Genomic DNA, 144,179 nt, shown 5'->3' with positions numbered 1-144,179 from the left:
TATATCCTACCCCAGCCTCGCACACATACTCCGCTAAAATTGCTTTATCCATCACCCAATAGAGCAGTGCATCCCATTACCTTTCTATAAGTTCGTTGTTAACTGTTGTGAGTGATGTCTATATTCTTGCAAGAGAGAAATGACAAATTATATTGCTATGATTATGGTCTAGGGTAGAATGTAAAACATATTCTGGGTTGGATCCCTATTTTAGAATTGTGTTTTTTTCTTTTAAATGAATGTGGTTGATGCTGATAGGTGATCCAAAATTGGGTGACTGGGTATAGAATACTATAGGTGCAAAAGGAATTGAATTTAGTGACAATGCTCGTAACTGAGATCCAGGTTTGGTATGTGATTTTGCTTATAATACAGAAAGTGAAGGTGATAACAGTGATGGTGCAGATGAGGGTCCACCAAAGAAAATGCTTTTTCTGTGAATGTAGAACATGATGCAGCAACTGAAAATAATGAATGTACACTTTATTACTATGGAAATAAGGATCATAAATGGTGTAAAAGTGAGTCAGATACAAACATCTGAACAAGGAGACACAATATCATTATAGTACACATTTGCAAGGGACAGCTGGTGCAGGGTAAAGGCTTTCTTCATATAGCACAAAGAAAGGTGCTTGGAAGTAATTTTCACAAATGAAATACTAGCACAGATAGTGGTGCATACCAACAGTAAGTTGTAACAAGTGAAAGGCAGAATAAAGCAGCCAAACCAGACTGAACATTGAGAACTAAACCTTGAAGAATTGAAAGTGTATATATGACTTTTATTCTTTTCACCTATGTTTAAATTTAGCAATCATAGTATAGAGACAATATTTGGAACAGGTGACACAGGTTGGAAGATATTAAAGTGTACATTGTCCTCAAACTGTATAAGTGTAATTTTAGGTTGCCTTTGTTTTGATGATGCCAGTATTAGGGCTACAAGGAAACAATTTCCATGTCCCTAAAAGGAATAAATCTGTAATTTTGGTTTCCTCTATGCATCATGCAGCTCAAATATCAGAATACACAAAAAGTCATTTTTTTCATTTTTACAGTAGTACCAAGGGCAGAGTGTACAGCATATTCCACTAACTGCAGTACTCACAGATGGCCTCGTGCACTTTTCTACTTCCTATTGATTTCTCTCATGAATTCATCAATAATTTATTTAGCCATTACTTCACATAAGAAGAAAGCTTGACCGGACTTCATTAAGTTGCTAGCAAAGCAGTTAACGGAATCACATCTTACCAGAAGGATGTTCAGTAGCCATGTTCCATGGCAGATTTGAGTAAGTATATATGGTATGCTGAATAAAAGTCTTTCAGTGATACATTGGGAAGATTATGTAAAATATGTAAGATGTTCCAAGTGTCCTCATAGCAATGACAAGAAAAAAATCAGAATTGTCCTACACATACATGGAGACCATAGATATTATGTTTGTTAAAACTGCCTGAATTTGGTCTAAAAAATCTGGAATATTTTGTAACAATGGTGTTGTTATTTTGGTCAAATATTATTCTTTTTGTTCCTATTTTGCATCCAACAACAACCCCCCCCCCCCCCCACACACACACACACACGACTGCCTTGATAACTTCAGTTCAGACACACAACATGGCCTGAGACTCTTGCAGGAATATGGGACTCACTGCAAGCAAATAGGTAAATGGACAGTGGGTGTGCCTAGCAAGTGACAAGGTGAGAATGTGGGTTGGAAGGGAAGTGTATCTGGATGGTGAAGGAGTTAAGGCAACTGCTCCCATTAAATTGGAGATCTGGATTAGAGTCCTGCTCTGGCACAAATTTTCAACTTTCACCATCAAATAATTTTGATGTCTGACTGTGACTGGTGTCCGTCTTTCCCCTTGACATAGGATAATTGTATTGAATAATTTGTCAAATTTACAATATGCTATCAGTACAGTTTATATTCGCTCAAAATCAATTGACTAACATGTAATCTCAGTGTTCAGTATTGTTATAATTTACTTTTTACATTTATTAAATTGTTAAATATTGTATACACATTACACAAAGAGCTGTCTTTTGTGACTGGATAGAAAATACTCCACATCCCAGGGTATGTGACAAAATAAATATGTTACATGTTAGGAATAACACTCACCTTGAATATAAAAATTCAAGAAAACCTGGTAAATGTTTAAAATGTTATACATCTGGACATTACGTAAAAGAGTCCAGAAACCCAGTGTCACAGGCTTGAGATAAATCAAGAGGGGATGCCCTGATATGGGTTTGCAGTGAGAATTCATGAGGAAAAGTTGATAATGTGAAGTTAAAGATTTCGTTAGTTGAATATGACATTACTCAGGCAAATATGGCTGCTAACGTAGAGCTTGAAACACGGCACAAAAACTTGCACACTGAAACTTCCCTCGTGAAAAGATTTCGACAGAGAGACAAATTCAGTTTACAGAAGATAATAAAAGGTTATGTGAGCCCATTCAGGAAGAACCTGAAGTCATTGAGGGTGGAAATCCTATTCAAAAAGGAATCCTGAATCAAGCAGGAGAGGAGGAAATTAAATCACTTGAAGAAAAATTAAATTCTGAAATCAACTGTACTAAATAGAATGTCAATGTAGGTGGCGTAGAATCCGTGGTTGAAATAGGAATAAGCCTATGAGACCAGGTGAAAATCAGTGAAGCATATTAGGTATGCAAACATTAATATAAACTCTGCATGTGTGACACAGTGTTATGAACCTCTGTCTCTATCAAGGTGTAATGTACTGTGACAACTCCAAAAATTGGGAACAGACTATGCAAAAAGAAATGCATCCATTCAATCTTAATTAAACTTGGATGCTAACTGAAGCTCCAAAAACTCAGGATACACTGAGAGTTATTGAGTATTCAAAGTGAAGAGGAAAACGGATGTAACTGTAACATTTAAAGCCTGATTTGTTGTTAGAGGATTTTGAGAGAGGCTTTGCATGAAACTTTCAGTCCACCAGTAGGATCTGACTCCGTAAGAATAATCTCATCTGCCACACAATTCAAAACCATGGACATGACAGAGTTTGATGTTAAAATTGCATTTTTAATACAGTAATGTCATTGGAAATGCAGTAATGTCATTGGCTACCCCCATGAACCATGGACCTTGCCGTTGGTGGGGAGGCTTGCGTGCCTCAGCGATACAGATGGCCGTACCATAGGTGCAACCACAACGGAGGGGTATCTGTTGAGAGGCCAGACAAACGTGTGGTTCCTGAAGAGGGGCAGCAGCCTTTTCAGTAGTTGCAGGGGCAACAGTCTGGATGATTGACTGATCTGGCCCTGTAACACTAACCAAAACGGCCTGGCTGTTGTGGTACTGCGAACGGCTGAAAGCAAGGGGAAACTACAGCCGTAATTTTTCCCGAGGGCATGCAGCTTTACTACATGGTTAATGATGATGGCGTCCTCTTGGGTAAAATATTCCGGAGATAAAATAGTCCCCCACTCGGATCTCTGGGCGGGGACTACTCAAGAGGACGTCGTTATCAGGAAAAAGAAAACGCGTTCTACGGATCGGAGCGTGGAATGTCAAATCCCTTAATCGGGCAGGTAGGTTAGAAAATTTAACAAGAGAAATGGATAGGTTGAAGTTAGATATAGTGGGAATTAGTGAAGTTCGGTGGCAGAAGGAACAAGACTTTTGGTCGGGTGAATACAGGGTTATAAATACAAAATCAAATAGGGGTAATGCAGGAGTAGGTTTAATAATGAATAAAAAAATAGGAGTGCGGGTAAGCTACTACAAACAGCATAGTGAACGCATTATTGTTGCCAAGATAGACACGAAGCCCGCGCCTACTACAGTAGTACAAGTTTATATGCCCACTAGCTCTGCAGATGATGAAGAAATTGATGAAATGTATGATGAGATAAAAGAAATTATTCAGGTAGTCAAGGGAGAGGAAAATTTACTAGTCATGGGTGACTGGAATTTGAGAGTAGGAAAAGGGAGAGAAGGAAACATAGTGGGTGAATATGGATTGGGGGAGAGAAATGAAAGAGGAAGCCGTCTTGTAGAATTTTGCGCAGAGCATAACTTAATTATAGCTAACACTTGGTTCAAGAATTATAAAAGAAGGTTGTATACATGGAAGAATCCTGGAGATACTAGAAGGTATCAGATAGATTATATAATGGTAAGACAGAGATTTAGGAACCAGGTTTTAAATTGTCAGACATTTCCAGGGGCAGATGTGGACTCTGACCACAATCTATTGGTTATGAACTGTAGATTAAAACTGAAGAAACTGCAAAAAGGTGAGAATTTAAGGAGATGGGACCTGGATAAACTGACTAAACCAGAGGTTGTACAGAGTTTCAGGGAGAGCATAAGGGAACAATTGACAGGAATGGGGGAAAGAAATACAGTAGAAGAAGAATGGGTAGCTCTGAGGGATGAAGTAGTGAAGGCAGCAGAGGATCAAGTAGGTAAAAAGACGAGGACTAGTAGAAATCCTTGGGTAACAGAAGAAATATTGAATTTAATTGATGAAAGGAGAAAATATAAAAACAAAGTAAATGAAGCAGGCAAAAGGAAATACAAACGTCTCAAAAATGAGATCGACAGGAAGTGCAAAATGACTAAGCAGGGATGGCTAGAGGACAAATGTAAGGATGTAGAGGCTTATCTCACTAGGGGTAAGATAGATACTGCCTACAGTAAAATCAAAGAGACCTTTGGAGAAAAGAGAGCCACTTGTATGAATATCAAGAGCTCAGATGGAAACACAGTTCTAAGCAAAGAAGGGAAAGCAGAAAGGTGGAAGGAGTATATAGAGGGTCTATACAAGGGCGATGTACTTGAGGGCAGTATTATGGAAATGGAAGAGGATGTAGATAAAGATGAAAAATGGAGATACAATACTGCTTGAAGAGTTTGACAGAGCACTGAAAGACCTGAGTCGAAACAAGGCCCCAGGAGTAGACAACATTCCATTGGAACTACTGACGGCCTTGGGAGAGCCAGTCCTGACAAAACTCTACCATCTGGTGAGCAAGATGTATGAGACAGACGAAATACCATCAGACTTCAAGAAGAATATAATAATTCCAATCCCAAAGAAAGCAGGTGTTGACAGATGTGAAAGTTACCGAACTATCAGTTTAATAAGTCACAGCTGCAAAATACTAACGTGAATTCTTTACAGTCGAAAGGAAAAACTGGTAGAAGCCGACCTTGGCGAAGATCAGTTTGGATTCCGCAGAAATATTGGAACATGTGAGGCAATACTGACCCTACGACTTATCTTAGAAAATAGATTAAGGAAAGGCAAACCTACGTTTCTAGCATTTGTGGACTTAGAGAAAGCTTTTGACAATGTTGACTGGAATACTATCTTTCAAATTCTAAAGGTGGCAGGGGTAAAATACAGGGAGTGAAAGGCTATTTACGAGGTGCATTCAAGTTCTAAGGCCTCCAATTTTTTTCTCCGGACTGGAAAGAGATAGAAACATGCACATTGTTGTAAAATGAGGCCGTGTTCATTGTCAATATGTCCCAGAGATGGCAGCACCTATGGCAGATGGAATTTTAACGCCAGCGGCGAGAATGAGAACTGTTTTAAATACTTAAAATGGCGACATTTTCCTTACTTGAACAGCATGCAATCATTCGTTTTCTGAATTTGCGTGGTGTGAAACCAATTGAAATTCATCGACAGTTGAAGGAGACATGTGGTGATGGAGTTATGGATGTGTCAAAAATGCGTTCATGGGTGCGACAGTTTAATGAAGGTAGAACATCATGTGACAACAAACCGAAACAACCTCGGGCTCGCACAAGCCGGTCTGACGACATCATCGAGAAAGTGGAGAGCATTGTTTTGTGGGATCGCCGAATGACTGTTGAACAGATTGCCTTCAGAGTTGGCATTTCTGTGGGTTCTGTGCACACAATCCTGCATGACGACCTGAAAATGCAAAAGTGTCATCCAGGTGGGTGTCACGAATGCTGACGGATGACCACATGGCTGCCCATGTGGCATGTTGCCAAGCAATGTTGACACACAACGACAGCATGAATGGGACTTTCTTTTCGTCAGTTGTGACAATGGATGAGACGTGGATGCCATTTTTCAATCCAAAAACAAAGTGCCAGTCAGCTCAGTGGAAGCACACAGATTCACCGCCACCAAAAAAATTTCGGGTAACCGCCAGTGCTGAAAAAATTATGGTGTCCATGTTCTGGGACATCGAGGGTGTAATCCTTACCCATTGCATTCCAAAGGGCACTACGGTAACAGGTGCATCCTATGAAAATGTTTTGAAGAACAAATTCCTTCCTGCACTGCAACAAAAACGTCCGGGAAGGGCTGCGCGTGTGCTGTTTCACCAAGACAACGCACCCGCACATCGAGCTAACGTTACGCAACAGTTTCTTCGTGATAACAACTTTGAAGTGATTCCTCATGCTCCCTACTCACCTGACCTGGCTCCTAGTGACTTTTGGCTTTTTCCAACAATGAAAGACACTCTCCGTGGCCGCACATTCACCAGCCGTGCTGCTATTGCCTCAGCGATTTTCCAGTGGTCAAAACAGACTCCTAAAGAAGCCTTCGCCGCTGCCATGGAATCATGGCGTCAGTGTTGTGAAAAATGTGTACGTCTGCAGGGTGATTACATCGAGAAGTAACGCCAGTTTCATCGATTTCGGGTGAGTAGTTAATTAGAAAAAAAAACGGAGGCCTTAGAACTTGAATGCACCTCGTACAATTTGTACAGAAACCAGATGGCAGTTATAAGAGTAGAGGGACATGAAAGGTAAGCAGCGGTTGGGAAGGGAGTGAGACAGGGTTGTAGCCTGTCCCCAATGTTATTCAATCTGTATATTGAGCAGGCAGTAAAGGAAACAAAAGAAAAATTCGGAGTAGGTATTAAAATCCATGGAGAAGAAATAAAAACATTGAGGTTCGCCGATGACATTGTAATTCTGTCAGAGACTGCAAAGGACTTGGAAGAGGAGTTGAACGGAATGGATAGTGTCTTGAAAGGAGGATATAAGATGAACATCAACCAAAGCAAAACGAGGATAATGGAATGTAGTCGAATTAAGCTGGGTGATGCTGAGGGAGTTAGATTAGGAAATGAGACACTTAAAGTAGTAAAGGAGTTTTGCTATTTGGGGAGCAAAATAACTGATGATGGTCGAAGTAGAGAGGATATAAAATGTAGACTGGCAATGGCAAGGAAAGCGTTTCTGAAGAAGAGAAATTTGTTAACATCGAGTATTGATTTAAGTGTCAGGAAGTCGTTTCTGAAAGTATTTGTATGAAGTGTAGCCATGTATGGAAGTGAAACATGGACGATAAATAGTTTGGACAAGAAGAGAATAGAAGCTTTCGAAATGTGGTGCTACAGAAGAATGCTGAAGATTAGATGGGTAGATCACATAACTAATGAGGAGGTATTGAATAGAATTGGGGAGAAGAGGAGTTTGTGGCACAACTTGACAAGAAGAAGGGACTGGTTGGTAGGACATGTTCTGAGGCATCAAGAGATCACAAATTTAGCATTGGCGGGCAGCATGGAGAGTAAAAATCGTAGAGGGAGACCAAGAGATGAATACACTAAGCAGATTCAGAAGGATGTAGGTTGCAGTAAGTACTGGGAGATGAAGAAGCTTGCACAGGATAAAGTAGCATGGAGAGCTGCATCAAACCAGTCTCAGGACTGAAGACAACAACAACAACAATGTCATCAGATAGATAAAAAAATCTACTCACCAAGAGGTGGAAGGAGACCACACACATAAAAGGTATTACATATGCAAGTTTTGGAACCTGTGGCCCCTTCTTCTGGTCGATGGGTTGTGGAGAAACGAGGAGGGGTGAAGGATAGGGACTGGTGAGTTGCAGAAAAATTACCCAGAAATCCGGGTCAGGGGAGACTTCTGGACAGGACAAGAAGGAAAGACTGGTTGCTGGGTACTGCACCAGGTGAGATTTGAAAACTTGAGAGCTTAAAGGTGAAGACAGGGTAATATGCAACACACAGATTACTTCTAAAACATTGTGAATGAGTAAATAAGAGCATAAAGCTAAGTGCATTGTTTGCATTAGAGGTGGGAAGAGGACAGCAACCAATAGAAAGATGTAGAAAACTAAAACAGAGTGAAGAAAGGAATAGTTACTGTGAAGAAATGCTGAGACCAAATAAATTAACATAAACCAAGGTCAGGTTGGTGGAAAAAGTCAAGTAAAAGTTTTAGTGCCAGTTGCCACCTGCAGAGTTCAGAGAAACTGGTGTCTGGGGGAAGAATCCAGATTGCATGCGTAGTGAAACAGCACCAGTGTCACAACTGTCATGTTGCAGCGCATGCTCTGCAACAGGATGTTTTGTGTTGCCAGCATACACCCTCTGCCAACACCTATTCATCCTAGCTGATAAATTGGCAGTAGTCATGTTGATGTAAAAGGCTGAACAGTTTTACATAACAGCTGGTCTATGACATGTCATTCCACAGGTGGCTCTCCCTTTGACAGTATATGTTTGGCCATTTACAGGGCTGGTATAGGTGGAATAGGAGGGTGCATAAGGCAAGTCTTGCAGTGGGGTGGTGACAGGGGTAGGAGCCATAGGATAGGGAGATGGGTGCAGAAGGAGCATAGGATCTGACAAGGATATCGTGGAGATTGGGAGAGTGACAAAAAGCTATTCTAGGTGCGGGCAAAATTTCAGACAGAGTGGACCTCATTTCAGGGAATGGTTTTAGGAAGTCATGGCCTTGTCAAAGTAGCTGATTAATACATTCAAGACCAGGATAATACTGAATGACAAGTGGTGTACTCCATGTTGTTTTTTTGGAGAGAACAGCAGTAACAGGACTGGATGTGATGGCCCATGGAAATATGCTTTTGAACTAGGCTGGTGGGTAATTACTCCAGCAAAGGCTGAGGTGAAATGGTGGTGTATTGGTGAAACTGATACCAAATCTGAGAGCTTTGAGGATGGTATCAAAAAGGTATGCAAATTGAAGAAAAGTATATATGGACTCACACAAGCATCTTGACCACAGGTGACCTGTGGACCGGATCCAGCTTGCGATTTGTTTCAATCTGGCCCACAGATGAAATTCATGTGGGAGAGAGTGAGGTCCTTATCCAATTGTATTCTGCCCATGATGCAGTTTCAGATATGTTTGGCTTGGATCATGTTTGCATCTTATGACACAGACAAGTGAAAGTCACTCCATGCACACACAGTGCCATTTTTACACTGCTAGATTTGGAGAACACTTGAATGACCTGCCTGTGGCCAAAAATCACAAAGTTACTTCTAACTGCTCATCAACTAGGGTTGCCTATCTCATTCTGTATTTTGTTTATCTATTTTTGCTTGTCTCAACATTAAAAAATAATTGTTGTCTGCTGTGGATGAATTAGAACACTGAAATCATTGAAACTGAATGTAATTTATAATGCATTATCTGCAGTCAGTTGCCTTATAGGTGTCTATTTTTCCATGATGACCTATCAAGATGCCAGGCATCCTGTTGTTTCTGTACTAACAGATTTGCAGAATTTGGCAATGGACATTTTTAAGACAGCTATTGTAAAAAAACTGCAAGTACAGAAACAAAGTTCATGATGCATAAATAAATGTAAACAGCTGAAATGGGGTGAACATAAATGAATATACTCTCAAAAATGTGTTTAATTTGTTGACATAGAGTGTCACCAAAGGGGTGCCATTTGTGTCTGTGAATTTGTCCATCACAGACACTACTTGCCTATGAGCCCTGCTGTTGAGCCACGCGATGGTGGCCCATGAACTTCAGTATGTATGTGAATCCAGACCTCATGTCACCAAAGGTTAACTATGCCTGATCTAAACTACAGAATCAACAATTCATCAGTGGGCTAAACAAGTTTGGCTTGACAGCAACAGATCCAAGTCCCTGTGTTTTTGTAAATGACAAGGGTGTACCATCCTAGCTATTCACGCTGATGATGGCCTAATTATATTGCAGTGTAGAGCAGTCATCAATCTGTTGCTGAATGATTTGCAGCAAAAATTTGGTGTAACTCAGTTTGCAGATAGAGTAGTTTCAAGAAGGCTCAATTTCTTAAATCAAGGGGCATATGCAGGGGCTACAGTGGATTGGTACAACATGGAGAATGCCAATGCTGTGGCAATACCTGCTGACCACGGTCAAGTGTACTATGAGCAGGGACTCTGTTCTAGTATTATCAATGCTTCATACCATCAAACTGTTGGAAGCTTGCTCCGTCTATCAGTGGAAACCACACCTGATGTCACTTTTACACTGCACAGCATAGTCAGCACAAAAAAGAGAGAGAGAGAGAGAGAACCAAAAAAGACTCATTGGAATGCTGTGAAGAAAATCTTGAAGTACTTAAAAGGAACAGTCTTATGGCTCATATTATCCAAGGAGTTGGGATACTTATTTGTCTGTTTTTAGTGAACTCAGACCATGGAGGAAATGTTCTTCTTGAAAATAAACAACTCTTTTTAACTCGTAGCCACCATCACCTGGAACTCTCAGAGGCAGAAGGTGGCACACTTGTCAACAACAGAAGCAGAATATCTAGCTTCCTGTCAAGCTGCAAAAGAAACCATATGGATCCAGTCAATTTTGTTAAATATTATGAGGTTAAAAGAAATAACTAGCACCTTGTACATGGACTATAAAAATGACATCCAGTTAACCAAGAACCCTAAGTGTCAAAAGTGAACAAAACATATGAATGTGAAGTATCATTTTATACAAAAAGAAATTCAACTTGGGCATTTTCGACCTCGAACATGTCTGTTCATCAAAAGCAGATATTCTCACCAAGCCACTCATTAAAAGCAACTTCTATAAAGTAAGACAGCTAATTTCTGTTGTCAACAATGAAGATCATAGAGAGTAAAGACAGTCAATGCATTACATATTTATTAATTGAAGTGGGAGTGCTGTAATAATCAGTTAAAATGTTTTGTTTTATTTGTTTCTTTGATAGTCATAAACAGTGTTGTACTTTCACATATGTATTTGCTGTACTTTCCAATCTTTTGTACCATGCTGTCATCAGAGACTTATACAGTGAGCTTACTGATAAAAAGTTTGCCTTCTTCTTGTAATGTATGGCTGTATGTGTTATATATTGTATTTTTTGTACCCATTTAGTGTCATTATCCTACAGTGAGAATAGGTGGTGTTTTACTGTGACTTCTTTATCAAAATGTAATTTGAAGAAGCACATACAGTACATGTATAAGCGGAAAACTCAGCTCAGACCTAAATGTGCAGCACAAACTCAGCTAAATGAAAGACAAAAATTTTATGAAAATGATGTACTATGCATTGATCCATTGAATGTTAAGCTGTGGTATAGTTTTGTGGGGAGGCTCCTCCAAAACAGATATCAATAGAGTATTCAAATTACAAAAAAAAGAGCAATAAGAATGACAGCCAACTTAAATGGAGCGAATCATGTAAGCCAGCATTTAAAGCTCTTACAATACTAACACTATGCAACATATACAAGGGACATTTCATAAATAATGCACAGGTTGGGATTACTGTGGATTGTTTAATACAAAAACAATGAAAATTACATCAGTTGTAGTTGGGAGCTTGAGGAAGAAGTATATGTTTTTGTTTTATCACTGTGTACTCTTAACATAAAATTGGTGAGAGGTAGAAATGGACTGTTGAAACCACAGATCATGCATCAAGACCAAACCTTTACACTGCAAAAACCCGACAGATATCCTTAGCGCATAAAGTGAAGTTTGTGGTGAATTTACAATGGACCATAGCAAAGTTTCACGTTGGGCTAATCATTTTCATGGTAGTTGTATGAACGCAGACAATAATCCAAGTTCTGGAAGGCCAAAAAAATCATCAGATGAACAAACTTTAAGACTAGCGACAAATGCTCCTGAAGAAGATTGCAGTGTGACTTGTGAGGAACTATCTGTGGGAATTCCCCCAACATCAGAATCCCATAGACTGACAAATCATTTGAAGAAGAGAAAAATTTCTGCAAGATGGGTCCTACACAGTTTGACTGCTAAAGAGAAGCAGAACCGTCTGGACATCACAACCTTGTCGCTTACAGAATATTGTCTCAATTGTGTGACTGGAGTCATGCTTTCCTGTCAGAGAGTATGGAAAGTCATTGAGTAAAACAGAAGTGATTTCTGGTGTTCCCCAAGGTAGTGTTATAGCCCTCTGCTGTTCCTTATCTATATAAATGATTTAGGAGGCAATATGAGCAGCCGTCTCAGGTTGTTTGCAGATGATGCTGTCATTTATCATGTAGTAAAGTCATTAGAAGATTAAAACAAATTGCAAAATGATTTAGAAAAGATACTTATGTGGTGTGAATATTGGCAATTAATTGACCCTAAATAATGAAAAGTGTGAAGTCATCCACATGAATGCTAAAAGTAATCCATTAAACTTCAGTTACATGATAAATCATTGAAATCTAAAAGCCATAAATTCTACTAAATACCTAGGAATTACAATTAAGAACAACTTAAACTGGAAAGAACACACAGAAAATGTTGTGGGGAAGGCAAACCAAAGACTGCATTTTACTGGCAGAACACGTAGATCATGCAACAGATCTGCTAAAGAGGCTGCCTGCACTACACTTGTCCATTCTCTTTTGGAGTATTGCTGTGAGGTGTGGTATCCTTACCAGATAGGATTAATGAAGAACATCAACAAAGTTCAAGGAAGAGCAGCACATTTTGCATTATCGAGGAATAGGGGAGAGAGAATCACTGCCATGATAGACGATTTGGGATGGACATCATTAAAACACAGGTATTTTTTGTTGTGGCAGAATTTTCTCATGAAATTTCTATCATCAGTTTTCTCCTCCAAATGTGAAAATATTTTGTTGGTGCCAACCTACATAGGGAGAAATGACCGTCACAATAAAATAAGGAAAATCAGACCTTGCATGAAAAGATATACATGTTCGTTGTTGCTGTGCGCTGTTCAAAGTTGGAATAATAGAGAATTATTGCGAAGGTGGTTTGATGAACCCTCTGCCAGGTAGTTAAGTGTGATTTGCTGAGTATCCATGTAGATGTAGATGAAAGTCATTATATGTAGGTCCAAATGCCCTAAAAACCTCCCTTTAAACTTGACGGAGATAAGCAATAAAAATATTTTCAAAAAGTATCTGAAAACTTTTTTGACAGAAAACAGTTTTATGTTAACTACAGTTTAAGACAAGCAGCAACACAATCACTGTGAAAAAAGAAAGAGATGTAACTTAGATGTACAAGTACATACAGCATAAATCATCTTGTTGTTCTTGAATCTTTGTTCCACATCTACATGGTGTTGGGTGCTAGAGTTGGCATTGTTAGTTTAAGGAGTGGCCTGACGCCCTTCTTTTTTGTGTATTTGTAACTTTAATTTTGAATAGAACAAGTGCAACAGCTGCCTTTGCAGCTATGAAGTAAAAAGTGCACTGTTTTGCTTTCCGTGTTTGCTGTTTGTAGCTTATGTAACAGTGAAGAAAGATGGTTTTAGAAATATAAACGGAATAAAAGAAAAAACTGTAAAGTAATTGGAGCCAAAGAATCACATTGATAATGTAGTTTCAGGGACCATAAGTATTGATGAGGAACTTAGTGAGGTATACAAACTTTCATTCACTGAGCATAATATTAAGTTAAAAAACAATCACAAAAATTTTGCTCAGAATAATAGCCTGCATTTTCTTCTTTGGAAACTTTGAAACTTTGTTATGCAGACACAATGAAAAGATGATTCAGTAAACCACGGTGATTCAGGCTTCAGGTACCACTTAGAAACCATCCAGTCTTCAAACGTGTTTCTAAGATTATTCAGATTGAGGTACTTGACTCCCAGCTACAAATATACCATAAGGACATAAGGATGGAAATTATAAAAGCTGTCACAGCTGATGACACAACAGGTGTTTTGGAATACATTCAAATGGTCCTTGGTTCTATGATATGCGTTAAATGAAGAAATATTTCAGCATTTTTAGAATTCTTTATTCCCAAAAATCAAACTGTGTATAGCATATTAAAGCAAATTTTAGAACAATTGGACATAATCCTTCAATTAAATGGACTGAAACTAATGGTTTAGACACTTGATGGTGCAAATGTCATGAAAGGCATAAGACCAGGACTTCAAGCAAAAATAAAAGTTATTTATAGTAGTGCATATTTCATTTGGTTTATGCACATCAACGTACACTGAGGTGACAAAGTCGTGGGATAATGGTGATAGTATCATGTACACAAGGTATAAAAGGGCAGTGCATTGGAGGAGCTGTCGTTTGTACTCAGGCAATTCATGTGTAATGTTTTCCAATGTGATTATCACGCATGATGGGAATTAACATAATTTGCATGTGAAATGGTAGTTGGAGCTAGACTCATGAGACATTCCATTTCACAAATCATGAGGGAATTCAATATTCTGAGATCCACAGTGTTAAAGACTGTGCCAAGAAAACCACATTTCAGGCATTGCCTCTCATCACGGACAACACAGTGGCCAAAGGCTTGATGAGTGAAATTAGTGGCCTTCGTGTACAGGTATCAGTGCTAGCAGATAAGCAACACTGTGTGAAATAAACACAGACATACAACAAACGTATCCATTAGGACAGAGTGGCAAAATCTGGCATTAATGAGCTATGGTAGTAGACAACTGATGCAAGCGCCTTTGCTAACAGTACATTGCCTGCAGCACCTCTCCTGGACTTGTAACCATATCGGTTGGACCCTAGATCACTGGGCTGGTCAGATGAGTCCCAGTTTCAGTTAGTGACACAGACCCCATGAAGCCATGAACCCAAGTTGTCAACAAGGCACCATGCAAGCTGGTGATGGCTCCATAATGGTGTAAGCTGTTTTTACATGGAATGGACTGTGTCCTCTGATACAACTGAAATGCTCAGTGACTGGAAATGGTTACACTGAGCTACTTAAATATCATTTGCAACCATTCATGGACTTCATGTTATGGGTGATAATGCGACCTCTCACCGGACCACAGTGGGTTTGAAGAATATTATGGACAATTCGAGAAAATTATTTGGCCACACAGATTGCTGACATGAATCCCATCAAACATTTGTGGGACATAACAACAGGTCAGTTCAGGAACAAAATCCTGCATCGGCAACACTTCCACAATTATGGATGGCTATAGAGGCAGCATGGGTCAGTATTTCTGCAGGGGACTTCCAGTGACTTGTTGAGTCCATGACAAGTCAAACTGCTGCACTACACTGGGCAAAAGAAGAACCAACATGATATTAGGAGGTTTTCTATGACTTTTGTCACCTCAGTGTAATTTAATAATGAGAAACACAGCACGTATTACACAAAATGTAGCAATATTTTTCTCTCAAATTCTAGCTATTCCAACATTTTTCTCAAGATCACTGCAACATGTGTCCATTCTCGAGTAGCATATAGGTGTCTGCAGAAAATTTTTCAAGAGAAGGCAGGATTCCAAACTTCCATTTTTTATCAAACTAATTCAGTGAGTTTGAAAATGCACCATGTTCTAATCTCACAATAAGTACACAAAATTTATTGTATCTCAAAAGATTATAGTATGGCACTGTAAGCAGTCAGAATGTGAAATGTTTCCTTTTTTGACATCAGTATGCTGATTTTCAATTTAATTATAACCACCCGGTATATCTTTTTGTGTTATTAGTATGAATCTGGATGCCACCTTTTTTTATTTAATAATATGAAATTACATGCTACTATGATTATATCCAAGGCATCTGACGAGTAAGAAATAAATATTCACCAAAAAACTTATTGGGTTTAAACTGAAATTAGAAACCTGAAAATGGGGAAAAAAGTAAGAATTTCTGGACAGCAACACACATTAATATCCCTTGAAGTGACAAAGAGGATAAACTTTAAAAAAGGCGTATTTAATTTTGATCCCATCTGTATCTTTCATTGTTTATAAAAACTTCAAATGTGCTCACTTAATGGATTTATTGCATTACTTTCACAATTTCTATTTTTGTGCGTGCGTGCGTGTGTGTGTGTGTGTGTGTGTGTGTGTGTGTGTGTGTGTGTGTGTGTGTGTGTGTCAGCTGGCATAACTGACGTTGAACAAAATATGTTTTGAAAGCTGCTTTTTTCAAGTTTGTTAGGTAAAGTGTAGCCCAGGGCACATCAGTGTAGGGAACCACCTAAGGCCACAATCAAAATGGTCTGTACAATCTACTTTGAGCAGTCTAGGGTTGCACCAAGGTAACCCTCGTCCCTTGAGTTTCTCACATTACTGTGCAGTTGCCAATTGGATGCAGCATTCATAGCTCTGTGACTGAATGAGGTACTGTGTAGCACTTATGGACTTTGAGAAGATCCTAATCCTGTAGAGTCCATTTTTTTGACCTTGAAATTCCACATTTTCTTCCCTCTCTTCCAGCACAGAAAACACTATTTGATTTTATCGAATGACATGTTTGTGTTTGTAGATTAAATATAAATGTATACACAGTGTAGCATACCTATGCTCTTACCATTGTACTACAATACGTACCTCTGTCATTTAAAACAGAATATAGAATCAACAAGCCAACTTCGGTTTTCTTTGTTCACAGTCAAATGGTAAACTACTGTCACGATTCCACTGTGCAGAAAGGACACCCTTATGAGAGTCTGGAATGGATGACTTACACATATATGGGTGCCATGTTTATGATATGTTGGAAATTGGCAGTTGAATCCTTTCCCCACCATGATAAGAGCTGGATGAAGAAATGATATAAAAAGATTGAAATAGTAATTTTGGCACTGTTCTGTAAAGGTTTAGATCCATCTTGACTGCAGAAAAGTTCCAGTACTGCAGCTGCACCAAAGAATCGGCATAATTTCCCATGAACAGAGTGACAACTAAGAAAACTCAAGATATGTTGTTGTTGTTGTTGTTGTCTTCAATCCAGAGACTGGTTTGATGCAGCTCTCCATGCTACTTTATCCTGTGCAAGTCTCTTCATCTCTGAGTAACTACAGCAACCTATGTCCTTCTGAATGTACATAGTGTATTCATCTCTTGGTCTCCCTCTACGATTTTTACTCTCCATGCTTCCTCCAATACTAAATTGGTTATCCCTTGATGCCTCAGAACATGTCCTATCAACCGATTCCTTCTTCTACTCAAGCTGTGCCACAAATTACTCTTCTCCTGCATTCTTCTGTAGCAGCATGTCTCAAAAGCTTCTATTCTCTTCTTGTCTAAACTACCTATCATCCATGTTTCACTTCCATATATAGCTACAATCCGTACAGATACTTTCAGAAAGGACTTCCTGACACGTAAATCTATACTTGATGTTAGCAAATTTCTCTTCTTTAGAAACCCTTTCCTTGCCATAGCCAGTCTACATTTTATATCCTCTCTACTTCAACCATTATCAGTTATTTTGATTCCCAGATAGCAAGACTCATCTATTACTTCAAGTGTCTCATTTCCTAATCTAATTCCCTCATCGTCACCTGATTTAATTTGACTTCATTCCATTATCCTCATTCTGCTTTTGTTGGTGTTCATCTCATATCCTCCTTTTAAGACACAGCCCATTCCATTTGACTGCTCTTCCAGGTCCTTTGCTGTCTCTGACAGAATTACAATGTCATCAGCAAACCTCAAAGTTTTTATTTCTTCTCCAAATTTTTCTTTTGATTCCTCTACTGCTTGCTCAATATATGGACTGAATAACACTGGAGATAGGCTACAACACTGCTTCACTCCCTTCTCAATCACTGCTTCCCTTTTTTCCCCTCGACTCTTATAACTGCCATTTGGTTTCTGTACAAATTGTAAATAGCCTTTTGCTCCCTGTATTTTCCCCTGTCACCTTCAGAATTTGAAAGAGAGTATTCCAGTCAACACTACCAAATACTTTCTCTAAGTCTACAAATGCTAGAAACATAGGTTTGCTTTTCCTTATCCTATCTTCTAAGATAAGTTGTAGGGTCAGTATTGCCTCACGTGTACCAACATTTCTACAGAATCCAAACTGATCTTTCCTGAGCTCTGCTTCTACCAGTTTTTCCATTTGTCTGTAAAGAATTCTTGTCAGTATTTTGCAACCATGACTTATTAAACTGATAGTTCTGTAATTTTCACACCTGTAAGCACCTGCTTTCTTTGGGGTTGGAATTATCATATTTTTCTTAAAGTCTGAGGGTATTTTGCCTCTCTCATACATCTTGCTCACCAAATGGAATGTTGTCTACTGACAGGGCCTTGTTTCGACAGGTCTTTCAGTGTTCTATCAAATTCTTCACGCAGTATCATACCTTCCATTTCATCTTCATCTATGTCTTCTTCCATTTCAATAATACTGCCCTCAAATACATCACCCTTGTATAGACCCTTTATACACTCCATCCACCTTTCAGCTTTCCCTTCTTTGCTTAGGACTGGTTTTCCATCTGAGCTCTTGGTATTCATACAGGTGGTTGTCTTTTCTCCAAAGGTCTCTTTAATTTTCCTGTAGGAAGTATCTATCTTACCCCTGGTGATTAATGCTTCTACATCATTACATTTGTCCTCTAGTCCTCTAGCCATCCCTCCTTACCCATTTTGCACTTCCTGTTGATCTCATTTTTTAGACGTTTGTATTCCTTTTCACCTGCTTCATTTACTGCATTTTTATATTTTCTCCTTTCATTACTTAAATTCAGTATCTCTTCTGTTACCCAAGGATTCCTACTAGCCCAAGTCTTTTTACGTACTTGATCCTCTTCCTCCTTCACTATTTCACATCTCATCTTCATCTATTGTATTTCTTTCCCCTGCTCTTGTCAATCATTCCCTAATGCTCTCTCTGAAACTCTCGACAACCCTTGGTTATTTCAGTTTACCCAGGTCCCATCTTCTTAAATTCCTACCTTTTTGCAGTTTCTTCAGTTTTAATCTGCAGTTCATAACCAATAAATTGTGATCAGAGACCACATCTGCTCCTGGAAAGGTCTTACAATTTAAAATCTGGTTCCTAAATCTCTGCCTTACCATTATATTATCTATCTGAAACCTTCCAGTGTCTCCAGGCCTCTTCCACATATAAAACCTTCTTTCATGATTCTTAAACCAAGTGTTTGCTATGATTAAGTTTTGTTCTGTGCAAAATTCTACTTGGCACCTTCCTCCTTCATACTTTACCCCCAGTCCATAGTCACCTACTACTTTTCCTTCTCTTCCTTTTCCTACCATCAAATTCCAGTCCCACATGACTATTAAATTTTTGGCTCCATTAACCATCTGAATAATTTCTTTTACCGCATCATACATTTCTTCAATCTCTTCATCATCTGTGGTACTAGTTGGCATAGAAACTTGTACTACTGTGGTAGGTGTGGGCTTCCTGTCTGTCTTGGCTACAATAAAGCATACATTTCGCTGTTCGTAGTAGCTTATCTGCATTCCTATTTTTTTATTCATTATTTAATCTACTCCTGCATTACCCATATTTGATTTTGTACTTATAATGCTGTATTCACTTGACCAGAAGTCTTGTTCCTCCTGCCACCGAACTTCACTAATTTCCACTATATCTAACTTTAACTTACCCAAAGGTGTTGGTGATGTTCAGTGCCAAAGAAAGACCACCTGAAAAAACTATCCACAGTGCTAGTCAACACCTAAGAAATGGGGTCCCTCTCCCTATCCCTCACAAACACCAACCACAACAGCACCTTCAACAAACCCCCATCATAGCCAACAAACCTTGCCTAGCCACCCTACTCAGTCTCCCAATCCCAGCACATACCCCACACAGACCAAATCTCAACTATAACCACGGTCAAATGCCACATACCACCAGTCCCAATTCAGTTCCAAAACTCTCATCCAGATCCCTCTCTCCTCCAGAGACATCAGTTTTATCCAAAGGTTTAACCTTTAGCCCCACGCCTAAATTCAACCACACTGCCCTGGTTAAAGATCTCCTCTCATTCACCCAGAACCTCAACTGGAAATATCACTTCACCACCCAAAGACAGCCCCCAAATACTAGACCCAGTGTTGAAACCAGTCTAAAACAGTTCTGACTGCCTTCTCAAAGGGATCCTCCTCTCCTCCCCCAAAACCATCCCTTGCAGACATTTAAGGAATTCCTCATATCCAGTGTTGCCTCCCAGTCCTTCTTGAAGAACATCCCAACAACCCCCAACATCACCCCAGCTGAATCCCATGCCATGAAGGAGCTGAAAACAGACCACTCTATTGTCATCCTCCCAGCGGATAAAGGCTCCACAACTGTGGTACTTGAGCGTGTGGAGTATGTGGCAGAAGGACTGCGTCAACTCTCCGACACCTCAGCCTACAAAGCTGTTACCCAGGATCTCATTCCCTCCATCCAGACTGAGCTGCAGAAAATCCTAAAAATCCAAGGTCCCTCACAAGGCCTCACAATGGCTTCCATAGACCTACTCACTCCACCTGAGCCACGTACCCCTACCTTCTACCTATTACCCAAAATCCACAAAGAGAACCATCCTGGCTGTCCCATTGTGGCAGGCTTCAAAGCCCCAACAGAATGTATCTCAGCTCTGGTAGACCAACACCTCCAACCTATCACCCACAGACTCCCATCCTACATCAAAAACACAAACCACTTGCTAGAACCCCTCAAATCCATTCCCACTCCCCTCCCACCTGAAACCTTTCTTGTCACTATAGATGCTACATCCCTTTACACAAACATCCCTCATACCCTTGGTCTCTCTGCCCTTGAACACTACCTCTCCCAATGCCCACCCGAAGATCTTCCAAAAACCTCGTTTCTTATCATACTCACCAACTTCATACTCACCCATAATTACTTCACTTTTGAACTCCAGACCTACAAGCAAATCAGGGGAACAGCCATGGCAACCAGGATGGCTCCATCCTATGCCAACCTCTTCATGGGCCGCATGGAAGAGGCTTTCCTGAAGACCCAACAGCTGCTTCCCCTGGCTTGGTATAAGTTTATAGATATCTTTGTGATCTGGACTCATGGTGAAGAAACACTCCTTAATTTCCTCCATAACCTCAATTCCTTTTCAAATCTGAATTTCACCTGGTCCTTCTCCAAAACCCAAGCCATCTTCCTGGATGTTGACCTTCATCTTGTTGAAGCTCACATCCACACCACATCAAACCCGCAAACAAACAACAGTACCTTCACTTTGATAGCTGCCATCCATTCCACATCAAACGCTCCCTTCCCTACAGCCTAGGTATTCATGGCAAACGTATCTGCCCCAGTGACAAATCCCTCAACGATTACACCAATAACCTGACCAGTGCTTTCCTCTCCCGCAACTATCCTGCAGACCTTGTCCACAAACTGATCTCCTGAACAATACATTCCTCCCCGTCCAACAACAATGTTCCTACCCCCAGATCACACAGAAGCATCCCCCTTGTCATCCAATATTATCCTGGCCTCAAATACATCAACAAATTACTCCACCAGGGATAAGACTTTCTCAAGTCAAGCCCTGAAATGAGATCATCCCTGGACAATATTCTCCCCACACCACCCAGAGTTGCCTTTCGTCATCCCCCTAACCTCCGTAACATCCTTGTCAAACCCTACAATATTCCCAGACCACCTTCTCTACCCAGTGGTTCCTATCCTTGTAACCGACCCTGCTGCAAAACCTGCCCCATGCATCCCCCCACAACCACCTACTCCAGCCCCACTACTGGTAAAACATACACAATTCAAGGCAGGGCCACATGTGAAACAACACGTCATTTATCAGCTGACATGCCTGCACTGCACAGCCTTTTACATTGGTACGACGACAACTAAACTGGCTGACCGCCTAGGAGATGTCCAATACCCAGTAGCAGAGCATGCCCTCCAGCATAATTCTAGGGACCTAGGAACCTGCTACACTGTACATGCCATTTGGCTTCTCCCACCCAACACCAGTCCTTCGGAACTGCGGAGGTGGGAACTTGCACTCCAACACATCCTTTCATCCTGCCATCCCCCTGGACTGATCCTACATTAACCAACCTTACTCCCATTTACTCTTCAGTCTTCTCCCCTTTCCCTTTCCTCTTTAGCCATTCACACAACTTTTCATCCTACATAGTTGTGTTTATCTTTATACTATATACCTCTTTACTTCTGTATGCATCGTCTTTGGTTTGAATCTGGCACAGTACTTACAGTAGAATATCTTTGGCTTCCCTCTGACACTCATGCCTCCATCTTTGCTACCCTCCCTGTTTACCTTTCCCCTGTTGCTTCATAACCTGGGTTGTCAGTAACTGAATCCACTTTCCCTTCTTCCCCTTTTTTCCCCTCTCTCCACCCTGACGAAGGAACCAAGTTCCGAAAGCTAGGATAAAAAATTTTGTGTTCTGTTTTGTGTATGTATCAGCTGTACTGAGCTGAGGTAAGTACTGGCCAGCCCCTCTATCTCTTTGTAAGTATTTTACCCAAGAGGACGTCATCACCATTTAATCACACAGTAAAGCTGCATGCCCTCGAGAAAAATTGTGGCTGTAGTTTCCCCTTGCTTTGAGCTGTTTGCAGTATCAGCACAGCAAGACTGTTTTGGTTGATGTTACAAGGCCAGATCAGTCAATCATCCAGACTATTACCCCTGCAACTACTGAAAAGGCTGCTGCCCCTCTTCAGGAACCACACATTTGTCTGGCCTCTCAATATACACCCCTCCATTGTGTTTGCACCTACAGTATGGCTATCTGTATCGCTGAGGCACACAAGTGTCCCCATCGATGGCAAGGTCCATGGTTGATGGGGAACTGAATATATAGTGAGAGACTGCTAAAGCTGCAATATTTCCCTTCATAGTCAGCAATGTTAAATCTGCCATTTAGTGGAGTCACCGTCAATGAATCCTAGAAATCTGAGAGAATTCAGTAATGAATGAAACATCTGTACCCTGATTACAGGAGGGAGCAAGTGGTCCCCCTCTCCCCTTCTGTGGATGCCAATGTGGACATCAGTATTCCACATCCATTCCTTACAAGGTGAAACTTCAACATTTGGACCATAAACAGAGTTCATGATTATTTGCAACCTCTAAAAACCACGTTACTGAAATTGACTCAACATCAAGTACACATCAAACCATCTCAGAAGCAACAGGAATTTTAAAATACCTGAATGTTGATAGTTTCAGTTTCAATTAGAGGTTTTTCATCAGATTACATCTAATGTTCAGATATGTTATAACAAAATGCAGTCTCAAGAAATTAATTTTTTGAAGTTGATGAATATATAACAAATTTCTAAACTGCTATTTTAATACCAAAAAATTCAAAGTACAGAGAGAATTCTTCAAAGACTATCAAGGCAGAAGTTAAGGAAGTGAGTGAATGTATGTGAGTCTGATAATCTTCCACCAGAAACTTAGAGGCTGCTAAATTGTTCAACAAAAATGCATCATTTGCTTTTTAAGAATGAACATCCTTTAGAGGAGATAGTACTGAGAACAGAAGCATATTCCTTGATTGACAAAGAAAAGCTTGAAACTGAACTAAATGTATTCTATTGTAAGTCTGATATTCATAAGTGTCGCAAATTCATTGAGCTGCTAAAACTTATCTTGAAAAGTACTCTTACAAAGAGGATGTTTTAGTAAAATAATGAACTGATAAAAATCCTCTTGACAGTTCCCATGACTACGTTACAGGCAGAACGCTGCTTTTCAACATCGAAAAGAAAGTAAAAATTTTTAAGAAGTGCTGAGAATTCAGAAAAATGAAATGCATTTGTGCTACTTTCAATTGAGAAAAATTTCCTCATTTGTCATCTCAAGATCAAGGCCAAGATTGTTGATCTTTTTGTGTAATTCAAAACAAGAAGAACAGATTTCATTTTTAAATGAATAGATCGAGTTTGAACTGTAACAATTTAGTAAGTAACATGTTTGATTTTGTTCTTTTGCAATTTTATCAAGTTTCTGGATAAATATCCTTTTTATATATGTCCATTTACACAATTTTCTAGAGCATTGCCCCATTTTTTTTATTTTTTTTTAGCTACGAGCCACCACTGCATGCAAGGGAGCAAATTTCTTCACTTCTTTTACTGTGAGGTGTGTAAAGTTGAGGCCAAGCTTGTTGCTTTATCTGCCACTCCTCCGTATGTTTTATCTTTTCTTGCTTTACTCTCAGCTCATATTCTGCTCTCAGTAGACTTCGTTCAACAATTTCTACAATTCTTCCTCGCATTCACAGAAAATGGCAATACCACCAGCATATCATAGCACGTATATTCTTTCATCTTGGGTTTTAATTCCACTTCTCAACATTTGTTTACTCTTGACAAATCCATGTTGTGAAGACCTACAGTGCAGTAAGTTTTTCAGCGAGTTTAAATGGTTGGTTGACAGATTATCTGAAGCACAGCAGAGAAAATTGTAATAAATCAAAATATCACCCTATGTCAAAGATCAAATTATACTCAGTATCTTTAATAATGTTTATAAATCATTGATGAATTTTGTTTTTCAGGCTCTTAAAGTGTCCTCACTATTGCCTTTTATCTTCTGTCCATCTTCATGGAAGAACACATTTCTTTGTTACTTGTAACTTCAGTAATAACAATGATGTTTGGTGACATGTCAATTCTGCGCCTTCGGCGCGACGTCATTCGGATATTTGCATCTTCTTCAACTCGAATGCTGCAACCCAATTTTCTCACTATGAAACCTGATTACTGTTTTTGTGTTATGCAACTCATTTGGGTGCATTATATTTCACATTATAACGGCGCACAGCTTCCAAGCTTTTTTTTCTCCCCAATAATGACACTGCACCTTGCAGTAAAATAGAACCCAAATGCAGTAAAGAAATCATCCTTGGTCGTGTAGGTGTTAGAATACTATTTAATAGCAAAATTCTAATTATTTATAATTTTTAATGTGGTCCTGCTGTGGTTGCTGTGAAGTATGCCACTACCAATTAGCTTTTGGGTGATTTAAGTTCAATCATTTTATTAGATATTCATTCCTTTCTTCTTCAGGCATACATTTTGGCATCCATGACAGAACCTTATATAATTTTTAAATACACAATATGTAAACTTTATTGATATCATAACACCTTTACCATCTTTTTTTTTTATTTCTTGTGTTATGGAAAATAATATTGTTGAGTACTGGAAGTTAACAATCAGTTATACCATGAGAGAAACCATGGAAAATACGAAAACATCACTGTAGATAAACCATAAAATGGATAATTGGAAGATCTACAAAAATTTTAAGCTATTGGATAACTGTTATCCATGCTACATCATAAAAGAAGAGGTAAGGACCACATTGTCCATTGCCCTTGCCTGCACATAGTGTGAAGTTACTTATCATATGTACTCACTCAAACCAAGATTTTGCTTAATAGAATGAAATTTAATAACTTTAATTCTGCCATGAAACATAGACCTAGCAAATGGTAGGGAGGTCTGCATGCCTCAGCGATACAGTTAGCTGTACTGTAGATGCGACCACAACAGGGGGGTATCTGTTGACAGGCCAGACAAACATATGATTCCTGAAGAGGGCAGCAGCCTTTTCAGTAGTTGCAGGGGCAGCAGTCCAGATGATTGACTGATCAGGTCTTTTAACATCAACCAAAATGGCTTTGGTGTGGTGGTACAGCAAACAGCTAAAAGCAAGGGGAAACTACAGCGTAACATTTCGTGAGGACATGCAGCTCTGCTTTATGGTTAAATGATGATGGCATCCTCTTGGGTAAAATATTCCAGAGGTAAAATAGTCTCCCCGTTAAGATCTCCAGGTGGGAACTACACAAGAGGATGTTGTTATCAGGAGAAACAAAACTGGTGCCCATGGATTGAAATGTGGAATGTCAGATTCCTTAATTTGGCTGATAGGCTAGAACATTTATAAAGGGAATTGGATAAGTTAAAGTTAGATATAGTGGGCATTAATGGAGTTTGGTGGCAGGAGGAATAGGACATCCAGTTGGGTGAATACAGGATTATAAATACAAAGTTAAATGGGGGTGATGCAGGTGTAGGTTTAATAATGAATAAGAAAATAGGAATGCAGATAAACTACTATGAACAGCATAGTGCATGCATTGTTGTTGCCAAGATAGACATGAAGCCCACACCCATCACAGTACTAAAAGTTTACCTGCCAATTAGCTTCGCAGATGATGATGAGATTGAAGATATGGATGATGAGATACAAGAAATTATTCAGATAGTTGAGTGAGATGAAAATTTAATAGTGATGGGAAACTGGAATCTGACTGTGGGTGAAGGAAGAGAAGGAAAAAAGTAGGTGAATATGGACTGGGGAAAAGGAATAAGAGAAGAAGCTGCCTGGTAGAACTTTGCACAGAGCTTAAGCTAATACTTGGTTAAGAATCATGAAAGAATGATATATATGTGGAAGAGACCTGGAGACACTGGAAGGTTTCAGATTGATTCTACAATGATAAGACAAAAATATCAGTACCTATTTTAAATTGCAAGACATTTCCAGGGGCAGATATGAACTCTGACCACAATTTATTGGTTATTAACTGTAGATTAAAACTGAAGAAATTGCAAAAAAGTAGTTAACTAAGGAGGTGGGACCCAGATAAACTGAAAGGACCAGAGGTTGTTGAGAGTTTCTGAAGGAGCAATAGGGAATGATTAACAGTGTCAGAGGAAAAGAATACAGTAGAAGATGGTTGGGTAGCTTTGAGAGATGAACTAGTGAAGGCAGCAAAGGATCAAATATTTAAAAAGACGAGGCCTAGTAGAAATTATTGTGTAACTCAAGAGATACTGAATTTAACTGATGAAAGGACAAAATATAAAAGTGAAAGAAAAACGGAGTACAAACGTCTAAACACACACACTAAAGAATACACAGTTTGGACATGCGCGAGTCAATGGTACATTGCCATGTTCCAACCATTCTATGAGCAGGACATCAGTCCTGATTGTTGCTGTAAATGTCATTATGGAAATAAACTATGTATTCAAAACAAAATAAACTTGCCCAGCAGACACACTCACATCATGCATGTTGCAGACATTAATTACAAAAGTGATTTCAAATTTAATGAATTTGTTCATCACAAGCTTTAGTACTTTAATTCACCATGGAATGGACAATGAGTAATACTTTATAAATGAAACATGACAAAAAGATCCCCCCCCCTCCCCCACCTCCCTCCATGCAGAACATGGATCCACCAGATATATTAAAATTATACCCTCCACTTTACATTTAACATAAAAAATTTTACTTGTGTTCTAACGAGTTTATTTCAGTAGAATCTGTATAGGTCAATCATTGCATAGTGGTAATTCAAATGAAACACTATTTCATGTAACCTGGTAATGTTGTACAGTCTGAGGTAACCCTATTTTGTTTGTTTTGTTATTCTTTAGGGGCGCAAAAACAACTGGAGTCATAAGCACCCAAGTCAAAACAATAGAACACAAGGTCGGAGAGGAGTTAAAAAATGACTGTACATCAGCCCCAATTGACATAATAGCAGACAGCTAAAAGCAGGCACATGGAAAAATGGCTAAAAAGGACACCATACAGAAATAGAGCTCCAAAACTAAAAATTAAATGGCTGTCGTCATATTGCTTTGGCGGATAAAAAGTAAAACGCGGTCAACAGCCCACAAGTCATTTGCTAAAACAGCCAATAACGCAGATGGCAAACCCAAATAGGAACGTAAAAGGTTAAAAAACGGACATTCCATCAGGAAGTGGTGGACAGTTAGAACTTGGGCGCAAAGTGTACAAAGTGGTGGGGTAGCACTGCTTGGCAAATGACGATGGCTAAAATGGCAGTGCCCAATACACAGCCGAGTTAAAGTAACCTCCTCCCAGCAGGAGGGCCAGTAGGAGGCCATCCAAACCACTGGAAGAGGCTTAATAAGCCAGAGCTTATTCCGGTGAAGGGAGGACCATTGGCAATGCCAAAGGGACACCACCTCCTGACAGATGGCAACACAGAGATCAGCCGAGGTAACATAGGTACGTGGGCTGATGTACTAGGACTGCAGCTTTGGTAGCAGCGCCAGAAGCCTCATTTCCTGGCAGATTGACATGACCAGGGACCCACAGAAACATAACACTGGTTCCACCAAGAGTGAGCAGTTGATAGTTTTCCTGGACCCACTGCTCTAAAGGATGGGCAGTGTACAGCACACATAGACTTTGAAGGGCGCTGAGTCAGTCTGAGCAGAGGACACAATTGAAAAGGTTATGTCGCTGGAAGTACTCCGTGGCCTGATACAAGGCAAAGAGCTTGGCTGTAAAGACTGAGGAGTGTGCCACTGAGGTAACCTTGATATGGAAGAAGAACTGAGCAGATACCTCCTGCCTACTTTCCAAAGACCTTTCTGTCAAGAATCAGATCATTAAGATGGGTCCTACCACTGACAATGACATCACCTGAGCCTTATCCTAGGGCTCACCATACTTGGTCATTGCCTAGGTACCACAACATTCCACTTCTACGATACAGTATCTCATGAAATGTAATGCCCATTGTTTGAGAAATACAAAAAAGCAACAATAATCTTCCTTTTATTGTGAGTGCTTGTGCATTATACCATCATAAAACTATGTTGTCCGCATTAACAGTTGAAAATTAAGTATGGCACTTGTTTTGATCATAAATTGTGTAAGACATTTGTAATAGACAAAGACAAATTGCATAAACACAAACAACTAAAGTGCAGTACATTAAATTGTGTCAATAATTGTCAATCGTGTATTTTGACAACTTGTCTTCCCAAAGAACTGTAATTATCAACTTTCATTATGTGAAGCATACCACGTAATTTCATTCTGGCATATAAAATCAATTCTGTTATTTGCACAGTGAAAGTATGAAGCCCCATCACTGTCTTCTTAGACTTTCTGTCAACTATGTCCAGATGTGGAGGGGGCTAATGTTTATCTAAATAGCACTCAGCTCAGTCAAAATTCCAGCTGTTCACATTAAGCCATGACACCTAATGTTCTATTGCCAAAATGCTAGACAATATGTAATGATTATCTTGTATAACAAAATGTCACAGTTAGAACTGCATTAACTGTATGAAACTATTAGCAAAACTTCCAGACACTTGCAACCACATATTTGACTGAATGTAATTATGTAATTGCTATGGCTATATACTGACAACGTGTCTGAAGAACCTCATTGAATAACATAGTTGAATGGCTCTTCCACTATTTGTAACAAGCATTATCTTAACCATTCAAGTCGGCATTGTAATAAATTACCTCCCTATGTCAAAGGTCAAATTATACTCTGTATCTCTACTAACATTTTGCAACTGTTGATGAATTTCATTCTTCATGTTTCAAAATAACTGAGATACTAAAATTCTCCTCACTACTGCCTTTTGTCTTCCATCTGTCAGCAGGTAAGGACACATTTCTTTGTTACTTGTAACTTCAGTAATAATAATAATAATAATAATAATAATAATAATAATAATATTTATATTCACTTATGCCTTTATTTATTAGACATTTGCTTAAAATCCCTTTACTAATAATGGATTCAAAATTTGTTTATGTTTTAGCTATTTAACTTCTTTGGGAAGTGATTGGTTCAGTGACATGATGATTTTGCACCATGATATGCATATTTGCATTTTCTATGTGTTGAACCTCGCAATCTAATTTTCTCTTTACAAATTCCAATTACTGTTTTTGTGTTCATTTGGGTGCATTGTATTCTGTACCATCACAGTCTGCCATCACCAAGCTTTTCTGCTACCCAATGATGACTCTGAATCTGACAGTAAAAGAAAACCCAAAACATGCAGGTAAAGCAGCCATCGTTTGCCAAGTTGGAGTTATAATACTATTCAATATGGAAATTTTAATTATTCATGATTTTAATTTGCTCACCCTGTGGTCATTGAGATGTATCCCACTTCCCAACAATTAGCTTTCGGAAGATTTAAATTCAATCATTTTATTACACATTCATTCCTTATTTTTTTCATGGAATACATTACAAAATTCTCCAAATGTACATTCCATTAATGGTGTCCCATCTAGTATTTTCCCTATGTAGTTATACAAATATTACAGACTGATTCTGTAATAGTCACATAGGGTGATGCACCTTGTCTCATTCTGTTGTGTTGCAACACAACATTATTAGTATCTGAAAGCTTCTAATAACACGTTATTTGCACAACTGATTGCCAAAAACATCCATTCTGAACATTCACTTCAGCGATTTTCAGTGTTTTCTAGTCTGCTTTTGGGTAACCAGATTATTTTGAACAGAGCTTCTGAGTAAATACAGTTACAGAACAACAACAGAAAACCAAAATACTGCATTTGGATTCAACTATAGGGATGCAAGAATATTAAAACATCAGTACAGTATCACCTAGATGGATAGAAGTTGTGCAATTTGTAAAAGTCCACTTAGCAACTGGGCTTTTGTAACAGCAGAAGTAAACTGAGAGGCTATGAGTATGTGGGGTTTGAGTGTTTGCTAATTTTCCCAACAAAGGGTGGTATTTGGTTTGAAAACTTAGCTATTAGTTTGCATTTCCTATCACCATATTATTCCCCAGTCTTTTGGTCACAAAACCTTCCCTCCCCCCCCCCCCTCCCCCCCAACATAATCTTTATTCAATGTGACAGTCTTGAGTCACCTCACTGGGAGGGCTGGTATGCTCCCCACATGATACTACTCTACTGTCGACATTGGAGCCAACATTGTGCTGTATCAATAACTTCCCCATCATCCAAATACTGCTTCCCACAAAGTGTATCCTTCACAGGGCCAAACAGATGGAAGTCAGAAGGTTCAAGATCCAAGCCGTAATGTGTATGAAGAAGAACAGTCCAATGAAGTTGTGTGAGCTTCTCTTGGGTGCAAGGACTAGCATTACGCCTTGCGTTGTCATGGAGAAGGGTTTCACTTGCATTTTTGTGATGATGAACAGACTGGAGTTGTTTCTTCAATTTTCTGAGGATAGCACAATACAATTCAGAGTTGATCATTGCACCATGAGTGAGGATATCAAACAGAATAACATTCCAGAGTAGCAGAAGACAGTCACATGATTTTACCTGCTGAAGGTGCTGCTTTGTGAACTTTTTGTTCGGAGAAGAGTTGATGTGGAGCCACTCCGTCGATTGCCATTTTGGTTCTGATTCAAAGTGATCCACCAATGTTTCATTGCCTGTGATGATGTTTGACAAAAAGCTGTCACAATCAGCCTCATAACATGCAAACAATTACACCCAGATGGCTCTTCATTCCTCTTTATCGTCTTCTGCTAGGCGGTAGGAAACCAAGTGGGCACACACCTTTGAGTATCCCAACTGGTGGCCGAGTGAGGCAGCACTACAAACGGAGACATCCAGTTGAGTAGTGAAGTGTTTGTTTGTGATCCGTCAGTCACCACGAATGAGAGTGTCCACTCATTTCAACACTGAAGGTGTCATAGCTTTGTGTAGCCAGACGGCAAGCAGGAGATCCAACAGGTTTGCGTGACCTTGTTGTGATGGTGACAGATCCCTTGCCCAATGACTCACCATGCTTTTGTGCACTGCCAGGCCTCCATAGATATTCTAGATATGGCTATGAATATCTGTGATGCTTAGGTTTTCCACCAAAAGAAATTCAATGATAGCTCTCTGCTGGGAGCACATCTCCATTACATACACTGTTTCTAAGTCTACATATAGTGCTGCCACCTACTGGATATTCATGAAACTATAGGGGCCAAAGCAGGAATGTTCCATGATGTCTCTCAACAAATACCACATCTTTTGACTGAAATTGACCAAGAAAAAAATGTACTGCATTATTTATTCAGTGCACCTCTACATAATCATATTACATTCTGATGTTTCCATGGCTGTATTAATATTAAGTTGTAGAACCAATAAAAGGAAAAGGGGGGGGGGGGGGGGGGAAGCTGCCTATGCACAAAAAAATCAAACTTACATCCCAGGCAATACAGATCTTACTGAACACGTTTTTGAATGTTGCACCACACAAGGTAGTAGTAGTACTGGCATTTTAAGTAAAACCCACTGTCAGTAAACATCTTCAATTTCAGTGGTTTGATAGAGATTCAGAAAGGAACAATTACACTAATGAGCCAGACTGTTATGGTCACCTACTTAACAGCATGTTGGTTCACCTTTGGAATGTAATACAGCAGTTATTTTACATGGCATAAATTCTACAAGTCCTTGGTAGGTTCCCAGACGTAAGTGGCACAATTTGTCTACATGTGTGTCATGCAGTTCCCGTCAGTTATGGTCCATTGATTTATCTGCATGGAGCTGGCTCATAACAGTGTTCCAACTGTGTTCCATTGGGTTTCGATCAGGAGAATATGGTGACCAGTATGTCAATGTGAGTTCACTATAATGCTCCTCAAACCACTGTAGCATTATTCTGGACTTGTGACATGGACTGTTATCCTGCTGGAATATGCCATCATTGTCAGGGAAGACATCAAGCATAAACAGATGCAAGTGCTCCACGATAATTTCAGGTGAATGTTCCCCATAGCAAACAGTGTCCCCACCAACGTGCTTTCGTGGCACAGTGCATGTTTTGAACAGCCTTTCACTTGGGTGACAGCATATCTGGACATGGACTTTGACCTAGTGTAACAGCAAATGTGATTCATCGAACCAGTTGATAAGTTTCCATTGATCCATGGTCCTATCTTGATAATCCTGTGCCCAATGTATCGTAATCTACAATGTTTGTTGGATGAACATGAGAATACATAGGGGGCCATCTGCTGCAGAGCCCCATATTCAACAATGTACACTGCTAAACATTTGCACCTGAACCAACAAAGAACTTTATTGTAATATCTGCCACAGATTTCCACCTATCCTGTTTTACAAAGCAGGCAAGCCTTCAATCTCTATGTTCTTTAATGAGGGATGACATAAAACAATTGGTCGCCTTTCGTGATCTTGGTCGCCTTTCGTGATATGACCACTCTGCAACCACTTTCCATATATGCTCACAGCAGCAGCATTGAACATCTGACAAGCTTTGCCATTTCTGAGGTGCTCATCGCAGGTGCTGGGTCATAACAATGGTCCCTTGTCACAGTCACATTTGTTAGTGCTTTTCCTCATTTGAGGCCCATATCATCACTAGAATGATTCCCCATTCATCTTTGCTCCATTTATATATTTCCAGATTTCAATAATTTCATGCAATGAAGTTCCGAACATAATCTGCACAGGGGATGGTGCAACAGCCAGTGACAACTCAGGGTAGCTACTCAAACTTGGAAAACAAATTCACCAAGAATTCCAGCTGTGAGGAGGAACATGGTGTCAAGAAGTTCCTAATAAATAATTAATGGTGTGTAGAGGGAGAGGGGGGGGGGGCAGATACCGCAGTAATGACTTTTCTACCCTCTCAGTTGAACAATATACCAGCCGTAAGCGGTAGTTTAACCACAGTTTTGAAACATCAATAATTTATATGGAATAATATTCTTATAATTAACACAATTTAAGATACTAAGTATTTTAAAATTTGTGAATTATAAAACTCAGTAAAATTCAATTTCAATGTTAGGTCAGAAACACAGAATTCCCTGAGGTTTTATGAAATTCTCTGAGGTTTCTCCTTTTTCAGGAGGTATGTAATTCCCTGAGAATTCCAGGTTTTCAACCTGCAATTTGTCTTTAAGCACTAACTACAGTAATTTAAATGTATATGTGATGATCAACTCCTTGTCTGCCATAACATCAAATGTTAACAATATAATGCACTGGTTATTTAAATTTTTATCATAAAGGAGACTACTGTGTAACAGAATTGTAACAAAGGAGCCTGCCAGCTCAGAGATAATCTGCATGAATACCATTGGGAAAATATTCACAAAGCAGACAATGTAGATTTAAACATGTTGTAATGTCATGGTGGTCTTCCATCAGAAAACTGGTTTGACGCAGCTTTCCATGCTACTGTATCATATACAAACTTCTTCATCTCCAAGTAACTACTGCAACCAACATCCTTTTGTATCTGCTTACTGTATTCATCTCTTGGTCTCCCTCTACAAATTCTACCCCCACACTTCCCTCCATCAACCGATCCCTTCTTCTAGACAGGTGGTGCCACAAATTTCTTTACTCCCCAGATCTATTCAGTACCTCCTCATTAGTTATGTGATCTAGCCAGTTAATATTCAACATTCTTCTATAGCAACACACTTCAAAAACTTCTAACCTGTTCTTGCCTTAACTGTTTATCGTCCATGTTTCACTTCCTTACATGGCTACACTCCATACAAATACTTTCAGAAAAGGCTTCCTGACACTTAAATCTATATTCGATGTTAACAAACTTCTCTTCAGAAATGTTTTTCTGGCCATCGCAAGTCTACATTTTATATTCTCTCTACTTCGGCCATCATCAGTTATTTTACTTCCCAAATAGCAAAACTCATCTACTGCTTTAAGTACTTCCTAATGTAATTCCTTCAGCATCACCTGATTTAATTCTACTGCACTCCATTATCCTTGTTTCACTTTTGTTGATGTTCATCTTAAATCCTCTTTCAAGACACTGTCCATTCCACTCAATTGCTCTTCCAAGTCCTTTGCTATCTCCAACAGAATTACAATGTCATCGGTGAACCTCAAAGTTTTTATTTTGTCTCCAAATTTTTCTTTGGTTTCCTTTACCACTTGCTCAATGTTCAGGTTGAATAGCATCAGAGACAGGCTACAAGCGCATGTCACTCAGTTCTCAACCATTGCTTCTCTTTCATTCCAGTAGGAATCTCCAAAAACAAATCAGAGGAGAATTAAACATTGAAAGGGCCAATGGACAGATAACAACTGGAATTAGAGTAACTTATGCTAACCCTATATAATTCAGAAGATGGACTATCCAAGATTTAGAGGTAAACTACCAACTATCATTGGCAAATTAAACATAGCATGCATGAGAATAAAACATAAAGCAAACTATATCTTGAGCCATACAGTACCCCATATTTAAAAAATAGAAGAGTGAGAAATCATACAGAATTTACTGTTATTATTTCTAGCAGAAATTAATGATCACAAAAGTTAATGATGATTTTTTACCAGTGACAGCAAATATGGGACCAATAACTATCAATCAAATGCAGATGCATTTGATTTCCCCTGACAGCCACTAAATAAAGTCACTGAGAGACATTAGTTTTGAAAAAAAAGTGCATTTTGTGAGATTACTAAAACTATTAGTCATTGAGTCAAACTACACACCAAGAGCGATCAAGACACCCAACAGAAGATATCTGGAATATGAAGCAGGTGGTCGTAATGTTTTAGTTCACCAATGTATGCCTGTTAACTTGTGTTCACAAACTTCATCCATTCATTCTCGTAACTGCATTTTGTATTACAATATACCCTTGCAATCCACTATAGTTACACATCTTGTTAAAGAAAGCAGCTAATATTAAAGGTTTTACACTACTGGCCATTAAAATTGCTACACCACGAAGATGACGTGCTACAGATGTGAATTTTTACCGACAGGAAGAAGATGATGTGATATGCAAATGATTAGTTTTTCAGAGCATTCACACAGGATTGGCGCGCAGGTGGCGACACCTACAACGTGCTGACATGAGGAAAGTTTCCAACAGATTTCTCATACACAGACAGCAGTTGACTGGAGTTACCTGGTGAAATGTTGTTGTGATGCCTCGTGTAAGGAGGAGAAATGCGTACCATCATGTTTTTGACTTTGATAAAGGTCAGATTGTAGCCAATCGCGATTGCAGTTTATTGTATCGTATCATTGCGTTGGTCGATTTCCAATGACTGTTAGCAGAATATGGAATCGGAGGGTTCAGAAGGGTAATACGGAACGCCGTGCTGGATCCCAATGGCCTCGTAACACTAGCAATCGAGATGACAGGCATCTTATACGCATGGCTGTAACAGATCATGCAGCCACGTCTCAATCCCTGAGTCAACAGATGGGGACATTTGCAAGACAACAACCATCTGCACGAACAGTTTGACGATGTTTGCAGCAGCATGGACTATCAGCTCGGAGACCATTGCTGCGGTTACCCTTGACGTTGCATCACAGATGGGAGCGCCTGCAATGGTGTACTCAACGACGAACCCGGGTGCATGAATGGCAAAACATCATTTTTTCCTACGAATTCAGGTTCTGTTTACAGCTTCATGATGGTCACATCCGTGTTTGGTGACATCGTGGTGAACGCACATTGGAAACATGTATTCATCGTCGCCATACTGGCGTATCACCCGGCGTGATGGTATGGGGTGCCATTGGTTACATGTCTCGGTCACCTCTTGTTCGCACTGACGGCACTTTGAACAGTGGATGTTACATTTCAGATGTGTTACGACCTGTGGCTCTACCCTTCATGTGATCCCTGCGAAACTGTACACTTCAGCAGGATAATGCACGAGTGCATGTTGCAGGTCCTGTACGGGCCTTTCTGGATACAGAAAATGTTTGACTGCTGCCCTGGCCAGCACATTCTCCAGATCTCTCACTAATTGAAAACGTCTGGTAAATGGTGGCCGAGCAACTGGATTGTCACAATACACCAGTCACTACTCTTAATGAACTATGGTATTGTGTTGAAGCTGCATGGGCAGCTGTACCTGTACACACCATCCTAGCTCTGTTTGACTCAATGCCCAGGCGTATCAAGGCCGTTGTTACGGCCAGAGGTGGTTGTTCTGGGTGCTGATTTCTCAGGATCTATGCACCCAAATTGCATGAAAAAGTAATTACATGTCAGTTCTAGTATAATATATTTGTCCAATGAATACCCGTTTACCATCTGCGTTTCCTCTTGGTGTAGCAATTTTAATGGCCAGTAGAGTATAATCTGTGATATCAGATTATCCTCAGATGTCTTGGTACACGTTTTCCTGCAAATAAATAATTTCAAGATTATCATTTTGGCACAAATGAAACTACAAATCTGGAAAATGAGAGTTGAAATGGTATAAACCATTGAAAAAACTGTAGTGTCAGATACTTCTTGTAGCCATTTTAACACCTCTTCAGTGGCTCAAGTTTATTAACCAGTGTCATCAAATATTTGTATTAATTAGAAATTTTCTTTGGTTCTCACTCTAGCTCTTATATTTAAGACTGGTCATATCTTTTTGAATTAATTTAACTGTCACAACAATTAACTTCACAGTTTTGTCATTTATGTGTAGATTTTTATTGAGTTTTGCTGTTGTTTACAATTTATCTTTATTTACATTTTCATTGATTTTACTATGTTCCCTAAATTACTTTAATGGAACTATAGTGGTGCCATGGCTGAAAACGTAGGGGGTTACAATAGGATAGTAACAATTAAGTGTTTTGTGGGGCTGTATATTTGGCTGTATAGTTCTTCAGCTTCTCTCATGTACATGACAAACTTTTGCGCAGATCGAGGAATCAGAGGAAATAGATATAAGTGTCATCCCAGTAGATCTAGAGGATGAAGAATTTCAACTGAGGTCAGCTGACAGAAGAAATTAAAGCATTAAATATGGATCCAAATAATCACCTATCAATAGTTGCAAGGACATTTTAAAGACTGACCATTCTTAAAGAAACAGTGTCATGGGCACCCCAGGTAAATTAGAGGGTAAGATTGGAATGGATTGGATTTTTGGGTCATCAGTCACTCAATCCTGGGAGTATGAAACTAATAAAAACAATTCGAAAGGAAATGACATGGGCAGCCAAATCAATTCTTAATATTTTCACCAAATGATAAATTGCTTGTGTGGAAAAATGTTCTTGAACAGGCCACAGTCACAAGTATAAATACAAAAACAGATATGTCACTTTAGTTTCGCAAAGACATAAATCAACATGGTGCATACTGGGTTTGTTTCACAGCCAGGACCCGGATGTCACACAAATGGGTTTGTGGCGGCACAACAGAACATTGAGAATTTCATTTTTGTAGTGTCGTCCAACATGTGAGGTCGTAGGTTACAGTTGGTACCTCACAACAGAGCCACAAGCTGAGGACAATTGCTGCCAGATGCAGCCACAAATGAGAGACCTTGGCGAAGGCAAGTCTTCAAGAAGTTCTTTATGCCGCTGGATGTCTACTTGCATCAGAGAGCAGCTCCACTGACCCCACTCCATGACAGCCAACTGTGAGAGCAGCATCATCACAGCTCAGATCTGGTAGCACTTGTATAGTTAGTCAGAACTGTGTACCAAAGTTTATAGTTAAACATACATTAATATGTGACATACATTCAGTACTAGTCAGTGTTATGAACAGTTATTCTTGTGCTCTGTGGATGTGGACTGCATCCAAGTTAAGTATTCTATATTAAAGTCTTAAAGTCAGTCAATACTTTATGGGCACTTTAGTACCCATTCGTCTTTCTCCTGAGGTAAATCTAGGCTTGCTATGAAGACACAACAGTTTCAGTATTTACTGAATATTGCTTTTACTATTTTATGGAATTAAGTTGGTGGTGACAACCAGATCTACAGCAAAGCCTGTTTGGCTGATAGAAGCAAACCAAGCCAATGCCACTGATACAAATTTGCACATTTGGCAACATTAAAGTACTGTATTTGGATTTATACTTCAGCACTATGAAACATGCATCTTAGTTGATACCCCACACTAAGCATCTTTAAAATTGGATCATTTTGGTATAAAGTAGGCTGCTACAGTTCAAAAGCCCACTTGCAGGCAGCAGTTGGCAACTGGGTGAAGTAGCATACAGAACAATACTGCTGTGACCTCATTGCCTGGAGGCAGGAATCACCAAATGGTGCACAGAAGGCATGCAATAGGGCCACCTGGCAGGTACATACACTAGCCGCACCTGCCCATAAGCAAGGGTTTCAATTCTCTGAGACTGCAGACATGCGTGCAAGTTGTGTGTGTGTGTGTGTGTGTGTGTGTGTGTGTGTGTGTGTGTGTGTGTGTGTGTGTGTACTGCTGACACAGGCCTTAATGGCCGAAAGCTTTAATTGTGTGAATCTTTTTGTAATGCCTATCACGACTCAGCATCTCCGCTATATAGTAAGTAGCAACTTTCCTTCTCTGGTATTGTTACATTCCATCCTGGATTTTCCATTCTTTGATTTTGCCCATAAGCAAGCTGATACATACTTCCCAGCTCCCATGTCACATGGGGCAATGCTGGAACAGCTGATTCTGAAAACTTAGGAAATGTGACTTCGGCAGATACATCTTATCACCCAAAATCATACCTAAGGCACAGTTGTTTGGACGGATGAATCCTCGAAAAAGTCAAGATCTAGTTTCAACAATAAATATCAGTCACCAATATTAATAAACTACTGTCTTCAGATTTACATTTTTTCAAGGGAATGTGGAAAATGACAAAGTTCACAATATTTAGTAAAGGCCACATATTTCGTGTCATGCTGTAAACACTGATGACTTTGCATTGTTTGGCACAGTACTGTTTATGCTAAATTTCTTGTTCTTTTTCTGGGTCATAGGAGAAGGACAGAAAGGAGGCAGAGAGGGGGACTGCAGCAGGAAGATACGTTGCAAAAGCTCCTAGCTATAGCTATGCACCATTCATGTGATCACGAAGTAGTTGTGAGCCCTCTGGGGGGATTATTGGTAGTGTGTGGTTCATCATAGTAAAAATAAATAACAATTACTTTGTTCATAATGCTTTTATTCATACAAAATGAATTACATTGCACACAAAGACAAAAGGAACAACCACTCAGAGGTGGGCCACACCTCACAGACAGCAACTAAAAAGATGAAAAAGGGAGCCAGATTACCATTACAGGGGTTAGGGAATGAAACGGTGGACACAAAAATTACATTTATTGAGGTTTTGAAGCAATAAGAAAAGTGTGGTTCAACAACGAGTAAGGTGTGGACATTTCTCATGAACATTGCAGAATGGTCATATTGAATCTTTGCTAGTTAGTGATAAGGGACATACAGACATACTGTTCAAATGATAGCTTACAACTTCACAGATTAGAAGATTCTTTTCAACTAAGACTTTAAGAAGGGAGATGGGAGTGTCACTATTACGCATAATGCAACTCCCTTGCAGACAAATATATTTTGTATAAATAATTCATAAATTTCAAACACCTTACAGAGAAAAAAAAAAAGATTTGGCAACACTTACTACTATACAACAAAACATTAGAGGATTAAAATCTCGAACTACAACTCTGTTTCAATGAATTAGAAATTATTGGGCTGTTGCTGACTGTACAACATGTGAACAAAGGAATACAGAGAGGTACATGTGCGACAGAATAAATCAGTACCCCACCATCATGTAAAAAATGGGAGAGGCTATGTATGTGTGAAGTAACGGCAAATTCAAAACTATATGTATGACTATTCCAAATGTGAGGTACAGATGCCTACTAACACGTACCTAATAAATACAGTTTACAGAGCTCCTCTATGAAACTTTCAGAAGTTTCTACAAAGATCTGAAACACAATTGTGTTTCCTGTCAAACAAACAAGTAGCAAAATAGAGGGTGATTCCATGATGATGTTACAAATTTTCAGGGATGATGGAGAAAGGTAGAATCCACACAGGTTACGGTGGCTGATGAGCAGTAATCAATTTTCGTGCAAAGTGCCGAGTGAGTTCATTCATTTGTTCGGAAGGGGAGGATGACAGTGTATGCCATCTTTTGCCCAGTCAGCGATAACAAAATCAAGGTGCACGCAAGCAGTCTTTCTCATATGATTTCACAGAAACTATCTGGTTAAAAAAAAATCATTTTTGTAGTACTTATAGCTTTGTGTGTCAGGCTCATGATGATGTGCCCATCATTTTGTTAATGGTCATAGTTATTGTGATATTCACATGGAATAAAGACACTGCAAGAAATTCGAAAAAGTCTGGAGTGAAAAATAGGGGTAGCATATGCATAATATGTTGCTGCATATGAAATTTAGCTGACATGAATTTTTCTTTAGACTTGCATGCAGCTCTCTATCTGTGACCAATCTCAAGGAAATTAATGTGACGTAGCACACTCATTTGCGATCGCCCCATGCCAACAACAAAGCCTGGGCAACATATCCACAACATTCCTCATATTTCATAAACAGTTTGAGGTATCAAAATGAGATTTTGGCAAATGATAGCATGCAAAGAAGAGAGTATTTAACTATGTCATTATTATGCAAAACTTCATTATTGACTGTGTTATTCCACTCACTACAGACCTTTTCCATGAAAGAACGTAATTTTCAAGGGATATCAACTTTGTGAAACAAGAAATGTTGTGGGTTTTGGAACAACATAAGTGAAGACACTACATGTTTATTTTGTGCTGAGGATGTGCTTTTTCTTAAGTCACTGACCTTAATTTTCCTCAGTTCCTCACTTAATATACTACAGAATTCTCTCACAACTGTGTCTGCACAATATTTTAGTGAGATGACACTGTGTAAACACTGCTGTGTTTTGGCAAAAGAAGCAACTATTAACATGGCAAGAAGAGAAATGTAGGTTTTATTCATGACGCTTCTCTGAAAGTTACAAATGTTTAACAAGGCAGGCAAAAATAAATTGCTACATTTTCAGCATAATTCTTTTTAGATACTAACCAAAGCAGAGGAGACAGATCTTTCTCAATGGTCAACACGTAAGTGTGGGCATGGAGGTGCTCCACTTAAAATTTACAAAAAATAGGAGCGTAGGCTTTGGTTTAGAATGGCACTTCACCTCCAGCACCTGCCCGTAACCCTCACCACTTCCAGTCTCCCATGCATGCCCTGCCAACTGCGCAGCTAACGGCCACTTTATTCTGCACAAACTCTACATGTATCAGTTTGAAGTTTCGTACCCTGGCCCAGAAATGACCAAGTCTGAAGTTATAAGTGAAATCATTCTCATATATCTGAAGCAGAATACAAGTACTGGTACTACTGTTGCTAAGACTGTCGGGTAGGCAACTTTCAAAATTAGTAGTATAGACCAAAACAAGAAAAAAATCTAGTAAACAGGGGCTCTAAAATGCATACCTTAAGTGCTATTAGCGCTTGTTCACCTTCACCACTGTGAAACATCTCTTCTGCAGAAGTAGTGTTAGAGCTTAAAAGTACGAATTTTAAGATTCCACATTCACTACACATTTATTCTTGTTTTGGTTCATACTACCACCTATGAAAATTGCCTACCATACAATCTTAGTGACAACAGTACCAGTACTTATATTCCACTCTCAGCTCATCAGACTGATTTTCACAACACTTTTTGACTCTTTCATTTCCAGACCAGCATTCCTCACTTCAGTTTCAGACATTTAGGCTTTTCCATCATCCCTAAAAGCTTGTTACATCATCATGGAACCACCCTGTATAATTTGATCTCAACGATATTTTGGAGGATCAGACAATAAACATGTAAATATTACTTAACAAACATATATCTGAATGTGCCATTATCTTTAATAACAGTTTTGAACATTTTGATATTACCAGTAAGTTAAACATTCAGTCTGTTTGGAATATGATTGAAAATATTAATTTACAAGCTGACAATTTGAAAGCTACAGTAGCAACTAAAATATAACGGTAAGGATAAATTTTACGTAAATTCATTACAACTAGGCAGACACACAAATTGGGAACTAGGCACCCAGAAAATTTGCTTCAAAATTCCTGGAATGTGTGTGTGTGTGGGGGGGGGGGGGGGGGTGTAAGGGGTTCAGTTAATTTTCTAACACAGATTCATTGTTATGGAAACATTAATTTAAATAATAATTAAGAAAATACTCTGCCTGACAAAAGAAGTGAAGCATCCAGAGAGAAGAGGAAATGAAATTAAACTTCACAAGATGAGAGGGCATGTGATGGTATTTCAGTGATTACAAAATCAAGTCAAATTTACAAAGAACTTGGCAGTATAATCCCATTTATCAGAATGATGATGCACCTCCTCTGGACCGGATGCACGCACTGCTTCAGTTGGGAAGGGTTTGAAAGCCGTTGTACCCTCTCCTGAGGCAAATTGGCCCACAACTGTTGTAACTGGTTTTTGATATCCTGGACTCTAGCATTAGGATTAAGCTTACATCCGAACTGGTCCCACACGTTCTATCGGGGACAGATGTGGGTATCTTGATGGTCACTGTAATACCTCAACATCACGCAGACAGTTCATCTCTGTGAATGCCACATGTGGACAAGCAATGTTCACTTGAAAAATGGCACCACAATACTTTCACATAAGAGGTTACACAGGACACATGATGTACTGCTGTGCTGTCAGAGTACCCTCAATTACTACCACCTGTGATCTGAAGCCATACCCCACAGTTTGCCACACCATTATGCTGGAAGTATCACTACTGTGCCTCTCCAAAACATTAGAATTGGAGTTCTCCCAAAGTCGCTGCCATACTCACTGACATGATCATCTGGGGTAATGTGCTGATTTGGCAGTGTGCTGCAGTGATTTGAACTCCAGCCACATTGGCTCTTCGCACGTTACACTGGTGGTGCCACTTTGCACCAGTGCTGGGGTGCTGTGACATGTGTATTGAGGTGAGGTGTAGTGCTTGGCCTGCTTGTGAAGAGTGCAGCTCTGGCTAGTGGAGACGCATATTGCCTGTGCTGATTCACGATGGTAGTGTGTACATTGTGGACTCTGATTTCAGAGTCACATGGAGCCCCGTTGATGTAAATGACTGTTCACCAGCCTTGGGTAGTTCTGACAGCTTGTTGCAGAATCAGGTCTACTCTATAGTAGGCATTATGTTAATACAAGTGGTGACCAACAATGATAGTTGGTTGCAGAACTTGGGCTTGCTGTATCGTGGGTATTCCATTATAAAAAGTGTTCGCCAAATTTGTGTGGTTGGTGGTGGCTCAATATTATGGGATGTTGTCAGCCAACATGGTTCCAGTATTTTTGGTTTGTGGTATCGAATGGTGCGGAGCTTACTGGAAGTACTGGCTGCTGGTATTTGGGGTGATATTTGTTGCTTCCTGGTGCATGTAAGACATGAGGTTATTGTTTGTTGAGTCGTTGGGGCAGCCTTTCGACCACATACTTGGTTACTGGTGGATGCGGTTAGTTTGTTGGCTCAAAAGTGTTTGGTGGTTATTGTTCAGACTTCACATAATTTTGTATGTTGGTATTTTGCACTCCCGAGCAATTGACAATGCAGATGGGAAATTGAATTCTGCATGTGTGTTTTCTTATTAATGCATTGTTTCTAGTTGGGAGACGGAAGTTTGTTGGGTTTGTGAAATAATGGTGTAGTCCATGAGTTATGATTGTTGGTTTAATACCCTGTTCTGTCAGTGACACTTTTGGTCTTGTTGAATTATGGCAAGAAACAGGTTGCCTTCCTCATAAGAGGAGGACTCTACTCGGCCAGACAGTCAAATGACAGCAAGTGAAGTCGAAAGGACAGAGGTATTTTAAGTGGCTAGGTCATTGATGTTGCAAAAGACTGATGGTTGAATCCGAGCGCCCCATGTAAGATTAAGTTGTCCTTGGTTGTATTGAGTGATGGTGTGACCTATGACAATACAGAATCTGAGCGAGCTTCCAGAGGCACTGTCAGTTTATTAATATTGTTGTTTGATATTGTATTACTTGAAGCCGGCCGATGTGGCCGTGCGGTTCTAGGCGCTTCAGTCTGGAACCGCGTGACCGCTACGGTCGCAGGTTCGAATCCTGCCTCGGGCATGGATGTGTGTGATGTCCTTAGGTTAGTTAGGTTTAAGTAGTTCTAAGTTCTAGGGGACTGATGACCTTAGAAGTTAAGTCCCATAGTGCTCAGAGCCATTTGAACCATATTACTTGAATGATTTTGAAAGCACTTGCTGTCTGAGTGCCTAGCGATACCGTTATGTAAATTGTGCCATGGTGTCTGTTGGAGTTGGGTTGTTTGGCGGAAGAGACCAAACAGCGAGGTCATCGGTCTCATCGGATTAGTGAAGGATGGGGAAGGAAGTCGGCCGTGCCCTTTTGAAGGAACCATCCCAGCATTTACCTCAAGTGATTTAGGGAAATCACGGAAAACCTAAACCAGGATTGCCAGACGTGGGATTGAACCATCACCCTCCTGAATGTGGGTCCAGTGTCCTAACCACTGCGCCACCTCGCTTGGCCATGGAGTCTGTGTTTCTTTGTCAATGACTGAGGAAAACAAGACGTAGTTATCTCAGTTGGCTGTAGAGCACAGAAGGGTTTTTCTGTACTCATCCATAACTGCACGAGTGGAACGCAGCAGTTGAGTGCTGCTGTTGTATGATCTGCCAACACATGATAATGGTTTTCACCGCCTTGTCTGGCATGGTTCTTAGTGGTGGATTAGCAGTAAGTGATGAATTAGTCTTGTTCTGCACATAGGAAAGTTATCACTTTAAGCATAGGCTAACACATGTTTAGGCTACTGCCCACCTAGTGACAAGGGGCTAAACCCTGCCAATTACTAAGATCTAAATTAACCCACACCTACTGCTGGGAGAAATAAAGGGTTAGTCCCATACTTGTAAATTACAAGACCCAAGTCAACTTAATGCCTTACTTGAAGTGATATTATAGTTATTGAGACTAAGCAGTTGTAAGAGGACAGTAGTTTGGGTATAGTGAAATCAAAGGCCACTAGACTGGCAGCTTTAGAAGTTTAGAAAGAACAAGTATTGCCTGCAGGGGGAGCAACTATTAAAACTTCAGTTTGTGAATTCAGCCACAAATGACTCTTGCAAAATACTAGGAGCAACTTGTGGCTGTTTCAAAAACTTAGCCTTAGAAGTTACTGTCACTAACTTAAGGTTTGCTGGTATATGTTCTGTGTAACCGTCTTAAAAATCTTACATGTGTTGTGTGCGTCAACCCTGTGAAATGTGATGTCCTAGTATAGTTAAGTCTGGTATTTTGGTGTTCACTTGCTGTAAGACGTTTTCGAACAAGGCATTACTGAAGTTTAAGAGGGTTTTATAATCAGTATTAAAAGAACCCTATTTTTAGTATTATAAATGTCAAAATTATCTAGTTGTAGCTTTTGCCAGAGATTTATAATATTAAATAGCTTGGAGTTATACAGTTTGCTCGAGTCACTGTTTATTCATTCCATTTGGTTATTTGATGTTTTTATGGTTGTATTGCTTTAAAAGAGCAGATCTGATGGCTGGGTGCACAAATTGAAGGTTCGTGATTAGTTTTTTTCAGGTTTCTGTTACAGAGCAATGTCCTGACCCCAACTGCTTCCCACATAGGGACCCTCCAAAAACAAGCTGCTTCTGCCATCACCATCATGTGCCCCAGCAGTGCGAAGCTACGGTGCCTGGTGTTTTGTCTCCTTCATCAACATATCACTGGGCCTAGATGGCTCGGAGTTCTGTGGAATTGGTATTTTGAAAGCATAAGTACGAAGGAGCAAGATTAATAAAAGAAACTTGAATCAGCTCGACCTACCCTCAATTAAAAAACCCAGTGCTCCACTCCCGAATTTCCTTGGAATTAAATGGTGACCCAGAAGTGCAGAACTGTGATTAACTGCTGAACACAATGAGACACCATTCTTTAGCAGTAGAATCTTCCCAGTCCCAGTACCACTCCAAATGCAGCTGTGTGTTTAGGTATTAATTGCAGCCTATGCATGCGATGATAATTCCCTAGTTCCACTGCTGCTAGTCTCCAGACCATGGTGCTAGATGACACAATGTTGCAAGGAGTCTATCACTTGCTCTTGGATAGGTGTGGTGTTATCTATACAAATGTGTGCTATAGGTTTGCAACTTTCAACTGACGAAGTGAAATAGCCTACCAAAAGAACATTGCTACAAATTCCAAAACGTCCTTTTATATGGCAGGATAACGTTCTCCCAAATAACAATTTCACACGTAATCTGTTAAAAAAAGATCTCCGTCAGTGGGTTTCAAACTCGGGACCTTTAGAATGACAATCTGACACTCTAACAACTCACTTTTAATTACCATTTATGCATTTTCTACTAGACAACAGCACACATCACTAACTAAATTGGTGGTTTGGTTGATACTCTACCGACACACAACGCTTGGTATCGATCTGAGTGTCTGACATCTGGACGTTCAGGTGACAGTGCACAATATGGTATCCTACCTCATGGTCAGACATCGTTACCTGGAACCTTCACGATGAGTATGCCTACCCTCATGTTATCTTGCAGTCCAACAACACGCCACTGTCACATTTGGATATTGCACAATTTGAATAGCCAGCCAAATGGAGACTCACAATGATGCTTCCAATAAATCCCGTCATGTACTAATAGTTCCATCTCAAACGAGTATGTGGCATCTTCATGTCCTTCACAGAGACCAACTCAACATCGGGCACTGTTCGCGCCTCTTATATAACATACCATGGCTGGCAACACCACTAAACATGAACACTAAAGCACTTAGGTAGCTGTTCTACCTGTCAAAAACTTCAACTCTAATCATCCTTGCCAATGCCATTTGCATGTACAAATTTACACTTACATCCAACTATATCTTTTGGGTGCTTCACTTTTTTTGTCAGGCTGCACATGTTTCTCAAAACGAAATATCTAACATTAAAGATTCAACAGACAACTTAAAATGCACCAGCTACCTGCAGGATAAAACTTGAGCTGACATCATGTAATTACATTAATCAAAAAGTCAAATTGTGGCGGATCCATATATGGAAGGAGCTTTATTGGAGAACATCATTTCAAATTAAAGTGTATTAAAATCTTTATTTTAGAGATAAGAAAAATATATTAAAAACTATAAATCAACACTTTTTCACAGGTTACAGACATATTTTATTTACAGGATATCATTTGAAACACTTAATCTGTCCTCCTCATCAATATAACAACCAAACAATACACATCATTGCAACATTCTATTCATTAGTCATTTTTGAAATACATCATTGCACTATGTGCTCAGTGATGGAATGTTTTTTTAATTAAAAGTTTACAGGTACAATGTAACAGTATCATTGGTACAAACATTTCTTTAACCACAGAAAATGTGGTTCAACTTCTTAAATGCAAGAATGTAAAATAAAATCCTCTCTCATCCCCTCTCAACCATATACACAATACATATTTAAAAAAGCAGACCAAAGCAAATGAGTATTTACCAGCAACTGATTTATCCAACTATCTCAAACGCAACACTGCTTCTAATATGTATTTAACACACATTCAGTTGAGATACTGAGTGACAAAGATATGGCACAACAGTTCAACAATGAAAAAACAACCCATAGAGAAAAGTGACACTTTGCATCACTGTTCCGAAAGAATCATTTGGTGGTAACTTCTCCCAATACAAGATTGTAAGGAGTGTCACCACAGATGGTTATCTGGTGTTAATGACCACGGGTTGTCATTGCATTTTCCAGGTATTTGGTCTGAAGTACATAACATCCTTCTTTACAGCTCAAGTCCAGAGTTGCTTTTTTCCCTTTCTTTTGTATTGCTAGCATTAATATTGTTAATCACTCATTAGGAAGAAATTTGGAATCTGATGAAATTCTGAACACAATTCTGCTTCAGCCATCCCATCATCTTCACTATACACAGTATTACCAAAGCCATGCAGATAACACAGGCACTTTAGAAATTCTGTTTACCCATTAGATCGAAAAGAAACTTTAACTTTTAATAATTAATTCATATAAGTATTTCTTTGTAAAGCAAACACTGAAATGCAAGTTAATATACTCACATTGTTTTCAATCAAATAACTATAGTGGAAACAAGACACGAATCACTATTTTCAGTATTGATTTCTAAAACATTAGTACAGAAAATGCAATACCAATTTTGCACTTCTGCTATGGAGCTAAAGTTTTGCTACCTCATAATTCATATCTTAATTTATACAAAGTGAAATGGCACAGTAGTTTAGAAACTAACCTCTTATTAGAAATGAAAATGTTCAGATTAATTAGCCACTTGAAGTAATGTACAGTTTCTATGTTTTACTTAATTTTTTCCCAGCAAACACACTATGATAGTTCTATGAGCAAATCACCAGTTGCTAACTTCCACACACCTTCCCAAATGAATGAGTTAAATGCTGACCATCACGCTGACAAATGTCAAAATATCTTGGCCGAAAGCTTATGTGCTTGCTAGTATTTTTGTTGTGACTGTCTGCGAGTCAACATCACTATGCAATGAGTAGAAGTCTACTCTTTTCATAATATAATCTTTATCCTGGTCTGAACTTAGGTCAGAGAATTACTTCTGGATTTACTTGCAATAAATGTGGAACATTACAAGCAGTAACATTCCTTTTAATGAAAGAATTTTTTCTGTTATTCTCATACACTCCTCCTACAGTAGCTTATCTTCAGTGAAGTTAATTAAATATTTCTAATGAGTATGAAAAATATAATTTTGATATTCTCTTGATATTAATATACAATACCAAAATAATGTTGTATATATTGCACACCATAGAAATAGAAAGCGATGACTAGCTTTCAGTTACTGCCCATAGTTAAGCCACAACTAATTCATTTGTAAACCACATGAGGTACACAGCAATTGAAACACTCACACTGAACAATTAGTTAATGGTAAAATAAGATTCTGAATGGTTTATTTATTTCACTTCATTTATCACTAAAAAAAAGCTTAATGTTCATATGGTATGGAAAACTCTGGCAGAATGTAAATAACTTAGCAGTAAAGGTAACAACTCACAGCATAGTAGAGGCACTGAGTCATCTAAAGCACTTAAACAAGGTTGAAAAATTCGCATCAAGTATTCAATCTGGTTTATGTTTATGTGCGTGTTGACAACTCAAGTTCAATGCTTTAAATAATCCCAATAAATGGAAGACAAGGTACCCAGAAGAGGGAGGGACAACTGTGATCAGAAAAAGTGATAACTCTCTAATCTCTCTCACTCACAGTTACATATCCTATTTATGGTCTTTGTTCTCCAAGGTCTCATATATTAACACTAATCAACACAGTTGCACATGAAGGTGCTGGTGAAGTAAACCTAAGGGCCCTCTACGCTGTTACTGTAGCAAGTAATTTAAAATTCTTTGAAATGATAAAAAACTAACAGAATATCATTTAAACAAAACACAGAAAACACATGGTAACTGTAATTACCTACCATTCACTTATTCGTCCACAGTATTCCATAAATCTAATCAAAGGGAAGCCTTCAACAATATGAAATGAGTGAATGTTTATATTATTAACAAGGAGCAGCTGCCAAACTTTTTTATTTTGTATACAGTCACAAACCTGCATTAAAGACAGCCAAGCAAATAGGGTGATTTTTTGGGATTTACATCATTACACACACACACACATACACACACACACACACACACACACACTTAGGACTAGCACAAGGAGCCACAGAACTGGAAGTGCAGGCTGGTCAGACACCAGGTGGATAGATAGCTGTGCGTGGGAAGGAACTAAATAGCTGTAAGATATTAATACACAAAGTGGGCCTTGTGTATTCTAACAACAGAGCCATTGACACGGACTAATTAAAGATAATAGGAGGGCAGCACCTCTGGTTAGAGAGCATGGGACGAGAGGGAGAAAGAGAGAGGGCCTTTTGGTGGGGCGGACCTACGTCATGAGAAGCCAATGAATGGCTTAGGATGCAGTGTATGACCATACTGACAGGCATCTCTACCCCTCCACCCAGGCTCTGAAGAATGCTTAACAATAATGCACAAATACCATCAATAATGTGGCAAGCAGCCCTTGACACTAAGTCATGCCAAGCACATGCAGGGAAAAGAGTAGCAAAACTTGGCAGCAGGACACACCAAGCAGATAGTGTTGGCAACAAGTCTTAGAGAAGTTTTAGAGAAGTTGTTGGCAGCAGTTCCAGGCAGGCAGCTGGTTGGATCTAATCACAGTTCATCACAGAGCTAGTCACCATATCAGATGCGCATTTAGGCAGTGGCAAACTACAAGAAGCTGTGGCAACTATCACCATAAGTAGGAGTTTCGCCCCACAACAGCAGAGCCCGAAGGGAGTGCTGGCGGGTGCAGGGTAACTCAAGGCTACAACAGCACACAGTGCAGATCTACCATGCACAGAGGTGCCCGAGCAGCCAGCACTTCACAGGTTTGAAACCAAGGGTCAGGGTTCAGCAGCAGCAGCAGAAGCAGATGAAGCAGCTGTAGCAGCAGCAGCCAATGTGAACGATGGGGTCGGCGCAGCCAAGCAGGTAGTGGCCAACACACCACAGATCATGGGCACTTGGTCAGTGCACATGCACCAGGTTACTCAGAGCAGCTCGACTCGTCTCGATACACTACAAGAAAAGTGGGTCATATTTAGTTGACATTGTTACAGCGTACTGTCCTGAATTTTAAAGTGTTACAATAGTTAAGTTTGGTAAGATAGCTCCTGTAGAAGCATCTTTATCTACCAGTGCTGTTAGATTGTCAGTTAAGATGGCTTTATGTATTACTTCCAAGGTATTAGAGGGGAATACATGAGACCTTAGGAACTACCTTAGGGACTTCATAGAGAACATAAATGCCACTTTTGAATTAGTCAAGCTAGAGGAACACAAAACCTTGCTGAAATTCATTAAAGCAAAAATAATTGGTGAGGCAAGGTCAAGACTGCGAACATGTGAAAGAACGGGTACACGGGAGAAAGAAAGTGTGTTCTGGAAGAAATTTACCCGTATAAACTGACAATGGACTACTACCGTTGCAAAGTGTTCTGAGCTAGGGAAGGGCAAGGAGAGCTAATTTTGTTGTGGGCAAATAGAATCAATCACATGCAGAGGGATTTTAGAGAAGCTCTAACTAGGCTTACAAGTCAAGAGAATGTTAAAGGTGCCATAGAGTTGATGGACTTCTTGGGAAGAACTGGTTATATTCAGGACCTAAGTAACGATAACAAACAACAGTAGGAAGCAGAAAATACAAAACTGGGTTGGCAGCAGCAATGGAGTTAGATCTCCAAGAGGAAAGTATGATATTGTCAATGAAAGAAAACGGAAGGCCCCGAGGATAAAGTTTAATTGTGGAATGGACACAGTGAAGGTCTCAAAATAAGTTAAAGATTTAAAATGTTTTACATGTGGCTTGCAAGGACACAATGTGAGTAAATGTAGAATGAATAATCCAGAAGGCAGGTTCTGAGTCATGACAGGTAAAGAGTTCACTAACCAGGGTGACACCAATGCAGAAAGTTGAGCAAGACAGAGGAAATTGACTCCTATAGATGTCAGCAAATTTAGGGGAAATCATAAGGAAACCTATGGAGATTTATACGAATGGAGATGTCTGCGAAGTAGCCTACTAGGTAATTGTGGCATCCCATCTATAAGGTAAAAAAATGTGAATTGTTTCAAGTGCAAGTGATTGGTGCATTATGCCAAGGGCTGCCCATGAAGTCATGTAGCATGCATAGAGAAAGAGCACAGTGACAACACCAGGTAAAATGGGGAAGGCACAGGGAAACTAAGGAATGCCAAAGCCGTGCAGTTGGGCTCTGTCGCTTTAAATAAACCCAATGTTATGGTCATACACTGTGCAACAAAAAATGATATTTTAGTGTTATATTGTGTAGAGTTAAGGAAGGAATTAAAATTGTAAGTAGACACAGGAGCACAGTTCTGTCTTTGGAATAGAATGACTATTACTGTAAACTGTCCAGAAAAAACAAAACAGAAAGGCTTGATCTGAAAGGTGTCATCAGCAAAGCAGTGGCAGTGAGAACAATACACATGCTGTGAAAATACACTCAAATGAGGATGGTGTTGAAAAAGTCGGGCATAAGTACCATGTGTATGGGTATCAGAATTAGACATACCATATGATGGGGTGATATGAAGAGACTTTCCCAATAGAGCATAAGGTCAAGTTACATTATGCAGAAAAGTCTTAAAACTGGAAGGACAACATATACCATTGGTAGCAGAAGAGAAACCAAAAGGTTATGGGTTTGAAGGGGATCAAGAATTCAACAGGGCAATAGGGTTCTGACAGAAGAAAAAAAGTAATGCTGTTGAGAGCGGAAGGCAAGGTACCATGAGGAAGTGAAAGGGAAATAATTATCCTGAGACATGAGATTGCACATAGTGTGCTTGTGCCTGAATCATTAGTGAGAGTTTGAAATGGCAAATGCATAGATAATGCCTTGAAATTCAATTGAAGAATGTCAGGTTACTGACAGTGGAATAGAGCAATTAGAAAGAGTACACCAAGTAAAAGGCAGCACGGAAGCCACAAACAAAACAAAGTTGTGTTAGCGCTTTACAAAAACAGCTGAAAGTATCATTTAAAAGAGGGAGGAAAGAATGCATCACTGTTGGTGTGCACTGAGTACGAAGATGTATACCATCCACCAGGTGACAAATTGTCGTACACCTATTGATAGCACTGGATCATGCAGGGAAGGTAGTGAATGCTAGACCATACCGGATCCCCAGAGCACTAAAAGAAGCTTTAAATGAGCAAATTGAGCAAATGCTGAAAGATGACTTAACTGTCAAAGCAAAGAGTAGCTGGTATGCGCCATTATTATTAGTACCGAAAAAGACAGATTCCAGTGGCCAACAGAAGCGCAGAATCATAGTGGATTAAATGATATTATTGTAGGCGATGTGTAGCAAAGTACTTCTCGATGCTTTATCTTGCAGGCAGATACCATCGAATATTGACAGACGAGGACAGAGAGAAAACTGTGTTCAGTTCAAATTATCAGTATTATGAATATAAGATAATGCTGATACTGAAAGGAACCCCAGGATGCTTCCAGTGACATGTGAGTTCAGTTTTGGCAGAGTTGCAAGGAGCATAATGTTTTGTTTATTTAGACAGTCTACAGATGAAACCTGCAGGGGCATAATGAGAAGCTTCATGAAATCTTTGATAGGCTGTGAGAACATAACCTGAAGTTGCAGCCAGATAAAAGTGAGATGAAAGGAAGTGATCTTCATAGGCCATTGTATTATGGAAAAAGGAATCTCACGGAACATGGCAAAAGTGGAAAAAACAAAGTTATTTCCACAGTCAAGAACGACAAAAGAATTGAAAAGGTTCTTAGGATTAAAAAGGTACTACCGGCAGTTCATTGTACACATCAGCAAAATTGAATAACCACTCTGTGAGTTATTAAAGAAAGGAGTGGAGTACAACTAGGGTTAACAACAAAATAATGCGGTCAAAGAACTGAAGGAGGAATTGATAAATCCTCCACAACTTCAGTACCCAGACTTCACAAAACTGTTTTTTTCCACCACTGATGTTAGCAGCACAGGCTTGGGGACAGTTTTGTCACAAGGAAAGCAAGTTGGTGACTACTTGTCCACTGCATACGCATCCAGAGCATTGAACAAGGCGGAACTAAATTGTAGCACTATGGAAAAAGAATTGCTGGCTATAATACATGCACTGAAACAGTTCTGACTGTACATATACTGAGGAAAATTTACAGTGGTAACCAACAATAAGCTATTAAAGTGGATATTTAATGTAAAGGATCCGAGTTCGCGACTGCTGAAGTAGAGACTGAAGCTCAAAGAATATGATTATTTGGTAATATACAAACCAGGAAGGTTACCCTAATGTGTATGCTCTGAGGAGAATAATGCCCAGAGAGCTGAAGACATTAACGTGAAACAGAAGGTAGACACAGTAAAAATCCCTGTAGTGAAAGCAAGTGGAGAAAGCGACCCGTGAATGTGTGAAGGGTGCAGGTAACTCCAGAAATATGAAAGCATACAGATAGCGAAAAGGAATCAGTCTCCAAGATGAGAACAACACATTAAAAGATGCACGATAACCCCTTGGGAGGACACCAAGGAATGCATAGTATATTAGAAAGAATAACAGCTTACAAGCAGTGGTGCAGAATGAAGCATGACATTGAGGATTACATAGAAAGGAGTCCGCCCTGTCAAAGAAATAGGAACACACAAGAAAAAACAAGAATGCCTTTAGAAATTACTGATACAGCTGAGACAGTGTTTGAAAAATGTTCAATGGACATGGCAAGCCCTATAGACATATAAAGTACAGTAAAAAATGTCTGCTTGTGTCTGTATATATGCGGATGGATATGTGTGTGTGTGCGCGAGTGTATACCTGTCCTTTTTTCCCCCTAAGGTAAGTCTCCGCTCCCGGGATTGGAATGACTCCTTACCCTCTCCCTTAAAACCCATATCCTTTTGTCTTTCCTTCTCCTTCCCTCTTTCCTGACGAGGCAACCGTTGGTTGCGAAAGCTAGAATTTTGTGTGTATGTTTGTGTGTCTATCGACCTGCCAGCGCTTTTGTTTGGTAAGTCTCATCATCTTTCTTTTTAAATATATTTTTCCCACGTGGAATGTTTTCCTCTATTATATTCATATCATTAAAGTACAGTAACAGGTATACGTTAACATTTCAAGATGATTTAAGTAAATTTACTGTAGCAGTTCCAATTGAAAGGCAAGACACAGATGCTGCCGCTGAAGCATTTGAGGGGCTCAGGCGTAAAACATGGCAACTGACATTTTAGCCAAAAATGACTTACACCACTTATCATGTAGTATCTTTCTTGTTGAAATAAATAGATGAGTTAGTTTCCAAAAATTCTTCACAGATGGCAGCAGAATACAGCTTGTTTTTTTTCCTGGTAAGTTGTGACATCTGCATGTATAACATAACTGTGAGAAAATGGCTACGGTGAGGAAGTTGAAGTTTGGAGGCATGAAGAATGGACAATTTTGCGATGTTAGAAGAGCTACTAAACGATGATTTTGAGTGTGATGACAATGATAAAGATCTAGACTACCACAAGACAGACTATGAAAGTAATGTCAGCAGTAATAATGAAGAAAGTAAAGTAAGTATTTACACTAACCTCATATTTTCCTTTTCATGTAAACAACAGTATCTACTGTAGTTAAGATGTTATACATGCTATGAATAAATGCAGATGTTATTTGTTGTAGTTACCATGTTATACATGCTATGGGTTAATACAGAGAACTACAACTGTGCTATAAAATTCTCCTGTGCAAACATTTGTGAGCATATTATGTTTTAAACCATGTAGCTTGCTTGATTAGGTAATGTAATGTATCTACAAAATAATTTTCAGTGTATTTTTGATTAAGATTTGTTAATAAGAACTGTAGTAGAATTAAAATTTTAAATGAATTTCAGTGTGTTTTTCGAATCAAATCTTTTTGTATTTAAATTACATTAGGCCAACGGATTTCTTTCTTTTTTCTTTTAGAATAATGCAGATCCTAAGAAAGGCGAACAGAGTCATGGAAGAAAAAGGAAGAGGTGTATGAGCCAACAATGAAAATGCCAAGAAGCTCGCAATAGAGGTTTGCCTTATCTTCAGAAATGAGGGACAGGTAATGAGAGTCACAGCTGCAAGCCTGGTACTAACTGTAACTGCAAAAAAAGGTTTTCAGTTATTCAATGAGGGAGAGAGAATGGATATCTATCACAAGTTTTGGACTAGGGGAAATTACGATTTTCAGAATGCCTACCTTCATGGTTGCATACAAGCAACCGAAACAAAGAGAACAACAAAGAAAACTGACAGTCCATCAAGACAGAGCACAATTACAAGGTATTCTGTGATGTCACTAGTGTAAAGCACATTGAAGTTTGTGAGACTGCACTCTTTAATATTCGTGGACTGCAAGAAGTAGGGGCATTTAGAAAACTTAACATCCAAAATAAAGGAATGTTGTAAAACCCCTTCAGGAGATGGAAGGTGAGAACACCAGCATCATTCCAAAAAGTATTTGAGTGCAGATAGTGAATTTGTCAACACTTTTATAAATAGACTGCCAACGAATACCAGTCATTACAAAAGAGTTGATAGTCCAAATACGAAACTCATAAGCATGGAGTACACAATAGAAATCTGTTATGATCAATACAAAGAAGAACGTGAACAACAACAAAAATTGACTGTATCCAGTGATAAATTTCGATGGATTTTTGTAGGAGAGCACAACATAGCCCTTGAAAACCCTAAATCAGACGTTTACAGAATATGCGATTGACTAAATATTAAAATAGAAAATGCAAAAAAGGAGAAAGACCAAAACTTATCAAAATCCTTACCTGCTGAACTTGAGTTACATCAGCACAAAGCAAAAGCAGGACAGGATGTTATTATGCTAGCTACAAAAAAGTCAGAGAAAGATATTTACGACATTACAACTGACTTGCAGCAGGCCCTACCAACTCCCAAACTTTCAACTGGTCCTGCTTTCTACAAAAAGAAACTCTTCTTTTACAATCATGGTGTCCATTCTTGTCCAGAAAAAAACAAGGATATGTCTATGTGTGAGATGAAAGAAATGCAGGTAGAGGAGCTGATGAGATTGGCAGTTATTTCCTGAAGCACTTTGATGGACATGACATTCAGGGAGACAAGTTGATAGCCATACCTGACATCTGTGGAGGCCAAAACAAAAACTGGACCATTGTTACAGTATGCTCGAAACTTATAGCAGAAGGTAGATTCAAAATTGTCACATTTTCTATTCTGCAAATAGGGCATTCAATGTTGCCTTCCGATTGTGACTTCGACTTTGTTGAGAAATACATGTGGAATCACTGCCAGTGTGTATTCTCGCGAGTGGATACAGGTATTGAAGAAGTGTCCAAAGAAGAAACCTATGATTGTGTACTGTACGACCACAGGTGATTTTGTGAAGATTTCAAACTTGCGCAACAGCTTCAATCAGGCTTATAAAACAGGTTCTGCCGAAAAGTTTGGAATTAGAAATGTTGTGAAGATGGAATTGTCAAGGCAGGAACACGAAAAAAATGGACGTATGTAATTCATACCATGGTGAAATGGATACTGTATCACTAAAGCGAAGAGTTCGTCCAGTACAGCTCCTCGAAGGCTTCAAATGTCCTCTACCAATTCTACACAGAGGTCCAAAACCCACTGACGCTACCAAACTGAATGATGTTCTATCTTGTTTACCTTACATACCGGAAGTACATCATGCTTATTGCAAGACATTAAAAACAGCTGAGCAATCCAAGGCAAATGATGAGAGCAGTGACAGTGAAATCTGAATATCACTATTAGTGTTTTCAGTTATTAAAACTGTTAAATTTAATTACATTATGTCATTAATATGTTGGCTTAAATTATTATCAACTAACTTCATAATGTCAGATTCTCCTGTGGGAAACGAAAATTTTTTAATGCAAAGAATAACAAAAATGGTTCAAACGGCTCTGAGCACTATGGGACTCAACATCTTAGGTCATAAGTCCCCTAGAACTTAGAACTACTTAAACCTAACTAACCTAAGGACATCACACACACACACACACACACACACACACACACACGCCCGAGGCAGGACTCGAACCTGCGACCGTAGCAGTCCCGCGGTTCCGGACTGCAGCGCCAGAACCACTAGACCACTGCGGCCGGCAAAGAATAACATGTTAACTACATTTTACATTCACGAATAACATGACATCTACCATATAATTTAAGTCAATGTGTTATGTATTGCTTCTTTTTTCCAATAAAAAAATTTATTTCCGTTTTGTAAACCTTACCAGTGCATTCCTTAATGTTCAAATACTTAGTTAAAACTTGAAGAAAAGATATAACATAATAAAATGTGTTGTTATATTTTTGTGGAACTTCATATTCTAATATCTCTAAAATGTCAGTTACCACGTTTCACACCTGAGCCCCTCATTCGTGGGACATATTATACTCAGATATAAAATTCCATCTGTTCTTTTAACAGGGGAAGGTTTGAAATTCTAAAGAGATTCACCCCCCCCCCCCCCCCCCCCCCTAAGAGAAGTGTGTAAATTGTTAAACGTGAAGCATATACAACCTTCAGCTTACCATGCCAAATCTAATATTGCTTTGGGAAGAAGCCATCAAACACTTGCCAAATACTAAGTCACTTCGTAACAGGTAATCAAATTTCACAGGACAAATGGGTACCATACACAGTCTTTGTGTTTAATACTACACCACACAGCAGCACAGGGCACACACACCATCCAAATTACCATATAGGAAGGAAACTAATATACCAGGAGACTGCAACAAGACTCAGCACAGGTAAGTTACTAATATGAATCTTAAGTCGACATGCTAAAAGTGAGAATGCAGGAAGCATACACAATTGCACTGGTATGGAAATGTACGAGAAGAAGCAAAATTTGGAAGATAGCGAAGTAGGTGACAGGTTGTTGCTCTATGATGGGCATGGTAAATCTAGAAGGTTATATTCACAATGGCGAGGTCCATTTGAAGTATTGAAAGCTGAAAGCACTAACGTAATAATAAGAATTAAAAGAAATAAGGAAACAAAAGTTACTTGCCAATAGACTGAAACAATTCTTTTAAATTTCAGGTATGCTAATCTGACGGAAAATATTCAAACTTCTCATAATGGTAGCAACATACACACAATTGACATCAGCACACCTGCCACATGACTTTCAAGTTATGTAGCTTCCACCAACTTCAGCATTACACTATGATGACTTAGGGCAAGTCTACATATACCGTACCACATGGAGAACTGTGATGTATGTAAACCTGGACTCTAAAGCAGAGCAATTTCAAAAAGTCTGAACGATACGTAATGCAGCAGTACAAAGGTGCAGAGAGACATACTGCAACAACTGAATGTAGGATTAATAGTGTGTCGGTTATTAGATCAACAGGTAACAATGATGAAGAAAAAATTACAAGTCTGCACCAATTAGTACAACAGCTGACACAGCATGAGAGATTAAGAAAAAGAGGATCTCAGGCCAGGTAAGTAAAATACTTTTTGGCAGACTAGATGAAGCAGATGCAGCATACAACAAGGAACATATAAATACCATGGAAATGGAAGGACCTCCAAGGTTGATGAAAAAATGTGGCAGTGGTGAGGACCACATTGTCTGGAGTAAATAGAATTGTTTATGCTTTAGAAGCAAATGAGCATGTCCCAAAGATGGGTGGAAACAGTGGAGTGTTTCATGAAAACACAGACGTGGGGTTTAAGAGGGTAACTCCATTCATAACTGTAACAAAACAGTTATTGCAGCTGTCAGTGATATTTGGCCAGATATAGGAGGAATATGAGCAAATGAACGCAATTGCAAATGCACAAAAGAGGATACTGCAGCCTCATGTAATGAATCCTGTACAGATTGTGAAATATTTAAGTTTGATATGTGATGAACTAAAAGACATTAAGTTTTCTGTTCCTCTTGCTGAATAATCTGGTTATTTACTATTAAGAATAACTGAGTTAAATGGTTTTCATTCGGTTGTATATTAGGATATGTAATCAATATCTTGTTTACTGATAACTATGCTTTTAATTTGTACAGAGTACTTCCATTATCTACAGAAATTCCTCAAATGAAGGAAAATACGTTTAGAGTTCTTGCTGACAGAAGAGTCCAAACAGCAATATGTGGAACTTTCAATGGAGCAGTTGAACTGTAAAGAAGAGAGAAAAAAAATAAGACGACTGTGTAGACAGTTCTTCACATTAATATCAATCTTTGATCCAGAAGAGTGTGAAGCAAAATTATTGCAACCAATAAGAGAAATCCCAGAAGATTCCTTGACAAAACAGTCCCACTGAATCAAAGCACTGGACACATCTAAACAGTAATGAATGGTTATACTTAGCTGCAAAGGAGTTTTATGTGAGAAAGAAGCATCTAAGGACCTAGTAATGGAAGATACTGGTAAAATAATTTTTTATAGTAAGTGCAAAGATTACGGAATGAGATTATTCATACAGATAATGTAATTCTCAGTTAAAACCACAAAGAACGACATAATACCACAAATCAGTTTAGAATCAGACTGCTGAATTGTAAATGAAGGGAAGGAAAATATTTCTGTGTTAAGATTAGACTTATCATTAGACACTGATCACATTAGTTATAGTAATGTGTTGTTGTAAGCATTGAAAATTTTGTAAGAAGTATCCCAGAAGTATATGGAAATACTTTGATCATCTTGATTGTTGTGGGAAAATACATGTACGAACCACTATTGTAAATCAACGTCCCGAGATCAGTATAGCTCAGAGACCCCTCAACTGAGAGACTGAAATAGTTATTTATTTATAAGGAGTGCTAATGAATGAGTCAATAGCCTTTAGACATAAATGCTAAGATCAAAAGAACTTTGTAAACTACATCAGTAAAATGTAATTGTTGTCACTGAAGGAAAAGTACATGAAATCAACACACTTTTTACAATGTGGAATAACTGAATGTAATGCATGAAATGAAATATTAATATCAATGTATAAAATGTGTTTCAATGTAATAGAAGAAACTTAAATAAAATTAGTGTAACAAAATCAATGAATGTAAAAATCTTTAATGTAGCTATGCCAAAGGCAAATAATGGCCATTTCTGTGACGGGGGAGGTGTTATATCCATAAGGAAAGTCAAGTCTGGAGTACAATGTATAATACCAAATTAAGCACAATGTTAGTAGCAGTGGTAACCTATTAACTCTCAGGATGTAGCATGAGGAGCCACAGATCCAGAAGCAAACTCATGAGACACCAGGCAGATGGACAGCTGTGCATAGTAACGAGCAAAAGAGCTGTAAGATATCAATACACAAAGAGGGCCTTGTGTATTCTGACAACAGAGTCATTGGCACAGACTAATTAAAGACAATAGGAGGACAGCATTTCTAGTTAGAGAGACAGTGTGGGATGAAAGAGAGGGGGCCATCTGGTGGGACTGCACTAAATCATGATAAGCCAATGAAGACTTAGGACACAGTGTATGACCATACTGAGAGAGTCATCTCTACCCCTCCATCCAGCCTCTGAAGAATGCTGAACAATAATGCACAAATACAGCCCATAATGTGGCAACCATTGCTTCACACTAAGGCATGCCAAGCAAGTGCAGGGAAGAGACTAACAAAATTTGGGAGCAGGATGCTCCAAGCATGTAGTGTGGCGACCTGTCTCTGAGCAGCTTTAGAAAAGTTGTTGGCAGGAGCTGCAGGCAGGCAGGCATCTAGGTGGATTTAGTGAGAGTCCACTGCAGAGTTAGCAACTGGATCAGATGCACAGTTAGGCAGCAGCCAAAGGACTGTATTTTGTGGTGTGGGTTTCCTTAAAGCAGAAGGAATGGTGTTAGTCAGTCACCATCTCTGTATCAGACTTGACCATTTTGTGGACACATCTTATCTAGAGCAACTGGGTTGATTTGCTTAAATTTAAATAAATCTCAAATTGTTGAATGTTCTGAAGAGTTAAATTCAATTAACTCCAGCCTTTTACCTATCACAAAGGAGACTGCAACATCTTAGCCAGGTCGAAGTCTCCCTCACACTATGGCCAACCAGCTAAATCTTTTGTTACAAACCGTGTCACTCAATCACAGGCAAAAACCCACATTTGGGACATGACAACAGGCACTTTGCTTTGTTTAAAACTGTATAAAATGTATAGATGAAGAAATCAATATGAAAATTAAAATTCATTATATAACATCTCATTGTAAATACAAATAAAATATATAACTCTTTGTAAATGTTTAAATTACTCTAATGGAGGAAAATCTTTTGCAGAATGAATCTGTAATGAGTTACAGTCTCTCAGTTCTTCGTGTGGACTGGAAGATTCTGAAAAACTGTGTGTTGGCACTGATCCCAAGCTACACATTGGTTTGATATAATCTGATAACATAATTTGTTTTGGATGTGAATTGTGTTTTCTAAGAGAACTCCACGAAAGATTTTCCTTTGGAGTGGTAAAATTGGTTGGTGAGGATGGCAAACTACACCAATACTCTTTTGTCCTTTTAGTTCCCGACTTAAACTGCGCACCTGAGGCCTTACGTGACAAATCTTGCTTTTTCTGATAACCCTGTTTCCACCTTGAAGTGTCTCTCTCCTCACGTAAGAAGTCTGGTGAGGCTGACAATCCTGGCAAATCAAAAACGTTTGGAGCTGCAATAGATTTGACTTTACTGTTTTGTCTAGACATCTGAGATGTGTAGGAGTTGACTGCATGTACAGGCGAACTCGGTGAGCCACAAGAATACATGGATACAGGACTGTTACTGGGGACTTTCAGTTTTCGAATATCCGACCAATTAATGCACTGCTTCTGAGACTCCCTGTAAGACTGTCCCTGATCACATATCTCCGCAGATTCTACCTCCATCTTCTGAGAAGCCACATCTGGTATTGCCAGTTTGTCTTCAGTGACAGAGTCAGAGAATCCATTAACAAACTCAGTTTTTAAAAGTTTTGCACCTGGTGGACATTTATCACTGGGAATGACATCCTCTGCAAAACAGCCAGTTCCTCTTTCATGGCAAGTGATGGGAGGATCAGTCTGCAACAACAAATTAATTTCAAGAAATCAAACTGAAACAGCTGTTGACATTATCATCTACTTAATATTTGCCCTCAAGACAATCACTTCCAATGTCTAAAGAAACATACAAGGCAGCGCATAAAAAATGGGCACATGACAGCAACAGAATGAAATATTTTATTAATAGTTGGATACACAATTTCTTACAAGTTAGATAGTCTCACACGTATGTCATCATCTTGGTTTACAATTATTGTCAAATGTGTAATACTATTGTGTGATTAAAATAACTTGCGACTTGACAGTGTAGGGGACACAGTCAATTAGTCAGGTAACTACAGTGACAAACTAGCTTTCCCTACCAAATCACCAAAAGGTGGGCAGGTATAGTACACCATGCTGCGAGTGAACAGTAGCATGTGGTGCTGATCATTTGCTTCCAGGTTTTCTCAGCTCTCATACACAATTATAATGTACTCGAGTACTGAAGTATCCTGTGTTCGTCAGCTGTTGTTGTAAACTAATCATTTTGTAATAATCTTGTTTTCGTAGCTATTTCATACATTTGAACACAAGGATCACCTGAAACATCTGCATCTGCATCTGCATCTGCATCTACATCTACACGATTACTCTGCTAGTCACAATAAAGTGCCTGGCAGAGCATTCAATGAACCACTGTCAAGCTGTCTGTCTACCATTCCACTCTCTTACGGCACATGGGAAAAACGAGCACTTAAATTTTTCTGTGCGAGCCCCGATTTCTATTATTTTATTGTGATGACAATTTCTACCTATGTAGGCGAGTCCCAACAGAATGTTTTCACAATCAGAGAAGAAAACTGGTAATTGAAATTTCATGAGAAGATCCCGTCGCAACAAAAAACACCTTTGTTTTAATGATTGCCAATCCAATTCATGTATCATGTCTGTGGCACTATCTCCCCTATTCTGCGATAATACAAAATGAGCTGCCCTTCTTTTAACTTTTTCAATGCCATCCGTCAGTCCCACCTGATGCATATCCCACACTGCACAGCAGTACAGCAGAACAGGGCGGACAAGTGTGGTGTAAGCAGTCTCTTTAATAGATCTGTTGCACCTTCTAAGTGTTCTGCAATGAATCACAGTCTTCGATTTGCTCTACCCACAACATTATCTATGTGATCGTTCCAATTTAGGTTATTTGTAATTGTAATCCCTAACTATTTAGTCTAATTTACAGCCTTCAAGTTTGTGTGAACTACTGTGTAATCGAAATTTAGCAGACTTCTTTTAGTACTCATGTGAGTAACTTCACACTTTTCTTTATTCAGGGTAAATTGCCACTTTTCGCACCATATTTATATCTTATCTAAATCATTTTGCAAGTCGTTTTGATCATCTGATGACTTTACAAGACGGTAAATGACAGCATCGTCTGCAAACAATCTACACTCCTGGAAATTGAAATAAGAACACCATGAATTCATTGTCCCAGGAAGGGGAAACTTTATTGACACATTTCTGGGGTCAGATACATCACATGATCACACTGACAGAACCACAGGCACATAGACACAGGCAACAGAGCATGCACAATGTCGGCACTAGTACAGTGTATATCCACCTTTCGCAGCAATGCAGGCTGCTATTCTCCCATGGAGACGATCGTAGAGATGCTGGATGTAGTCCTGTGGAACGGCTTGCCATGCCATTTCCACCTGGCGCCTCAGTTGGACCAGCGTTCGTGCTGGGCGTGCAGACCGCGTGAGACGACGCTTCATCCAGTCCCAAACATGCTCAATGGGGGTCAGATCCGGAGATCTTGCTGGCCAGGGTAGTTGACTTACACCTTCTAGAGCACGTTGGGTGGCACGGGATACATGCGGACATGCATTGTCCTGTTGGAACAGCAAGTTCCCTTGCCGGTCTAGGAATTGTAGAACGATGGGTTCGATGACGGTTTGGATGTACCGTGCACTATTCAGTGTCCCCTCGACGATCACCAGTGGTGTATGGCCAGTGTAGGAGATCGCTCCCCACACCATGATGCCGGGTGTTGGCCCTGTGTGCCTCGGTCGTATGCAGTCCTGATTGTGGCGCTCACCTGCACGGCGCCAAACACGCATACGACCATCATTGGCACCAAGGCAGAAGCGACTCTCATCGCTGAAGACGACACGTCTCCATTCGCCCCTCCATTCACGCCTGTCGCGACACCACTGGAGGCGGGCTGCACGATGTTGGGGCGTGAGCGGAAGACGGCCTAACGGTGTGCGGGACCGTAGCCCAGCTTCATGGAGACGGTTGCGAATGGTCCTCGCCGATACCCCAGGAGCAACAGTGTCCCTAATTTGGTGGGAAGTGGCGGTGCGGTCTCCTACGGCACTGCGTAGGATCCTACGGTCTTGGCGTGCATCCGTACGTCGCTGCGGTCCGGTCCCAGGTCGACGGGCACTTGCACCTTCCGCCGACCACTGGCGACAACATTGATGTACTGTGGAGACCTCACGCCCCACGTGTTGAGCAATTCGGCGGTACGTCCACCCGGCCTCCCGCATGCCCACTAGTCCGTCAACTGCACATACGGTTCACGTCCACGCTGTCGCGGCATGCTACCAGTGTTAAAGACTGCGATGGAGCTCCGTATGCCACGGCAAACTGGCTGACACTGATGGCAGCGGTGCACAAATGCTGCGCAGCTAGCGCCATTCGACGGCCAACACCGCGGTTCCTGGTGTGTCCGCTGTGCCGTGCGTGTGATCATTGCTTGTACAGCCCTCTCGCAGTGTCCGGAGCAAGTATGGTGGGTCTGACACACCGGTGTCAATGTGTTCTTTTTTCCATTTCCAGGAGTGTATGTGGGCTACTCAGATAGTCTCATACATCATTAATATAGATAAGGAACAACAGAGGGCCTATAACACTTCCTTGGGGAACGCCGGATATTACTTTTGTTTTGCTCGATGCCCTTCCGTCTATTACTATGAATTGTGACCTTTCTGACAGAAAATCACAAATCCAGTTGCACAACTGAGGTGATATTCCACAGACACGCAGCTTGGTTAGAAGATGCTTTTGAGGAATGGTGTCCAAAGCCTTCTGGAAATCTAAAAATATGGAATCAATTTGACATTATTACTTCATGATTATAAAGAGCTAGTTGTGTTTCACAAGAATGATATTTTCTGAATCCGTGCTGACTATGCGTCAATAAAAATCAATTTCTCCAAAGTAATTCATAACGTCTGAACACAGTATATGTTCCAAATCCCTAATGCAAATTGACATTAGTGATATGGGCCTGTAGTTCAGCAGATTAATCCTGTTTCCCTTTTGGGGTGTTGGTGTGACTTGAGCAATTTCCCAGTCTTTAAATACTGATCTCTCTGTGAGCGAGCATTTGTAAATAACTGTTAAATATGGAGCTACTGTATCAGCATACTCTGGAAGGAACCTGAGTGATATACAACCTGGGCAGGAGGTTTTACCTTTATTAAGTGATTTAAGCTGCTTTGCTACACCGAGGATATCTACTTCTATGTTTCTCATTTTGGCAGTTGTTCTTGATTGGAATTCAGGAATATTTACTTCATCTTCTTTGGTGAAGGCATTTCAGAAAACCGTGTTAAATAACTGCTTTAGTGGCACAGTCATCAGTGACTTCACCGTTGTTACCACGCTGTGAAGGTACTGATTGCGTCTTGCCACTTGTGTGCTTTATGTATGACCAGACTCTCTTTGGGTCTTCTGCCAGATTCCGAGACAGAGTTTCGCTGTGGAAATTATTATAAGCATCTCGCACTCAAGTATGCGCTGTCTTTCGAACTTCAGCAAAACTTTGTCAATCTTGGGGATTTTGCGTTCTTTTAAATTTGGCATTCAGCCTAGCAGCAACTGCCTTGTGGTCGCTAATCCCTGTATCCATCATGATACTCCCTATTTGTCCAGGATTATTTGTTGCTAAGAGGTCAAGTATGCTTTCGCAACCATTTATGCTTCAAGTGGGCTCATGAACTACCGTATTTACTTGAATCTAAGCCGCACTTTTTTTCCAGTTTTTGTAATCCAAAAAACTGCCTGTGGCTTAGAATCGAGTGCAAAGTAAGCGGAAGTTCTGAAATATGTTGGTAGGTGCCGCCACAACTAACTTCTGCCGTCGAATATATGTAGCGCTACACAGGCATGCTTTGCAGGCACAAAGATAAATACTGGCGCCAAAACCTCTGCGTCAGTAAATAAATTAAAAAAAAAAAAGGCGGAAGACGAGCTTTTTTCTCCGCCCCGAATTTCGACCACTGCATTTTCATACATTATCCAACGAAGTAAATACAAATTCCGTATTGTTCATCTTCGAATGTAGCAGCTTTTCAATGTACTACGAAAGTCCGACTGGCAAGACTGTTTGCGATGTTTGTCAGTATGACCAATTCTACGTTCTGAATTTTTTCCTATCTGTGACAAGAGATGGTTGCTAATGGGAACTTTTGTGAATCACATGCAGTATTGTCTTCACCATAAGAATAATACGAATATAAACATTTTGCCATGTATTCTTTTGTGTTTGCTGCTATCTCATTTAAATCCTGTCTGGTTAATAAACTACGAAACTAGAGTGAGACAACAGCAAACGCGGAAGTATACACATATCATATCATATCATGTTTATATTCGTATTATTCTTATGCCTAATAGGGTTACAGTCAGAAATGAAGCACGGCAATTGACTAGATTTTTGAATGTAAGATGACTCTAATTTCTGTGCAGAAAGTAATGTACTAAAGAGGCGTCTGCAAAGATTTTCAAACAGAGAAAAATTTTCGCTAAACTCTCGTTCAGAACACATTCTATCATACGCAGTTTATTACTTGGTTCTTGTTGATCATTAACAAAGAAAACAACAGGGTAAATAACAACAAATAGCAGTCTCTTGCCATTGTTTCGCTACTGAGACAATTCCTCTTTTTATTTTATTGTAAGCGGCAGTAGCACGCACAAAAGCAAACCATGCCGCGAGCGACGACAGGTCGTAAACATTCATTATCAGAATGCGACAAACAATGCATGACACAGTACAGTAATGCATTTTCAGCTCAGAGTGACGTAAACACCTATAACAAAGAGAACAGCACTTATCAGATCAAAGAAAAATAAGCAATCAATTCAAACCAGACGAAGCACGTGAAAAACGAAGGGTACCCGTATAAATACGGACGGAGCGCCTGACGCATAGCAATGGTTACCCGGTAAAGCTTAACTGCTAAGCTTACATCTCGAACCAAACTACTGTAGCTGTATCGTCATTCATTCGACCTAAATTGTGTCTCATATTACAATGGACCAACTTTGTTTCACTTTGGAGGCGCGGCCTAAAACTTCTCTCCCCTTGAATTTCGAGTCTCAAATTTCAGGTGCGGCTTAGATTCGGGAAATTTTTTTCATTAATTTCGAGTCTCATTTTTCAGGTGCGGCTTAGATTCGAGTGCGGCTTAAATTCGAGTAAATACGGTAATTGTTCAAAATAATTTTCTGAGAAAGCATTCAGTACAATTTCAGATAAGGTTTATGCCTGCCGCCGGCTTAAACATATAATTTTCCCAACATATCTAGAGTAGATTAAGGTCACCACCGACTATAATTATTTGATTGGGGTATCTATTTGAAATGAGACTTTAGTTTTCTTTCAACTGTTGAGCAACTATATCTTGTGAGTCAGGCGGTTGGTAAAACGATCCAATTAATAGTTCAGTCCGATTGTCAGATATAACCTCTACCCATAATATTTCGCAGGAACTATCTACTGCAATTTCACTACAAGGTAAACTACTTCTGACAGCAATACTCCCCCCGCCAACTGTATTTAACCTATCCTTTCTGAACACTGTTAGGTCATTGGAAAAAATTTCGGCTGAGCTTATTTCCGTACCTGTAACTATTTTAGCTTCAGTGCTTTCTATTAGGGCTTGGAGCTCTGGTTCTTTCCCAACACAGGTACGACAATTTACAACTACAACACTGATAATTTCTACAACTACCTTACTATGTTTTACCTGCCCCCTTTTAGATGGATGCCCTTTCTGTGGTTTCCTGAGACCCTCCAAGCCAAAAAAACGCCCAGTCCCTTCCACACAGGCCCCACTACCTGTGTAGCCACTTCCTGTGTGTAGTGAGATGCAGTCATCCAAGAATACGGTCACCTGCTTCAAGAGTATTGAGGATGGAAAGTGGAATTACAATCTACGACCAAAGCTGTGAATTTGTGAGCAGTGTGTGCAAGTACTTTTAACTGGGATGCAATATTTGTGGACTCATTCTAGATGTTAAATAAGTGGAGGACAGAACAGGCCTGAACATTTATTGTCTATGATGCTGAGAACTAAAGAAAATGGGAAGGAAGTAGGTTGGGAAAAGTTGGCAAGAAAAGTAGTTATGACAGATGAGTACCGTATTTACTCGAATCTAAGCCGCACCTGAAAAATGAGACTCTAAATCAAGGGAAAAAAAATTTCACGAATCTAAGCCGCACCTGAAATTTGAGACTAGAAATTCAAGGGGAGAGAAAAGTTTTAGGCCGCACCTCCAAATCGAAACAAAGTTGGTCCATTGTAATATGAGAGACAATTTAGGTCGAATGAATGACGATACAGCTACAGTAGTTTGGTTCGAGTCGTAAGCTTAGCAGTTAGGCTTTACCAGGTAGCCATTGCTACGCGTCAGGCGCTCCGTCCGTATTTATATGGGTACCCTTCCTTTTTCACGTGCTTCGTCTAGTTTGAATTGATTGCTTATTTTTCTTTGATCTGATAAGTGCCGTTCTCTTTGTTATAGGTGTTTACGTCACTCTAAGCTGAAAATGCATTATTGTACTGTGTCATGCATTGTTTGTCACATTCTGATAATGAGTGTTTATGACCTGTCGCCGCTCGCGGCATGGCTTGCTTTTGTGCGCGCTACCGCCGCTTCCAATTTTAAAAAAAGCGAGGAATCGTCTCATTAGCAAAACAATGGCAAGAGACTGCTATTTGTTGTAACTTACACTGCTGCTTTCATTGATAATGATCAACAAGAACCAAATAACCGACTGCGTGTGACAGAAGATGTTGTGAAGGAGAGTTTAGCGAAAATTTTTCCCCGTTTGAAAATCTTTGCAGACCCACTTCAGTACATTATATTCTGCACAGAAACTAGAGTCATCTTAGATTTAAAAATCTAGTCAGTTTTCAAGTTTCATTCCTGACTGTATCACTATTCGGCGTTAGAATAATACGAATATAAACATGGCATGATATGTATATTCTTCTGCGTTTGCTGTTGTCTCACTCTAGTTTCGTGGTTTATTAGGCAGACAGGATTTAAATGAGATAGCAGCAAACACGAAAGAATACGTGGCAAAATGTTTATATTCGGATTATTCTTATGGTGAAGAGAATACTGCATGTGATTCACAATTCATAAAAGTTCCTATTAGCAACCATCTCTTGTCACAGGTAGGAAAAAATTCAGAACGTAGAGTTGGCCATATTGACCTACATCCCAAACAGTGTTGCCAGTCGGATTTTCGTAGTACAGTGAAAGGCTGCTACATCCGAAGATGAACAATACGGAATTTGTATTTACTTTGTTGGATAATGTGTGAAAATATAGTGGTCGAAACTCGGGGCGGAGAAAAAAGCTCGTCTTCTACCTTTTTTTTTAATTTATTTACTGACGCAGAGGTTTTGGTGCCAGTATTTATCTTTGCGCCTGCAAAGCATGCCTATGTAGCGCTACATATATTCGATGGTAGAAGTTAGTTGTGGCGGCACCTACCAACATTTTACAGAACTTCCGTTTACTTTGCACTCGATTGTAAGCCGCAGGCGGTTTTTTTATTATTACAAAAACCGGAAAAAAAGTGCGGCTTAGATTCGAGTAAATACGGTAACCAAGATGGATGCATTCCATCAGTATACAATACGCAGACAAGTAGATGGTTATCATCACTGCCAGGAATACCCTACTTCAACAGGTTGAAAGAAACTGTGTTTGGTTTCTGTCATGAGAGTTTTTCATCTCTGACATCTATTATCAAGAGAAGCGACAGTGTCTCAGAGATGTCAGTATTTGTATGTCATTAGATACATTTTGTTTGGAGACACTGATTTGCTGAGACATGGGTCAATGTATGTCACACATTAACAAAAACCTAGGTGAATCACACAGTACAAGTAATAACACAAGCACCAAAAGGTCAGTTTTACTGGATAATCATCCTTCACATTGTCTCAGTTCATAGCTTCATACCTAACTGCTTGTTGCTGTTTACTTCCATGAAGCAAAGCAACTATCATGAGGAACTGAGCACCATTGTTCTCACAGAATGGTTTGCTAATTTTCTGCTAAAAGCACATGCAGCCCGAAAAAAGTATGATCCACAGATTTCAGCTGTATTTTTAATAATATGCATCTAGCAACTAACAACCAAACCCAAAAAAGTCGACTAACATTAAGTGTTCTAAGAGTGTAATTTTCTTGCTCAGTGACAATCATATTTACAGAGACAGTACTATTTTAATATGTGCTTAATTTTAATTGTCATCACTGAATTTGGCGACGAGTTAAGTGAACTTAGCCCCTTACCTCAGAAGCAGAAGAGAACCCACTGCGGGATTAGAGAATGCGAGGGAGTAATGTTTCATTGTATGTCTTCCGATACTGACAACTGACGTGTGTGTATGACTCTACCTATCAGCTGCTACAGTACAAATTTTGACCCATAAGTAACATGGATTTGTGTGCGCACATTACAGAAATGTGCATCTTTAAATGCGGTACATGTTTGTGAAAGGAATATGAAATTAAATTAAGGCTGTTGTAATACAAGGCAGAATGTAGAAAAACACACATTCTAAACATTTAGTGAACATTTATGATCATGTCTCATATTGCATAATGCATTTAAATATGAACTACAGTCACTGTTATTAATCAATCATCCACCCACATACGCAAAACAATACTTCATCAAGCAATTACAGTGTCATCTTTGGTATCCCTGAGGTGCAACAACTTGAAACAGAGATGAGTTGACATGAAGTGTTCCAAGTGAAGCTGCCTTTTAACAATCAGTAACACACTAATTTATGTCAGTTACCAACTAATAACAAGATCAGTACATACAAGGCTTGAGGTGTCACCCTACAATGTCAGTGCTGGCTCCTGAACAAAAACATTCGACAATCACTGAAGGAGGGCCAGGCTTCCTCCATACCATACCCACTTCCACCCGATATAACATCATCTATGCACCCAGGTAAAAATAATGTGGCCAAAAACAATAAAAAAAATTTCTCTTACGGAATTCAGGCTAAGAAGCTACTGCAAAACTGTCGTAGGCCTGCTCCTTGTATGGTTGCTGGAAAAATAGATCAAATAGATGTTGTAGGAAAGTTCTTGTAGAATATAAATATTTTTGGATTAAAGGAGACAACTCACAGAAATCCAAATGTGTTCTCAACAGGTACACACAAAAGAAATAACGAACAATGCTTACTAGCTTTCGGAATTATCCTTTGACGAACTGCAACCCCCCCCCCCCCCCCCCCCCCCACACGCGAGACCGCGCGCGCGCGCACACGCGGGTGCAGGCGCGCACCTACATGGTGCCTGCTACAATAATGGCAGGTGGTGGACTGGTTGTGGTGGGTAGGGTGGGTAAAGAAAGAGTTGGCTAATGGCTCGGAGGGAGGCATGCAGATTGCTGGCTAGGATTTAGGAGGGAGAAGTGGTGGGTGTATGGACTTTCGTGACTATAGCAGCCAATGAGAAGCAGTACATGTTCAAGGCAGCATGGGGGATGTGAATTAGAAGAGGGTGACAGGACATAGGAAGGGGAAACAATTGGGTGGAGGGTGTCAAGCAGATGATGTGTTGTAAGGATAACACCCATCTGCATAGTTCAGAGAATCTGGTGGTGGAGGGAAGGATCCAGATGGCTCAAGCTGTGAAACAGCCATTGAAATTGAGCATGTTGTGTTCAGCTCCATGATGTGACAATAGTTTGGTGGTGGCCATTCTTTCTGGTGGGCAGCTGGCTTATAGCGATACCATGTGAAAGGCTGTGCAGTGTTTGCAGCAGAGTTGGTGTATGACTCAACTGCGTTAAAAGGTGGCCCAGCCTCTGATGGGGTAGGATAGTCCTTTGGCAGGCCTGGAGGTGCTGGGTGGGTGGATTGGACAAGTCTTGCACCTTTGTCTGTCTCAGGAATGTGATCCCTGTAAAAAGGATTTGGGTGTGAGAGTGGCATAAGAATGGATTAGGATGTTGTGTAGGTTGGTAGGCAAATGAACACCAGTTTAGGAGGGATGGGAACAATCTTGGGTAGGATGACCCTTGTTTCAGGGCAGAATGAGAGATAAAGCCCTGGCAAAGGATATAGTAGTTGTTTCTTGGGGTTGAAGGGAGGTTCGGGGGGTGTGTGAGGAATGGCACAAGGAATCTGACTGGGGACTATGTTTCTTTTGGGGGAGTTCTTGTCACCGCAGACACATTATCCATAGGTAGCTAGGCTGAATGGAAGGCACTTCATTGACATCTTCATATCTGGACTCAGGCCCAAGGCCCTATCCACATTCCTTTAAAACCTCTACACATTTTTTCCCATCCACTTCACTTCACCTGATTCTCCTCTACACTACGCATCACCTTCTTGGACATTGATTTCCACCTTTCTGAAGGCTCCATCCATACCTCCGTCCACATTGAACTCACCAATCACCAACAGCACATGCATTTTGGACATGCTGCCACCCCTTCCACACACACACACACACACACACAAAATACCCTCTCCCATACCACCCATCCACCTGTGGACTATATATCTGCAGTGACGAGAAATATACCTTGTTAGTATGCTGAGGGTCTAACAAAGGCCTTCAAAGACAGGCAATACAACCCAAACCTAGTCCACAAACAAATTTCCTATGCCATATTTTCACATAAATCTAATCCTCCCACCATCCTCCAGAATCAGCTAGAAAGGAGCACCCCACTCTTCGCTCAATATCACCCTGGACTGGAACAACTGAACCATAGCCTTCACCAGGATTTTGATTATCTCTCATTCTGCCCTGGAATGGAGGGCCTCCTACTGAACATTCTTCTCACCTCTCCTAAAATTGTCTCTCATCACCCTCTCAACAACATGACATCGTAGTCCATCCCTATGCCACTCCCACTCCCAACCTCTTGTCACACGATTATAATCCTTGTGGCATACCAAGGTGCAAGACCCTGTCCAATTCACCACCTATTCCAGTCCTGTCAAATGACTATCCTACCCCACCAGAGGCTCGGCCACCTGTGAAAGCAGTCATGTCATATACTAACTCTGTTGCAAACACTGTGCAGCCTTTTACGCTGGTATGACTACCAACCAGCTGGCCAACAGGATGAACGGCCACAGTTAAGCTGTTAAGAACAAAACTGACATCTGGGGGCACAACTTGCAGTTTAACACAACATGTTCAATTTCAATGGCTGTTTCACAGCCCGAGCCACCTGGATCCTTGCCTCTGTCACCAGTTTCTCTGAACTACACAGAAGTGACTTATCCTTACAACACATCCTCTGCTCCCATAGTCAACCTGGTCTCAATCTCAGATGGCCCACTACCCCTACACCTTTCACCCCACATTTTCCATTATGTCTGTCCTATTGCCCCTCCAAATTCACATCCCCACATTGCCTTCAGCATGTGCTACTTCCTGCCAGCTGCTACAATCATACAAGTCCGTAAACCAACCATGCCTCCCTCCTTCCCACATTCCCTGCTGGCAAGATGGCTGCATCCCTCCAAGCTGTTAGCCTCACCCCCAGGCCCTCTCCTTGCCTCCTGCCTTCCTCTCTCTCTCTACCCATACCACCCAACACTATCTCCACAACTAGTCCACCTGCCATTAAGACTAGCTGGCACTACATAGTGTGTGTAGACCTCCGAAAACTAGCAAGTTTTCTTCCTTTTGTGTCTTCCTATAGATAACTCAATGCATCTGCTTTTGAGTGAGTGGTCTTCTTTAATCCGTAAGATCAAATAGATCATTTCTGTCAACTCTAGCACTAGTTTAAGATCTGATGAAACGGACAGACATTCCTCGACTTCCATTGCACCGATTATACCATAGTTGCAATTTTTTCTAAAATATTCATTGATGTTATTGCCCTGTTCGTCACAGTCATTTGTTTATTACTTAACAATGTTTCTCTGATGGCCAGCTAATGATCATGCATCAAAAGTGAGTGACACACATGCTGGCAAAAATGTGCCCCTTTGCTTGCTCTACTCAGACCTGCCAAAAGTCTCAAGTTATTTTAATTGCACAATAAGACTCTACTTAATATCACTAATTGCACTTTTATTTATGAAATGAAATCTGCCATGATAAATTTTATCTTATACACTCAGCAACTGGAACCAAACTTAGATTCCAATGATAATTAACTAATTATGCTAGAAATCTAACTTGCACATACTTAGAAAGGTACTTAAGTTTACATGTTTGTTTAATATCAACTTCATAAACATATGTTTTCTCTCTCAAAGTTTTCAATAGGTAAAATCATCATATTTCAAAGCCACCTGGCTAATTCTTGCAGTTCTGTACCAGCAAATTTTTCCTTGCCTGTGAGGGCTCACCAGCAGCAAAGAATAAAGTTACAAAGATAAAGAAAATCTAGAATAAAAATTATTATCACCAGATATTGAATAATAGAAAAGACGAAAAGAATAAGAATCTTAACGGAAGAAGACATTTTCCACTTTAGCTTCTTAGCACTAAAAGAATTAAAATTACAGTGAATTTTGGTATTGTTGGGCAACCTTTCAAAATGGCATGTTGAAGCTGTTCCATGTCAAATATTTGAGTGAATTATTAAATTATTCTAGTAATTTCATGTACTACCCTTACTAAACTTCATTGGACCCTATCATATATGGGCAGGCTGGCTGCCAAGCGGTGTAAGTCATAAAAATTGAAAAATGGCCAAACACCACTTAAGACAGGTAGATATTTGTATCTGAGAAGTGGCACAAGTCCTAGTTCCACAGTTCACTACTACACAGCACAAAGAGAACGAAATGTTATTACACTAAACAAAACTACTACACACCTAGGTAATCAGGTGGTTTATGTTCAACTGCTTATAGCAATCAAGCCACTACCACTATCTGATAACACTGATTACTTGTGTGCTCCGTGATCTGCTGTGTGCAAACATTCATGAAATTACCATGAAATGAATACCCTTAGCTGCATATAGACGTTGATATAAGTCAACGGGGACAGTACATATATAAAAAAACATTCATACTATCAAATTTGTAAAGTGAAGACAAAAGTAACACGGCCTGTGTGTTAAAGACTGTTTTATTTATTTATTTATTTATTTATTGTTCCGTGGGACCAAATTAAGGAGAAGTCTCCTTGGTCATGGAACAAGTCAATACATGAAATTATAACATGATATTAGAAACAGATAAAATTAAATATAAAAAAACATATTCAGGTGACAAGTCGTAAGTTTAAATAAAGAAAATCAACAATGTAACACTGGAATTTGCTTAATTTTTTAGCTCTTCCAGGAGCTCCTCGACAGAATAGAAGGAGTGAGCCATTAGGGAACTCTTTAGTTTGGACTTAAAAGAGTTTGGGCTACTGCTAAGATTTTTGAGTTCTTGTGGTAGCTTATTGAAAATGGATGCAGCAGAACACTGCACTCCCTTTCTGCACAAGAGTCAAGGAAGTGCATTCCACATGCAGATTGGATTTCTGCCTAGTATTAACTGAGTGAAAGCTGCTAACTCTTGGGAATAGGCTAATATTGCTAACAACAAACGACATTAAAGAAAATATATACTGTGAGGGCAATGTCAGAACTCCCAGACTATTGAATAGGGGTAGACAAGAGGTTCTCGAACTTACAACACATACAGCTCGAACAGCCCGTTTTTGAGAAAAAATACCCTTTTTGAATCAGAAGAATTACCCCAAAAAATAATACCATACGACATAAGCGTATGAAAATACCGTATTTACTCGAATCTAAGCCGCACTTTTTTTCCGGTTTTCGTAATCCAAAAAACCGCCTGCGGCTTAGAATCGAGTGCAAAGCTAGCGGAAGTTATGAAAAATGTTCGTACGTGCCGCCACAACTAACTTCTGCCGGCGAATACATGTAGCGCTACGCAAGCATACTTTGTAGGCACAAAGATAAATACTGGCGCCAAAACCTCTGCGTCAGTAAATAATTTTTTTTTAAAAAAAGTGGAAGACGAGATTTTTTTTTCTCCGCCGCAAGATTCGACCACTGCATTTTCATACATTATCCAACGAAGTAAATACAAATTCCGTATTGTTCATCTTCGAATGTAGCACAATTTCAGTGTACTACGAAAATCTGACTGGCAAGACTGTTTGGGATGTTTGTCAATATGGCCAACTCTACGTTCTGAATTTTTTCCTATCTGTGAGAAGAGATGGTTGCTTATAGGAACCTGATGAAATTTGAATCACATACAGTATTCTCTTCACCATAAGAATAATACGAATATAAACATTTTGCCATGTATTCTTTCGTGTTTGCTGCTATCTCATTTAAATCCTGTCTGCCTAATAAACTACGAAACTATAGAGTGAGACAACAGCAAACGTGGAAGAATATACATATCATGTCATGTTTATATTCGTATTATTCTTATGTCTAATAGTGATACAGTCAGAAATGAAGCACGGCAAGTGACTAGATTTTTAAATCTAAGATGACTGTAATTTCTGTGCAGAATTTGATGTAATAAAGAACCGGCCGCAAAGATTTTCAAACGGAGAAAAATTTTCACAAACTCTCCTTCAGAACATGTTCTATCATACACAGTCTATTATTTGATTCTTGTTGATCATTATCAAAGAAAGCAGCAGTGTAAGTAACAACAAATAGCAGTCTCTTGCCATTGTTTCGCTAATGAGACGATTCCTCTCTCTGTCTCTCTCTCTCTCTCTCTCTCTCTCTCTCTCTCTCTCTCTCTCTCTTTTTTTTTAATTGTACGCGGCGGTAGCGCGCACAAAAGCAAACCATGCTGCGAGCCGCGACTGGCCGTAAACACGCACTATCAGAATGCGACAAACAATGCATGACACAGTGCAGTAATGCATTTTCAGCTTAAGAGTGACGCAAACACCTATAACAAAGAAAACGGCATTTATCAGATCAAAGCAAAATAAGCAATCGATTCAAACCAGACGAAGCACGTGAAAAAGGAAGGGTATCCGTATAAATACGGACGGAGCGCCTGACGCATAGCAATGGCTATGTGGTAAAGCTTAACTGGTAAGCTTACAACTCAAACCAAACTACTGTAGCTGTATCGTCATTCATTCGACCTAAATTGTCTATCATATTACAATGGACCAACTTTATTTCGATTTGGAGATGCGGCCTAAAACTTTTCTCTCCCCTTGAATTTCGAGTCTCAAATTTCAGGTGCGGCTTAGATTCGGGAAATTTTTTTTTCCCTTTATTTCGAGTCTCATTTTTGAGGTGCGGCTTAGATTCGAGTAAATACGGTATGCGAAGTAGACTACTTTTCGTGTTGAAGTGTCACTTATTTCAGATACTGTTCTAATGGTAAATAAAACAGCATTTAGTTTCTGAACAAGATACTGGACATGGGCTTTCCACAACAGCTTACTATCTATCCGAACACCTAGGAACTTGAACTGTTCCATCTCGCTTATAATATGCCCATTCTGTCTGATCAAAATATCAGTTCTTGTTGAATTGTGAGTTAGAAACTGTAAAAACTGAGTCTTACTGTGATTTAGCATCAAATTATTTTCCACTAGCATCAAATTATTTTCCACAAGCCACGAACTTATTTCATGAACTACATTATTTGATACTGTTTCAATATTACACACAAGATACTTCACTTCCAAGCTGGTGTCATCAACAAACAGAAATATTTTTGAATCACCTGTAATACTAGAAGGCATATCATTTATATAAATAAGAAACAGCAGTGGCCCCAGCGCCAACCCTTGGGGAACGCCCCACTTAACAGTGCCCCATTAGGACTGAACATCACTACCACTCTCAATATTGCAGAGAATTACCTTCTGCTTTCTGTTCTTAAAGTAAGAGGCGAACCAATTGTAAGCTACTCCCCTTACTCCATAATGGTCCAACTTCTGCAGTAATATTTTGTGGCCAACACAGTCAAAAGCCTTCGTTAAATCAAAGGAAACACCTAGTGTTCGTAACCTTTTATTTAATCCATCCAAAACCTCACAGAGAAAAGAGAATATAGCATTTTCAGTTGTTAAACCATTTCTAAAACCAAACTGAACATTTGACAGCAAATTATGTGAATTTAAATGCTCCAGTAACCTTGTATATACAACCTTCTTGATAACTTTAGCAAACACCGATGGCATAGAAATAGGTCTATAATTGTCAATATTATCCCTGTCTCCCTTTTTATATAGTGGCTTCACTACCGAGTAATCAGTCAGGAAACCGACCACTCCTAAAAGAAAAGTTACAGATATGGCTAAGTACTGGGCTAACATACATAGAACAATACTTCAGTATTCTGCTAGATACCCCATCATATCCATGAGAGTTCTTGGTCTTTAGTGATTTAATTATTAACTCAATCTCCCTCTTGTCAGTATCATGGAGAAGCGCTATATGATTCCCTGCTGGGACTAGGTTTCTATTTAGTTCACCTGCTATATTCAGAAAGTGATTATTAAATACTGTACACATATGCGACTTATCAGTAACATGGACATTCCCACTACTCACTGATTCTATATCCTCGACCTGTCTCTGCAGACCAGCCACTTCCTTTACGACTGACCATATGGTTTTAATTTTATCCTGAGACTTAGCTATTCTATCTGCATACCACATACTTTTTGCCTTCCTAATAACATTTTTAAGCACCTTACAATACTGTTTGTAATGGGCTGCTGCATTTAGATTCTGACTGTTTCTAACGTTTTGATATAATTGTCACTTTGTTTTACAAGATATTTTTATCCCTCTAGTCAGCCACCCAGGCTGCCTGTTTGTGCTAGTACCAATATGGATGTGACTGCTGCAGTTCTCCAGTCCAAAAAGGTAAGTAAATATGATGAACATCAATATATTGCAAAAAGGTTGGGAAACAGTGGCAAATCTTACAAGGGTCATTCAGGTAGACTCATGTTGCCTAAAAGGATGCTTTCAGTTAAAACATTTCAACACTATATTTATACATTGTGATTGAAAGTTTACATTTAAAAGTTATTGCCGTGCCACAATTTATTCAAGAAATATTATGGGTTTACAGCGAGCTGCAAACTTTAAATTTACTCTCCAGAAAAAGTCGACTTTAGGACATACTCCACTTGGCAGCCAACCTGCCCATCCCATCAATAAGCACATGGTGTGGATGTTGCTTCTTCCTGTACTTGTGTTTTATAAAAATGCAGATTACCTACATTCCTCTCTTCAAGCTATCAATGGTACCTGAGCATAGTGGGTCAATAACACAGAATAACTGTTTATTAGACATCTTAGCATGTATCTTGCAATAATACAATATCTGTGTAGGACGATTGTTGCTTAGCAAACAGAAGATTTGTTAAATGGAAAAAAAGCCTGTAAGTGAGAAGGATAAATCAGTTTAAAAGATATAAAATGGAATAAGTTCCAAAGAAAAAGCTAGAATGGAGCACAAACAAGACAGATGAAGTGAAAGGCTGGTGTTGAGACAGGATTGGGGGTTGGAATGCAGTGGGAACAGTTGTGCGAGACTCCAAAGTTAGTAACCCCCTGGTTTCAGAATTACATAATGGCTGGGTTCAAAACATCATCCATCAGCAAATGCCCAAATAAATGAATGTCTGGAACTGTACAAAACACACTCCTTACACTGAAGAGTGCTTACATTTTTCCCATCATTTCGTTTTTCAAATAACCACAGAACTGCTCATAAATGACAAACTGAATTTCTGCCTCACTAAAAGTTTTAAAATGCTGATAGGGGGTCACTACCAATTTCATGTATGAAAGGAACCAAAATTCTACTTTAAATGTATACATTCAGTACTCCAGTATGGTATCACTGTATTGCAAGACATGCCTAGTTTGTACAATACAATAAAAAACATGATACACATATTTTTGTATGTTTGTATCATGCAACCATATCCTATTCCATACTCATCAGAGAAGCACTGTAGCATCTTTTGGGGCAGTTATCCAAAGAGCTCCAACATTATTATCCTGAAATCAGTGCCATGTTTGGTCACCAATTTTTAAATAGAAGTTAACAAATCTGTCATTACTACAGAGAGCTGGCACATTTACTACTTGTGAGTCAGACAAGTTAACAGAAACTACACAAAATGCATTGAATGTGTCAAGACAAGGGGGCTACAGATTTCAGAAGGCACGGTATAAGGTCAAGTGGCCTGCACTATTTCTCATTCATTGGTTTATTTGTGAACTATGATAAGCTATTTATGACACCAAAACTAAACCAAACTGGAAGGAACATCTGGAATGAATGGGAGAAATAAAGATTCCAAAGATGGCCTTACTACAGCAACCCAAAGGAAAAAAGAACATAGGACGGACAGTTAAAAGACCGGACTGAAGCGAGAACAGGTTTCTAGGCCTAAACTGTTACAGACAGAAGAAGAAGAAGACTGACCTCTTAGTACCGACTCCTCTTATGCAGAATATACAAAGGATCTCCAATATTAACTATCTGAAGTTTCTTCCACATACATACCATTTCTGGTTCGTCAGACAGCTGCAAAATTTTCCTGCGGGCTAGGCTATTCAGTAGAGCATTACGGCTAGGTTTCAGCTTTGGAGGATGCACAAAAAGTCTTGGTCGTGAATGCTTTGCACCAGGTAATACTAATTCAGTATTCGAAGCCTGAAGCTGTGAAGATGCTGATTTACTTAATGTCAAGGTTGTATGCTCTTTATCAGAAAGAATTAATTTGTTGCTTGCTTCTTCCAGCAAATCTTCAACACCAGTATCGCAAGAAATACCATTCAATTGTTCTTGGCTGTGGCCTGAAAAATAACAAAAATGAAACATAAGCGACTGGATGTGGCAGGGAGACAGGGATCAACTAGAGTAGGCAACATGAGCCACACAGGGAATTTTCAGTAAACTTTAAGGACCAATGTTAGATATTTAGCACCAAAAAGAAAACACACACACAAAGCAAAATCTGCCGGAAGCAAAACCATACGAGCTAAAACTTTTTCTAAACAGCTCATTAAAGAAAGTAAAAACACAAATTGAAAAACAACAACACATTTTGCTTTTCTATTAAATAAAATTGTCTTCTTATTATGCTGGTTTTTAAAATAATTAGTCATTCAGGGAAGGTTAACTTGCTTTTTTAAATTATTTAATACTTTAATTCTTAAAATGGTTTCAAGGAAAACAAGTGAAGTTAAATAGCTAGCTTTAACTTTTTGAAATAAGTACTCCATGCTACACACTGTGGTAAAACTAATTGGTCTCTCTGTTTTTATCTAGAGGATTTCCTTTAACCTCATCTGTAAATAATTTATATCTTTATGTTGTTCATGGAAATACATCTCGCAAGCCACAGGGTGCATAACAATGCCGTGAAGAGAGATATTTTTTCAGTGTATATGGATGCTGCTAATGGAGCACCCCAAGGCTTTTTATTAGACCCTTTATTCTAAATTTTTTGTAACAGATACAGTGCACTATTTGTCAGTGGCGAATGCAGTGTCTGAAATAGTCTTATTACAAGGACTGCAAAGCTGGTTTACTGCACAAGATTTACACTACAGCATAAGAAGTGGGAAGATAGTTGAGGGATCAATACCTGACGGTGTGTGGCGGAGGGTACCCTGAGTACCTCTATCGGTTCTCCCTTCTATTCCAGTCTTGTATTGTTCGTGGAAAGAAGGATTGTCGGTATGCTTCTGTGTGAGCTCTAATCTCTCTGATTTTATCCTCGTGGTCTCTTCGCGAGATATACGTAGGAGGGAGCAATATACTGCTTGACTCTTCGGTGAAGATATGTTCTCGAAACTTTAACAAAAGCCCGTACCGAGCTACTGAGCGTCTCTCCTGCAGAGTCTTCCACTGGAGTTCATCTATCATCTCCGTAACACTTTCGCGATTACTAAATGATCCTGTAACGAAGCGCGCTGCTCTCCGTTTGATCTTCTCTATCTCTTCTATCAACCCTATGTGGTATGGATCCCACACTGGTGAGCAGTATTCAAGCAGTGGGCGAACAATAGTACTGTAACTCACTTCCTTTGTTTTCAGATTGCATTTCCTTAGGATTCTTCCAATGAATCTCAGTCTGGCATCTGCTTTACCGACGATCAACTTTATATGGTCATTCCATTTTAAATCATTCCTAATGCGTACTCCCAGATAATTTATGGAATTAACTGATTCCAGTTGCTGACCTGCTATTTTGTAGCTAAATGAAAAGGGATCTATCTATCTATGTATTCGCAGCACATTACACTTGTCCACAATGAAATTCAATTGCCATTCCCTGCACCATGCGTCAATTCGCTGCAGATCCTCCTGCATTTCAGTACAATTTTCCATTGTTACAATCTCTCGATACACCACAGCATCATCTGCAAAAAGCCTCAGTGAACTTCCGATGTCATCCACAAGGTCATTTATGTATAATGTGAATAGAACGGTCCTATGACACTCCCCTGCGGCACACCTGAAATCTCTCTTACTTCGGAAGACTTCTCTCTCCATTGAGAATGGCATGCTGCGTTCTGTTATCTAGAAACTCTTCAATCCAATCACACAATTGGTCTGATAATCCATATGCTCTCACTTTGTTCATTAAACAACTGTGGGGAACAGTATTGAACACCTTGCGGAAGTCAAGAAACACGGCATCTACCTGTGAACCCGTGTCTATGGCCCTCTGAGTCTCGTGGATGAATAGCGCGAGCTGGGTTTCACACGACCGTCTTTTTTGAAACTCATGCTGATTCCTACAGAGTAGATTTCTGGTCTCCAGAAAAGTCATTATACTCTAACATAATATGTGTTCCAAAATTCTACAACTGATCGATGTTAGAGATATAGGTCTATAGTTCTGCACATCTGTTCGACGTCCCTTCTTGAAAACTGGGATGACCTGTGCCCTTTTCCAATCCTTTGGAATGCTACGCTCTTCTAGAGACCTACGGTACACCGCTGCAAGAAGGGGGGCAAGTTCCTTCGCGTACTCTATGTAATATCGAACTGGTATCCCATCAGGTCCAGCGGCCTTTCCTCTTTTGAGCGATTTCAATTGTTTCTCTATTCCTCTGTCGTCTATTTCAATATCTACCATTTTGTCATCTGTACGACAATCTAGAGAAGGAACTACAGTGCAGTCATCCTTTGTGAAACAGCTTTGGAAAAAGACATTTAGTATTTCGGCCTTTAGTCTGTCATCCTTTGTTTCAGTACCATTTTGGTCACAGAGTGTCTGGACATTTTGTTTTGATCCACCTACCACTTTGGCACAAGACCAAAATTTCTTAGGATTTTCTGCCAAGTCAGTACATAGAACTTTACTTTCGAATTCACTGAATGTCTCTCGCATAGCCCTCCTCACACTACATTTCGCTTCGCATAATTTTTGTTTGTCTGCAAGGCTTTGGCTATGTTTATGTTTGCTGTGAAGTTCCCTTTGCTTCCGCAGCAGTTTTCTAACTCTGTTGTTGTACCACAGTGGCTCTTTTCCATCTCTTATGATCTTGCTTGGCACATACTCATCTAACGCATATTGTATGATGGTTTTGCACTTTGTCCACTGATCCTCAACACTATCTGTACTTGAGACAAAACCTTTGTGTTGAGCCGTCAGGTACTCTGTAATCTGCTTTTTGTCACTTTTGCTAAACAGAAAAATCAGAGACATAACACAAGCCGTAAGTATTATACTGCTATAATTACAAGTCTATGGCATTATCACACATCTTACTAAAATCGATGAACATAGGTTAGATGATTTTTCACAGTGGTAAAAGTACATGAAGTACTGAAAAAATTATAAGCAAATGCACATAAGTTTTTTGGGGTTGCTGGAATAGTGGAACAGTATTATGTGCATACTATTCAGATATCAAAAGGCTTGTATGATTTGGTTTGATGTTCAGGGGCCACACAGTTTTAAGAAAACCATCATTTATACTTCAGAAATAAGTGAACAGGATAACGAATGGTGTTAAGAATACAAAACGATGAGTGACCATATTTACAGAATTTAAAATCAAGACTCTTTGAGAGTTATATGTATATCAAAGTTTGCTTACAGGAAGTGCACAGGCAATTTTCAGCATTAAGCACCCAAGTTCGTAACTACAAAAAGAGGAATGGAAATGATTTCCATTATGAAATGAGTAGCAATCTGCATCTACAAGATTACAATGCCATTCATATGTAAGTGCTTGGCAGAATATTTCTCTACTGCTCCACTCCAGAATAGCATATGGAAAAAAATAAACATTTTCATCTTTTGATGCAAGCTCAAATTTTTCATATTTTATCACAATAATCATTTTTTCCATTGTAGGTGGGCATCTTCACAACACTTTTGTATTTGGAACAGAAAGCTGGTGATTGGATTTTCATGAAAACATCTCAATGCAACAAAAAATGCCTTTGTTTTAATGACTGCCACGCCAACTCGCATATCATACAAAGTCAGATCATATATTTAATGTACAGGGACTTGTCAACATTGTAATTACAATTCAAATGTATTACAGGAACAATATATAACAACAGCATTAATATAAAAAACAAACTACTACAGTCATTTATTTGAAATAAAACTGCTAAGCTTAATTAACAATCATTTGCTTTTTTGCCCAGACTTTCACATCATCATTCAGGAACTATTATAGGGAATAATAGCATTTCTGTGCTAACAACTTTCATAGCTTTTGTTTCAGTTGCCCTAGCTCCAGGCTGTGGATTTGTTTATTTTTTAGAATATTGTAACCATGTATTCTGGGATTTGTGCATATAGCTGGGAAGCATGAAATTTCCCTTGTTCCTAGTGCTGTATTGATGTTTAAAATTATTGTCTATGAATAACTTAGGGTTACTGTATACAAAAATTATCAGTTCATAAATGTACAAACAGAGGGCACTTAATACAGTAGAGCCATGGTAATTCTAGCTAATTGGGACTGAGGCTACCTCGAATTACAAAAAAATCTGAAAATATGGTAACATCATTAAATCAATGGGTAAATTATGAATAAATGGTTAATAAGCACAATAATTATTAAAAATAACTAAAAAGCCAATATTGAGCATATCTGTGTTATATGTACATATATGGACACACATTTAAAGTTGCAAAACTATAAGTTACACTTTAAAGAAATTGTCCACAGTCTTGTTTCAAAATAGAACTTAGTTTTCTAGCAGCAATGTTGTGTCTTCTTCTATGAGGCATGATGTCAGTTGGAGTAGCTTCCACTTGCCACTCGATATAATGCAATGCCGCATCTAGTGCTGCCAAATCCTTGATTTAAGTGATCACTGGTACAAATTCTTCAGGAAATTCCTTGTCATAGCTGTCATCAGCAGGTTCAGTAACCGTTTCAACAACTGCAAGATCTGTAACTTTTAACTGTTCATCACTGTTCGTACATTCTCAAATATCACTCACATTCACATTTTTACACCCAGCAAGCTTTTCATCAGTTCTACCAATTGAAGGTCATCTTCATCTGTAGTGTAGGTATCCATTTCATTCCATAAAATCTGGTTCCAAGACATTTTAGCGCCTCCGCCTTTATTTCAGACCGGAATTCAGCTATCCAGTAAACTACATCTTTTATCGTCATCTTTTGTTAGAAATTCTTTGATGATTCCTTCATCCTCTGTTTGTAGAAGGATCTGAAGCAAAAAACAATGACACCTCTTTTCAAGTGTTGTAAAATGCCTTAGTTCTATTTGCCCTCATCATAGTGTGAACCAGCATTGTCAAGCATTAAGATTACTTCGGAAAGCAGGCACTTTTTCTAAAATCCACTTCTTAGAAATATTTTTGTCCATCCAAGCAGATTTTTGGAGAACATATGTAACAAGCAGTGCAGAAGCAGTGATATTTTTTAATGCTCTATGCTTAGCAGATTTCCCAATTACCAACACCTTCAGTTTATGGTATCCACTTGCGTTCGATGCAGCATGAACTATTAACCTCTCTTTACATTTTTTTGTAGCCCACGGCAGCCTTTTCTCCTTTTGAGGCTATAGTTTTAGAAGGAAGCATTTAATAACTTAACCATTACAATTGATCAGCAGTGAGACTTTCTTCTTGTATAATTTTTATTAATTTCTCACCAACTGTGTAACAGTTTGAGAAGCTGCAGAAAGTTCTTCACTGCAAATTTCAAGCTGCCTTATGCCATATTGCTTCTTCCACCTATCCCATCATCCTGAACTTTTAGTGAAATGGTCCTCACCTTCCTTAAACTCATTCCTAAAAAATACTGCTGTTTCTTGTAGAATAGGCCCTAAAAATTGATTTCCTTCTTGTAACAATATTATGAGAAGGGAAGTGGCTAGTCACCATATAGCTGAGATGCTGAGTTGCAGATAGGCACAACAAAAAGACACAATTATAGCTTTCGGCCATTAAGGCCTTCTTCAACAATAGATTCTCACAATATTGTTACATTCCATGCTAGATTTTTCATTGTTTGATTTCCTTTTTGTCTTTGGTAAGTAAACCAAACAAAAAAAGGTTAACTCGTTTTTTTCATACTCCGATTTCTCAATTGACTTTCAGTTCAAATGATGAAACGGAACAATTGTCTGACAAAAATTTCAATTTGGTCTCTGTTTCTATGTCAGTCTCCAACTGTCACTTCACCAACTCCACACTCAGCAGGTAGTTTTTTTAATGTTTCTTAATGTTTTTCCTTTGTCTGGCCTTTTGAAAGCCTCCAGTATCACATTCAACGGCACAAATTTTCTCTTACTCCTACCACTCATTGTAATGTATGAATTAAAACATTAAGAAAACACACAGTTACACACAATGAAGAAGCAAAAAAACAGGAACACCTGCCTAATATCATGCAGGTCCCCCGTGAGCACGCAAAAGTGCCGTAGAATGACATGGCACGGACTCCACTAATGTCGGAAGTAGTGATGGAGGGAACTGACTCCATGAATCCTGCAGGGCTGCCCATAAATCCATAAAAGTACGAGGCGGTGGAGATTTCTTCTGTATAGCGTGTTGCAAGACATCCCAGATACAGTCAATAATGTTCATGTCTGGGGAATTTGGTGGCCAGCGGAAGTGTTTAAACTTGGTGGAGTTTTACTGGAGCCACTCTGTAGCAATTTTGGATGTATGGGGTGTCACAGTGTCCTGCTGGAATTGCCCAATGCACAATGGACATGAATGGATGCAGGTGATCAACAGGATGCTTATGCATGTGTCACCTGTCAGAGTCATATCTGAATGCATCAGGAGTCCCATATCACTCCAAATGCAAATGACCCACACCATTATAGGACCTCCACCAGCTTGAACAGTCCCCTGCTGACAGACAGGGTCCACGGATTCATGAGGTTATCTCCATAACCATACACATCCATTTGCTTGATACAATATGAAATGAGACTCATTCGACCAGGCAAAGTGTTTCTAGTCATCAACAGTCCAATGTCAATGTTGACAGGCTCAGGCAAGGCGTAAAGCTTTGTGTCGTGCAGTAATCAAGGCTACACAAGTGGACCTTCGGCTCCAAAATCACCATATTGATGATGTTTCGTTGAATGGTTCACAGACTGACCCTTCTTGATGGCCTAGCATTGAAATCTGCAGCAATCTGCGGAAGGGTTACACTTCTGTCACAGTGAACAATTCTCTTCAGTCGTCATTCATCCCATTCTTGCAGGATCTTTTTCTGGCTGCAGCAATGTTGGAGATTTGATGTTTCACCAGATTCCTGATATTCACAGTACACTCTTGAAAGGATCATACAGGAAAATCCCCCCCCCTTCGTTGTTACCCTGGAGATGATGTGTCCCATTGATCATGTACCGACTATAACACCATGTTCAATATCACTTAAATCTTGATAACCTGCCATTGTAGCGGCAGTAACCAATCTACCAACTGCACCAGACACTTTTGGTCTCATATAGACATTGCCGACCACAACACCGTATCCTGTCTGTTTACATATTGCTGTGTTTGAATATGCATGCCTATACCAGTTTCTTTGGTGCTTCAGTGTATGTACAGTACACTGTGCATACATACAACACTCTAAAATTAAAGTGGCACAGGTAGCTCACTACAGTACACATGTTACTATACAACAATGGTCAGCCAATGTTGTAAAATGTGTACTCTACTAAATGACCATTGTTGCTGAGTAGACACAACGATAGGGGTAACAATAAGGATGGTATGTACTGTACAACAGATTGTCAGGCAGTCCCAGCTAGTTAACGGTTGATAAAGAAAGAGCAAGCACACTTCTCAAAGCCTAATGGTATCGTCAAACGGGGTGATTTCGGACACCGGGGCGGATTCGGACAGTACGGCTTATTTGCTCTTTGCTACTACATAGAAACAAAGAGTTGCTTACTTTAACGTCTGTGCGCCAGTTATTTTAAGTGCAAGATTGCATTTATCACTTTCCACAACTTTTATTTTGCATCAATTGTTTCCCTAGGGGAATAATTGATGAACAGTCTCAGGGTTAAAAATCCATGCATTATCGTAAAGTGGAAACTTTCTATTGTTACGCCAAGCGGGAAGTTATTGTAACCATAATTGTCGACGCGCTCAGTAGCTAACAGCATTGAGAAAATTTCTGTACAAGTTTGTAGAGTTTCTCGTATAAGGTCATAAAATAAAAATGGTTTTTGTAAAACTGTGTACTGTGTGGGGTGATTTCAGACAATGCCAAGAATGTATAAGAGCAGGACAGGTGTAATTATGACCCAGAACTTTTAGATAAAGCTGTTCGTGATATTCAGAGTGGTAAATTATCGTACAGGAAAGCATGTGATTTGTACGGTATACCTAAATCAACCCTACAAAATAAAGAGCAGGAAGCACATCCGAAAAAAAAAATGGGAGGACAGCCAGTGCTAAATAAAGAAGAAGAAGAAGAAGAAGAAGAAGAAGAAGAAGAAGAGGAAGAAGAAGAAGAAATGTTGAAGCAAGGTATCTTGACGGCTGCACATTTGGGATTTCCCTTCACTAAACTGGATATTAAGTATTTAGTTAAAGGCTACCTTGATGAATCTGGCCGAAAAGAGAAGAAATTTCATAATAATTTGCCAGGAGAAGAATGGGTGCATTTATTCCTCAAACAACAGTCAGAAGATCTTTCCGTTCACTGAAGCAAAAATACTAAACAAGCTCATGCAGAAGTGAACAAAGAGACTGTTTATTTAAATTCTTGCGAAATAAAAACTTATTTGTAATATATAAAATTCATTATATCATTCTATATTGCTTATTCGTAACATAGGGCTACCTTAAAATGCGTAAAATGTCACCAAAATCAAATAAAAAGCATGTAGGAAAAAAAAAGAAAAAGGAAAAAGGGGGGGGGGGGGCAGTAACTGTCTGAATATGCCCTCTATATACTGTAACTTCGGACAGAGATTTCAAAAACACCCATGTCCGAAATCACCCCAATCCACGGGGTGCCTTCGGACACTTTATTTAACTGCCTCTGGTAAATATACCTACACATACACGTTCTAGATTTGGGATATTTTATTCGTTACACATATACCCTACCACTTCCATAACAATCAATTTAATCTAACAATATACAAAAAAGTTACAATCAAAATAACAACAAAACTGTTCGATATCACCCCGTTTGACACTACCTGTCCACCTGTAATAGGAATGCATTAACACTCTGAGGCAAAGGTTATTTCTGTGTATTATGAACTAAAACCCCCAACAGGGAAAATTTTAACTGTACTGTATACAGAAAATTGAAAGAAATTTCAAAATGTAGTACATTCAAAAGTGCGTAAAACGTACATGAGCACAATGTATGAAAATGGGTTTTTACTCCAATTTTATGTAAAATTTTAATTTTCTTAGGACCAGTTCAAATTACATGGAACTTTGAAATACCAGGTCTCTACTATATTTTTAAATTTATAAGCAGTGGGTGAAAGGATTCCTTTGGTTTTGCATAAACCTTATTTTTAATAATTGATTTTTGTAATTTTAATATTACAATCATTTTGCTTCCGTTAACCCTATAAAACCTTATAAATGACTCAAAATAGCTGTGATAAACTACTTTTCTCATCTCCATGCTAGTTGAAAATGATAGATTCTTCAACACAAGGGTCAGACTGTTTAATTTATTTGCTAAGTACTTTACATGTAACAGGATAAAATTGGGTCCAGATGCACTGCTAAAACTTTAACACGCCCCACTTCTTTCAGTTCTTGGTTCCTCTGATTAATGTGGGTTTCATTTACCTTTGAGTTTTTAGTTTTGAGCTGCAATAAATGTGTTTTTACAATATTCATTTTCAGTCCACTGAGTTGGAATCAGTTTTCTAAACTATCTAGTAGATTTGTGACTTGTTTTCAACAAAGGCAGAAGCGTCATTGGCAAATAAGACTGAGTGTGAACTTACGTTAAGGTGTAAGTTGTTTATATAGAAATAAAATTGGAACTAGAATCAAACCTTGTGAAATACCTTGAGAAATAATCATACATCCAGAAAAAAAATTTGTCTGGCTCGATGATATAACTACCTTTTGTGTTCTGTTTGAGATATGACTTAAACCACTTTGAAGCACAACCCCCAATTCAGTATCTTTCCATTTTATACAGGGGCAAGTGATTCTTTACACAGTCAAATGTTTTTATGAGGTTGCAGAATAATCCCGTAACTTTTCTCGACACGTCTACGGTGGAACTGATTTCTTTCACAAACTCATTAATGGCATCTATTGTGCTTTTTACCTTTATGAAAGCCATATTGATTATCTGAATTGATGTTGCTTTTTCACTATTTTTTTTTTAATTTGCATTACCACCACTTTTCAAATATTTCTGAAAATATTGGATAATAGAAATTGGACGGTAGTTCCCCACATCTTCTCTTGAGCCTTTTTTAAGCAAAGGTTCTACCTCTGTATACTTTAGAGCATCTGTAAAGCGGTCTTCTTCAAGTAACTTATTAATTATTGAGCAAAAGGGTTGAGCTATTATCCTGGCAGCTGCTTTAAAGACTTTGCTAAGTATGTCATTTCAAACAACATAATTTTTATTTTTTAGACATAACACAGTTTCCACTACATCTTAAGGATGAAATTGTCTCAAATTTGTTGAAGCATTTTTCTGCCTTCTGGTCTAAATGTACTTTTTCCATATAAGCATTGACATCTACTTCTGATTTTGCTACATTCATAAAAAGTTTATTGAATGATTCTGACATTTGAGCAGAACTTGTTACAATTTTATTATTATCTTCACTGTCAGTTGTAATTCCCTGTGCTGATTTTACAACAGGCCACACTGCCTTTGATTTGTGTCCTTGAGCCAAGATGTAATTATTGTTAAACATTAATCTTGCTGTTTCCATTACCCTTTTAAATATGCTTTTATACTGTTTGACATGATTAATGAAAATGGGGTATTTGTTGCACTTCATTTCCTTGTGAAGTTGCCTTTTTTCCCCACTGGAAGTTTTTATTTGAGCAGTCAGCCAATTTAGCTTATTTGACACTTCTGTATGGCATTTCTAAGAGGAAATATTTCCTTAAATACATGTAAAAAAATTTTAAAAGTGTATTAAAAAGCACAAAGATTGGAATATCTTGAACTTGTCACCCCATCTGTTCTAATTTAGAGCAGAACAATTTTAAATTTTTAAAAGTAAAATGTCTTTTACAGTATGTTTTTCTAGTGTCTCGTGCATTTGCATTAGTTATTTCAATAAATAAAGCACTGTCGTCTGAAAAGTCCTAAGTCTACATATAGCTTCCTCACATCATCAAATTTATAATTAGATAAATATTATCAATGTATTTGCTCTTGTGACTTCCATTAAATTTACCTTGAAACCAAATTTTTGGATTAACTCCATAAACTTCATTGAGCCACTGGTTTCATTTGATAAATTTATATTAAATCAGCAGCTATTAAAACCCTTTTTTCTCATTGTTGACTTTCTGTAAAAGATCCATTAACTTTGGTAAAAGTAATTTTGTTACCTCTACATCTTGGATTCTGTGTATTGATATAACAACAATATTACATTTTCCTGATGCAATTGAGCAGCTTTTAAATACACTTTAATTAAGAAAATTTAAATCATCTTACACTGTATACTCTACCAAATTATTTACAAGTATGCATTAGCCTCCTTGGGTTCTATTGGTTCTACTAAAACTTGAGGCTACATTTCACTCTTTCATTATGATTGGTTTTACCTAAGCCATTTATCTTCAAGTATGTTTGGGAACTGGCACAGTCTTGAATAAAAACATTTATCCCCTGTTTCCCAATAATACAAAATATGTTGCTCCCTCTTTGAACTTTTCTGATGACTTCTGTCAATCCTATTTGGTAAAGATCCTATGACACACTTCAGAATTGGACAGACCAGAATATTGTAGGTAGCCTCTATAATAGATCTGTTGCATCTTCTATGTGTACAGCCAATAAAATACGGTCTTTGGTTCACCTTCCCTGCATCATGATCTATGTAAATGTTCCTATTTAAGTCATGTGTAGCTACAATTCCTAGGAATTTAGTCATATCAACACCCCTTAAATTTGTGCTATTTATCATGTAGCTGAAATTTAATGGAATTCTTTTAGTACTCACGAGGGCGATTTCTCATTTTTTTATTGTTTAGAATCAACTGCCACTTTTTACAGCATAAAATATCTTGTCTAAATCATTTTGCAATTATGTAACTGTGGTATCAACGTTCGATACCACACTTGTTAGGGGTTGCAGTTATCGATCGCGGTCCATACTAGTATCACTGGACCCGTGAGTCTAGAGTAGCGCTGCTACGCGGCTTGCAACAAGTCTAGCATGCACTCAGCCACTCTTGCTCGGGACGTCAAGTAGGAAAGTAATATAGCCTTCAGCTGATAGGAAGCAACCTCTAACAAGGCACTTAGTTAAAGTATGGCCTATTTGATGCCTCTATAGCTCTCTGTAATTATATTCCTCCTGACTATGAAGACTCCTGTACCACCAGTTACGTACTATACATTATTTTTTACCAACAACTTCTAATTATTTTAGTAATTGTAGACCCAGACCATGCAGCCAACTCCTTATCGACTTCCCTGACGAACCTGCTGAATATGCAAAGAAGAGATTTGTATGTTTCTATTTAGCATTGGCCACCAGTCATTCACATTGGCGATGATTCGTTCGTCATCATCATAACAATAACAATAACGGAAATTCCCAGGATGGAAAAATATGTACTTTTTCTAGAAACGTGTACACGCATTCACACAAACAACCCTGCAGATACCCAAATGCACACACCTGTGGTACCAGCAAGACTCACTTTCCAATTGGTTTTGGTTTTCTGATGACTTTAATAGGCAGTAAATGACAGCAGCATCATGTGCAAACAATCTATGAGTGCTGCTCAGATTGTCTCCTAAATCATTTATGTAGACAGTGCCTGCAAAGTAACTAGGTACAGAAAAAGGCAAATAAATTCTACATTTAGAACTGTAATTTACTGAAATTAGTATCATGCATACACTGTTATAAAGGTATAAGAATGTGTATGCATACTTTAAACTTCAATGTAGGTGCCTAAGACAGCGATCAATCATTTCAAACGGCCGCGAATGGAATCCCCAGTCCTCTGGAGAAAATCGCATGGGGTATTGGTGATAACGTCCCGAACTTGTGCTTCCCATTCTTCCATTGTGCAAAGTTTCATCTGTTACACATCACATTTACCCCAGCCCCATAAAAGGAAGTCACATATGGAGTCAGGTCTCAACTTCTTGCAGGCCACTCTTGAGGTCCGCATCTTCCAAGCCAATGTTCTTGGAAATTCTCACCCATACACAACATTTGCAAAGTGAGGTGGTGTGTCATCTTATATAAAAATAATGTCTTCAGTGTTATCCGATACAGATATTGTGGGCCAAATACAATTTTCAAACATCTGCAGGTAACGTGCTGTATTCACTGTTTTGTGCAGGATAAACCATATGATAAAACTTGTGGCAGTCCTTCCACACCATATGATCACTTTTGTGCAAGGATGCATCTTCTCCATCATAACACCACAATTCTGTTCTGGCCAATAAAGGCAATTGTGTCTGTTGATAAAAGCTTCCACATAGAATACAGCCTCATTGCTCCAGAGGATATAATTAAACAATTGGTGCCAATATTCGTGCCAACCCAAAATTGACTCCCATTCTGCAACCACAGTTTTTCAGTGTCAGCTGTTGCATGTGATGACTTTTCCTCATTCATAATTCAATTCTTTATGCAAGATCTGACACACTGAATACCTTTTTAAGTCCTGTTTCATGAGTCCCCTTGTCAATACAACCAAAATCTCTCTATTTTCTGCCAGATTTTTGTTATGGAAGCTATTAAAAGCTTCTCACATTTAATTCCGTGCTAAACTTCAAGCTTCTGTAAAACATCGCCAACCTCTGATATTTCACGTTCTTTTAAATCTGGCACACTTTTCCCATCTGTTATCAACTAATTTGTTATAAATCTCTCAGCTGCTATCAATAGCATTTCTTTCTACTTAAGCCACATCTGGTCTACTCTCGTGAAGTTTGTTTAAAAGGAAGATATATTGTCTCTTAGAAAGGCAAAAGTTCAAGTCTCCTTTATTAAATAGGTATATTTTTAGTTGCTTTGGACATTATGGTACTCAGTTTCACTACAAGAATCTTGAGGTTACTAATCCCTGTATCCATCATGGTGCTCCCTATTTGCTCAGGATTTTTGATGCTAAGAGGTCAAGTATGTTATCGCAACTGTTTACACTTCAGGTGGATTTCTGGACTAACTGTCAAAATAATTATCAGGGAAAGCATTTGGTATAATTTTTTACTATGTTTTATGCCTACCGCCAACCTTAAATATGCATTTTTATCAATGTATCAAGAACAGATTCAAATCAACACCAGCTAAAACTATAGGGGTGGGGTACATCTTGGAAGTGAAGCTCGAGTTTTCTTTGAACCTTTCAGCAACTACATCATCTGGGAGGGAGGTTGGTAAAAATAATCTATTAATTTATTCTGGCTGCCAAGCAAAAGCTCTACCCATACTAGCTCACAACAACTATCTACTTCACTTTCACTAGAATGTAGTACTTCTAATAGCAACAAACACACCACCACCAATCATATTTAATCTATCCTTTCCGAACATCATTAAGCCCTTGATAAAAATTTCAGCTGAACTTACCTTCAACTTTAGGCCACTGTCAGTACTTTTAACAATTCGAGTGTCAGTGTTTTCTATTAGTGCCTAGAGCTCTGGATCTTTCCCAATACCACCACAACAACAATGTGTAACTGTAGTACTGATGGTCCCTAGGTCTACTTTCATCCTGTGCTTGACCTGCACTCAGACCGACTGTTCTTTCCCGAGACCCTCTAACCTAAGAAACTGGCTTGTCCACTCCACATAGTCCCTGCTACCCACGCAGCCACCTTCTGTGGGCAATGGAATGGTTTCCCCAGTCTGCACTCTGAGTGCACCCTGCAATTCTTCCCCTTTGGCAGCCTTATTTCTAAGTGACTCCATGACATAACCAGATCTCCCACCTACAAATAACCCCACCCTCTGTGAATACCCAGACCAAAACAGGGCAAATGACTGCAGCTGGCTCACGACCCTTATCAGCTGCTGATAACACCTGAAGTGTGTTTGTTATACAAACTAGAGAGGTCTTTCATTCACACCCTCATCTTTCAATGCCTGCCACACCCTGAAAAGACCTCCCAATTTAAACAAGTGAAGGGTCAACCTCAATATGAGCAGTAACCAGGACATCCACAGTAGTGGACCAATCACGGGACACATGGGACATGATGGATGTGCCTTTGGTCCCCACATTCAGCACCTCATTACAACCATTGACAACAGGCACAAGCTGTATGACCGAATCCAGCAACACCTGAAGTTGTGAGTGAAGGGTCACAAACTCACCTTGCATCTGAAGACAGTGTTCGCAGCCCCCATCCATATTAAAGACAGTGGACAACTACGTTACATAAGCACATAAGGAAGTCACAAAAGCATTAGAGAAATCTAAATAAGTAACCCACTTGTGTTCATGTGCTCATAACATGAACACACAAGTGATCTACTGGCCTGGTGCAGCTAGTACAGGAAAGGATGCTGTGTCAGCTTTTAAACTGATGTTCGGTGTATTTTATGAAGAAATAAAATTTATTGAAGAAAGAACTGAAAGTACATTAATACCTTTCAGTTTCTTCAGCATTAAGTATCCACACACAAGCTGGACTGTTACTTCTTGGAAAGGTTATTTCCTAGTTAACCATGTTGTATGTAATAATTTTCCCTGCTGTTTTTTTTTTGCTTTTTTTCAGTACAATTGTGTACACACTAATCAGCTGAACTATGGTTTATGAGGTGACAATATTGATAATGTGACATCATTGGAGTGGTGCAGCTGTGTGCGCAGAGGGGGCAAGAGTGGTGAGCGTGAGTGTGGGAGTGAGACATCCATAACTAAGAGGTCCGACTCAGATTGCGAGGGGGGACATGACACTTCCATGAGCACCAGGGGGTTGGGAGTGGGGGGGGGGGGGGGGGGGGGGGAAGTGGGGGGGGGGAGGCTGTCCTGGGACTTACGTTTCTTCTTCCTCTCTTTCATAGGTTAAGGAGGGTAGGACATAGAGGGAGAGCAGGCTTCTGCAAGATCTGGAATGCAAAGAGATCAGCCGACCTTGGAGTGCACAGACTGTATGTCCTGGGGCAGAGTTGTGGCAGCAGGTCTCTGACCTGAAAGATGCCAGGGGGAGGGGTCTCAAGAAGGAGACCCACCACTGGTGGGTGCCAAAGAAGGAGGACACTTCACCGGAAAGCATCTTACAGAGAAAGTTCACTTCATCGAACTACTATTTGATATTTCCCACAATAAATAACAGCTTTTTGGTGGAGAATGTGTCCCCACCCATCCTAGCGGGGAAAGTGTTTCACTCCAAGCCAGCGAGCCTGGCCCTCCTCCCAGGGTGCAACCAGGGAAGGGAAGGCAGCAGGGTCATAAGAAGCAGAATTCAATGACCCATTACCAACTGAAGAGACGGCCTTAGAAGAACCGTCAGATTTCCAGAGCTTGGTACGATTCATACACAAGGCATCTGCACTGATACCACTCCCCCCCCCCGGGTGCCAACCAGCCACAGCAAGGGTCACCTGATACTGAGTCCATTGCTCACATTTTCAATGCTCCAGAATGACAAGCATACACCTAGGCATGCATGGTGAGGCAACAGCTTAGGTATTAGACGTTGTGATCCCTGTTTGTCATGGGGCTCAGCCAGATGGATACACACCAGGCCCTACTCATGGACTGGCTATGATTGCTGGTGAACTAGTGGGGCAGATGGGGTGCTATAGTGGGGAAGGAAGGGCAGAAGGAGGGGCGGAAGGAAGGGCAGAAGGAGGCACAGAAGAAAGGGGGAGGGGAATCTACACCGTAGACACTACAGAGGGAGTCAGGTGGGGGGGGGGGATCTACACCGTAGACACTACGGAGGGAGTCGGGTGGGGGGGGGGGATCTACACCGTAGACACTACGGAGGGAGTTGGGGGGGGGGGCAATCTACACCGTAGACACTACGGAGGGAGTTGGGGGGGGGGGGGGCAATCTACACCGTAGACACTACGGAGGGAGTCGGGGGGCAATCTACACCGTAGACACTACGGAGGGAGTCGGGGGGCAATCTACACCGTAGACACTACGGAGGGAGTCGGGGGGCAATCTACACCGTAGACACTACGGAGGGAGTCGGGGGGCAATCTACACCGTAGACACTACGGAGGGAGTCGGGGGGCAATCTACACCGTAGACACTACGGAGGGAGTCGGGGGGGGGGGGGGGGGGGGGGCAATCTACACCGTAGACACTACGGAGGGCGTCGGGGGGAATCTACACCGTAGACAATAAAGAGGGAGTTCTTCCCCAAACAGCTCACACTATGGAGATAAAATTTATAAGTGGAGGTCAAATCACAAAGGGGGACCAAAAATGTCAAAAAGGATGGATGTAAAAGAAAAAGCGAGGGGAACATAAGTGTAAGGAATACAGGAAACCAGCTGCACTGCCAGGTTGACATAAGTAAGAACACCGTGAGAGGGAAAGGAGGGGGCAGTGGGGAAGGAGCAAGGATGGGGAAGGAGGGGTATGGGGAAGGAAATGCAGCTCAAGAAGAAAGAATGGGCTGCAACAGTTCCTGAACCTGCGGGTGCCAAGCATGAATTCACAAATGAACCGTGAGCCCCCTGGGGAAACTGCGGGGAAAACATTGCACTGTGTCTGACCCGCACCAAGCTGTCAACAGCAATAGTTCTAATGCTTGAAGAGCTAAACCAAGCAACACCATACACAAGCCAGAAATATCAACAGCGCACTTAATATGACAAGAGAGCAAACCGAGAAAGATGCAACCATCTAAGTGCGGCAGAATAACAGCAGGTCAGTCTTCAACAGCTGCTTTAACTTTGTGCTTCAGAAACCAGAGGCTCTCTCCAATACACACAGCATGGGCACACACTGTTGGCGGCCACAGTATCGGGTTTGCTGGCTGCTTGCACTATTGGTTCCACGTCCTTCATTGCCAAGACAGATTATCAGCAGTCACAGATACAAAATCCCTCTCCCCTTTAATTTCTATGTAAGGGCTAAAGTGCCCAGGTCTATGTTTTTAATGTCTGGGGGGGGGGGGGGCGGGGGAGGATGCAGTAAACACAGCCAGCAGTTCCATCCAGACGCCACAGTCTCCACAGGTGTGGCTGCTGCATCCAAGTGTGGCTCAAAATACATCTGTTCTTCACTGTTTTGAATGAGACACTGAGGTGGCATTGGAAGGAGTGGCTCAACCACCATAGCTCACTCTCCCCAAGCTGCAGAAGATGAACGCTGACATGACCGTAAGTAATAATCACGGTGTGGGGGTGGAGAGTCCCACTACCTTATATGCTGAGGGGAAATACAGACGTCATTAATACAGGTTGAAGGCCGTGTAGTTGGCTTGTGAAGTGGCTGGCTATGCTCATGTCACTTGGTTCCTGTGTTTTATGCACCTATTGTCTCTGAGCACAACTGCCAACTCCAGTGCTGTTTTATCTCCCATTCTGTCCACCCCAGCTGATGCCCAAATGTGCAGACCCAAACCAGCGCATACTTCCAGAAACAGGGTGTGAAATGTGAATGTTGGGGGCAGGGGGTAGACGGTAGGTTGTGAGAGATCCAATAACATAGGGGGCTATTGTCAGTACAGGAGCTCTGCCAGACTATGCCCATTTACTGGGGCAGTGCAGTACATGGCTGAGAAGTGCAACAGAGCCTCATCTACCAGCACAGTTTATACTGTATTCCTCATTTGTGTCTTAAATGTTCTGACCATCTGCTCCACTTCTGAGCTGGATGCAAGGGAGGGGTGGTCAGGTGCTGGATACCATTCCGGTGACATTGTCTGAAATTCTGACACCATAAACTGGAGACCATTATCAGAGACCAGCGTGACTGGTGCCTTTTGCATTGCAAATATAGTCTTGAGTGCCATGATTGTGGACCTCACTGTTGTACAGGACATCCGTGCTGTATAGCAGAAGTTGGACAGGGTATGCAGCAGTATGGCCCGTATTTTCCCAAGAAAAGGGCTGGTGAAATCCACATGTACTCTGTCCCACAGTTCAGATGGTTGAGGCCACAGCGAAAACTTCTACGAAGGGGCCACTTAGTTCTTTGAACAGGCATGACACTGACTCATTGCATGTTTGATATGGGTGCTTAATGCAGGCCAATATACAAGTCATTGAACTAAAGATTTCATGCTAGAAAGCTCCCGTAAGAAGAATGCAGATGGCATGAAGGCGGAACTACTATGTGGCACTTGTCACTCTCTGCTGTAGGCAACAACTCTCCTTGATGTACAATGGGTCACTCTTTCACACTGAAATAAATTCAAAAACTGGGATGGGCATTCTTAGACAGGCACGCAGGCCATTCTGACTGAACCACTGCAACAATGGGTCATGACTTGTGGCAGTCACTGCTACTTTTCTTGCTGTGATGGGAAGGTCTTGCAGTGTTGTGCCTAGTACACTTTCAACCTCAAAACAAAATGATTCCTCCTTGTCAAACTCCATATTCGGACCCATGGGCAACCTGGACAATGTCTCAGCATTCACATGCTATGTGGTGGGCCAAAACTGAATATTATAAAAAGAATTACTAATAAATAATGTCCAACACTGTAGTCTCTGAGCCACCTAATCATGGAACCCAGCCTTACGATTAAACAGCAATACCAACCATTCATGATCACTGGCCAAGTGAAATTTGGAGCCATACAGGAAAATAAGAAACTTTTTAACACCATAGATTATGGCCAATTCATCATTCTCTCTCTAGGAGTAATTCTTCTGGGCAGATGAGAAGGTCTTAGATGCAAAAGTAACTGGTTGTTCTGACCCATCTGGATAGCTGTGGACAGTATGGCACCAATCACATTCTGCAATGCGTCAGCAGCCAGTATTAAGCTTTTCTTTGGATAGAAGGTACCATGGCAAGCAGCGCTACATAACAATGTTTCAGTTGCAAAAGAGCTTGCTGACAAGTGCCTGACTAAACAAATTTCATGCCTTTGTTACACAGCTGACAGTGGTTGAGACACCTCCGATGGATCTGGTATGAATTTGTTATAACAATTTACCTTGCCAAGGAATAACTGCGGCTCCTTCAAGTTCCAAGGGAGAGACAACTGATCAATTGTTGCGATGTGGTCATCAAGTGGTAATGCCCTTCTTACTTATGATGTAACCTAAATACCTGAAACTTGATGAAAAAAAACTTACACTTTACCCACTTACAATGTAGACCAATGTTCTACAGCGCCTGAAACACTGCCTGCAAAGTTTTGCAAATGTTCTTCTCTAGTGTAACCAATGACAATTGCATCATCCATATAAGTTGCACTTTTCGGGATATGGTGAACACACTATACAATAAAATGCTGAAAAATTCCTGGGACTGATGCAACACCAAAAGGTAAACTGGTAAACTTAGATGTCAAATGGTATATTAATAGTGAGCAACTGCTGTGACTCAGCATTGAGGGGCAACTGCAGATAGGTTTCTCGCAAATCAATCTTCAAGAAATAGTGTCCCTCAGTCAATCTCACCAATAACTTCTCAGTGTGAGGGAGTTAGATAAACTTCACCTCACTGAGTATTAATTGTGGATTTAAAATCTCCACACAACCAAATCACACCACAAACAATGATACCCACTAACTTGATGCTAAGGTGAGATAAGCCTTAATTCCTGCAATCTGTCTAATTTGGCTTTAACTACGTATCTCGTAGCATATGGCAAAGGATGAGTACGACAAAACTTAGGGGTCGCAGACAATTTCAATAGAACGTGGGCCAGATAATGCTTTGCTTTACCCAATGTTGGCTGAAACACTTGTTTATGGACTGCAAAAGTGACTCAAGTTTTTGAAAAGGAATAACTGGAGATGCTAAACTGATGTGATCAACCATTTGGAAATCAAATGCCATAAAAGCATCCAATCCACAAATATTTTACACCGAGGTACAATCGATCACTAATAATATTAGTTCATGCTCAACATTTTTATATTTTGCTGCCACAACCAGCAGACCCCACGACAACTCGTTTGCAACTACAGGAAACCACTGTTCAGGTAACTGCTCGCAACAGGGGGCTACACAGCCATGATACATATCTAAATTGATTAACGAGGCCACAGCCCCAGTATCAAGCTGAAACTACCTGATAAATCTTAAAACAAAAAACTGCACCCATTAACAGATATGTGAGCATGGCACAGAAAGCGCAATAGTAAACAACTGGTCAACACTGCAAACAGTATGCCGCGTAGCACAGACAGCAGCAATGTGGCCCCAGAAAAAAAACTTTATTTAAATGTGGACACTTCTGCCACTTTTCTGTGTAGGGCAACTGGAGAAGCCCTAAAATCTAAGGAACTACCCAATGCCGAGGGAGGATGGCCATAACTGCCTGCTGTACCAGACCAGGAATTGTGACAGCCATTGTGCTGTTTGCATGTAGGACGGTCCAATCACCAATAATGGAATCCGCGTAAGATACATCACACTGACTATTATCAAACAAACAAGCTCTAGGCAAACCCTGTAACTCAACCCTGCTATCCATTCCACATATGACTCATTAACCCACTTTCATCATCACTGATTTAACTTAAGGTGTGCTGCCACATCATCACACTCGGGCACAAAATGTGCAGTGAACATCATACATGTCTCTTCAAATTTCAAAGAAGCCAGTTCCACGCATGGACAAAACTTTTACACCAAATTAACAGGAAGGAGCTAGGAGAAAGGAGTAGTGTACTCATATCCACCAGGTCAGCAACTTTCCTTACCTTGCAGTACAGCAAGAAATGGCAGAAGGGGGGAGAGGGGGTGGTGGTGATGTGGCCTAAAGCACCTCATGTCGTGGTTGCTTTTAAGACACCAGCACTTGCTGAAACTCAGCATGTTGTTGCTGTAGTTGCTACTGCCATAATTCCATAAACCACTCATCCATGATGATTCAACCAGACCGAGGCGAACATGAGACTGACTCATAGCCATTTTGCTAATTCATTCCCGGGTTTTGGAAGTATGAATTTGTAAAGTGGGAGTAAAATACCACACTGTGTCTGAGCCGTACACAGTTGTCAACAGTGAGAGTTCAAATGTCTGAACAGCTAACCCAAGCAAAACCGTACACAGGCCACAAACGTCAACAGCGCACTTCATGACTTCATGTAACGAGTACAAACTGGGAAGGACATCTCCCTAAACAAACAAATGTTTAAGTGTGGCAGACTGTCAGTAGGTCAGGCTTCTAAGTTAGCAAACACACAAGTGATCTGAGTCAGTGGCCTCAGAAACTAGACGCTCTCTACAATACACACAGCATGGGTGCACCCTGTCAACAGCCACTGTAACCAGTTTACTGGCTGCCAGCACTGTTGGCTATGCATCCTTCATCGCCATGGCGTTATTGGCAGATGCAGATACCTAACTTTCCAAGCCTACCTCCCACAGAAGAACCACAAAAGTGCCCCACTTGTGACAGGATACTTTCCGGGACTGGATCAGATTCTGAATGTGGCTCTCCAGCAGGGATACGACTTCCTCAAATCCTGCCCTGAAATGAGATCCATCCTTCATGAAATCCTCCCCACTCCACCAAGAGTGTCTTTCCGCTGTCCACCTAACCTTCGTAACCTCTTAGTTCATCCCTATGAAATCCCCAAACCACCTTCCCTACCCTACCTTGTAACCACCCCCGTTTTAAAACCTGTCCCATGCACCCTCCCACCACCACCTACTCCAGTCCTATAACCCGGAAGGTGTACACAATCAAAGGCAGAGCCACGTGTGAAAGCACCCACGTGATCTACCAACTGACCTGCCTACACTGTGATGCATTCTATGTGGGAATGACCAGCAACAAACTGTCCATTCGCATGAATGGACACAGGCAGACAGTGTTTGTTGGTTTTTTTTTTTTTTTTTTTTTTTTTTTGTGGTTTTAGGGCGCACAACTTCAATGGTCATTAGCGCCCTAGTGTTTGTTGGTAATGAGGATCACCCTGTGGCTAAACATGCCTTGGTGCACGGCCAGCACATCTTGGCGCAGTGTTACACCGTCTGGGTTATCTGGATACTTCCCACCAACACCAACCTATCCGAACTCCGGAGATGGGAACTTGCTCTTCAATATATCCTCTCTTCCCGTTATCCACCAGGCCTCAATCTCCGCTAATTTCAAGTTGCCGCCACTCATACCTCACCTGTCATTCAACAACATCTTTGCCTCTGCACTTCTGCCTCGACTGACATCTCTGCCCAAACTCTCTGTCTTTAAATATGTCTGCTTGTGTCTGTATATGTGTGGATGGATATGTGTGTGTGTGCGCGAGTGTATACCCGTCCTTTTTTCCCCTAAGGTAAGTCTTTCCGCTCCCGGGACTGGAATGACTCCTTACCCTCTCCCTTAAAACCCACATCCTTTCGTCTTTCCCTCTCCTTCCCTCTTTCCTGATGAGGCAACAGTTTGTTGTGAAAGCTTGAATTTTGTGTGTATGTTTGTGTTCGTTTGTGTGTCTGTCGCCCTGCCAGCACTTTCATTTGGTAAGTCACATCATCTTTGTTTTTAGGTATATTTTTCCTTCGTGGAATGTTTCCTTCTATTATAACCATATCATTAATTTGAACCCAACAATTACGTTTGTTATTGTCGCCTTTGCATTTCGAAATCTTTCCTGTCGTCTTATTTCTCTTTTCTCTCTTTATTTTCTCTTTCTGTTTTTACCAGTAGTTTCACTTTGTATTCACCTTCCCCTTTTACCGTAATCTACTATACAATTTTATCCCGCCTATATATGCTCAACAATACGTAACCCACTTCCCAACCAGGTGTCTGTATATGTGTGGATGGATATGTGTGTGTGTGCGAGTGTATACCCGTCCTTTTTTCCCCCTAAGGTAAGTCTTTCCGCTCCCGGGACTGGAATGACTCCTTACCCTCTCCCTTAAAACCCACATCCTTTCGTCTTTCCCTCTCCTTCCCTCTTTCCTGATGAGGCAACAGTTTGTTGCGAAAGCTTGAATTTTGTGTGTATGTTTGTGTTCGTTTGTGTGTCTGTCAACCTGCCAGCACTTTCATTTGGTAAGTCACATCATCTTTGTTTTTAGGTATATTTTTCCTTCGTGGAGTGTTTCCTTCTATTTCTTATATATATAAATATATATATATATATATATATATATATATATATATAAATAGAGAGAGAGAGAGAGAGAGAGAGAGAGAGAGAGAGAGAGAGAGAGAGGGAAACATTCCACGTGGGAAAAATATATTTAAAAAGAAAGTGGTGAGACTTACCAAACAAAAGTGCTGGCAGGTCGATAGACACACAAACATACACACAAAATTCTAGCTTTCGCAACCAACGGTTGCCTCGTCAGGAAAGAGGGAAGGAGAAGGAAAGACAAAAGGATATGGGTTTTAAGGGAGAGGGTAAGGAGTCATTCCAATCCCGGGAGCGGAAAGACTTACCTTAGGGGGAAAAAAGGACAGGTATACACTCGCACACACACACATATCCATCCGCATATACACAGACACAAGCAGACATTTGTAAAGGCAAAGAGTTTGGGCAGCTTTGCCTTTACAAATGTCTGCTTGTGTCTGTGTATATGCGGATGGATATGTGTGTGTGTGCGCGAGTGTATACCTGTCCTTTTTTCCCCCTAAGGTAAGTCTTTTTTTGGTGGCGGTGAATCTGTGTGGTTCCACTGAGCTGACTGGCACTTTGTTTCTGGATTGAAAAATGGCATCCACGTCTCATCCATTGTCACAACCGACGAAAAGAAAGTCCCATTCATGCTGTCGTTGCCCGTCAACATTGCTTGGCAACATGCCACATGGGTAGCCATGTGGTCGTCCGTCAGCATTCGTGGCACCCACCTGGATGACACTTTGCAAACTCTTGTTTATATTTTAAAGCTTTCCTACACTGAGCTTTGGTAGTTGTCTAACAGTTGTGACCCTTACTAAGTCATGTGTTATGGTGTCTGTCCCTCTGTCACAAAGAACACTAAATAATGTACAATGTAAGAGTAATGTATAATGTATGAACACTGAGTGATTTATTTCAAGGGTTTAATCTTTATATAGATAAGACAGCCTATTCAATTCAACAGTTCCTTCATTTACACACAAACTCTTACTCTCTTCACATTCATCCTCAGTCTATACATTCAATACACCTACTTTTGTACAGAAAACACTGTAACTATCTTTGCAACATACCAAGCATTGCCCAGTTATTGAGCAGAACAAAAAGCATACCATGCTTCATACATACAGTAAAATTTGGGATACAAATTTCAGAAGCTTCTTTATAATTTGCAATGGTTCATTTTCACAATTCTGGTGACATGATTTTAAATACTGGTCATTTATGTTTAAATTGAGTTTCAGTATACTAAATATCAACTACTACAAGAAAAAGTGTAAACTTACACTCTGTTTGTCCAAACTCCTCCTCTATCAATTCATTAGAGTAGCCACGTCCACAAATCTGTGGATATAAAAACCAATTTTTCTTAGCTACAATGAATTCTGAACTGAAAGCAATGAGACATTAAATTTTTCCATGTATGAGAAGTTAAATTCAGCATATTTTATTACATTATCTTTATCTTAATACAATGACTGCAACATAAATAAAAGCAGGGAAAAAAAAATCTTTATTCTCTGTCAACTGACAAATAAGCACAACAGGAAAAGTAAAAATACAATTAACTTAAAACTTCTGTAGGTCTTTGTTCGTGTTACCTATAGCTTCAGAAATGGTAATTGCAGACAGCTGAGCAGACACGCGTTGGTAAAAATTTATCTCCGTTGCTGCGACAGCAGTTTTTCCACCTCTTTCTTGTGAATTTTAAACAACAGTTATCTCTCCGTCTTCAGGCCACGAGTGGCCTACCGGAACCATCCGACCGCCGTGTCATCCTCAGAGGAGGATGCGGATAGGAGGGGCATGGGGTCAGCACACCGCTCTCCTGGTCGTTACGATGGTATTCTTGACCGAAGCCACTATTATTCGGTCGAGTAGCTCCTCAACTGGCATCACGAGGCTGAGTGCACCCCGAAAAATGGGAACAGCGCATGGCGGCCTGGATGGTCACCCATCCAAGTGCCGACCACGCCCGACAGCACTTAACTTCGGTGATCTCATGGTAACCAGTGTATCCACTGTGGCAAGGCCATTGCCAAACAACAGTTATAGCCTGTATAATAGTATATAATGTATAATAGTGTACTCATAAATTTCATTTAAAAATTGAACTGTGCAAATACCAAGAAAAATTACAACTTTTTCGAACGGAATGGCTTCTGCTGTCTCTGGAGCATGTTCACAAGAATAAGTGCACTTTTATTGTCCTGTGTTTTGAGATATCTGAGTATTCCATTGCAGGTTACTGTAGCCTCTTCACTTGAAGAAACTTGCTCCTGTCTTGTCTTTTTAGTCTAAGAGGGGCAGATCTGGTAATGAAAGGCTATGGCAGCACTCTCAGCATTCATGTTTGCAAACAGCATCTGCTGCTCTGTAGTTTGGTGCACTGTCACCATGCAAAACAAAGTGATTTGAGAAATTAATGTGTAATGTATTGGTTGCCAGTAAGTGTGCACTTCTATCAACAGACTTGTTCCCATTTCATAATGCTTTTACTTGAAGTATTAGATTAAGGCTTTTTGTGAGCAATTTTTTACCTGTACCATCTATGTTTTTTGTCCAATGGTGTTTTAGGAAAATCTAAATCAGGCGTGGCCGAAATGGTCTGCAAGCTATTTCCCTCCTGTTACTGCTTCCCCCTGAACTCAACTCTCGCGGTGAAGAAATGGCCTCGCCGCAGCCTATGGTTTGCTTGTTTATCAGCAACTGAGTGTGGCAGCATCTTTTTCACAATTTCCTGAACAAACAGGCTCTTGCACCTTCACTCGCTGTTCAGCTTTACATTTTGTTCATCCACTTGGTCTCACTGTTGTTCCGATTTCCTCTCCTTAATACTGCACTATTACTCAGGTTGTCCTTTAGGTTATTACTATAGTTATTATTTTTGTTTGAGACTAGCTATTACTGCGGCTATTTTTCTATTATGATTATCAAGAATGTTGAAAAGAAAGAATACTAGAAACTATGTTTTCAATGAGGAGTGGAAGATTATATACTTCTTTGTACACAACTCCAACAAAAAACCCAAGAACTAATATGTAAAGCAAAAAATCAAAATAAAAAAACCTTAAATCAAAACAAAGGTAGTAATCTTGCTCAACAGCTGTCTTCACTCCATAAACAACACAAGGACATTACTCTCATGACGAACACTGCACTTTAGTAGATAAGTTAAAGAAAGAGATACACGAATTACCTGAAAGATCGAGTCATAAAGAAAATAGTTTAACTGCATCACATGTGGTGCCCTTACAATTAGTAAAAGCTCAAAAATGCTTCAGCAACAGTATACTCATGATAGAATGTGGAATAGAAATGGCGAAAGCATCTGGTTATGATGATGCAGCTGAGCACTTTAAAACAGTTGCTTTGTCATGTAACACAGTAAAAGACTGAGTTCTTGATATGGGGCATTGCATAAAAAAAATCTAGATAATTTAGTGCAAACGGTCAGCATTATTCTTTGTTATGGACAAGAGAAATGATCCAACAGATCTCAGCCCACTACTATTTTTTATTCATCAAATAATACATGACTCTTCTGTACATGAAGAGTTACTCACTTTATTTCCATTGCTCAGAACAACAGGTTTGCATATTCTCAACACAGTTACAAACTGTATTGAACAAAATGGCAGTTTTAAAAAGTACTCTGTCGGTGGCCAAAGTAGTTTCATTGATCACTTAAGAAAAAATGGAATAAATTGTTTAACTTTACAGTGCATTATACATCAGAAAGCACTATATGGGAATAGTGTCAGAATGCAGCTGGCAATGAAAGATGTGACAAAATTACAAATGTAATATGAGGAGGAAACCCATCACTGTCTCATCAAAAATTTATACAAATTTTGTAAGAACTGACAATGAATACAGATATAAATGCCTTCATTCCGAAATTCATTGGTTGAGTGCATCGAAATGCTTAGCTCATTTTCTTGCACTCAGTAGAGAGCTTTTCAAGTTTTCAAATGAAGTAGTAAAATTGCATACTATAGAATTTGGAAATAAACTGAAGTATTCACTTTTTTTATCAGAACTAGTATTTAAACAGATTTTACTGATCATTTAAATAATTTTAATTTATGTCTGCAAGGAAAGGAACTTACTACTTCTGATATGTTTAGGGATATTAGTGGATTCCAGTGTAAACTTATGTTGCAATATAAGAACTTAATACGGAAAGTTTGTGTCATTTCAAAAGCTTCTGTGAAATGAAACAAGAATACACAGAACTAAAATTTTCAGGATTTACTTCCACTACTGATGAAGTCTCCAATGAGAGAGTCATTTTCAGGATTTTAAATCTCTGGAGCTGGTTATCATTTTCTTTAACAATGCAATGAAAATTGATCTACAAAGTGTTAACGTGTTCTTCAAGAAATAGTCTACAATTTACAAAATGATCCACTCACTCATGCTATCCAAAACAGAAATGCATCAAGTTATGAGGTCATGCCATAAGGTCAGTATCCAAAACTCGCAGACTTTGCTCTTAAAATAAAATCTTTTTTCAGGTCAATACATTTGTTCAAGTATATTTTGTTCAATGAAGTACATTACTTCTGCTCAGCATAATGCAGTGACCAATGAGTCATTGAAACATCAGCTTTGTTTTGCTACAATGAAAACTGAAATACCGGTAGATATTTCAGAACTTGTAAAGATAAAGTTAAATAAATCTAAACTAAATATTTAAATATCACATTAATGTAAGTACAAGAATTTGAGATAAATAACCAAATAAAAACTAAAGTTTTAGCAATCTACTAACATTTACATATTGGGATTAGGCAGGCACCAGGTGATTAGTCATTCTTGAGACTGGCCAGTAAGGCTGTGGTGGAGCCGTGACAGACAGCAGGGTACAAATCAAGTTGGAGGGGAAACACTCACTGGAGAGGAATGTCTTGTGAGCCATGCTTTGCCAGGCCTGATCTTCTGAATAAGACAGGCCGTCCCATCCCTTCTTCTCAATTCACAACATATTTCAACTGTTGCCCTGGAAGAAGAATGTTCTTCAACAGATATACATCTAAGAAAAACTTTACACAGGAGACACAACAAACTTTGTGTCCTTGGAATAGATCAGTTCTAATTCAGGCTCCAGATAATAACCAACTTTTTCTGGGAGCTCATTTCCTTCAAAGGCTAAGATGAAAGTACTTGTATCTCTGATTATTCTGGGACATTTTTGTCCATGCTGGGCAAAATTTCACCTCGCCATTCAAAATTGGTTCGTAGTTCCTCATCTGTCTGTAGTGTACGGCCTCTGTGGAAAATTAACTCCTTGTACCACATTCAAAGTTTTATGTGGGGCAGCAGTCACTGGTATGTCACCCAGTAGTTCTCATGCCTGAAGTCAACTTCTCCAAATCTGACTTCTCTGTATTCCATACAAAATAATGGTTTTGTTGCCATGAAAGTATCTCCATCTGTTCACGTACACACCAGGTATTTAGTAAACTGCTTCGCTCCCAGTTGTCTGGTTTGTCCCTCTCCCCCCGTGGGGTAGGCAAGATAGGAAAAGCAGTGTAATTGTAAATGTCTGCATTGAAATATCTAGACCTGTCTGTTGAGAGGGCTGAATCAGAATGGGCACATTGTGTCAATACGACACATTTCATGTTCAGAGTGTCCATCCTCATGTCATCTACTTTGATCAAGGGTTATCCCCACAGCCACCTCCCAGCCAGCGCAAAGAGAGCAATGATCAACTGTTATTTTTTTTTTTTTTTTTTTTTTGTGTTGTGGTTTTAGGGCGCAAAACTTCTATGGTCATTAGCGCCCAGCCCGTGACTTAAGACAGTAAAAAACCGAAATTTAAAACCAGCAGCAATGGGAACAAAGTCAGAAAATTGGAGAAACTAAAAATAGAAGACTGCTTAAAAATCCACTACAGAAAGGGGGTGATTGTCCCCAAAAAAAGCTTCAAATGACTGACGTCATTTCACTGTCACTAATAAACTGTAGAACGCGGTCGGCGGAGCGCGTGTCATCTGCTAAAATCGACGATAGATCAGGCGATAGCTGTAGACGGGAGCGTAACGGATTAAAATAGGGGCATTCAATTAAAAGGTGTCTTACCGTCCACAGCTGAGAGCAGTGGGGACAGAGTGGGGGAGGATCGCCGCTTAAAAGATGTCGATGGCTAAAACGACAATGTCCTATCCGGAGTCTAGCTAAAATTACCTCCTCCCGACGACGCGTTCGGGAGGAAGAGGTCCAAGCGCAAGGAAGGGCTTTCACTTCCCGCAATTTATTACAGGGAAGTGCCGACCAATGGGCATGCCATAATTGAGCAACATGGCGACATAAATCGTTCCGAAGATCGGTGAAAGGAAGCGACTGAATAGCTGGCCGAGGAAGAGAGACTGCGGCCTTGGCCGCTATATCGGCCGCCTCATTCCCACAGATACCAGCGTGTCCCGGGAGCCAGAGGAACGCCACCGAGACGCCCCTCAGGTGAAGCAAGCGCAGACAGTCCTGAATCCGGTGGACCAGAGGGTGCACAGGGTAAAGAGCTTGGAGACTGAGGAGAGAGCTGAGAGAATCTGAGCAGATAACGTACTGTATCCGCTGATGGCGGCGGATGTAGTGGACAGCCTGGAGAACAGCGTAAAGCTCCGCAGTATAAACCGAACACTGGTCGGGAAGCCGAAAGCGATTTGGGGTGTCGCCAACAATATAGGCACTCCCTACACCTAACGATGTTTTCGAGCCGTCGGTGTAAATAAATGTGGCGTCCGTCATTTCTGCACATAGAGCAGCAAATGCCCGACGATAAACAAGTGTAGGGGTACCATCTTTGGGAAATTGACAAAGGTCACGGAGCAGGCAGATCCGGGGACGGAGCCAAGGCGGTGCTGTACCCCAAGTTGTCAGGAAGGTTTTAGGAAAGCGGAAGGAAAGAGAATGGAGCAGTTGACGGAAGCGGACTCCCGGGGGTAGTAGGGAGGAGGGGCGGCCTGCATACCCTACATCAAAGGAGGCGTCGAAAAAAAGGTCGTGGGCTGGATTAGCAGGCATGGAAGACAGACGGCTAGCATAACGACTCAGGAGGACTGCTCGCCGATTGGACAGCGGAGGTTCAGCAGTCTCAGCATAAAGGCTTTCCACAGGGCTAGTGTAAAAAGCTCCAGACACTAAACGTAATCCACGGTGGTGGATAGAGTCGAGACGCCGAAGAATAGACGGCCGAGCAGAGGAGTAGACTATGCTTCCATAATCCAATTTCGAGCGCACTAAGGCGCGATAGAGGCGGAGAAGGACCACTCGGTCCGCTCCCCAGGAGGTACCATTCAGGACACGGAGGGTGTTAAGTGATCGCAGACAGCGAGCCGAAAGATAGGAAACGTGGGAGGACCAGCATAGTTTTCTGTCAAACATAAGACCCAAGAATTTAGCGACGTCTGAAAACGGAAGGTTGACAGGACCTAGATGTAAGGAGGGCGGAAGAAACTCCGTACGTCGCCAAAAATTGACACAAACGGTCTTACTGGGTGAAAAACGGAAGCCAGTTTCGATGCTCCACGAGTGGAGGCGATCGAGACATCCTTGAAGACGTCGTTCAAGAAGGCTGGTCCGTTGAGAGCTGTAGTAGATCGCAAAATCGTCCACAAAGAGGGAGCCCGAGACATCAGGAGGGAGACAATCCATAATTGGATTGATGGCGATGGCAAACAGTACAACACTCAGCACGGATCCCTGGGGTACCCCGTTTTCTTGGGAGAAAGTACGGGAGAGAGTAGTGTTCACCCGCACCCGAAAAGTGCGCTCTGCCATAAATTCGCGAAGAAAAAGGGGCAGCCGGCCTCGAAAGCCCCAAGAGAACAGTGTGCGGAGGATGCCTGTCCTCCAACAGGTATCGTATGCTCTCTCCAGATCAAAAAATATTGCTACCGTTTGGCGTTGCCGGAGAAAATTGTTCATGATATAAGTGGAGAGAGCGACAAGATGGTCAACTGCAGAACGATGCTTCCGAAATCCGCATTGGGCTGGTGTTAAAAGGCTGCGGGATTCCAGCCACCAAGCTAAACGGTAATTCACCATACGCTCCAAAACCTTACAGACACTACTCGTGAGAGAAATGGGGCGATAGCTAGAGGGGAGATGTTTGTCCTTTCCAGGTTTCGGAACGGGAACGACAATAGCTTCCCGCCACCGTCTGGGAAAGGTGCTGCCGGTCCAAATTCGATTATAAAGGCGAAGGAGGTAACGCAGACTATGGGTGGATAAATGCAGCAACATTTGGACATGGATACCATCCGGTCCTGGGGCGGAGGAGCGAGAAGATGAGAGGGCATGGTGGAGTTCCCGCATGGAGAAAACAGTATTGTAGCTTTCGTGATTTTGGGAGGAGAAAGCAAGAGGTCGCACTTCCGCTGCACGTTTCTTCGGGAGAAACGCTTGCGGGTAATTTGAAGAGCTCGAAATCTCAGCAAAGTGCTGACCCAACGAGTTAGAAATTGCGACGGGGTCCACTAAGGTATCATGCGCGACAGTGAGCCCAGAAACCGGGGAGAAACTAGGCGCGATCAACTGTTATGACAGCTATTGCCAGGAGTCCTGATGCTTCAAACACCTGGTTGCAAATGAGTTAATGTGTTGAGTATTTGATGTTAACCAAGTAAGCAAGAAAACATTTCGAATATGTTTTAAATTATGTGCAAAGCTTGTTGGAAGTCACTAAATGCTCTCATTCTCAAATACTGGACAAATATAGCCTGGGTGACTGTGCACTGTAAGTTACGCTGCCTCAGTGCATGTAAACAGTTTCTAACTGTAATAGTTGTCTTACAGTGTTAAACTTTGAACAAAAGGTGATACTTCTTAATAAGCAGGTTATGATAGCACTTAAAATTTTTAAATTCAGTCAATAATTATACACAAGATGCTCAAAATCCAATTTCCATTGCCTCTGGAAGCTGTTAGACAAAGAAACCTACAACTCAGACTGGGAACCTCATTAGAAATTTAGTAATATAAATAGCTGCTGTTTATCTTCTTCAGGCAGCATAATATTTTCTTGATTACAATAGAGTTTTACAAAGTAAATAGGTAACAACATATCACAACAGGGGACCGTTTACAGTATACTACTATTACTCATGCAGGTTGACAAAGCTGCTACTTGCCATGTGGCTAACAAAAATTTTCAATCCTTGAATCTACATATTCTTGTAATTTGTGAAACAAGAGGCTAATGAGTACGTGTCTAATCTTCTTTTGAACTGGCTGAGATTGTCAATTCACTACTTTGTGTTAGATGGGTGATCATTGAATAACGTTGCAGTACAGTATGCAACTCCCCTTTGAACCCCAGTAGAAGAATTCTAAATCAGTACCACATCTTGCATTATGCTTGCACAAGTCACGGTTAAGCCAAAATGAGTTCTAATCACAGGAACAAACACCATTAAGGAACCCATTGAGAAGCAAGCATATGAAAATCAAGATCTTTAAAAAGATGCCTGGAACACTTACAAGTAATTCTTCTGCTGAATAAATAATTTATTCAGCTTTTAGTGACTTCTGCAAAATTACATAAGGAAATACAGTGAAAAAATTTAAAATATGCCACCTATGTTGTCTTTCAATCAACATTATGAGGTACACTTCTAAGACTATCTGTGTGTTGACTTCATTTTAACTTGTTACCAATGGATCTCACGGAATTTTACACACACTGTTTCAGTTAGCATGTGAGCATTAACATCTATTTCTGGTGACTGAAAGTTATTTTTACTTTCTTTAAATTGTGTAATATGAGTATTTATGAGATTAATCTTTCACTGTTTGCTGTTGACCAGCCATAAGAAATCTCAATTATGATCAGAACTGTGCCTCATAAGGCTGACTTTGAACTCCTGATCAGTAAACATTACAATTTTTGACCTGCACTTCAAAGTCATTGGTAGATCACTCGTGCAGGCTAAGAACAAGATTTGACTAAGCGCCGATCCTTGTGGGACCCCCACTTCTTTTGTTTCCAACTCCAAGGACATTTTATTTCTCGTGATACTCTGACAATTTGACACTCTGCTTTTTGTTATGAAAGTAAGACTCCAACCAAGCAAGAGACTTGTCATAAATGTGATAACATTTTAGTTTGCCTCTCTGTCCACACGATCCAAGGGTTTGGTAAGGCCACAATATACGAATTACCTGATAAATTTGGTTTTGGCTGAGGGATTACATTTTTTAATCTAGTATCTGTTGGTGATACACACAGTGTCCGCAGAAGCAAATCTATTATATCTGTTTTTGGTTGTTTATTAGTGGGTGTAATGTTTTGTGCTGCTGTGAGGAAGTAATCACAGTTCCCACCATGGCTTTTTTCTAATAACTCAATTTCATTTGAATTGCTATTTTCATTTAATAATATTCCCAATTTTTATTTATGCTTTGAGTGTTTCATTTACTGATCATAGTGTGTATGCTTCACATTTCTAAAACATACTATATGATTTTACAATGCTGGTGATAATGGTGTCACAGTTCTTTATGATAGCTTGTCCTCAATTATTCATTTGTTCTTAGTATAAAATACTTTAATTGTATGAGTCATTCATCTTTGTCCTTCCTCCAGTTCAATTTTACCTCTGTGCTACATGAATACGTTTAAGTTGAATTTAATATGCATTTCACTCTCATTTGTTAATGGCTGCCTGCCTTGGTCAGACATTCTCTTTCTCAAATAACTGATGATTGATTCCATGCGAGAACCTTGGTGCACCTTTCAACTGGAAGCTGATCGAAAATATTTTTTACTGTAAAGTTCTTGAAAGCAATACTGGGTGCTATATCATAAAGGTTTTTTTTTTTTTTTTTTTTTTTTTGGGGGGGGGGGGGGGGGGAGACTCTTGTTCCTTTTTGATACATACCTTCTAATTGTAAAAAACAATTCTTTTGCCCCTGTGTCAGAAGTCATAGTTTTTGCAAATACATCGTCACTTGCCACACATATAGTATAGCACTTTGAGACTTATTTAAGTTACGCATCCGCACATTATAAAAAACTATTAATGTCGGGCTGACAGGTGACTGTTTACTTTCAGTTCCTTCATGCTAGTAAAACAGACACAAGTGTACATTATTTTTCGTTAACAAATGGAAAACGAAGACATAGTACTTGCTACAATCACAAGGTTGCCTCAAAAGCGAATGATGGCTGTGTTGGTCCACACTGGGTCTTAAACAGGTTACATAATCCATTCTTCCGTCCAGCCTGCTCTGGCCCCTATTGGCTTGGAGTCACTGGACCGTCAGATACTTTCTAAGGACACATTCAGCTTAGGAAATTGAAGTAAACAACATGTCTACATTAGGCAATCAATGAATTTATCAAGCAAAAGTAATAATTATGCATATGTGATGTTCTTTCTGGAAATTTATCCAAAATCCACATAGTGTGCACAATATTAAATAAAAAGAAGTGGTGAAAGAGTAAAAATGAATTGTTCCCAAGAAGGATCACAAGTGAACTAGTTCCCAGAAATGAACGAGTTTGCAAACCTCTAGTTCACTCTCTCAGACTCCAATTCTGGTATAAATTTTGTACACAGCTTGCTGTGAAGGTTTAATTTTTCACGTTCGTATTTTGTGTAAGATAGAAAACACTTTAAAAAATATAATAAAGATTTACCTCTCTCAGCTGCAAATAAAGGTCTCTATCTCTTTCCCATGTTGTTTCATCTTGCATCTTACTGGGTTGTTCTTCCAGACAACTCTGTGGCACTGGGATTTTAGGTGGTGGTGAAAACTGCAAATTAAATTGACATGTTACTTAATTTCATTTACATAAGTAGGGCTGTGGAATGAACTACAGTCCTTTTTCCCTCCCATGCATTTACTTTCACCAAGATTCATTGTTCTCAATTAGCAGATTGACAAATGCTTCCAGCAAAAATACATGTTCTTCTGAAAAAATATATTATTATTCTATGTTCACCAAAAGTCATGTTAAATCAATTACATGAGGGAACTGAGAGCAAAGAATTTACACACACACACACACACACACACACACACACACACACACACACACACACACACACAGTATTATACAAACAATCTAGCACACATTTCTCCCCCTCCTGGAATTCACAGATTATGAAATCGCATCCAGGAAAGTCATCTCATATAACTGTGACAGCATGCAAGAAGACAAGCTATATCATCACTTGATGTAAAGACTAGCAACTGACTTTCAACATAACTGAACTGCAAATTCAACAACAAAATTGCTCCTTGGGGTATTCAGTCCTGCCACAATTGCTTTCCTTGCAACTGGACAAATTAAATAATGCTCCATCACACAGTATCAGGTCACGAAGTGTCCAAAACAGGTCCCTGTATAAACATTACAACCCTTCTTCTGAAAAGTGCTACTGGGGAGTGGGGATTAAGGAGGGTGGGCAGGCAGGGAGGGTGTATGTTAAAGACCCAATGCACAGAACAACTCACATTCTGCATGGACTGACCGAAATAGTAACATGATGGACTGCTACAAGTCTGCATAGTTTCAGTCTACCTCAATATTCCGTGGCATATTGGCAATTTTTAAACTCCCTACTAACTTTTTATCCAGATGTACTTCATTCTCACACAAAAAGATTAAATTACAGTTGAAAATACCGCCATAGGAGCACAATATTATTTGATCTTGGCCAGTATTAATGCCAGAGTAAAACAATACAAACCATCAAATACACTGCAAATAGTCACATGCCTGGTCAACAGTTGCTGTCATGTAAATTCAAATCATTGTGCCACAACTGAACCCACCCAGATAGCCTAACGTGTTAAATCTCTGCTTCTGAGCCAGGGAAATGCATTGGCCCCAGATGAATGGATTAACAATACATAGCCTAATGCGTTAAATCTCTGCTTCTGGATCAGGGAAATGCACTGGCCCTGGATCAATGGATTAATGTTGCTTGGTGGATGTGGTTTTTAGGCTGTTTCCATGCATCCCACTAAGTGAATATGGGGCTGGTACCCAAGTCCCATCTCAGTTACACAACTCACCAACATTTAGTAAACTTTCATTCACTTTCACACAGACAACACTTCTCTGAGGCAGCTGGGATACACAGATTCTGACCCAGGAAGTAATGGGGTGGTAACAGGAAAGGTATCTGGCCAACCCTCAAATTAACCATGCGACATCCATTAATAACCATGCTGCCCCTGTGCCAATGCAGAACAAGAATACAAGAAAATTTGAATGTACCCCAACAGTATTGAATAACACACTGGCTAACAATTTTTGGGACATTAAGTGGAATGATCACACAGACAAAGTCATGGGTAAAGTAGGTGGGAGATTTAAATTCACTTGCAAGAGCCTGCAGTGTTGCCACAAGTTTCCCCAATTGAAATTCTCTGATCTTTCCCCGATTTCCAGACATGTTTTATAATTTTTCCCTGACAAATTTTGAGATTGATTGATTGAATGATTAATTGAGAGGGTTTATGGGGCCAAACAGTGAGATCATCAGTCCTGTGATTCCTAAGTTACTTACAGAAGAGAGAGGGTCAACTAAAAGTGGATGGATCCAGTCAGGGAAGTCAAAAACACACAGTAAAAGGCATAAAAGGTTACAAACAATCTAAAAACTGGAAATAAAAGTGATCTTTCCATAGGGGAATCGTCATGGGGTCCCAGATTGAAAAAATGTGAAGAGAGGCACCAACCACAATGACCCTGCCTCTGTTCAGGAGTAAAGAACAATCTTATATCTGGAAATAACTACTTTCACAGAGGAAACTGAGGACCAGTTCAACCATCTGTGAATTGTCTGCTGGTATTAAAATTACGGAAGACTATACATAGCAGAGAGGGGACATTCTACCAATATGTGGGATATCATCAGTCTGACTCCACAACCATACTGTGGCAGTGGTTCGTTACACAGGAGAACACAATGGGTGAGCCTGGTATCACCAATGTGTAGATGGCTTAAAGCAGTGGACGCCTAAGAGGAGCGGAAGTAAGAGCATCAAAGCGCAGCAGTCTCCTTGATTGTGCGGAGTTTATTACTGAGAGCAGTAGAGCACCAGATGTCATTCCACTTTCGAACAAAGAGAGATTTGACTTACATCTGCATATCTGCAGCTGGAGTCACAAAAGGGAATGGAGCGTGAGTATCATCTTATCTACCCAAACAGTCAGCCCGTTCATATCCTGGGATACCCTCATGACTTCGGACTCAGAGAAAGAAACTGAGCAGGTGGCACAGCCAAGGAAGGAGAGAAAGAAGACGAGAGTAGCAGTCTGATCAATTAGTCGGTACATAAAGAATTTACATAAAGTCTGGAAACACTTTCAATTATTTATTGCACAAGAACAAAACATTGTACAGATATCATATGTCATTTTGAAGTGAAACCCTGAAAGTTCACCCCCCCTCCCCATGTATACCGCCTCAGCGCAGTTTGGTAATTTGGTTATGGTCAGTGCTAGTCGTAAACATGGAGAGTTCAGATGCGGAGCAAGCTTTCTGTGTGTTGGAGTTTGACAAAAACAAGTGTGCTATAGCTGTTCAATGGATGTTTAGAATTAAATACGGCAAGAAGCCACCAAGAAAGGCATTTACCACTGGCACAACAAATTTGTTACGACGGATTGCTTGTGCCCAGCAAAGAGAAGCGGATGTCCCAGTGTGCATGAAGTGAATGTGGAGCATGTACGAGAGACATTCATAAGGAGTCCAAAGAAATTTGTGCATCGTGCATTCCGTGAACTCAAAATGGCTCCAATGACAGTGTCGAAAGTCCTGTGACAGAAGCTGTCTATGAAACCATTCAAATTGGAGCTAGTGCAGAAGCTCAATGACGACAAAGACAAGCGTTTTGAGGTTTGTTCTCAGTTACAACAAATGAATGAGGATGGGGATGGCATTGTTGATTGCTTAATTTTTAGTGTCGATGCCACTAATGGGAAGTGAACAGGCATAATTGTTGAATCTGGGGTACAAAGCATCCACACGAATGCACTGAATCTGAGCATGATTCCCCAAAGGTAAATGTTTTTTGTGTGTTGTCACATCGAAAACTGTATGGGCTATTCTTCTTCGCCGAGAACCCTGCCACTGGAAATTCCTACTTGGACATGTTGCAGCAATGGCTGATGCCTCAAATGCAATTGGACTCCCCGTTCATCTTTCAACAGGATGTGGGTCCACCCTATTTTCGTTGTGAAGTTCGTGGGTACCTGAACACAGAGCTGCTGCATCGATGGATCAGCTGTGCTACAGAAGGGGACAGCTGTTTCATGAAATGGCCTCCCTGATAACCAGATCTCACTCCGTGTGATTTTTTTCTGTGGGGACACATTAAAGATCTGGTGCATGTACCGCCTCTACCATGTGATGTAGCAGAGCTCCGGGAGAGAATATGGAAAGCGACTGCCACAATCGACAATGCCATCCTGGAATGGGTATGGCAAGAATTCAATTACCGTATTGATATCTGCCGGGTCATTCACTGTTCGCATATCGAATTTTTGTAAATAAACTTTCAGAGTTTCTCTTCAAAATGCAATATGTATGACATCTATACAATGTTTAGTTCTTGTGTTCCCAGACTTTATGTACACACTGTGTGGAGGATTGCCTGGGTAACAAAATGGGGGCCATGGTAACAGCTAGCAGCTCTGCTGTAAACACACTACATGATTCCGGCAATACATTGCGTTCGAAGCCAGTAGGAGATGTGAAAGCATATCTCCCTTTATCTATCGTCTTAGAACCATCAGTGTAGATGGTAGCACCCTGGATTCTGCAAGGATGAGATGAACAAGATGACAGAAGACCATAGAGGGCAACAGAGACTTTATGACTCTGGAACAGGTCAGTCCTAATACGTGGTCTAGGCACCATCCAAGGGTGGGGGGAGGGGGGGGGGGGGCTCTGAGAGGAAATACATGGAGCACATTTCAGTGAATGGAGATGGAGATCCTGACAGAAGGAAGTACGATGCATTCCAACCGGCAATCCCACTCATGGGCTGTGATCAGAAGGGAGACGTCCCTTGCTTGCAAAGAGGAACGGTACCTGGGATGGTCAGGGAATCGGTGATTGCATAAGAAACCAAGAGTTGGCTTCATCATATTTGTAGAGGGGGAATCCCAACTTCTGGGAAGAGACTTAAGGGGACCAGTGTGAAAGGCACCAATAGCCAGACACACCCACAATGGTGAACAGGATCAGTATTTTCCAAGCAGAAAGAGCCACTGAGACATAAACCTAGCTTCCATAATCTAGTATGGGTATGGCCAGAGCACTGTGAAGATGGAGAAGAGTAGCATGGTCTGCAGCCCAAGGTGTGTGGGCCAGGAGGTGGAGGGCATTAAGCTTCCGCATGCATGGAGTCTTCAGGCAGCACATATGGAGCAGCCACATCAGCTTTTCAAAAAAAAAGGGGGGGGGGGGGGGGGGCGCCCAAGAAATGGGACTGTGCAATAACATCTAGGAGCTGGTCACCTAAATTTCTGGACCAGGGTGTAGTATGAAATGACAAAAATGAATAACCCACATTTTGGAGGGAGAAAATTGGGAGACAGCCTACACAGAGGTGCGTTAGGTGGCCCCTCGGAGCCGGCACTCAGCAGAGGGTACCGAGTGGGAGGTGCACCAGATGCAAAAATCATTGACATACAATGCTGGGGTAACCTGAGGGCCAACCGAGATTACAAGCCCATTCATGGCTATGAGGAAGAGTGTAACACTTAATACAGAACCCTGTGGGATACCATTTTCCTGAATCCGAGGTGCGAGTGAAGTGCCAACTGGAACCCAGAAGAGCTGGTAGGATGAAAAAAATCACAGATAAAAATTGGAAGGGGGCCGTGAGAGCCCCGCTCACAGAGGGTAACTAAAATGCAATGGTGCCAAGCCATGTTATATGCCTTATGTAGGACAAAGAATACCATGACAAGGTGCCAACAGTTAGTAAAAGCCAGTCAGATTGCAGTTTCGAATATGAGTAAATGGGCAGTTTGAGATTGTCCTCCCCCTAAGCCACCTGATACGAAGACAAAAGGCCCCGAAATTCAAGTAGCCAACAAAATCAGAAGCTCACCATCCTCTCCAGCAGTTTATAAAGTACGATCGTCATGCTAACTGGGCAGTAGCTATTGAGAGGTGTTGGGTTCTTCCCAAGTTTAAGGACAGGGATAATTAAACTGTCTCGCCACTGTGGGGGGAAGGTACCCCTGAGCCAAATGTGGTTGAAGACCGTTAGTAGATACTGCCTCTGTGTAATGTCCAACTGTTGGATCATCTGGTTGTGGATGGAATCTGGGCCTGGAGCCATGTCATGTGAAGAGGTAAGAGCCTGCAAGAATTTCCATTCAGTGAAGAGTCCATTAAAGGGCTCAGCTTGGTGAGGGTTGAAACAGAAGGTGGGTCTGTTCAACTCCGTGTTTCTGCCGGAGAAAGGTGGCACGATGGGAACAGAACGCCGATGCTGTCGCAAAGTGTGTTCTGCAAGGACCAATGGTAGTCAGAGCACCTTGGAGGAAAGGCCCCTGGACAGTTGACTGTCAACCAGAAGGCTACAGAGCTTGAACCAAACCTGCAATGAGGAGCCATACGTTCCCAAGGAAGAAACATAGTACTCCAATCATTCTGTTTTTTTCCCTGCTTAATAAGGTAATGAGCCTTAGCATGGAGATGCTTAAAAGTGAGGAGATTGGTCTGTGAAGGGTGTCATTTAAATTGCTGCAGTGCCCGTCAGCAGGCCTGGACAGCAACTGCTACGTCCTCGGTCCACCATGGTACTGGTCGATGACGAGGGGGATCTGTGGATAGGGGGACAGCAGTGCCAGCAGCATTAAGAATAATGACAGAAATACCCTGTGCGACCACATCAATGGAGTCTGAGAGAGAGGTTTCTAAGTGCACAGCAGCCGTATATAAAGGCCAGCTGACCCTGCGGAATGCCCAATGAGGGGGCCTGTCTGCCTGGCGGCGGCAGGGGAATAACAGTACCTCTGGAAAGTGGTCACTGTCACAAAGATCATCACAGGGCGACCAATGTAGCCAAGCCATGAGAGCAGTGGAGGAAATGGTGAGATCGAAAGCAGTACAGGTTCCGTGAGCAGCACTGACATGGGTAGAGCAACCGTCATTGAGGAGACCCAAATCAAAGTCTGTAGTAAGTTGATCAAGTAGAAGAGCCCTACCCAATGAAGTGGCACTCCCGCACAGCGAGTGGTGCAAGTTGAAGTCCCCAAGGAGGAAATATGGGAGGTGGGAGTTGCTGTATTAAAGGAGACAGTTCAACGTAAGGAAGTGGCTACCTGGAGGGAGATAGACATTGCAAACAGTGACTGCCACAGTCATCTACACTCTAACTGCTGTCGCTTCCAGGCTGGTATGAATGGAGATCCAGTCACTAAAGACATCGGTGCAAACCAAAGCGCAGACCTCTCCAGACACTGTCCCGGGGCCTGCACAGTTCTGACAATGCTCAATAACAAGAAACTTGAAACAGTGAACATTACTAAAGTGAGTTTCTTGAAGAGCAAGACAGAACAAAGAGCAGGTGGAAACAAGGCATTGCATTTCTGGGAGGCGGCAATAATATCCTTTTCAATTCCACTGGATTATCATGTGGTGAGAGTCCAGGTGAGACATAAAGAAACTGAGGGAAGATCAAGTCACTTGGTCAGTGGTCTTCACCAATGAGGATTGGGTGACATCCATACAAACTGGGTCTGATTCAGGATGAGGTGGAGGGATGAAGCCCTCCAGGAAGCCAGGGAAGCCTCATCTTTTGGCTTGTGCTGCTTCTTGTTCTTCCTCAGAGGGAGGGAGGAGGCGTTATCAGCAAGGGAACAGGTGGCAGTGATGTCAGGATCAGACAGAGAGTGAGTGGCTTTGGGGCCCTCAGAACACAGGTCTCTCCTACGGCCCAAGCATGCAAGCTTCCTGTCCCGAGAATGCCAGGAAGGGGTGTTCTAAGATGGAGCCTCATCCCTAGCACGAGCCACAGAAGAAAATGTTTTCCCTGGCCAAGGAGGAGAAGCAGTTCCTGGAGTGGAAGGGATGGGAGCTGCCGAGGGTGAGGAAACAAAAGGGGGGGGGGGGGGGGGGGGGGGAAGAGTGAGGAGGGAAAAGCGTAACTGAGGCAGAGGAGAGATTTACAGGGTGAAGTCTGTGAAATTTCTTCTGGGCTTCAAAGTAGCTGAGACAGTCAAGGGTCTTTATTTCCGGAATTCTTTTTTCCTTCATGTACACTGGACACTCCAGTGAGTGAGGAGAATGGAGACCAGAGCAGTTTACACAGTTAGGTGGTTGGGTGCAAGGGCTCAGTGAAGAGGGTGACCACAATCGCCACAGATGGGATGGCATCGTATTGCAAGGGCATGTGACCGAACTTGAGGCAATGACAGCAACACATGGGAGGTGGAATGTACCGTTTCACATCACGTCTGTACGCCATTATCTTGACCATCTCAAGCAGGGTATCACCCTCAAATGCCACGATGAAAATGCCAGTGTCTACACTATGATCCTTAGGGTCTTTCTGGACATGCTGGACGAAATGAACGCCATGTTGTTCCAGATTAGCTGTAAGGTCATCATTGAACTCTATGAGAAGGTTTCTACAGAAAATTACATCCTGTGTCATACTGAGTGATTTGTGAGAATAAATAGCCATGGGGGGTCTCCTAAACGGTCGCAGGCACAGAGGGAGGCTGGCTGACTGGCAGAAGTTGTCTTTATAAGGAGAGAGACAGAGCTCATCTTGTTTAATGACTCATCTTCACCGAACTTGTCCTCAGTACATACCACAGAGAAAAGAGGTTTACTGGTGGCAAAAGTCTCCCTGTCAGTTCTCATACAGACCAGGAACCGTGGAAAGGGTCTTGCCCCTAGCCGGCATGTCTGGCCCTCCTCCAAGGGTGTATCCAAGGAGCATAAGGCTGGAAAGGCAGAAACAGGAACTGAGACAGAACTACATTAAGGAAGAGATACAGCCATAGTAGTGCGGCCAGAGAGATTAACATATTTCATAAGCCAAATGTCCACCCTGGTACCACCCACTCCGAACAGGGGCCTGCCTTGTGGGCACCACCCAGCCACAGCAATGGCAGCTGGGCAGGTAGGTCATTGCCAGGAGTTCAGATGCCCTGAAAAGATGGGCAACCACTCATTGGCTTGCATACGGCATTCGCAGCACAGGTCCCAGCAGTGTTATCCATGATCCCTGTGGCAACAGGGGGCTCAGCCAGATGGCTACATAGCAGCCCCACCACATGGACTGGCTACTGAGTTGGTGACCTAGCCAGGAGGCGAAAGGGCTTTGGCAGAGAGGGAAGGGAAGGGGAAAAGGGGGAAGAGGGAAAGGAATCCACACCAAAGATGCTGGTGAGGGAGTTCTCAACTAGCTCGCACTACAGATTTCAAATTTAGAAATTGAGTTCAAATGCTTGGGGGGGGGGGGGGGGGGGCGGGGCAAAAAAAAGAAGAAAAGCCAAAAAGGAGGCGGAAACGCAACCAACCAAAACCGCAAGACAAAGGAAAGTCATGAGGATAGCCAGCCCAACATAAAGAAGAACACCAAAAGAAGGATTGGAAGGGGCAAAGGAAAAGGGAAGGAGAAGGAAGGGGAAGGGAAAGTAGCCCAGAAAATAATAATAATAATAATAATAATAATAATAATAAAGGCTGCAATAGCTCAGAGACCCATGCACACCACACTAGTACCCACCAAAGAGCTGTTGGCCCACTGGGCAGACAAACTTTGTGATCACAAGGGTAAGTAATAACATAAGTTGACAAAAAAATGTAAGGACTTCCGTATTTCTAAACATGTGAGCACAAATCTTAAATATTAACGTCAACATATTTGCAATGAACTGGTTTTAGATGGAGAAAACAAGTCAAATGTTATATATGTTACATTAAGACCACAGATGTTATTTTATTTCAATAAAACAAGACACATTTGGTGACAAAGATATGTATTTCATTGTAATCGCAAGACAGATTTAATATCTTCAATGATTTCGGAAATAACTTCAGAAAAAAGTAGACCTCTTAGAAGAAGTCGATTAGGCAGGGTAGAGTTATGTAAACCAACACTATAGGCAACTGCAAATAAAATGTTTGTTCTATTATGTTTGTTATTGTTGATTATTGCCTACTGTCTTATGACTATTATTTTACAGGTATTGTGTGGTTTTTTCTTTCACGAAATATGTGAGTACATAGTGCACAAACTGCCAGTGACTGCCACTATTTTCTTCCTCTTATCAGCCATACTTCCTAATATATAAACTACTTTCAAAGTGACAAAATGCAATGGAATAAATAAAATGTCTATAAAATGCCACACTGTACTATGTTCTTGGGGTGATACAGTCGCAATTCCTGAAATCCATTGCATGTGGCCTCTGGGCTGCTGAGGAGCACCACAGTCCTGAGTCCATGGATAAACCAAGAAAATCAGCCTTATTACATCACACACAAACAGGCCTGGCCTGTGGGCAGATCGGTGAGACTAGATCCAACAGGCAGGGCGTGCACATTAGTGGGAAATGATGGGCTTCAGAAATGGCCTGCGGTTTTGGCCCATCATGGAAGTCCACTGATGTGGTCACCTATTTACATATGCCACAGACACCATGTTGATGAAGTGAGACTGCAGTGATCAATCCATGCAACACACAACTTGTGTGAATACTCTGAAAATCAATACTAATGATGACAAGTAGCAACTCACCATAAAGATGATCACTGAGCTGCAGACACACACACACACACACACACACACACACACACACACACACACACACACACACTGACAACTAATTTTTTGGCCATAGCCTTTGTCAGGAGAGCACATACACATTCACACAATCATTCCGACACAACTCGTGCACACACAACAGCTGTCTCTGGCCACTGTATCAACAGCCTCTGAGAATCAGATCCAAGCAAACCTCTCATCACACCTCCCTGCCTCTCGTCGGCAGCTGCTAGGCTAGCAGCAAGAAGTGGTGACAGCACTGGCTGAAAACTGGGGGGAGTGGCAGAAAGGGGAGAAGCAATAAGAATGAGGGAGTTGGGAAGCAGCTCACGTACTCAGCTGCACCCAGCCAGCGACAATGCACGACATCTCAGTAAACAAACCATTTCATCTATTGAGAGAAAAACGAGATTTTTCCAGTGTTTTTTTCCCAATTTCCCTGATTTGCCTGATACACTTAAAATTCCGTGATTTCCAAAACTTGTGGTAACCCTGGCCTGGGAAAATGCAGTCAGTCGACAAAGAAAACTGCTTATAAAACACTCACTCGACCCATTATAGAATATAGCTCAAGTCTGTGGGACCCGTAGCAAATAGAACAGGGGAACAGGAGCAAATAGAACAGGGGGTACAAGGGAAGAAGAAGGGTAGCACAAATGGTCTCAGATTTGTTTGACTCAAAGGACAGTATGCTGATGAACTTTAAATGTCAGATTCTAAGACAGATTAACTATCCCACAAAGACCAACTTACAGAGTTCTAAGAAACATTATTGAGTGACCAGTCTAGGAGTATCCTACAAGCTCTAGGTAAGACTAACCACAGTACACAGAGGCATTACATCACTACAGGTATACATCACCATAGGTTACTACAGAAACAGCTGCCTTCAAAAATTGGTATGTCAGTAGATGAACGACTGAATAGTAAGATACAATCTGCTAGCCTTTAAGAATGCCTCTATCAATAAGTGTGGCAATTATGACATCATACAAACATAAATATTTCATCTATCAAAGCATCCCAAGCAGTAATACTGGGATTTTGGTTAAGATATTATTTACACCCTCAAACACATTACTAACTCGAAAATAACAGCCCATAGGAAATTCACTGAGAGTAAGTACAAATACAGAATGTAAGATTTATGTATCAGAAGTTGCTCTGATACATTTGTCGGTTTTTCCAACTCGCAAACATACCACAACCTGCAAACCACACCTAGATCTCTGGATATGGTAGTAGTGAGATTGACAACAACATTAATTTCCGAAAAGCAGGTTGCTGTGATGACATTTGCTTCAGACTCTAATAATCTAAGACTCATGTCTGACCTGACCTAGACCTGAGGCTAGTTACAAATTAGTGTCACCTCAGCCTTCATTTAGTGTCTAAGATGCCAATGCAAAATAACTGCTCATAATCCCTAAGTTACAAATAAGATCAGAATGTCATGGAAAATTAAGATAAGAGTATTCTTAACATCAAGGGAAACTACTGATTGTTGGGATAAATCACACTACAATTTGTTATATACTAACTAACATAATCAAAACATTGAAGTGTACACACTTCCAGGAAAAAAGTGTGTTCATTTAGCCACAAGATTACCTAGAACTATTTAAAACATAGAAAAAAAGAGAGACAAGAAGAGCAAATGAAGCAAAAGAGGAAACTAATTTAAAAGGTGAATAGGGAGCTTATTTCAGTTAGTCCAAAAATTGTGAATCCTAAAAACAACATTTTTCTGTCACCAAGCCTAGCAGATAATTCAGATTACAACAAAGCTCCATACATAGTGTAGAGTTTCTAAACAATAACGTAAGAAAAGACAGACTGCTACTTACCGTAAAGATGACATGTTAAGTTGCAAGCAAGCACAACTAAAAGACTTTTACACATAAGGTTTCAGCCACAGCCTTTGTCAGAAAAAGAAAGAGACACACAATACAGATCATTCATTCACACAAGCAAGTACACGTCATGCACACATGACTGCCAACTCTGGCAACTCAAGACCAGAATGTTAACTATCACATGGAAAATGCCAACTGGTGCAGCATCAGGAGGCTATAATAGGGCAGGGAGGTGGGGAAAACTGGGAGAAAAAGGAGAGCAGTAGGTAAGGCCAGGTGTGTGCAATGGCAGAAGGCAGCAAACAAAGAGGATCGGAGACGAGGCTGATGAGGAGTGAAAGTACAGAGGGAATGGAAATTGTTAGGTGGTGGGTGTGGGAATGGTATGTTACCCTAGTTTGAGGCCAGGATAATTACAGGAACAGAGATATACCATAAACATAACTCCCATCCACAGTTTGAAAAAGCTGTGGGTGGTGGTGGTGGTGAGGTTCCAGATGGCTTGGGTAGTAGAGCACCCATTGAAATCAAGCATGTTATGTTCAGCTGCATGTTGTGCCACAGGGTGGTCTACTTTGCTCTTGGTGGTGGCTGTTCTTCCTGGTGAACAGCTGGTTGGTAATCATATCAATATAAAAATCTGTGCAATGACTGAAGCAGAGCTGGTAAATAACTAGGCTGCTTTCACAGGTGACCCAGCCCCTGATGAAGTAGGATAAATCAGTGACAAGACTGGAATAGGAAGAGCTGGGTGGCTGGATTGTACAGGTCTTGCATCTGGGCCTTCCACAAGATATGATCTTGTGGCAAGAGGTTGGGAGTGGCATAGGAATGGACTAGGATGTTATGGAGGAGGTCGGGTGGCTGATGGAACACCACTTCAGGAGGGGGTGAGAAGGAGCTCAGGTAAGATGTCCTTCATTTCAGGGCATGATGATACACAACCAAAGCCCTGGCAAAGGATGTGGTTCAGCTGTTCCAGTCTGGGTGAGGAAGAGGACACTTGGAGGTGCAGATGGAGTTATCAGAGAGGAGGTGGGCTATGTCTAGGGATGTGACACGCTCAGTTGAGAAGGACCTGGTGAAGTGGATGGGAGAGAAAGTGTTGAGATTGTGAAAGAACGAAGATAAGGGTGTCTAGGGTCTGAACCCAATGACATCGTATATGAACCTGAACCAGAGTGATCCCTTCCCAGAAGTCCGACACAACCTCTAATCTTCACTTAAAGCCTTAGACCCTCCCCACAACGTCTCCCCTGAATCCATTTCCCTCCTCATCCCCATGGCATCCCACACACCCACCTTCTCTACACTCCACAAAATCCTCAAATTCAACAATCTTGAACTTCCCCTTGTAGCTGGTTATTATGTCCCCACTGAAAGAATTTTGGCCCTCAATGACTAACACCTCCAATCAATTGTCCATAATCAAGACTCCCACATTAAAGATAGCAACCACCTCCTTCACTGACTCTATACCATCCCTGCCCCTTTACCTCCTGGATCCCTATCGTCATTGTTGAAGCCAGTTCCCTATACACAAACATCCCTCATGCTCATGGTCTACCGAAAGGTAGTTTTCAATAGCGTCCTTCAGACTCCAAACGCACTACCTCACGTGTCATTCACCTCAGTAACTTTATCCTAACCCACGACTACTTGTCCTTTGAAAGGAATACACGGAAACAAGTCCACAACACAGCCAGTGGCACCCACACAGCACCCTCCTATGCCAACTTGTTTATGGGCCATTTAGAAAAGGCCTTACGAGCCTCCCAGAACACCAAATCCCTTGTGTGGTTCAGATTCACTGATGATATAATCATGATATGTATTCAGGGCCAAGACACCTTATCTTCATTCCTTCACAACCTAAACACCTTCTCTCAGAGCCACTTCACCAGGTCCTCAACTCTACCAGGATAAACAGCCATTGCCAAACTGCAGACAAGAGCAAAGTAGACCACCCTGTGGCATAACATGCAGCTGAACATAATATGCCTGATTTCAATGGCTGCTTCTCTACTCAAGCCATCTGGATCCTCTCCTCCACCACCAGCTTTTCTGAACTGCACAGATGGGTGTTACCCTTACAACACATCTCCACTCCTATAATTATCATGATCTCAACTTATGGTAACATAATGCCCCTACACTCACCAACCAACAGGTTCCACCCCACTACGTCCTACCACCTCCTCTCCAATCTCATCTCCACCCTCTTTGGCTGCTGCCCTTTGCCACTGCACCTGCCCATCTTTCCCTACCCCTCTCCTTTTGCTTCCAATTTTCCCCACTTCCCTGCAACACAACCCTGACGCTGTGCCTTTTTTTTTGTTTGTTTTGTTATGGTTTTAGGGTGCAAAACTGCTATGGTCATTAGTGTCCGGTGTGTGGCTGAGGAAAAGGTAAAAAAACCATATTGTAAATCAGCAGCAATGGGAGCGAAACTCAAAAAGTGGGGAAACTAAAAAACAGAAGCAAAGCTTAGAAAACCACTGTAGAAGGGGGGGTTGTTTGTCCCCAAAAAGAGCTTCAAATGACTGACATCATCTCACTGACACTAATAAACTCGAGAACGCAATCGGCTGAGCACATGTCATCTGCTAAAATGGAAGATATATCAGGCAACAGCTGTAGATGGGCGCATAACGGAGTAAAATAGGGATACTCAAGTAAAAGGAGTCTCACCGTCCACAGTTGAGAGCAGTGGGGACAAAGCGGGGGAGAATCACCACTTAAAAGATGTTGATGGCTAAAAATGCAGTGCCCTATCCGGAGTCTAGTTAAAATTACCTCCTCCAGACGACGAGTGTGGGAGGAAGAGGTCCAAGCACAAGGAAGAGCTTTCATGTCCCGCAATTGATTATTGGGAAGTGTAGACCAATGTGCGTGCCATAAAAGAGCAACACAACGACATAAAACACTCGGTAGATTGGCGAAGGGAACCATGCAAACAGCAGGCTGAAGAAGAGAGACTGCAGCCTTGGCCGTTATATTGGCCGCCTCGTTTCCAAGGATACCAACGTGTCCAGGGATTCAGAGGAATGCCACAGAGACGCCCCCCAAATGGAGCAAGTGGGGGCAGTCCTTAATCCTGTGGACCATAGGGTGGACAGGGTAGAGAGCTTGGAGACTGAGGAAAGAGCTGAGCGAATCTGAGCATATAATATACCGTATCCGCTGATGGTGACAGATTTATTGGACAGCCTGGAGAACAGCGTAAAGCTCCGCAGTAAAAACCGAACACTGGTCGGGAAGCCAAAATCAATTAGGGGTGTTGCCAACAATATAGGTACTCCCAACACCAAATGATGTTTTTGAGCCGTCAGTGTAAATAAATGTGGCATCCTTCATTTGTGCGCATAGGGCAGCAAATGCCCGATGATAAACGAGAGAAGGGGTACCGTCCTTGGGAAACTGAGAAAGGTCATGGAGCAGGCAGAAAGTTTTAGGAAAGTGTAAGGAAAGAGAACGTAGCAGTCGACGGAAGCGGACTCCCAGTGGTAGCAGAGAGGAAGGGTGGCCTGCATACCCTAAATCCAGGAAGGCGTCGAAAAAAAGGTCATGGGGCGGATTAGCAGGCATGGAAGACAGATGGCTAGCATAGCGACTCAGAAGGACAGCTCGCCGATTGGACAGCAGAGATTCAGCAGTCTCAGCACATAGGCTTTCCACAGGACTGGTGTAAAAAATTACAGATGCTAAACACAATCCACAGTGGTGGACGGAGTCGAGACGCCGAAGAGAAGAGGAGTAAAGTATGCTTCCATAGTCCAATTTCGAGTGCACTAAGATGCGATACAGGCGGAGAAGGACCACTCGGTCCACTCCCCAAGAGGTACCATTCAGGACACAGAGGGTGTTGAGGGATCCCAGACAGCGAGCCAAAAGATAGGAAATGTGGGAGGACCAGCACCGTTTTCTGTCAAACATAACACCCAAGAATTTAGCGACGTCTGTGAATGGAAGGTTGACAGGGCCTACATGTAGGGAAGGCAGAAGAAACTCCATACTATGCCAAAAATTGACACAAACGGTCTTACTGGGAGAAAAGTGGAAGCCGGTTTTGATGCTCCAAGAGTAGAGGCGATCGAGACAACCTTGAAAACAACGTTCAAGAAGGCTGGTCTGTTGAGAGCTGTAGTAAATCGCAAAATCGTCCACAAAGAGGGAGCCCGAGACATCGGGAAGGAGACAATCCATAATCAGATTTATGGCAATGGCAAACAGTACAACACTTAGCACGTAGCCCTGGTGTACCCCGTTTTCTTGGGAGAAAGTACGGGAGAGAGTCGTGTTCAACCGCACTTTAAATGTGCGCTCTGCCATAAATTAATGAAAAAAAGGGGCAGCCAACCTCGAAAACCCCAAGAGAACAGTGTGTGGAGGATGCCTGTCCTCCAACAGGTATTGTAAGCTCTCTCCAGATCAAAAAATATTGCTACTGTTTGGCGTTTCCTCAGAAAATTGTTGATGATATAAGTAGAGAGAGAAACAAGATGATCAACTGCAGAACGATGCTTTCGGAAACCGCATTGGGCAGTTGTTAAGAGGCTTCGGGACTCCAGCCACCAGGCTAAACAGCAATTCACCATACGCTCCAAAACCTTACATACACTACTTGAGAGAGAAATGGGGTGATAGCTAGATGGGAGATGTTTGTCCTTTCCAGGTTTCAGAACAGGAACGAAGATAGCTTCCCGCCATCTTCTGGGAAAAGTACTGTCCATCCAAATTCGATTATAAAGGCGAAGGAGGTAGCGCAGACTATGGTATGATAAATGCAGCAACATTTGGATGTGGATACCATCCGGTCTTGGGGTGGAAGAGCGAGAAGAAGAGAGTGTGTGTTGGAGTTCCCGCATGGAGAAAACAGTATTATAGCTTTCGCTATTTGAAGAGGAGAAAGCAAGAGGTCGCACTACCGCTGCGCGTTTCTTCGGGAGAAAGGCTGGCAGGTAATTTGAAGAGCTCGACATCTCAGCAAAGTGGTGACCCAATGAGTTCAAAATTGCGACGGTGTCCACTAAGGTATCAATGAGCCCAGAGATTGGGGAGAAACCAGGCGTGCCAGATAACCGTCGAATTTGACTCCGAACTTCAGAGAAGGGAGTGAAGGTGTTAAAAGCGCAAGTAAAGAAGTCCCAGCTTGTCTTCTTGCTATCGCGGATGGCGTGACTGCATCGCGCACGTAACTGCTTACAGCGGATACAGTTGGCCAAAGTAGGATGGTGGCAGAAAACGCGAAGAGTGCGTCACCGCTCGCGTACTGCATAACGGCACTTCTCGTTCCAGCAAGGATCTGGGGGGCGCCGGGGCAAATCAGAGGTGCGAGGTATTGAACGTTCCGCAGCTGTAAGAATAAATTCTGTAATATGAGTGACCTGATCGTCAACGCTAGGAAAGTGACAGCCATCGAATGTCGCTAGAGACAAAAAAGTGTCCAATTGGCTTGGGCAAACTTCCAGCATCTCAGGGAGACTGTCTTACAGTTACAAGCGTCCGTCTCTGGACGTAGGCACAAAACATACTTCCAAAGGACGAGAAGGGGAAGGGATGAGGCGGAGGTGAGGGTGGGGGGGAAGATAGGGGATGGGGAAGGAAGTGGAAAAGGAAGGTACGCAGCCCGGAAAGGAAAGAGGGCCGCACTAGCTCGGGGTCCCGTGCTCGCCACGCACATATCCACAAAAGAGTTGTGGAGCCCCTGGGGCAACACTGTGCCTGTTGGCATTCTAGTTCCTGCACGCTCTCCCAGACAGCACTTCTCTCTTTCCCCACCAAAACACTGCTATCCCTTCCCCTTCGCTGCTGCTCCTACAAATTGCAGCTTGCATTCCATTCTGGACCCAGCTGCTGGAGATAATGATCATGTGTGCATGAGATGAGCTTGCTTGTGTGAATGAATGATGTATGTTTCTCTTTGATGAACAATGTGAGGAAGCTGAAGAGAAGGTTACGAGATTATGCAGGAAATGGCTACAAGCAAACAGGAATCCTCAAACATAATTTACTTATCAGCACACGCAAAAGCAAGTTCATACAACAAGCTATACAAAAAAGAAACAGTACCCAAATCAGACTTAATCTATTAAAAATCAATATAATAGCATTCAGAAAATGTATGGTACAGTTCACAAAATTAAAGGGTGTTTTGATTACAAATCTCAGGTGATTAGGGATAAGGATGGCAATATGGTTTTTGAAACATGCAGAATTTTATCAACAGGCAATGAATATTTTGACAATCTACTGAATTATTCTGATCCAAAACACCAATTACAAATTCCACCAGCAGCCCTAACGAAGACCAGATTCCAGCATTGACATATGAAGCAGTGCTCGGAAGTATCAGAAACATCAAAAATGAAAAGGCATCAGAGAGTGACAAAATTCCAGCTGAGATACTAAAACATGAAGAAGTGAAGCATAGATGTTTGTTTCACCCAGTACAGCTAATCTGGAAAAAAGAGAATTTACAAATGCAAAGGAAAGAACCATTAATATTCCTAAAACATATGAAAGGGGATAGGGGAAGACTTCAGAAACCCGAAGGGAAAATCATTACCTAACATAGCATTTAAAATTTTATCCTGCTTATTGCTAAACTGCTTGAAAACATATGCAGGAAATATAAACAGGGATTATCAAAATGGCTTTACACAGTCAACACATTTGTACAACTCAATTCACAGGCAAGGCCTGCGAAATGTAGTGATGGACTTGGGATTTCCAATTAAACTTGTTAACCTCTGCAAAATATGCATTGATGATAATATAGGCATGGTTTTGCTAAATGGAGTAAAATCTGACCACTTTAATAATAAAACTGTACTAAGACAGATGCTCTGTCCCCTTCTATCTGAAACGTTCATTGGAGAGTTTTTAAAAACTATTACCTGCTAGGATCCCCCCACAGAAATAAAGTGAAGGTTTTGGCATATGCAGATGATACAGAAAAAGAGAAATGGAGATTAGATAGTTATTTGTGGAGCTTTTAGAAGAAGCTTCCAAGTTTACCCTAAAGACAAACAAACAGAAAACAAAATAGGCTACACGACAGTTAAAAGATGTAGAGATGAACAAGACCACCAATCACACTAATAATTAGAAAGCATAAACTCAAACATGTTGTACAGTTCAAATTTCCACAAGCAATGATACACGAACAACATCAGAAACAATTAGAAGTGAAAATGATACTACAAAATGCTAACAGGCCTACTGTTCTAGACTACTGACAAGTAAAACTAAAACAGAGCTATATAACACAATCATCAGACCATTCCTAACCTATGGAGCAGAAACAGAGTTTAACAAAATGAGAACACCAATTACACCAGTATTTGAAAACAAAGTACAAGAAAATCTTTGGTCCTTGTTATGATGATGGACTGCAAAGCTCAAAAAGACGACGCACACATTATCACAACAAGCAACAACAATGAGAATAATAAATTCTAGAAGACTTCAGTGGACAGGGCATCTGATCAGAATGAAATAGAATCAAGCAGTTTCAAGAATATACATGGAGAAATCATTAAGAGACCAAAGCAGAGACCCAGGAATACATGGGAAAATGAAATTAAAACAATATATGACAGGTTGGGCATAAATACTTGGCAGGATGTAGCACAAGATAGAAGCATTTTGAGGCAAAATGTGAAGTAAGCAAATAAGCTTCACGTGCTTTAGAAGCCACGAAAAGGAAGAATAAAAGTCAAAGTGGAAATACGGAAGCGTCCGATCCCGCCCGTCTGCTTTGACCCATGACGTCACAAATATGGCAGAAACAAAAACACACACTTCCCACAAGAAGCCTAATGACACCAACGGGACAAGCGCGGGAAATGGGGTGTTTTGGGTGGGGGGAAAACTAAATATAAATAAATTTAGACGCCTTGCGTAGCTACAACGTGTAAGTGAAGACAGACATGCATGAATACCCACCCACCTCCCCAGGGGTCGTAACCCCTGCAATCCATAGAAGATAAAGATGCTTCAGTAGCCGATTAGTGTTTTTTGTCTTAAAAAAAAAATCTCACGGGATAGAACGAACAGATCAGAAAGATAAATATAATAAACTAAAACAGAAGTTGGAGGAAACAGACAATTAAAATAAGTAATAAGTGTTTTTAAATTAAAAAAAAAAAAATCTCACGAGATAGAACGAACAGATCAGAAAAGTAAATAAAATAAGATAAAACAGAACTGGAGACAGCCACACTCAAACCAAACTCCGCGCCGTCATGACGTCACACACAACACCCTTACGTCAAGGGTCAAAGCCGACGCGTGGGATCGGACGCTTCTGTTGACCCAAAGTCAGCATTAGCACTTATCACAAATTGCCACAACATCGGATATGTTCACAAAAACAAGTATGGTAAGTTTTTTGAGACCAAAGGCAGTTCACAGCCGGACTGGGAAAAGTCACGCCTCTGAATTAAAAGGCACAATAGCTTAGATAGATTTGCATGAACAAGATTACAGCTAAGAGTCATTTTAAAAATAAGAACATCAATCCTGTTATAAGAATTATATCCAGCGTCCTTTGCAGAACATCCCACAGCTACCACTTCGAAAACTAGGTATTGTGATAATTCCCTCACGATATAAATATTAACCAATCCTCTTTGTTATCAATATTTTTTTCTCGAAAATTTACGGTTTTCATACTAGGTCCAAGAACAATGTCTATGATGGGTTTAATGTTAGTACGGATAGGAATCTGATGAATACATAGGTGTCCAACTTATCACCAAATCACGCTAAACGTCTTGAGCCTAAAAGAGTTAAAAAGCAAAAAAATAATAATTTCATTTGGCAATTCTTACTCCATTGAAGATAACTTTCCCTTTGGAAGGTTAGTGTAGGTAGTCACAATCAAAATGAGAAACGAATTTCTTTCACACACACACACACACACACAGTGCGAGTGCGTAGGGAGATTTGAAAAGACTGAAGTATTTGAAAAATGTATCATCACCTAAATTCATGGCATACATAAAGTTTCTCTTCCACTGTACCGAAGAAAACACTAGGTTGCTATCACACAAAACATTGTTTACAACTGGAAGGAGGGGAGAGTTATTCGAAACGCATCCACAAACGTTTCAGTTGCCTTTAGATAGTTCATAGTTAGCATATATTATCGTTCAAGTACACATTGAATGCTACACACAGAATGTCAACCTAGCGCAATACAGTTGGTAATTTTGCTGCACGCGCGATATAATACCTGAGCAACCCTCGTTTTTCTTCCATTTCGATCTTCCTTGATTATCAGCTTTCCTCTACCAAAGGCGTTCAACGAAGGATACGTTACATTACTTCTTCCAAGTCCTGACAGTCTATCGAGGTCCCTGAAGACGTCAAATTCGTTTGTCCAGGTAGACATTTCCTCACACAAAAGCTTCGAATCGTTGTGCTATCTTGTTGACAGTATTCGCATGCAATTGCATGAAAAACACAACATTTATGTCGTCACAAATATAGCCCACAGTTGCGCAAAACACACAAGCAAACGATGTCACGCAAAAAACCGTCTGCGATCTGCGCATGTTCTAGCTTGAATCCAGCTGCGCCACTATCGTCGAACTATCGATACTTTTGATAGACAGCCGAATGTAAATCGATTATTCCATGATTTTTTTCTAAATTGTATTTGGGCTTTAGGAGCTGCTGTACCATTGTACAATACAATAATCAAATTCCACAAGAAAATGAGGCATTATGAAAGCATGTTAAGATGGTTTTTACAGACGATGTATAAAGCAAGTTTCACAGTGGACGTCAACGGAACTGAAGTCAGGACATCAGAGTGTATTCATAATGGACGTCATTTCACCACAGTCTAGCATAAAATGTTAGACTGTGATTTCATGTCGTCATTTCACGTCCCATCATGTGATCGGATTCGCCATTTCACAGCATAGGAGAATATTTTGACGTCACGTGACCCAACTTTCAGTCGACGTGACGTTGTCCACAGTGCGAATTGAATTACGCCCATTACCGAACGGTGAAAATGAGATCATGGCATACCATACGTGACATAAAAAGTCGCAGTATAGGGTCGGGATTGAGAAGCTAAAGGCCAATTCACTCTGGCCGTCACGTCCACGTTTACATCTGCATCTAAACTCTATGGACCACTCTGAAATGCCCACTGCACCAATTATTTGAGCTGTTTACCGTTCCACTCACTTATGGAGTGCAGGAAGAATGATTGTTTAAACGCATCTGTGCGTTAGGTAATTAATCTAACCTTGTCCTCACGATCCCGACGGAAGCAATAAGTATGGGATTGTATTATATTCCTAGAGTCAACATTAACAGACGAATCTTGAAAAAAAAAATCATAACAGGGCATGGCATCTTTGCTCCAGATTGGTTGGTTGGTTGTTTGGGGAAGGAGACCAGACAGCGTGGTCATCGGTCTCATCGAATTAGGGAAGGATGGGGAAGGAAGTCGGCCGTGCCCTTTCAGAGGAACCATCCCGGCATTTGCCTGGAGTGATTTAGGCAAATCACGGAAAACCTAAATCAGGATGGCCGGACGCGGGATTGAACCGTCGTCCTCCCGAATGCGAGTCCAGTGTCTAACCACTGCGCCACCTCGCTCGGTTTTGCTCCAGATGCCAAAACCTATTTACTTCGAGTAAACTATTAACACAGCATCTGCTGGGTTCCTCTATGCAGTACCCAGTACACGTAGAGATGTTCATAAGATGAATAAGGTCTTAAAGCTCAAGAATTTTCGGCGCAAGAACTTTGAGTGCCTTCTCCCTCCTGAGGTGGGCTGTGAAGGCGACCCCACTACCTCATAAAATGACACCTTCCTCAGCAATGTATCAAGCTGAAACTTCCTGGCAGATTAAAACTGTGCGCTGGACCGAGACTCGAACTCGGGACCTTTGCCTTTTGCGAGCAAGTAGTCTACCATCTGAGCCACCCAAGCACGACTCACGCCCCGTCCTCACAGCTTTATTTCCGCCAGTACCTCGTCTCCTACCTTCCAAACTTCATAGAAGCTCTCCTGCGAAAATTGCAGAACTAGCACACCTGGAAGAAAGGATATTGCAGAGACATGGCTTTGCCACAGCCTGGGGGATGTTTCTAGAATGAAATTTTCATTCTGCAGTGGAGTGTGTGCTGATATGAAACTTCCAGGCAGATCAAAACTGTGTGCCGAACCGAGACGTGAACTCGGGACCTTTGCCTTTCAAGGGCACACAGTTTTAATCTGCCAGGAAGTTTCATACCAGCGCACTCCACTGCAGAGTGGAAATTTCATTCTGGAAACATCCCCCAGGCTGTGGCAAAGCCACGTCTCCGCAATATCCTTTCTTCCAGGAGTGCCAGTTTTGCAAGTTCCGCAGGAGAGCTTCTGTGAAATTTTGAAGGAAGGAGACGAGGTATTGGCGGAAGTAAAGCTTTGAAGACAGGGCTCGAGTTGTGTTTGGGTAGATCAGAAGGTAGAGCACTTGCTTATTTGAGGACATTTGCGAACGATTCTGGAGCGCATCCGTGGAAACACACTCTCTGGATCCTGAATTCTACTACACCATACCAGGGATTCCTTGGGATACTATGCCCGAACCCACATTTGTCAACATTGAAATCCTAACCATTGTCGATACACTGTTGTTTTTCGAGCGAGTGATTTGCGAGGAACTTTGACAGTATGCCCATAGGCATGTCATGACAGATGACCCATAAATGGCTTGTTTGCTGGGCTTGGATTGCCCTTTGCTCATCATTCTCTGTTGTTTTGAAAGATGAAGGCCTTATGAGAAGTAATTACATCGATCGCATTTCTTTTTTTACTCGGACTGTGCAAGGAATACCGTCATGAAACACACATAACTCGTAATTCCACACAGTTAAAAATCTATCGATCGCGAAGCATGCACCGCCCGCCGTCCCACGTCCACTGTACCACACAGGACGCTACTGCACATGCTCCCCAGGAGTCGGGATGCACTGGTGGCCCCTGCGAAGTGACGACGCGGCCGTCAGCTGCCGAGCCACGCACAGGTGTCAGTTCGCGTCCCGAAAGCATGAGGCGGCAGCATCCCTTTCTTACTTGACACCTGAGAAATTCCTGTCGAAATACGTGTTCACCTAGGCACTGTTGCTAGCGCGATGATACATGTCCTTTGTACCTGTGGTCTGGCTAGATGTTCGCATAACGGATCACCCTCAGTGAACTCTTCCAAAGCGCCCCTGCGCTGGCGCCGTGGCCCACTGCCAGACAGACGATTACAGGGGCGCGAGCTATTGCTCCCAGGCCGCTGCCCACGACAGCCAGCAGGTGAAAATCGCGTCTGTTTGCAGGTATACACTTAAAGAGTTCTTCGAGTGTTATACTGACATGAAATGTCTATGTAAATAAGACCCAAGTCACCCTCTGGGCCTCGCGCGCGTGTTTACCGTTGCTGGCGCGATACCTCTTTACCTGTGGATACTGACGTCACAGGTCGCACTATAGAAATCTATTCCAAAGTTTCCCAGAATAGCGCAGGGTGCATTGTTCCTAGCGATCCTAACACGACATGTGAGCTGCGTCTAGCCGTGCACGCGTGTTTACTTGCCTAGCGTGGCTGACACATCGCCGTGAAATGTCTGGGTAGCAACTCACCATCTGAAAGGTTCTCAATGTTATACGGACGTCACGTGGCTATGTAAGTAACAGCCAAGTTGACCTCTAGGAAAATGTCGCAGAAATAGTTAACGATCACTTTTGTAGGAGCTTTCGCGATGTCTCAGTTTGCCTGCATGGAAATTCTTGTCCTAACAGGACCTGTTTACGAAAATAGCCCAAATAACACCGAATGCATCTTGCTGATAATCCTAATGAGACAGCCCATCTCTCACTGAATTTACCTGTCAAACTTCTGCAGCTGCCAGTGTGTGAGGACTGTCCGCCTTTCTTTCTGCAGATGAGACTTTCAGTGGCAATTAAACCCTGCAAAAGTGGTCTACAGATGGTCAAATACATCCGACGTACTCACCGTGCCGCAGTGAGCACCAACGGAGGAAACTGCCGCTGTAAACACGGCCCATGACCGCAGCCACAGAAGTGCATGTCAGCCAGAGAGAGGCCAGCCAGCCGTGGACTAGCGCCCACCCCAACAGGATCTAAGTGGTAGGAGTTCAAACGCTATCAATACTCCCAGTGCAAACACTCGTCATATTGGATCTCTCAAATTTCTACATAGTAGACACACGACACACACGTTCCCGCAGGCAACCCAATGCAAACTGGGTATTATTTGACTATTCATCCACCCAGTGGGAGCCGCAAGCCAAATCGTCATAAGCTGGAAGCTTTCTCGGATTCTCTGAACTGGTCCACAAAGATGGGCAAGCCCAATCTCGGAACAGAGGCGTCTGCTGAGATGTTGTTTCCTGCCCTGACCTGCTTGACTGCTGCTACACTTTCTACGGCCTTCCCCAGACTCACAAGTATATTGGGAACCAGCCACATATTTATCAGTGTAACTACAATTAAATAGGATTGCTGCCGCAGTCTGACATCGAGCAACGTACTGGAAATGTCTCTTCTTGACGGCCGTGGTTCTGGAACGAATCTCAATATCTATAGTGCACATAATTGGCCATGTATAAAAACTCTTTCATTCGCCTTACAGCTATCGATGTGCTTTATCTATACCTCCCTCACCATAGGACACACAGTAATTTTCTCTGTACATGTTGGAACATAAGCGACACTAACTTTACACCGCAACTTATACACATTTCAGGCAAACAGTGCAGCTACCGTTTATGTGTGTACAGTACAGCACCCGAAAAAATTATGGCATGCCCACAGTCACACCAGCTACATGTTTCACTTCTTTTCAGTTCTAGTAAATTATATGAAGTTAAGTTTTCCAGTCAGCTCTTCAGGAAGGTACTGTATCCTGTCAAAACAATCTCAAACAAGTGTTATAAAGCACAGACGTTCTGCACTATGTGATAATCAACAACACCCCTTGGTCAAAAGGGTTGGAAAGATATCTCTGATACAGGTTGGTGTACTGTAATCAACATCATTGTCGATTATGCGACAAGGAAAACGCGAAGATAGGCTTA

At 40.7% G+C, this 144,179-nt stretch overlaps 1 protein-coding gene across 1 annotated transcript; it reads right to left on the bottom strand.

The window, feature by feature from the left end:
- Positions 1-62,560: 62,560 nt before the first annotated feature.
- Positions 62,561-139,610, bottom strand: LOC126176515 (uncharacterized). The gene is made up of 5 exons (XM_049923672.1): positions 139,318-139,610; positions 118,100-118,216; positions 107,736-107,793; positions 82,147-82,439; positions 62,561-63,361 (listed from the first exon to the last, which is right to left on the bottom strand). Exons 1-5 carry the CDS (start codon positions 139,474-139,476, stop codon positions 62,561-62,563), a joined length of 1,428 nt encoding a protein of 475 aa, XP_049779629.1. The 5' UTR covers positions 139,477-139,610.
- Positions 139,611-144,179: the final 4,569 nt, after the last annotated feature.

This window comes from Schistocerca cancellata, chromosome 3 (assembly GCF_023864275.1).
Source record: "Schistocerca cancellata isolate TAMUIC-IGC-003103 chromosome 3, iqSchCanc2.1, whole genome shotgun sequence".
NCBI lineage: Eukaryota > Metazoa > Arthropoda > Insecta > Orthoptera > Acrididae > Schistocerca > Schistocerca cancellata.
The sequence above is the reverse complement of the archived record's forward strand: the minus strand, read 5'-3'. Positions and strand labels throughout refer to the sequence as shown.

What these genes read in the sequence shown, in the direction of transcription:
- LOC126176515 (XM_049923672.1), bottom strand. Translation starts at nt 139,476, where the DNA reads ATGTCTACCTGGACAAACGAATTTGACGTCTTCAGGGACCTCGATAGA. An exon ending in GGAGTTTGGACAAACAGAGT is followed by an intron (nt 82,440 to 107,735) that starts GTAAGTTTACAC and finishes GTTATTTTTCAG; the next exon opens with GCCACAGCCAAGAACAATTG. An exon ending in TGTCTGACGAACCAGAAATG is followed by an intron (nt 63,362 to 82,146) that starts GTATGTATGTGG and finishes TTGTTGTTGCAG; the next exon opens with ACTGATCCTCCCATCACTTG.